The 107319-nt window shown below is 37.3% G+C and overlaps 2 protein-coding genes across 2 annotated transcripts; both read left to right on the forward strand.

Annotated features, from left to right (window-relative positions):
* Positions 1-3249: 3249 nt before the first annotated feature.
* LOC6037255 (putative polypeptide N-acetylgalactosaminyltransferase 9) lies at positions 3250-105879 on the forward strand. Its single transcript, XM_038254046.1, is given in 12 exon segments — positions 3250-3385; positions 4722-5096; positions 42907-42977; positions 98751-99151; positions 99154-99397; positions 99462-99833; positions 99998-100162; positions 100222-100415; positions 100487-100705; positions 100757-100990; positions 101078-101188; positions 103643-105879. Coding segments are annotated over 9 exon segments (1965 nt in total). The 5' UTR covers positions 3250-3385; positions 4722-5096; positions 42907-42977; positions 98751-98995; the 3' UTR covers positions 103913-105879.
* On the forward strand, positions 62844-64401 carry LOC119767329 (putative uncharacterized protein DDB_G0286901). The gene is made up of 3 exons (XM_038255706.1): positions 62844-63239; positions 63793-63848; positions 63942-64401. Exons 1-3 carry the CDS (start codon positions 62844-62846, stop codon positions 64399-64401), a joined length of 912 nt encoding a protein of 303 aa, XP_038111634.1.
* Positions 105880-107319: the final 1440 nt, after the last annotated feature.

The raw sequence follows: 107319 nt of genomic DNA on the forward strand, positions 1-107319 counted from the left end.
TTATGATGTGGAAACTAACCTACTTCAATTCAAAAACATAATCCACCTACGTGGTTTATGCTGCCTTCACTTTTTTTTTTGAAAACATGTCTATGCAAAGAATCAATAGAACTCAATTTCCAAACTTTATGGCTATTTTCATATAAAAACATTATGCAATAAGAAATGTTTGTGCTATTAATCGAGTCATGTCTTCAGAATTACTTTGAAGTTTGAATGGGATTGCCCGAAAAATCGGTGTTGTTTGTGTTTTTTTACATTTTCAGGTCCCACTGCACCTGATCGTATGAATGCGTCCCATATGCATTTTCATCGCTCTTGAGTTATTGATGCAGTTCAGTTCAAAGAAAGCCTGCGACATCCAGTACTTTGTTCTACAAATCAGCAGGAAATTCAGTTTTTCGCAAAAACTTAAGACGTAGCCTTATGTGTGGGACAAACTTGCCTAGCGTTTTTTCATCAGCTTGCTGTTTTTGCATATGGGACATTTATGCGAACATGGGCAGTCCAGGTCTTGGAACACAATCTTGGTTTTTGAAGATTTCAAAAATCGTACAGGAACTCAAAAATGTGTTCATTTTTGTAAGTTTTCTGTTGAAGCGGTATACGCACTTCTGAAGGAACCGGCGAAGAAAAATAAAAATGGGCAGCAGCGGCAGCCCCAAGAAATCGTTCCCTCGCCTTTTTTCTGCTATTCGTCAAGTCATTTCTTCTTGGGAGGTGCGTATTGGACTTTAGAATAAGATATTTATGCGAACAGAAGCAGTAAAAATATTGTAAATTTATAATTAAACTGATAAATTTTTATCCATTTCTTTATATTTATGATAAAAATGCAAAAATAAATAAGAGATTGAGACAATGAGAGAGTGTTATCTGCCAAGCAAGTAAAGTACATTTAATGCAGAAATGCAATTGCCTTAAAATAACATAAGATAAGCGAATTTTCTTTGTTTCTGATATAAATTATGTCACGCTTTGTTTACGTTTGACTTTCCTAGAAATAACTCTTGGTGATGCTGTAAAAATTTCACTTCGTATAATCGAATCACAACAAAATATATTTATTTTGTTGTCATATTTTTGATTATTTAGCACAGCCTTAAACTATTCTTTTAAATTCATTTTTGGAGAAACCTTAAAAAATGTTTACCAATATTTATCTATGTAATGTTACCAAGTTTTTTTTTAATTTTTTTGAGGTTTTATTTTTTTACTTCATAACAATCTTCAGAAAATAACATCTAAATACATATTTTTGAAAAGATATTAATGGTTTGTAGCTCAAGGGTCAAGTCTAAGTCAAGTGATATTCCTCATGCACGACAGGAAGCTGAGAAAGCTTTAGCAATCAAAATATTTTTCATCTCTATCTTATCTTTTCGATGGAGATTCTCTGCTCTATAAATGACTGTTTCATTAACAAGACACTTAGTATCACCAGAATGCTTTTCAAAGTAGTTTGCCTTTTGGTAGCCGTAGTTCTCTCGATTGCTACTTGCAGTTCTTCTGAAAGAAATGGTACTTTCATAGCACCTAGTTCCAACTCAAGCGCTCAAGCTAAAGTTTTACGGGCAGCAAGATCAGGAACAAAGTACATAGCGTTCCAAGAAAGGCTTAACTTTTTCGAAGCCTGGCAAGCGTGTGAATCGTATGGCTTAAGGTTGGCATCGGTGACTTCTGCGGCAGACACGAACGAGATTCAAGTGGCCTTAAATAATGCAAAGGCGGAACAATGGTGGACGTTTTGGATTGCCGGTACCGATCTCGGCAGGTCCAGGAGTTTCCTGTGGATTACAACAGGCAAGCCGATTTGGCGTCCAAATTTATATTTGAATTGGTATCCTGGCCAGCCGGACAATCATGGCGGAATCGAACATTGCATTGAAGTTTACCACGAAAGTGCAAACAGATGGAACGATAATGATTGCAACGTGCGTCAACGATTTGTCTGCCAGGTGGACTATTCTTCGTGCTGAAATGGAAAGAAAGTATTCCTGAAATCATATCTATATAAATCATTAAATAAATGAAATAGCCCACAGTAGTGTCATCTGGAGTACATGGGGTTAATCGAGACAGCTATTCTTTTTTCAGTTGAATGTAATTTTATTGGTGAATAATCAAGTTACAATTTAGTTTCTGGAGTTTTTTCTTGAAAAGGTCCAATAAACCAAATTTTTAGTTTTTGCTTATTGGGTGTTTTAAAAACCGCCTTGAGTCAGGGGTATTAAAAAACACCCAAAAAGCAATAATTGAAAAAAATAGTTTTTTGGACCTTTTCAAAAAAAAAAACTAAATTCCGGATTTGTTCATTTAGCATTCCAAATTGTAGGCAGTCCAGACTCGATCATCCGAAGGCCTTGGCAAAATTTAACTTCGTATAATCGAATCACATAAGTTAGTCTTTACTAGAGATTTGGACTTATTTTAACAAAATGTTTTAATATTTTTGAATACAACTTTTTTACAACAGGCCGACAACTCCGGTAAAAATCATTTGTGCTTCAAAGAATTTAGCAAACATTGAACTTATTTTTTTTTAATTTACAGATTGAAAAACTATGTCATTTTGATTGACAGAGTGACAAATTTGCGGGTTGACGAAATGACAGATGGTGACATAAGCAGAATGTGATATTGTCAGATTGTTTAATTGGCAGATTGTCAAAATGACAGATTGTGAAATTGACAGATTGTCATATGACAGATTGGCAAATCGAAAGATCGCCAAATGACAAAATGACCGTTTGAAAATTTTACTGAATTGCAAAGTGACAGATTGACAGAACGGCAAATTGTCAGTTTGACAAATTGACAGATTGGCGATTGAAAGTTTGACAGATTGGCGAATTGACTGATTAAAAAACTGACAGAAAGTTTGCATTTCACTTATTTCAATAACTTTTCACTCGCTAAATTGTATTTAGCATTGATGTATCCCTCGTTGGATAACACGCCTGGAGCTTTCAAGCTTCCACTATCGAGCTCCACCAGATGACTCCACCAGTGGAACAAAAAAGCTCCCTTTTTACAATACAACCAAACCAACACTCTCCCAGTCGTGGAGCAATGTAAACAAACCGGCGGTGGGCTCCCCATCAGCAGCGCTTGTTTATATCCATCATCCAACACATCGCCGCCTGCTGCGCTCGTAGTGTTGAACGGCACCGCGCTTCCATGTGGTGGTGTTAGCACGCGCAAGAGAGAGCGAAAGAAGCTCGAAGTTATTTCCCCTGGTCCGTTGGACCAGTATGGCCAGTCGTAATCGGTCGGGTTCTCTGCACGGTCGCAGCAGCAGCAGCAGCAGTCGTAGGAAGCAAGGAGCAGTCTTGGTTTGAAGCTGCGCGTCGCGACGACCAAGTTCCTTGTCTTGTTCCCTTCCGTGAGTGTGCGAATTCTGTGACGCAAAGTTTGACAGTTCGTGCGGTGGCTACTTGGATATCGTGAGTGGGATACCCCTTTCGGTTGGTAAACTGTGTAAGGGGTAGGAATTTCGCGTTGGTTTTGGAGTTGAAAAGGAAGAAATCTGCGTGAAGTAGAGGAGTGATTCGAGCACACTTTGGACAAGCAAGTGTGTAAAGTGTGTAGGAAACGACAGCAAAGTGTTTAGCAATGAGCTCACGTCTTGGGGCTTTTCTTCGGGTGTACACGCGAAAAAAGAGGCTCCCCATCGAGCTTGAGAGGCTCGTAAACGAGTATTGAACTTGAAATAGGGCACCCGACGAAGAAGTGCTGGACTTACCTGCTTGAGATCCCAATCGCCTCGCGGGTTCAGATTCTTCTTTGTTTACCCAATGGCTAATCGGGTTTTCTCTCATTCTTCTTTTAACTCGCGCCTGCTGGCTGTTGTACCTCTTTCTGTCCAGCCAGGTTCGGTCCAAGCAGGCCGAAGAATTCTTGGCCAACTTCAATTTGTTATGGACTCACGTCTGCCCGCCGTCGTCGTCGTCGCCGCCTACTCCTCCAGAGTACCATGCGGCGATCGCCGATGAGAGTGTGTTGCGGGTTGCTTGGATTGTTGAATTTTTGTTCAATGCCTCCACTCTGATCGCCGATTGGAAAGTAAAGCCTGAAGAGGATGCTAATGACAATACCCGTTAACTTTTCCCTTGTTGGAATTGCAATTCGCCTTTGTCGCGACTTGATTGGGACTTATTTTGTTTGGATTTTTATATCATTTTCCAGCGAAAGTTGTACGTCATCTGTCGCGCATACCAGTCGAAAATACATCCAATTCATTAATGCTTTTTGAGTCTATTTTTGTACCTTGGCGACGACAGACGACTGCGTTTTCTATTCTCTGAACACGGTGGTCGATGTGTAGGAGGACTGCGACTGCTTGTGTGTGGGTGGGTGGATTCGTCCTTTTATGTGCAACACATATCCTGCGCACACTCACACTCCCTCGCACAGGTGCCACGTGCTACTGTGTTGGTGTGCACGTCGTGATTCTTTGCAAAAGAGTGTGTGCGTGACTGGGAAGGGGAAATTTCGACAATCCGCTGTTCATGAATCCAAGTAGCCAGTGCTTTTGAATGAAGTTGGTGACTTTTTCCTCGATGGAATGCACATGCAAGGCCTGCTGCGTTCTCTCGAGACGATAGCAAGTGGGGTCCAGATTGTTAGTGTGTGGCTGTATGAGATTGTGTGTTCTAAATTCACGAAGGAAAAGCATTCTAGGGGAAATTGTATTCATATCGATTTTCTTCCTCCAACAGAGAGCAAACACATGTAAAGTGTTCAAATTGGTGTGGTAGTGTGCGTGTGACGCAGAAAAGTGAAAGAACGACCAGATTGGATAGATATGTGAAAAAAAAACAACACAAGCAAGAGGGGAAAATAGAATAGCAACAAAAATATCATAGCACATATCGAAAGGGGCATCCAAATGAATGAAAAGAGAAAAAAATATATCAATTACAAAAAAATTACAACACACATCTGAGAACGAGCGAAGGGTATAGAGTGCTGAATGATATTGGCAAAGTGCGAGCGCAACGTGTCAAGTGAAGGAGGAAAATACATGTGCTAAATGTCAACAAAGTAGGCTGCGGACGTGACCATCAGAAGGGAAACTGAACTGATCAGCTCAGGTGAGTTCCAAAACCGAAAGCTCCCCCACCGAACAGCGTCGCGCGAATGAATATGATAATTAATTGCGGAATGATTTCTTTATTTATGTGACTGATTTTGAAGCCCGCCACGCTGATCGCCGAGATGATGCGACGTGGAAATATTAAAATTTTTAGTTATTAAATTCAGCGTGCATCAGAAGTCGTCGCACACGTCCGGGAACTGACTTGGGGGGTATAAATTATTAATGCAAAAGTATCGGCTTAAATCACTTCCACCTGCTTGTTGGGCTTTGCATCTTTTTGCGTACAAGCTGTCAAACCGGAACGGGGTGCGGCGGTTAGTATGATGTGCTGCGACATTTATACTGACTGGCTCTGGGCGAAAGTTGGCTGGAGTAGGATGAGCAGCAAAATCCAAATTTTGGCTTGATTTGAGTGGTTTGAGAGGGAGGAATGAGACCCCGGTGACATAAGTTGATAAATATTTGACACTTTTTGGGTGAGATTTATGCGAGTGAATTATTAATAAGCGTGTTGACGAAGTGGTTTAATGTCTTGAAATTGGTTTGTTAATAATTTTATTCGAATCGGAAGTGTAAAAATATAGTTATGCTAGATTAATCAAAAATATTATTCAATAATGTTTCAAGTAATTTTTCTAAATATAATATGTTAATTTAATTCAGTCCATACCTGATTGTTCGAAGCCTCGATTATCTGAAGTTTCGATTATCTGAAGGTTTGTATGGAACTTCAGACAATCGAAAACTAAATTTAAATTTCAAGCCCAAAAAATTACCCAATATGTATCACAAGATGGTTTTTACAGCATTACAGTTATGCCTCTGTCACAAATTTGCAATATATATCAATGCATATATGAAAGATGAAAATATCTTTTCCCCAAGTTTCACGTCCTTTTTGCTTTCTATGGTCCCAACATTTATTTTTTTAAAAAGCTTTGAAATGCTGCAAAATTTATTGGATTTTCCGAAAAAACATACTTTCAAGAGCACATTATAGGGGTTTTAGGGGTTAAAACTCAAAAAATGGTCTAAATCTAACTATTCCAAAATATTTTCTAGTAAAATGCTGATAACTTGTAAAAAATACATGCATACCTTTTATGTTTATACATAATTTAGTTTTTTTTGTCTGCTCTACAACTTTGTAAATTATAGGTACTCTCTAAAAAATGATCAGGGGCCAAAGTTACCCCTCAGACCAACGCACAGTGGTCCAGATCGCAAAATTAAGTGGAAAATGGATTTTCCGAAAAATGGTTAAGTTTTGGAGCTTTGGTGTCTTCAGAAGAGTTGTTGCATATGGAAAGGGGCAACTTTTGGTTTGGTTCACGATTAGGGTGATTTTAAAAATCTAACTTTACAGGAATATTTTTGGGAATTTTGTCTTCTAGAAAGTTGACTTGCAATAAGCAACTTTGTCGAAGACACCAAAATTTTAATCTACGCCTTCTACGACCAAATTTATAGCATCTGAGCAAACCTTCAAAATCAGTTTTTAACGTGGCAATTTTAAGTTTTAAAGTGGTATTCGGGGCACTTTTAGAGCTTAAAAACAAACATTTTATTATCTGACAAGTCAATTTGGACTTAAGGGTCAAAGTTACAGCATTTTAAGGTAAAAGATGCAAATTTAAAACTTAAATATCTCGAGCATTTGAAACTAGCTACAAACGCACTCAGGGTTTCTTTAACTCGAGATATCTTCATTTGATAAAGTCTAATTTTCAAGATCCACCTAACGAATTTCGAAAATTGTCCAAATATATGTTTTTCCATGAATCTGAATCTGCCCTCAGAATTGACCCAAAGTGAAAATCGATTTTTGGTCATATTTTGGGTTTAAATGATAATTTTACATGAAAACCCAAAATATGACCAAAAATCGATTTTTCGACACTTTGGGTCAATTCTGAGGGCAGATTCAGATTCAGCGGCCAAAATTACATGGAAAAACATATATTTGGACAATTTTCGAAATTCGTTAGGGTGGTCCCATAAGGTTTTCCCTTGAAAATTAGACTTTATCAAATGAAGATATCTCGAGTTTAAAGAAAAACACCCCTGAGATTTTTTCAGCGTTTGTAGTGCTAGATCTCCTCTTTCAAATGCAACCTAGTGCTTAAAATTTGGCTTGCGCCTTTTCGAGATATTTAAGTTTTAAATTTGCATCTTTTTTACCTTAAAATCGCTGTAACTTTTGACCCTTAAGTCCAAATTGACTTGTCAGATAATAAAAATGTTTGTTTTTAGAGCTCTAAAAGTGCCCGAATACCACTTTTCTCTAAAACTTAACCCTGAATTGCCACGTTAAAAACTGATTTTTGAAGGTTTGCTCAGATGCTTTCTATAAATTTGGTCGTAGAAGGCGTAGATTACGAGATAATTTTGTGTCTTCGACAAAGTTGCTTGGATTGGCAAGCCCGTCAACTTTCTAGAAGACTAAAAAATTCCCAAAAATATTCCTGTAAAGTTAGATTTTTAAAATCACCCTAATCGTGAACCACCCTAATTTTCAACCAAACCAAAAGTTGCCCCTTTCCATATGCAACAACTCTTCTGAAGACACCAAAGCTCCAAAACTTAACCATTTTTCGGAAAATCCATTTTCCACTTAATTTTGCGATCTGGACCACTGTGCAACGTTTCATAGAAATCAAAGAGGGGTCGGGGCAACTGCTTCATTTTTGTTGTAATTTTCTCTCTTCGATTTGTATTCACCAATATTCTGTTTACCTTTTTGGACTGCATTTGACAGTCTCTAGGTCTGACAGTTTTAGGGTTGCTTTTGGACCAAGCGAGGGATCAATATTTGTGTGAAATAGTATCATTGGATATCATGAATTTGATGTAATTGTAACTTGCACACCCTTTGAGTGATTTTTTTCACTATATGTTCGTAACTGTCTGACTTTTGTGTAAAATGGTCGCATACTGCCCATGTTCGCATAAATGTCCCATTTGCAAAAACAGCAAGCTGAGAAAAACGCATTTGAAGTTTGTCCCATACGTAGGGCTACGTGTTAAGTTTTCGCGAAAAAACTGGATTTACTCTTGATTTCTAGAACAAAGTACTAGATGTTATAGGCTCTTTTGAAAGAGCACACGATTTAGAACCAAACTGCATCAAAAACTCGAAATCGATGAAAATGCATATGGGACATTTATGCGATCAGGGGCAGCATAATTCTGGAAAATTTACAAATATCCACTGACACTTCCCTAAAACATTTCCAAATTTTCCTCTTCCCTTCAACTCCAGAACGAATCCAATTCGTTTTAATGGTCTTCCTAAACTTTTTTTTATTCAATTTCCCAGTTGTCGAAGCGAAAAACAAATTGTATTTTTTTTGCACCTTCCCCAAAAGCCGGTACCCACATATATCTCAATTTTTTATCCCCCCCCTCCCCCTCCTCGCGCACCGCACCCCACCCTCTAACCATGTGGTCATGGTCCTTCCCAGACACGTTCTGGATAACTTTGAATCCATGGCAAGCTTGGATGGTTAGAGTCACCTACCCCACCTCAAACCTGTAGGGTAAGGGTGTCCAATTTCGATTTATGTTATAATCGTGTGTTGTGTGTCCTTTGCCGGAGACTCGTCGGCTGTAGCCTCCGGGAACGGAACAAACGGCGTTATTTTTGCGACGAGCACGTTCGGACGGAGAAAAAAGTGCAATCTTCGTTCGTTTTTTGTCCTCTGCAACGATGCGAACGCCTCGCTCGCCGGGTTCATGCCTCGGTAAACGTAAATTTGCCGTGTTGGTTCTCAGTGGCGGTGGCGTGAGTGAGTGATATCCGTGTTTCGTTCCGACTGCGTCGTCTAGGTAGGCTGCGACAGAAAGGGGTCTCGTCTCCCGGACTGCTTTGATCTGCGTGGGGATGGACTGTTTGAAAAGGTCAAAGCTGTCAAACATAAATGTCTTGAAAGTTTGCTGAAGAATTACATTGGGTCCGGAAATTTTCTGGAGTTGTCTATGTTGGAATGCCAACTGGGGTCATGTTTCCCCATAATTTTTCAGCGTAAAATCCATTAGAGCGGATCGCAAGCAAGAAAATACAGAAAAATGCAGAGTGGCAGCCGAATCCAGAAGAACGAGACTTGATGGAAACAAACACCCCACCCACCTTGTCCGGCCTCTCCGTTTGTGGACTTGCAAATTTGCAAAACTAATGATGCCTTTTCTTCTGCACGACTTACTCGGCCGGGACGTAAATCTGAGCTGGCTGCTTGTTTTCCTCTCGCCCTTGTCATTGGCCCTTTTCGGGTTTCCTATATCGGTCCCCCTGTTGTTGTTGTTGCCATTCGGCCTGCTTGGATCCAGATCATGTGTGGGGCCTGCTCCGCTGGACTGTTGCAACTTTTCAACAACCCGGCAATCAGTCGGTTTTTCCAGTTTCTCGTTTCAACCAGCGTTCGTCTCCTTGAACGTGAAACTGGATTTCAGCGGGAATTTTTTTTCTCGCTTCTCTCGACTCGAACTTCAAAGTCCGCTGCAAGTTTTCGGATTTTAGTTCATTCAACGCTGCTGAGTCACCCGAGCTGAGCTGCGTCGCTTCGAGACCTTTTTACCAAAGATGGCCAAACCAGGACCATTAAATCAAGGCTCTCTTTGATTAAGTTCTCAAAATGGTTGTTTTCGTATGATTGATCGAGGCAAGCTGTGTGCGCGATTGAGCTCGTAAAAGAAGTGGCCAACTTTGCGCAACTAAATAAATAAAGTGGGAAGAAAACTCGCTCGAGATAAGTACGTCAGCAGCTGCTGTTCAAGTTTGCTCGGGTATTGCTAATGCAAAAAAGTTGCTGCTGCTGCTTCTGCTCTGGTGTGTGCATAAATACGTTCCAACAGCCGTTGGCAAAGTTTTTCCTCCGGGATTGACAAGCTGCCCGGCTGAGTAAAGCTTTGGCAATAGTTTCATCTTTTGCCCAGTTGGTGTTGACGGGTACGACGATGCGACAAGTTTTTAAAGGATAATTTATTCAGCAATTAGTAAGCTTTCTGTTTTCGTCTGTACAAGACATCTCACTATTGCTTGGAAACACTCGAGATTTTTTCAGGCATGAGAAATGTTGGTAAAACATTCGATATTTTAATATTTGCCATATTTGTAGTCCTTTAAAATCTATCAATTTCAATTTGGCGATTCCATCGTAGCAACCTACTCTCCAATCATTGCGTCAAGCCCCAAAGTTGCCTGAAGAAGGTTTCCACGTCAGACCGCCGTACCTGCAGACTACTTCGATTGGCGTGGGTAGCCACAATCTACCTTCCCGCTGTCAATATGTTACATGTCCAATTACGGGGGGTGTTTGATAACAAAACCGTGTTTGTTTGAAAACATGAAAATTGACTGAATAATTATTTCTCACTCAATTCACTAACGAAAGAACCACGTTCTTATCAACCAGTGCACGAGCAGTTTGTCATGGTTGGTTGAGGCGACAAATGAGGGAGAGCAAATCGGATAGCGTCGTCCCCTTTAACAAGTGATGAGGGGTCCACCAACGTGGAGTTCCGCTCTCGAGCGGTACCGCTGGAATTTAAGATTTAATTACTGGATGTCCCCTCGGTTTGTGTAAAGGGGTAAAATGTGATACGGGCCGAGAAGCCTGCTCTGATAAGAGTAACCTCGTGTGTGTGTCGAAGAGATTCAAGCAAACGACGATACGAGCAGTGAGGGAAACTACCATTTGTGTACATCTCTACTATGCAGACGAACCATAAAAACGAACCACTTTTGAGGTTCTTCTAGTTCGTCACAAACTCCAACTGAAAAAGTCATAAATTTGCTGGCGCCGTTGGTGGAAGTTCGGCAACAAACCGCAAAACTGCTTCAAAGTAGAAAACACATTCAAATTCTTTCACGACGTTGATACAAATTTGCAAGTAGTTTTTTTGCTGCTAAACGTTCGACTAAATAAAGACAAATGCAGATTTGAAGGTGCCGTAAAATTTAAAAGGCCATAAAATTGTTCAAAATAGTTCAACATGCAATACATCGCAGTTGGCTGTGTAACATCTTCAATGGTGCCGTAAGACCCTAATTACTGGATAACTTTTGAAACAAACTTGCGGTTCATTCACAGCTGAAAAACGTGGTGTGTAGCACGATGCGAGTCAAAAAGTTATCTTCAGGTTCTTATCAGCACTGTTTTTGTTGTGTAGTCCACCTTGTGACGCGAACACCTTCTCTTTGGACCAATGTCAACGTCGACGTCCAGGAAACATTCCTCCATACGTGACACGACAGCTGAATGATAGATTTATTTTGCCCGGAACAATTGTAGGATGTTTTTAGTTGAATTTCATTTGATATAAAGTTATTTTTTGTAAATACAAGTAGGCTTTGCTTTCTTTAATAGTTTCGATTCGATGCATGGCAGGCTTTGCCAAAATCAGCGCTTATCGCGTTGTAATTGAATTATTTGGAAGCTTCGGCAGAGTTGTTATCTGGTTATCGCACAGATTGCGATGTTGTTGACACAGTGTTGGCGGTGGTGGTATATTGAAACAAGATATGACATCACCTGCTGTCGGGGGTGAGCTGGCACTTGCCGCGTACACCCATACGGGAGCTGCCGATATCCAGGAAAATAACCAACCAATTATATAAAATCACTTTATTAAATTGCAAAAATCTCAATTTAGTTTAGGAGGCCAATATTTTCAAAAAACTTCATAATTTCAATGAAAATAAAAGTCTAATCAATTGAAAACAATTTTGGAAAACATTCTCCTGCGTTTAAAATCATATTCAGCATGTTTGAACTCGTTCAAAAATATTTTTAATTTTTGTAGAGTTCACAGTACCGCAAAAATAAATCGCCGGATTTTTTTTCATTGTTTGGATATTTTAAAAACTAAAGATTGCAAAACAACTGAGCAGGTGAAAATAATAGTTTAGGCAACATGTGGCAAAAAATGGGTTTTTTCAGCACGAGTCGTACATTTATCCAAAGAGGTTCACCGGGTTGGATAAATACGACGAGTGATGAAAAATTCAAGTTTTGCAACGAGTTCCATAAAAAGTTTTTTGCAATTCAGAAAAAAACATCCTTTGAACAGAATTATAGGACGAATGTCCATGTATTTTGTCAATAAATCGTTTAAATCAGCGATTCTCAACGGGGGTACCGGGCCTACTTGATTTACATGGCAGGGGGTACCGTCGTAGAAGAAGGTTGAGAATAGCTGGTTTAATTAAAAAAAATGTTGAAAAGTGTTACTTTTCGAAACAAGTGCTGAAAAGTTCAACTTTTCAGCACCTATTTCAGTGTTGAAACGTTTCAGCATTTATTTTGAATAGTGTTGCTATTCGATTCTGTTATTTTTGGTACAGAAAAGTAGGCTGTTTTGTCGTTCAAGAATGACAGTAAAAGTAAGTAGTTGCACGACGGAATTGCAAAAATGCATTTTAAAACAGTTTTTCATTCAATTGTAATTTCAATTTGTTATTTTTTTTGCTCCCTGCCCTCGTCCCAGAGTCGAGGGACATAAACTTCAAAAAATATTTGCAACGGCCTGGACTTTTCACAAAAAAAAAATTGCAAAAAAAATAATTTTTGAAAAATCTAGTTTTTGGATTTAGTTTTGATGAAAAAATATTATCTGTTGAGCAATGACAAAAGTTGATCAAAATTTATTTTGCAGTGTTGCCAATTTTCAAAAAAATTATGATTTTTGATAAACGTTGAAAAAAGTCGAAACAAATGTTGAGACGTAAAACCAAATTTGCAATCGAAAAGTACTTTCAAAATAGATTTTTTGTTTATAACGAGACTGTTTTACCTGTAGAAGCTATAAACAAACCATCTCTAAAATTATTTTATTTTTTGATCTGAAAATTTTCTTTAAATTTACTCCAACGATATTGAAGGTTGGATCAATGGTTTTAGCCTCTTTAAGAAAAGGAATTGTAAGGAACAATGAGGTTGTTATTTAAATTTTTTGACCTTGCATCTGGCTTCTTAAAAATTTGACGCATTTTTGATGATTTAGAGAAAACCTTATGTTTTCTTTTAACTTTTCTTTAGGAGGTTTTTGCAGTAACCAGATCGCAATATTTAGTGGAAAATTGATTTTCCGAATAATGGTGCAGTTTTGGAGCTTTGGTGTCTTTAAAAAAGTTTTTGCTAATGGAAATGGACAACTTTAGGTTTAGTTGAAAATTGGGGTAATTCACGGGTGATTTTACTGATCTAACTTTCAGGAATATTTTTGGGAAATTTTTCGTCTTCTAGAGAGTTATAATGTTTGCCAATCCAAGCAACGAAGACACTAAAATTTTATCTCGCTATCTGATCCTTCTTCGACGAAACGTAAAGAGATGTGGATAAAGTTTGATTTGGGTGCTGGCTACTTTGTTTTGATAATGGATATTTTACTAGCTAGCGAACCAGCTACGGCTGGAGGCTAGTGTAAATAAAGATATCATGATAAAGTTGATCTCGTTTGATAAACATTTCACTGGAAATGTTGTGAACCAGATGTTTCTGAGAAAGTGTTCAAGGAAAAAGGCAAGTTTCACCAGCTAGATTAAATCAATTTAGTCACGTTTCCAAATGCATTCGGGTAAATTGGCCAAATTTGTTCGTAGAGTGACCCATTTCCAAAATTAAATTTAAACATTCCCATAAAATCACTTGCCGTGTAGCAACTGATTCGAGTATGTGCACTCGTTTTCCAAGTTGCCGCCCAACAAAAAAGGGTAATAACACTTAACCCAATTTACGCTGATGAAAAATCTCATCAAAAACCAGCCGAAAAACCATCGCAAATCAATTTGCTGATAAAGCCTACCCCCGGCGGAACTCATGGCCTGCTACGATGGCGACGACCAAGCGACGACTCATGAAAAATAGATCGCAGTCGGGATTTTAGTGAAACGAATCAACAAAGTGTGAGTACACGCGAAACAGGTTACACAGCGAGTTTGTAAGTCAGTCCTGGATTAGTTGAAAAGAGGAAGGGAGAGAAAATATCGAGTGTAAAAGTTAAAGCAAGTGAAAGAGTAGCATCTCTCTATAAAATAAAGATCAGATATGAATAAATAATACGGTTTTTCGGACGTAACACCGTTCAAAGTTGGGCCGTAAAAATCAAGCAGCAGCGGGCACCAGTAGCGTTCTTCTTGCATTATTTAGTGCGAAACTCTCCGGTCTTGCCCCTTTTGGATCTTTCCACTTTCGGCGCTGAGCCGTCCCGGGATGGGGATCGAACAAATGGCACGATTCCTCTTTTTCCTCGGTTTGCTTCTATTTTGGGGATTTCTCAGCCCAGCGCAAAAACAGCGCAAATTGCAAGGTAAGCCACCAACTAAGACTGTGTGGGGAGCAAAAGTTAAAGGCTTGTACTTTTCTTTCGACTTTTTTTTTACTTTCGAGCAACTCGTTACACTCACAAAACGCCCCTCATTTCGGGAGGTAAATTATAGGGTAAAGGTTAAGTTTTTTTTTTCGGCCGTAATGACTTATTTCTTCTCGGCGACTGCTTCGTTTGTCATATTGGCAATTTCGTTACGAAATCCCTGACTGACGCACTGGATCGATTTGAAATTTTCCTTTGACCTCTCTCCAGTATTGAGTGTGAGTGTTCGTCATCATCCTTTCGGGAAAACGTGACCAGATTCCAAACATATATTAGATCCACTCCACAGGGGGAGACGGACGCCATTTTTCCTCTTGTTAGAAGAGTGCTCGTTTGAAATGGCACAAAGCACAAAATTCCATTTCATCGTTCAAATTACCCTTCCTCCCCCACTCGTCTCATTTTTCACACTTCACCTGAACTTCATTCTGGAAGTTTGAGAACCATCCATCCGTCGATAAATCTATATATAAAGATATTTTGCCCCACGAATGAAGTCGAGTGTGCGAAGAGGTTGAAAATTCCAACCAGGTGTCATCATCATTTATCATAATACCTGGTGCGTGTTGTTTTTCGTCTGATTCCCTACTCGACAAAAAAAAGGTTATCAATCTCTATCACTCGTTTTCGAAGTATAGAAAACTTGGGCGCTTCTCTTTTTTCGGTAGAGGTCAGTAGAGGTAATCGAGAGAATGGACACACTTGGCGATCTGAACGGTTATCCCATTTCGACCGATGATTATGATGACTTTGTGACAGGTTGATAATGGCGTTTTTGGTTGGGTGATATTTTTTCCCTTCTGTCTGGGTTAATTTCGAAATGGACAGGATGTTTCATTCCAATGTGGCAGTTGGGATTAACGTGAGTGATAAATTAACTTTTGTTTTCTTTCTCGTTGCAGGTAATTGGGACTTCTTGTTATCAATATTGGCACATATTTTTGCAGAATAGACTGGTGACAAGTAGTAAGTTTTGCTATTTATTTTGATTAACATTTTCGGCCGTATTTTAGGATGATTTGAAAATTATTTGTTTTTCTTTAATATCTAGCATTTTTTTAATATCTAGCAATTCAATAATATCTAGCAATTCAATGTCAAATAAGGTATCGGTTGAATCTAGATTTCGGATTCCGGTATATTTTTAAACTGGTAAAAAACCATATTTTAAAGTTTAAGTTCTTAAAGCTTGAAATCATAGACTCATCAACTGGTGATAATCTAGACTTTAATCTGAACTTGAATCTAAATTTCCAGACTGAAATTTGTATAATTTGTTTCTCTTTAGGGAAAACTGGGAAAACATTTAAAAAACCGAGATTTGGGAATTTCCGGTTTTTGAAAAATCCCGACAATTCTGGCCCCGACAATTCCGACCCACTCCGAGTTCAATAAAACTAGTCGCAAATATTTGTATAAGCTGTATTTTAAAAGCTAGTGGGCACTTGACTGGACATGAAGTTCATTATTTCTTGTTGACCTAGTCTCTTGCTAAAGACCTTAGCCCCATACCACGGAAACTTAAACTCACACCATCCGGCAATATCAAAGAAGATCTGCAAATTGCATCAATTTCCGGCAAGATGTCCCCGTCCGGATATCTTCATCTGCGACTAACAACCTCCGATCAATTCAGCTATCGCTCCATTGTTCGATTGCTCTTAGTTGGCGCTTCTTGCAATTCCATCCTGCAGGTCATCCAAGCAGGCAGAGCGCTGGTATCGATTGCCTAATTGAATTATCGGCCCCCACAAAGAATGAGAAGAAGACGCTGAAGTAGACCCTTTTTCTGAGAGAGGTTAGGGTAATGTAACCTTTCGATACTACAACAACAATTGCATTCTTGCACACCGTCGTCGACGACGACGGGCAGATTTCGCATCAATGGAAGGAAGAAAAATGGCAAGAATCACAGCATCCATTCATTCGCTACCGTCGTTGTCGTCGTCGTCGTCGTTGAGTGCAACCTTTTTTGTCACGATGCCACAGCAGACCAGCGTCAGGCGCTTCTTGCCATTGAAAGCCCGCTGCCGATTGCTATCGGATGGAATTGTAGTCTTCGGCAAAATAGGAAAGGTGTATCGAAGTCGGCGTTGGACAAACAATTGATCGCGAGCAGGCGCGGGGTATTGCAAATCGACATTGTTTGCGACTAAGTAGGCTCTGGGAAATTGCTGTTTTATCGCGTTGCAGGGCTCGTTTTGCACCGCAGTCTCCTCCTCGGAGATTTCGACAGTGAACTTCCATTTCGAGCGAATATTTAAAGTGCAAATATTTTTCGCCTCGACGACGCTTGACCTCGTTTGGAGGCAATTTTGGAGCTCTGAAGCGCACTGCTGCAAAACCAAAATATTTAACTGCATCAATATCGAAAATCACCACCGTTTTTTTCTTTGGTCTGCAGACCACTCTGCGCTCTGCTCGAAGAGTGAAGGAAAACAAAATTGCCGCTGCGGCAGCATCGCAAAATCACACCAGTTAAAACACACTCGAAAAATAACCAAAATAGTTGCGCATTCACATAAAACTGCTGTTCTGCCGCAACCCATCCACGGGAGGATGATTGTTGATGCTTCAGCATCCACGCGAGATGCACTTCAATCCAGCAGCCGTGTCGATTGTTGTTCAGAGCGAGCTGCTTCAACGATCAGAATGCTGCTGCATTTTGCAATTCCAAATCCCACCGTCAGCCAACCAACCGAACCGCCCGTCTATCGTCTCTCTTGGCATATTTTGCAATTGCTTAGATTAGGGTAAAAGCTCCCGAGCGCTCGAATGTGTACTGTGTGCTTTGCGTGCAAGTTTTCCGCGGATTGCGCCATTTAATCGAGCACCACCTTCTTCTTCTTCGCTACAGACAGACGATTGCACCAGCACCAATCACCGTCAAAGCAGGCATAGGGCGCAAAGCAATGACCGGGTTCTTGGACTCGGCAGGAAGGGGGGAGGAGGAAGCACATAATTGGTACTAGACTTGACCCTGTTTGCACTCCACCAGTCTACCAAGTATCGCGCGGCTTGAGCAGCTGACGGGTTCGAAGAATCAGAACTACCGGCCAAAACCCGGTGGAAATTGCCATTTTTCTGTGACTGCCTAATGAATGAGTTTTTCGTTTGTGTGGATATTTTCAGCAGACCACTCAGTATTGATTAGTGTGGAGAGCCTCGCTGGTAAACGTGGTTGCCACCCACAACACATCGCACACAGGCATCATAGTAGGCGCGGGCGATGAGAGTGATGGGTTTTGTTCTGAAAGTTTGGCTGTGATTTGGTGGTTTGCGTTGGTTGATGCATTCGAGTAGGCGGTGATGACGACGAACTTTCGCTAGGATGAAAGGAGCATGCTTGGGAGTGAGCGCTTTTTGGTTGAAGGCAAACTGGAGACAGCAGTCATCTACAGCAATCGGTCGAGAGTAAAATGAAGCAGGATTTATTTTTGGTACAAAAGTTATAAAAAAATCAAAGAATAGTGAGAATTAACACATAAAAACCTCTATTTCAATCCTACCAAATTTGGAACTTTTAGATAAAAGTATTGCAGATATGGCAACCCTGTCTAAAATTATGAGTACTTAAGTGAAAGTAATATAGCTTTTCAAGATGACGAAAAAATTGGTTAAAATTTGATTAATCATGAACGTTGCAGACTTTGTCTTCGATTTATTCAATTTGAATTTTTCAAAAATATTTAAACAGAGCTCTTAACGATTTCAAAAATTTATTTGCAATTTTTTAATTTTAATTTTTTATGTGGATGTCAAAAGAAGCAATTTTTGGAGGCTGGTCATACATCAAAATAAAATTGTGAAGGGATTTTTTGATGGTCTTCGGCAATGTTGTAGGTTATTAATTAGGCCACGAGAAAAAAAAATACGGATTTTTTATTTCACTTTTTAAATTCTCAAAAGTATTGTAATTTTTTTGTTTTTTTTTATAAGTTTAAGTTCACTAAAAAATACGTCTTTTAAACCAGAGTTCGAGTTGGTGCAAAATCTGGTTAAGGAGATATGTTTTTTTGAAAAAAAATCGTTTTCTTTTGGAATCTATTCAAATCCTAAAAAAATTGAATAATTTTTTAATGCAAATTTTAATTCGCAATCGAAAAGTACTTATTTTTTTGTTTTTGATAAAATGTATCGTTTTCATGTTAAAGGTAATTTTAGGCAAACATTTTCTATTTCCTTTGGTTTTTTTTATAATTTAAAAATGCTTGTTGAAAGAAAGGCACGTCTGTTTTTTTTTGATGGGCTCAGAATATTTTCTACAATTTTCTGAGATACAGCCTCAGAAAGAATTCAAATCGATAAAAACTATTTTTTATAAATGTCATCTGTAATGTTATTTCAAACTAACGATATGTCAAAAACTATTGGTTCGATTTTAAATGTTAAATATTGAAAATTTTGCGAAATATTCTGATATCTTTAATAAAACTAGAATATCATCTGTGTGTAGTCCTTTTGAAAAGTTAGTGAGTTTATACATTCTTTTAAACCTGAGCTGCAGCAGCAGTTCTTTGGATTATTTTGAAGATGATTTCATTCATTTCTGGTAGTTTTGCAACAGGAGCAGTTCTTTGAAAAAGAATCGAATTAAATATACCTGTTAGTTTTTGAATTCTTTTCAACACGATTCATCAAAAATTAATTGGTTTAAAAATATTATTATGTTTTTTTTCCGTCTTTGAAACATGACCAGTTTTTTTGAAAATAATTTACGGGCTTTATGGGTAGTTTTCGGTGAAATTAAACTCACAAATTAGAAGAAAGAAATGAAACTGATAGGTGGATAGATGACTATTGTCTTAGAAGAAGATTGAAAAGGACGGAAAATAAACTGGTTTAAAAAATATTATTAACGAGTTCAATATTCTTTCAAACAATAGCTAGGTTTAGAAAATCAAATTTTATAATATTTTCCTCCAACATGAGTCGTTATTTGGATTATTAAACGATGTTGTTTGTTTATTTTTGAGAAATTAAATAGTTTTTATTTAAAAAAATGCATGTATCTTTTAAATTAATTTTGAACAATAATATTTAAAATCAATTATTTCATGAGATGATTTTTAAATTATTTTTTTTTAAAAATGTTGTGTTTTTTATCATAAGTAACAAACTTTTTTTTTTAAATAACTTTATTCAGTTTTGCTAGGGTCTAGGGTTTTTGTCTCTGTTTAGTATTAGGGATCTAAGATTAGTAGAGGAGCCGTTTACCCGCGGCTTGCTCGCGAGATTCTTTCAAACATTAGCAGTTCCATGGAATCAAACTTAAAGAGTGGTCTTCAAAATTGACCTGAAAAATCAGGGGGCAGAAAAACTTTGATATACAAGACAAAAACATTGATAAATATTTGCATCAGCCTATGAAACTAATTTTTGCTAAATAATTGGGATTCCAAAATAAAACTTATAATGTTTTTGCATAAAAAGTTGGTTTTGTAATAGCTCTTCTATTCTCATGCATTTTAAAGAAAAAAAAAATACATCAGGTTCAGAAACGATAGCTCTCACAATTCACAACAACTAATCTCCGCCTACTGCGCTAACGTTATCCGAAAACACGTGACGACTTTTTACGTGCGTCAAAAAGATTAGACGCAACGCAAAATGAATAATTGGTCCATTTTTCATACGAGTCAATGAAAAAAAAAACATGCATCACTTTCGCCTGATCGCCCGGGAAACCACCACCTCGCAGTCTCGCACTGGCCTAATCTCGTTAGTAGCCGTCTCGAGCTCCATATATGCGAGGTGAGGTGAGGCTTCAAACGCCAAGCTCCGGAAACGCCAATCTAGTTCAACCTGATACATAGTATTCAATTAGCTCCAATAACTTATCTTATCAATAAATTTCCTCGCTTTTTCCAACTCTGCTCGTTTTCTCTCCCGTTTTGCCGCGAATCATCGCCAATTCACGGCACGTTGCAGTGAACCACATCAGGTATAGAGCGCAGATAAATTTCATTAATTAAAGGAATGTCTAATAAATTTCATTTTCATTTAACCACAAACGTCACGTCGACATCGGTCTTCATTAGTGAGAAGGCGCGAAAGGTATTTGCCTCCACCACCTTCCCCCTTAAGCCGAACTTTTCTTCATCAGAGCTCTACAATGTTTTCCCTTAAATATGGTTCAGCGCAGCAGAGAGCAAACAAAAAAAAATAACTCGATAGCAGCAGCATTATGTACACACACACACGGTGTAAGGTGAGCGTGTAATTGATGAACAAATGTACACATGTCCAAACCATCCCCACCCTCTCCCCCCATCAGATTAATGATGAAAAATCGCGTAATAAAACACGTCCCACCGACATTTTCCCCGCCGATAGGTCCAGACCAGAGGTTGCTGTGATGTATGGACTTTGGTGGGGCAATTTTGATTCCCATCGCAGAAGGCTATGTGGCTCTTTAGTTGGGCGGTTTTTCTTCGACGCGCGTGTGGAAAAACGCAATCACAGTAGGCATCTGCCGCTGACGGGCAAAAAGTGCTTTTCTGATGTGAGTAAATCGGAAAATTTGTGTGAGGTTGTGCGTTTGCGAACATGATTGGTACTTTCTAAAACACGACTTTGTTTGGTGGAGAGAGAAAATCTTGTTTTTTTCTGTTCGGCGATGTACGCTGCTCCTCTTCAAACACAGCGATATTTTCGGGACGTACTCACAACGGCTGCGAAACATAGCAATCCATGCGAGCAAATAGGAAAAACGGCTCAGAACGGAGCAGGCGAAGGGTTTTCCATCGATATCCCAAAGTCAAAGCCCGTTGGCTGTAAAGTTTATTGGCATACCGGTGGAGGGGGTAACGTCCAAAAATAAATTCCTTCGGAAAACGTGCCATCATCTCAATGGCAAGCCATTATTAATCCTTACGATTTCAGTGTATTGGTTTCGCCGAGATGAATGACGATGAGATGGTTACGTAATACGAAAAAACATAGCAGGCCAAAAGATGCCTCCAACATCCACGGCCTACTTGGACCTGTAACCTATACAGTAGAAGCAAACCCCCTCCCTTTGAAGTCTTCTGAACTTGAGTGGTCACCACTTTGAACCGAGGTCACCCCCATCTCAATCCCGCCTCAAACTACATCCACCGACTGACGTTTCGCTCGTCACACCGTTTCCTGTTTTTCAAACCCACAGTTTCCCAGGGTCCTCGATGGCGGCGACGGCGCTGGGACAAGGCAAACGGTAACTGACAACCGACGGATGTGTACCGAGAGTGAGCGTTATTTGCATTGACTCTTGGCTTGGCAAGTTTGCTTTGCTGCTGCGGTCGCCGCAGGGTGTCGCGGAAAATGGCACCCTCTCGACCAAAGTATCGTTTACTCCCCGGTGTCTTCGCTTGGTAGAAGACTCTGGCGATATTTTTCGACGCGGCCCCTATCGAGGAAGATGCACTCGAAGCGCTCATCACGAGGTGTGGACATGGCAATGAGAGGAAGTGCATTGTGGTACTGGCTTCCCGATGCAAAAGTGAAAGCAATTTCAGAAGATTGAAGTAGGCTTTGGGAAATTAAACGATTTTCAAGATGCTCATTGAATAAATGTCGTTGATAATAACTATATTTCAAATGCCATTCATACTACATAATAGAAAATAACACTTTTCAATACAGTTTAAAAAAAATGTGAATTAAAATCTGAATTTCACATTTTAAAATTAAAAATTGGATTGATAGTTTTTATGATATCATCGATTGAAATTTTAATTCAAGGCGATATTTCAGATACCCTTAAATTTGTTGACGTTTTTGATTCGACAGAACAGTAATATAAAAAAATGTAAAGGATTTCCTTAGATATTACATTATTGTTTTTTCAAAATCGGATCGGAAAATCGGATTTTTTCCAGAAGAATTTTCGATTCTTTCCAAAAATCAATATTTTTTAAAAAAATAATAATAATGTATAACAAAAATCAAAGAGTGTTTTTGTAATAAAAACTGAGTTAAAAAAAACCAAAACAAAAGTGTACTCTTTTTTCTGTATAGTGCATTCATAACCTATAACTTTGCCGAAGACACCTATTTGATCATAAAACAACTTTTCAAGATACAGATTTTTGAATATTTGCCTCAAATGTGTATGGAAAAATCAAAGATGCAAAATGATTTATTCGGACTTACGGAATCAAAAAACAGAATTTCATTAAAAAAGAAAATAATAAAAGAAGAACTCTACAAATTTAAGACAATTTATGGGCTTTGGCTGTGTTTTTGACAAAAAATATTTTTCATGAAAATGTATGCATGCAGTTAGAGGGTGACGATTCTCGAGATTTTGAATTTCCCGGGAATCGAGAGTTGAGTTTTGCCATTTCCCGGGAATTCCCGGGACCCGGGATTTTTTTTTAACTAGCCAATAGTGTCAATAGCTTGGTAAAATAAAGTTTTTTTTTCTAATGAATTCAGATACAATTAACTCATACTAATCCAATGAAACGTAAATTTAAGTGACCTCATTATTTTCAGGAAATATTTGTACATTTTGATTTTCTCCCTCAATCTGCAAATACAAAATAGTTTCTTGAGCCTTTTTGGGAATCGAAGTTGCAGTTTAAAATGTAGTTCATTCGCACTGAGTGATTTTTCAGAAGTTACACAAACTTGTTGTTGAACTTGTTATTAGATTTTTTGAAAGTAAAAAAATAACTGATATATAATTTTCCGTTTATGCCATATGGAACTTTTGCAATATGATGAATAACAACTCAAAACAAATACTTTAAGTTGATTTTTTCCTTATTAACACCTAAACTCCTAAGCTCGACAAAAAGGGGGAATTTCCATACAAATTCCCCCTTTTTCTCGAGCTTGGGAGTTTAGGTGTTAAGGTCAACTGTTAATGTTCACAATTAGCGGACACTTACTTTACAAAGAATGCCTGATTTTATCCCCAAAATATAATTTAATATGCAAAACACAAAACGACTTATTGATATTAAAAAAGGAAATTACCTGGATACAGCAAAATTGACTTACTTAGAATTTAAAAAAAACTAGATTATGAGTATTGCTATGCTCGAGAGAAGATATGGAAATTAAACTTATCTTGTAAAGGCTTTTTCCTCTTAGAAATAATAAATATTTCATTTCTGGTGTGTAACTGCTAAAAATGCTTCAAGTTTAATTTTTGGGTCCATATTTTTTAGTTACTCTCAACTATAGTTATTGTAATTTTTGAAAAGTTAAAATTTACACTTCTAGAATAAGAAGATTAGAGAAGCATTGGTTTATTCAAACTTGAAAATCGAACATTGAAAATCCAATGTTCTAAACAATTTCGAATTTAAAAAAATCTGATTAGTTTATTGATTTTGGTTCGATATTAATAAGAATAAAATTTCCCGGGAGTCTCGACCAAATTTCCCGGGAATCGAGAGGTCCAAAAATGGCCGATTTCCCGGGAAATTTTTCCCGGGAATTCCCGCTCGTCACCCTCTACATGCAGTAATTTGTGTATTGTCCAAGACTATGCATATACGCATTTTTTTCACAATTTCAATGATAATGGTATCATTCTAAAGTAGAAAATGCGTAAAACAGCTAATAAAAATGAAAAGTGGCTGTGAAATCTTGAAAAAAAAAAAAAAAACAAAAAGGCAAAAAGTAATTATATTTTAATAATATGTTGCTTTGGTATTGAACAATGCAAAATGATGTTTGCATTTTCGCTTTATCAGAATTTTTTCTTCATTTGAAACCCTTATTGCGAATTATGAAAATTTGAGTATTTTCGCAAAAAATACGGTATTTTATAAATATTTAATAAGTTTACAAAAAAGACTCTTACAAAGTGAAAATGTATTCTAAATTTCACTTCGTTTGATACCCATGTTGCCAATTAGTCTATTATTGTCCAAAAGGTTATCGACGATTGAATTATTGAAATAACGATAACCATTTGCTTTATCGTTAGATGCTAATATTATCGTCGATAATTTTATTGATTAACAACGTTGGTATTTCACTTTGCAAAAGGCTTAAAAAAATAATATGCTTAAATTATAGAAATGATTTGTCATTTCACTAGATTTTTTCAGGATCAAAATGAAACATGACAAAAAAAAAGCTTCGACAACAGTATTCCTCGGGGCCCTAATGAATCCCTTCACTTATCACAAGCAAATCCCACTCTCCGGTGATGCTGATGCTGCAAAATGTGCTCTTTTATGCGACGGTTACTGTCGATTTACGGCAGCAAAAAAAAAATCCGCGAACGATAATGAATGCACACTGAAAGCTCTCCCGCTCAACATAACTCCCAAGGATTCAGCTAGAAGTGATCGCCCACAAAAGACGCTACAACGCTGTGGTAGATTAAGCGCTGCCATTAAAACTTTTACTTGATAGTATTTTTATGTTTTTTTTTTTTCATTTCTCTAGCCCCTCTTGATGAGGCAGAGTTATGTTGTGTCGTTTTTCGCTGGTTTCACAAAGTTTTGTTTTTGTTTTGTTATCGTGTGACCCTAATGGCACTCCTTGCAGCGCAAAACGTTTGTCACTTGTGTTTCTGAAGAGCGCTTCTTCCTTTTCTGGGGGCATGGGTTTAACACGAGGTGCTTGATCAAAGCGCTGGGCTCCTGCGTTGCATAATCATGTACCTGATAGCAGCAGAGTGGGACCCATCATCGCAGTTTGCCATGGGTTCACAGGTGACACTCTCACGCGCGCCACTAACGAAGGAAAGGTGCAAAAAAAGAGGTGGCGCGCATCAGCAGAGTAGGCCTTGCCGGGTTGGGATGGGAGGTGGTGATTCGATTTGTAAACAACCATCTCCAATGGATCGTGACGCGAAGCCTGCTGAGGTAATCGATTGAACTGCGGAAATGGGATTCAATTAATAATACTGTGAGCTGATATGTTTGCGTGATGTAAGCGGGATTAATGTGCAGCGGCAACATGTTGTGATGCAGCGAAGTGCACTCTGAAGTGGTCACTTCAGGGGAGTGTCCAAAGTGTGTTGTTTTAGCAATAGTGTCGGTGTAAAACGTTTCTGTTGACATTTCGAAAATGTGAACAAACGTTCATTAATTTGGGAACCAAGAACTAACTTCGATGAAAAATCAGTTTTGTAAAAAAGTAAATGCGAAACTTTCTTTATTACACAAAAAAAAAAAAACAAAAATGTTTGGTTGCTACCTTAGTCCATTCGCGCTGCTAATCGGATCAATCCATCCAATAGTGCGAGCGCGTCAAAGGTTCCATCGTTAGCCGTTCCAGTTGACTTTGTTTTGCTTCCCGAATTGGTGCGTGGTGGATGCGCCATCAACAACGCTTACATAATCCTTCGTCAATCCGATTACCGCATCAGCGTCGATGAAGAGCCCGACCCTGGCGGGCACCACTCTTACTCTTATCGAGCTTATTTGAATGCAGAAAAAAAAGAAAAACATTCACTTCTTTTCGCATGATTACTACGAGCGGGCAAATTTCCTCCACATCGAGCAGATTTGCATGGAAAAGGCACTAGCAATTAGTCATAATCCTGCACCAGTTCCAGCACTGGCGGTGCAGCTCTGAGTCAAAAATTAATTGCTCTCTGTATTATTTAAACATTTACAACAATATTCAAATTACCAGCGATGCCAAAAGGGAACCATAATTACCAGGTGCACCAAAATCCCACGCTTTCAAACCACCTGGAGCATCATCCTAGCAGGCGAAGGTGGTGGTGGCGGTGGAAAAACCGACCGTCATAATCCAAATTGGGATTCCGCCCCCACTGCAGACTACTAGATGAGCCTCGCGCCAAAAATTCTGTTTTCCAACGCGCGAACGCTCTCTCGCTGTACGTTTCCCTTTCATTTAATTAATTTTTTGCCTCGCAGTTGTGTAATTTAATTGAATGTACCTGGAAGCTGGTGTTCTGCCATTTCTGTCTTCGCATATATCTGACTCACATCCGGTGTTCCGAGAATCTACATCCCTATAGCAGCATCACTGAAGGCAGCCTCCAGCAGTTGTTGGATTACATCGAACACGGGAAGTGCTTTTTCATTCTCCGTGTAGCTCGCACTAGCTCATGTTGAGTACTCTTGAGCTTTTTATGGTCCATATGGTGTACGACGGCGAGGACATGGGTTTAATCAAACAGGAACTTTTTATCGTTTGTTAGATGGTTGGATGCCATCATGATTCGCCCCATGTTTTATGCAAACTGTTTGCGTCTCAAAACATTGAGGGTTTCAAATTGAATTGAAGTTTTTCTGTAAGTCAATATCATTTCATTAGGTTAACTCCCGGTGGAGAATTGTAGAGGCTTCCTAGATCGTGTTATGTTTCGTAAATATGTGTTTTTTTTTCCTAAAAAACTCATGTGAATAATTCTCTACGTTTTTGCAAACCAAAAATATCCTGTTTTTATGTAGGTTTTCCAAATGTTCTATGATTACTGTGAATGGTGAATATAGCGTTTTTCGCTTTCCAGTGAGAATTTTGGCTCAACCTTGAGCTCGAATTCTCACTAGGTTGAGTTATTTTGGTTTTAGGGTAACGACATGTAATTCCATTAGGAACCTATTGTTGGCATGTCAGCTTTTTAAAGTAAAATTAATGCTAAGTTTGTCTCAAAAGTTTGGCTAATTAAGTATTCTTATAGTGGAAACCGAACCGAACCTGACAAACATATAAGAATTTCCCACATATTTGAATTTCTTTTTAACAATAACGTTTTTTTTTCTTTTTTCATTGCAGGTATACTTGTGATTTTTGTAATAAATTTGGACACATATAATAGGACATAATCCAATCCAGGAGTAAGTTTTTGATTTTTTCACTGAGGAAAGGTTATTAAATTACACGAAAAAAATATTTTTAAATTAATACTCTTTGACCCTCTTTCGCGTATATACACAGTAAAAAAATCCATGGTAATATTAAATCTGGGAAGGGGTACGCCTTTTATGTCAAAAAAAGGTGTAATTTAATCTCTGAAAATATGTAATTTTACCACTTTTCTGGTGTAATGTCACTTTTTCAGTTTAAATTGAGGTAACATTACATCATAAAAGTGGTAATATTAAACCTTCCAAAATTACAGCTTCCAAATATATTTATTCTACTGTGTACATAGTAAAAAGCTGTGTAAATTTGAAAGGTGTGATTTTTGAAGGTTGAATATTACCTCATTTATGATGTAATTTTACCTCAATTTATAATGAAAAAGTGTCATTACAAACAGCAAAAAAATGTGTAAATTTGGAAGGTGTAATTTTAGAAAGTTAAATATTACCTCTTTTATGATGTAATTAAAGATGTACCCCTTTCCAGATGTTTTATTACCATGATTTTCAACTCTGTACATATCAACTCAAAATCTAAAAAAACGAATGTTGTGTGTTTGTTTAAAAAGCAGAGTTACATAAACGTGCCTAATTTTTAGTCTCCATTCATTATACATAAAAAATGCAGCTATTTTAAAATAATGTTTAAGTTTATTTTAATTGCACTTGCATTGCATTGATCTATCAATAGGTTTAATAAAATCGGTCTTGATTTACATTCAAGGAAAAAAAGCAGTATGAGTTTAAACATAAAATTAAAATTTATAACCATCTTGAAAAATAGTGGAAATATACTCATTTTCATCACAATAATATTTGGACTTGTTCTCTTCACTTTCGATGTTTGCAGCACAACAATTTTCGAGTTTTTTTTTAAAGGTCATTTAAACAAAATTTTCAATTTATTCCACCTTAAGTCAGAGCTATTTAATATTACCCAAAAAGCAAAAAAGTGATAATTTTGTGTATAGAACCTTTAAAAAAGCTCTAGATTTTCATAAATATCAACATAGAGATTTGCTTGCTCACTTTTATTTAAGCTTTTTATTACTTTTAAATACAGCTAGGACATCGGTATATGAGAGGATAAAGAGCATGGTTCGGTAGTAAAATGGCACTGCGGACGGACGGAGAGTATAAATCCCGAAATTACCGAGAATACTTTACTCGTGGGTTGAAGAAAGTTCGTAAGCGAAAAAGACATAGTTTTATAAAAAAGACATACACGGAGAAAAAAGTGTTTCCAAAATCGTGAACAAGCGTTCATGGAAATGGGAACCACGAACACAGTGTTCAAATCCCATGGTACGTTTTTGGAAATCTCCGTGTACAAAATAAAAAAATCGAGGGAAACATTGTAAAAATTTTGAGAATTACACGTGTGTGAGAATTCATTTTACTTTGCATGCGCTCCAAGAACGTCCCAGTAGGCTCTGAAACATCCAACTACATCTCATCCTAGCATCGGCTTCTTGTCTAATTCATGGTGGAAAGCAGAAAACAAAAAAACGTAGCAAGCTGGATATGTTGTGCTCGTCTACTCCGAAAAGGTGCACATAAAACGGTAACACTTCTCTCGAGACTCATCCTCGGCAGAGCCTTCCTCGATAGCGTAGCCTTTTGCCACCACCACCACTTCATCAAGCAACTGAGTTGAAAACAAACAAACACTCTAAAAAAAAGGAGGGTGGACTCAGACAAGCTGAACGTATGAATTTGCCTAATTGAAAACTATCCACTTTAGGCGGCGGTGGTGCCTTTTGCATTATTCCACTTAACGACGCTGATATGCGTGAAAATGAACGAAACAAATAAACGTTAAGTAATCCGCCACTGAATTGAACGAGCAGCAGCAGCACTACTGCCAGAGGGGAAGTAACAAAGAAGGATAGAGGAAGTTCAAGTTATGAAAAAAGTAAAACTCAGCCGAGATAACAAAACAAGGCAAAACAAAAAATGAATAAGAGAAAAACTTGTACCCCTCCCACCTGCGTCACAGCCCACCACTAAATCCCAGCAGGCGACACGGTGACTAAAGTGAGGAGCTTTTGCAAAGTTGCCATGGTTTTCCTCTCTTTCAGGATGAGGAGCAGCGCCGGAGTGCGGAGAAGAGAGTGAAAGCCAAAACAACAAAATAATAAATGGAAGCCATGTGCAGCTTGATCATCTCTCAGGGGCTTACACACTGTTTTTGTATGTGTGTCTGTGTGTGTGTGAGTGCCAGCGAGATTAAACGCATCACCAGTTGAGTGAAATTATTACGATAAGAAGGATCGCTGCTGGAAGGTGGGGTGGGGTGGGAAAGGAAAACTTATGACAGGGAAAAATATGGAACAAATTTTATGTTGAGATGTGATTTCTCCACGCTCGAGTTGGTCGTACCGCACGTCAAGTTTGCACAGAAGATTATTAATCACTTTGGCTCGGAAGCTCGGGAGCACGGAGTGCACGGAGATTAATTAAAACCGTGTCACGACGGATGGACGGACGGACGGGCGGAAACGGCGGAATTTACGGATGATTGAGATGCATTTTTAATTTAAATGTTAAAGCGCGGGTTTAATAATGTGGTTTTCATTTTTGATGCGGACATCGTCGATTTACGGCGCGCGCGCTGGTGAGCCAATGTGGAGAAGAAGATCAAGGCAGGCAAACAGGTCACAGATTAATTTACATTTGATTACTTTTTTATAAAATTTTATGCAATTGATACAGGGAAGATTCTTGAAAACGAGCCTTCCATATGTTTTTTAAGCATTAGAGAAATTCTCTTTGTTAACAAAACAGATGTTGTACGGCATCAACTTTGTCAAGCATATTGACAAAGTTAATACGTAAAACCTCAAAAATATATCTTATCCGTTATTGTTGTGGGCCGAAAAGTAATTAATAGAGATTTTTTGTTATAAAATACATAATAACAGGTCGGCAAAAAAGTTACAAAAAAAAAATCTAAATAAGATAAATCCCTGCCACTTGAAATTTTTTCAAAGCATTCGCATCATTGCATTGATACTTTCATTCATGTATCCATAACATTTTGGCAGCTGTAAAGTTATGGTATGTAAATATTCTAGAATCTGTATCTAGGATATGGATATTCTTATCAATTTGATGTCTTCAGCAATGTTGTACGTTATAATGAGAATAACAATAACACTTTGAAACAATTAACCCATTTTAAAAATTGTTTTATTTGCCCAAATAATTGAAATCATAGAAAGAAAACAACAGCACTAAACATTATTTAAAAAAAAATTACAATGTTTTTGTCAAGCATTCTTAAAGAGCAATTCTCTAAATATTGAGCGTTTTTTTGTCAAATTTTAATTTCTGTTTTTTTAATCTGGCTGAAAAAATCTATTTTTGAAGAAAAAGCTACAATTTGGATGAGGACAACCCAAAAAAAAAATAAAATGATAAGGGTACATACTGATTTATGCAATAATGTTTTGTCACTAAAAATTGAACGCTTTTTATTTATTAATTTTTTTGGACATAAATGCCATCTTTTCCGAAATGTCCTTAAAAGGTAAAATAATCTTTTTTATTAGAAAAACCTTTTTGGGCGTTTTTCTGTTTTCAAGTTTTTCATTTTTTTAGAATGCGGAATTTCCTACATTTGCCTTTTCAACTTTGTTGATACGTCCTGTGGTTGCTCAAGTATGGCCATGCAATGATAAATTAAGGGAAAATTAGATTTTTTGATGTTGCCCATTTAGCCCTCTTTTTTGATCACCGATATGTCGAGAACTAATGGTTCGAATTCGAATGTAAAAAAAGCTGTAGTTTTTTTTTTTGGAAAAGGTCCTATAAGCTATTGTGTTTCTTATGTTTATAAAACGTAATCGAAAAAAAGCTTAAGCTGTTCTTTTTTTATATTTTTTCGATATTATATGATCGATAGCTACTTTTGAAAAGGCTTAAAAATGTTGTTCTTCAAAATAAAAAAAATCATAAAAAATTTTATGATCGGGTGAAAGGACTAAAACTATCATTTTTGACATTTTAAAATGTTGGGCTAGATTTTAAAATTTAGAAACATTTTTTACTGTTATTTATGTATACATTGAAAATTTGACGATTAGTTCCCGAGATAACTAGGAACTAGGAGTAATTGAGCAACACTCAGTTTTTATTTCTACAGTAGTTGTTCGGTAAATGGTATGAGAATGAAGCTGCTCGCTTACTGGCATGAACGAAAAATGCCGAGGGGACCACCAATGCATTTTATTTTCCTAATAGAATATTAAAATTAAAATTATGGATATTTGTATCCAGAGCCTACTTTACGAGTTTCCTTTAATTATTTCCTTTAATTGTCACAAAAATTTTAATTAAGTGTTTTATTTATCACTCAAGATTTATATGTCCATTGACCTATTGATAGTATTGTTGTGTTTTGGTTTTTATACGTTTGTCTGCTTATTAAGTGGGCTACAGCATAGTTATCTAGCGTCCAGTTAAAAGACAGCCCAGTTAAACGACGCTCAGTTACCGTACAAGTACTGTATTTAAGCATGGTCATATCTCAGCCACTAAAGGCCGTATCACCAAAGCAAAATGTAGGGATATTTCCAAGCTTTTCTCAAAAAATAACCTACCAACCATAACCTTAAAAAAATATTACCGACTTTAAATTGATAACGGTGCACGTAATCATCAATTGAGAAGTGAAAAATAATATCAAAAATATTTTCAACTTTTTGAGATGTTTTTTTTAAATCCCTTTTTATGATTTAAAATGGATGGATTTTTTTGCCAACTTGGATTTTTTTTAATATGGTTTATTCCCTTTAAAAATAAAAAAAAAAAATTTTTAGGGACAAAGTGTAAATTTTAAAATAAAAACTAACTAAATCCACCTATGTGGTTGATGCCTTCCTCACTTTTTACCAACAATGGATTGGACACATATTTCAGCTATTTTTTTTAGATCCAGAAAAATAAGTACACAGATATAACTTAAGTTGTCATAACTCTAGACAAGGTAGCTAGATTTTCAGTTATGTGGACTCGTTGGAAAGGTCTCTTGATTACTTAACCAACGATGGGTTGGATGATGGATTCGGACATCGTTTACATACATTTAAGTGAGATCCGGCTTCAAAAAAGTACTTAAATATCACTTAAGTGGTCATAACTCTAGACAGGTTTGCCAGATTTTCAATTATTTGGACTCGTTGGAAAGGTCTCTTGATTACCTAACCAACGATGGGTCGGATGATGGTTCCGGACATCGTTTACATGCATTTAAGTAAGATCCGGCTTCAAAAAAGTACATAAATATCACTTAAGTGGTCATAACTCGAGACAGGGTTGCCAGATCTTCGATGTTGTGGACTCGTTGGAAAGGTCTCTTGATTACCTAACCAACGATGGGTCAGACTATGGATCCGGACATCGTTTACATACATTTAAGTAAGATCCGGCTTCAAAAAGTACATAAATATCACTTAAGTGGTCCTAACTCGAGACAGGGTTGCTAGATCTTCAATTATGTGGACTCGTTGGAAAAGTCTCTAGATTACCTAACCAACGATGGGTCGGATGATGGATCCGGACATCGTTTACATACATTTAAGTGAGATCCGGCTTCAAAAAAGTACATAAATATCACTTAAGTGGTCATAACTCGAGACAGGTTTGCCAGATCTTCAATTTTGTGGACTCGTTGGAAAGGTCTCTCGATTACCTAACCAATGATGGGTCGGATGATGGATCCGGACATCGTTTACATGCATTTAAGTGAGATCCGGCTTCAAAAAATTACATAAATATCACTTAAGTGGTCATAACTCGAGACAGGGTTGCCAAATCTTCGATGTTGTGGACTCGTTGGAAAGGTCTCTTGATTACTTAACCAACGATGGGTCGGATTATGGATCCGGACATCGTTTACATACATTTAAGTAAGATCCGGCTTCAAAAAAGTACATAAATATCACTTAAGTAGTCATAACTCGAGACAGGGTTGCCAGATCTTCAATTATGTGGACTTGTTGGAAAGATCTCTAGATTACCTAACCAACGATGGGTTGGATGATGGATCCGGACATCGTTTACATGCATATAATTGAGATCCGGATATATGCGAAAACACATTTTTATACATAACTTTTGAACTACTTATCGAAACTTCAAACAATTCAATAGCGATGTATGGGACCCTAAACCAAGTCGAATGCAACTGGTTCGATTAAAATCGGTTCAGCCAGTGCTGAGAAAACTTGGCAAGATTTTTGAACACATACATACATACACACACACACACACACACACACACACACACACACACATACACATACACACACACACAGACATTTGTTCAGATTTCGATTCTGAGTCGATATGCATATATGAAGGTGGGTTTTCGAGCTTTTAATAAAAAGTTCATTTTTAGAGCAGGATTATAGCCTTACCTCAGTGAGGAAGGCAAAATAAAACGTGAATCATTTTTTTTGTTGTAGTCTTCATTCATACCTAAAACTTTGTCAAAGCCACAATCAATGAACATTTTCCTTTAAAAGATACAGTTTTTGAAATTTTGTATGGAAAACAGCCATATTTAATTGGCCTAACTATTGATGAAAAATGACCTAAAAGGTTTCAGTCAGATTAAAAAATGCAAAACACAATAATACATAATACATACAAGGTTGTTGTTGAAATATTCCGAACCGAAAAAACACAAAACAACGGCATACAGTCTGAGCAATCCGCGCCAAATTACCGGTCAATAGTGGCTGCACAGTGCAAAAGTCATGGCCAAAAAACGAAACTATTGGCACTACGCCCCCCGGGGCATGGCCTTCCTCTAACGTGGGATTTCTGCTCCAGCGCCTCTGACGAGACAGGAGAAACCGGGACCGACGTTTTACTTCACCATCCGATAGAAGCTCAGTGGATAAGGCGGGAATCGAACCCGCGTCTCATAGCATCATCGGGATCGGCAGCCGAAGCCGCTACCCCTGCGCCACGAGACCCCATGGCCAACCGGGCGTAAATCAATTGTACTCAATTCATTCACGTACGCAAACCAAAACATAGCCTACTATTTATTATTATTTATTCTACCGATCGACCTGGGATTCCACTCTCATCAATCACACATTATTACATACACGCACGGTAATTTAAACCAAGATTGAGTGGAGGAGCACAGCAAAAAAAAACCCGGCTTTAAAAATTGCTGATGTTTGCGTTTCCGTCAAATGAATGGGAAGAGAGGGCCCTCTTACTTACCAACCAACCAACCAACCGGTGGACACAGACAATGTTGCGCGCGAGGCACAAAAAGAGTTAATAATGGGGAGACCTTTAGGTCTAAAGAGTTTACATTTGGCACCACCGTTTGTTTATTATTGTTTTGGATACCCCGGTTTTTTTGTTTTCCTGCTCGTTTGGATTTATTTGTAAATTTGCCTCACGTCTACCTTCGACGTACGAACCGTGAGTCGCGAGACGGCGAAAATTTGCCATCATTATACCGATTTTTTTTTGGTAATTATATGAACAGTGAGTCTTTGCATGGGTAGTTTACATTGTACACGCTCTAGTTGTATCATTTTCGGTACTTGTAATTTGAAACTTTGTTTTGATTGAGCTGTTAACCCGCTAATTTTGTTCATTAGACGTTGTTTTCGTCTGCCGACATCAAGATCGTATTGAAGATCTGCTTGTGAGCCGAGTTGGATCTTTTCATTTTCAAATGCCACGAGTGCGATCTTCTTAATTTCTCGAATTAGATTTCCAATTCCATGACCCATACAATCGATTTAATTACTAGTTCCATTCACGGTCCGTTCTGCGCCCGGCGGCGGCGCCATTCAAAGCTCGTCTGGCCTCGTTCTTAACCGCAGTCAACCGCACTTTTCAAGTTCAAGAAATTCGAACTTAACACTGAACTCGTTCGCGAACGCGATCGAAATTCTTGCCCCGCGATTAATCATCGCGGCGAGCGAGTGAATGTGGTTCGTCGCTTGCCGTAGAACCACGTTGCGTTGAACTCTCCAAGCGATCGAAGTAGGCCCCCACTGGAGTCGATCATGTATGACGCGAGATCTTGAACCTTGTTTGGTTGGCTGGCTGGCGGGTGAAGCGGGCAAGTAGGCCTTGCCAGTGGATCGCGGCAGGCTTCCTTCTTCTTTCGAAAGTGGTTCTACTGGATCGGTCGGTAACTGTTAAACCGGTGGCGGGGGGCCTTCCCTGTCTTCGCGCGCCGCCTACTTTACGTGCAAGTATTCATCGCAGTGACCGGGTAGTGAGCGTGCAGTGTGGCAGCGCCTACTCGATTGAGAACTTGATTTGCTGTGTGCAGTTGTTGCCGCGCGTGATCACGAGACATTCTTGGCAGTTCAACAAGGTGTGACGCCGGTTTTGAGGTTATGTTTGAATATCTTCTTGGATTTCGCCTCGGACGCTGGACCAGAAATGACAGCATTTAGTCGCGTAATTGTTGTCATTTCTCATCGGCTAGCGTTCAACCTGACACAGATTATCTATGCGGCGTCAAGGCCGCACATCCGATGAAGCGGTAGCTCTCTGAGTAATTATCTTGGCACGCTCCACCACTTTGTCGTCCAAGTTGAGAAGCACAATTATGCCCATCAGCTGCACACATAGACGTAGACATAGGTACCTTCACGGGTTAGGCTGCATGTACAAGTCTGGGATAGCAGCATCCGAAGCGTTGATGATGATGACCGCGAGAGGAGCCGGATGCGCTGCGCGATTGCTTCTCTAATTTGCAATCATTCAAGCAATCCAAGCGTAAGCCGGTTTGTCCTCTTTCCACTGGTTGTAACCAATAGAGGGTCGGGGATTTCATTAGGGTCAACCGTCGATTGTGGTCGTTTGAAGAAGATGTCGCAAATATGTGTTACAGTTGAACTCAGCACGTGTTCAACTCGTTTCCAAGAACCTGCGAGTGGTTGAGCGATTTCAACCAAAACAAAAAATCGTCTTAATGACTCGAGCGTTTCCAAAATGCCATTTCCGCGTGCACTAAAGTTAACGGAAAATCGCCACTGTTTGTAATTAGCCATGCTTGCTCGGTCGCATCTAGTTTCTTTTAGTTTTTTTTTGCGTTTTTAACCTTAAACTTTACCTATGTTAAGTGGCTCTCCGATGTCGACGTCCATTAACGAACCGTGACCACAGTAAGCACTGACCGACTGGAGATCATCGCATCGCATGCTTCGACGGGGTCTCCCGTATTTCCCCCGCACCAAAAGTGTGTGCCATTACGTGTGCCCCCAAATGAGACTGGAATTGTGCGCCACTACTTGTATGTTATTTCCAATTTACTAGACCGCAGCCGAAAAGCCGACAGCCGATTTATCTGCGTTGGACTTTTGATGAAGATTTAACCGGCTGCAATTTCACCTGTGCGGAGGCAATCAGTTTCGAAAGTTGCACTCTCCAAATGTAACAGTGGGAATTTTCAAGTTGCACTCATCGAAAACTCTCAATTACCGGCCAAATCATCATTACGCAATCATTTCGAGAACCCTTCTCCAACGTACAGTTACAAGACCTTCTCGAAAAGCCACTGACGCTGCGTGTTCTTGAGCTGGGTAAATTCGAACGTTCGCTAATTGAGGAAAATTTCGGCGTACTTCGAGGAACGCGTTCACATCAAAGCAAGCCGTGGTGGTGGGGACGGCGTGCTGTGGGCAATGTTGGAAATGTTAGTCCATTTTCATCGCTGCGGATTTCATGGCCAGCCTTGTTTTTTTAGCTTCCGACAAAAATCGGACAATCAGCGAAAATGGCGCGCGCTCGACAAACGTTACAGCTAACGACTTAATTTTTGTGCGTTGCCCGAGGGAGGGAAGAGATGGCGAGATTGGATCAGAAATGTTCTTCAAATGTTGTAGCTTTAAGTTTGTGAAAGATTAAGTAGGGGAAGGTGGGGCAAGACGACCATATGGGGCAAGAGGAACAATCGCTCGTACGGCCGTAATTTTTACAATTTTGATTATTTCCAGTATGAGGAATTGTTGCTAGCAATGCAATTAGCTGATTCTACAACCACATAACCGCCAAAACGACGTAAACGCCACGGGGCATGAGATTGAATGAAGTTTTTTTCAAAACCTTTGTTTTCTTATAATATTGGAAAGTACAAAATAAGGCTTAGGGTTCGATTTAAGGCTCATTTTATCAAAATGCTATTTTTCCTAGATCAGTAGTGTCCCTACCAATGACTTGCACCTATTATAAAGTATGATTTAACTTTTGGCTATTTTTGTTGAGAGCTTTTAAAAAACCTTGTCCAGGTGGGGCAAGTGTACCATATGGATTTTTATCATGGAAAAAATACGAATTGCTGCAACATCATATTTTATTGGGAAATAAATACATTAAAGTACTTAAAAATTGATAAACAATTGATAAAAAAATTCCGTACAAAATATAGTGATATTATGAAAATTTCCTTTTTTTCATCTAAGTAATAATTTGTTTTTGTATAAACGATCAATTTTTTAGTAAAATATTATTAATTAATCTAAAAATTAAAGAAACGTTTCAAATACATTCTAATCTGATGTACCTAAATGCTAACAGTTCAATGGTTAGCAAATTAACATGTTATTTCATGCATTGTTCCTCTTGCCCCAACGGGTTGTTCGTCTTGCCCCGCTAGTTGAGAAGAACGTACGGAAAATCATTTTTTTTAAATCAATTTTTTACATTAAAGAACAGGATTTTTTAAAAACTTCTTCTATCAAAGTCTTAGTCAAGACCTGGAATAAGATGATTATAAAAAAATCCGACAGATTTTTAACGTTTTTGATGGGTTATAACGAGCATTTCCTTAGCTTGTTACACTTGCCCCACTTTCCCCTAAATTAACTTTTTTCTCATTCTTAGAGAACAGCCAAAATTGGTCAAGATTTTCACTGTTCTTCAATCTAATCAAAAACATCTACAGTTTTAAGAACTTTTTACTTACTTATTGATTTCAGTCTGTTCTCATAGTTAAAGTGAAAATTGATTTTTTTTTCAAAGGTAGTTGACTGTAAATGGTGTAGAAATTAAACATTGTTAATTTTATTGTATTTGCCTGTTTTACAAAGTTTTTGGTGAATCTGGTATTTTACTAGTCTTAAAAGTATCATCTCACTCTCAGCAAAGTTGAAGGTTTAAAATGCGCTTGTGATGCGTCCGATTACCATCTTAATTACAAATGTGAGCGGTGGAAGGTGAGCAAGAAAACAGGTTTTCGTTTCTTGCCTTCTCGAGTTGGGGACGGAATTTTAGCACCAACACGTGCTCTTTAATCTTTTGCCATTCTCAACTCTTTGAGACGATTCGCCTGCTGCTGAATATTCAAATTTACACAATTAAAACCGCAAATTGTAGCAGAAAACTTTCGCCGCAGTTTGGGAAACTCTGATTTAGATTTTCTTGTTCCCCTTCTGTTTGCAAAGTTTTCAGTCAGCAAAAAATCAAAATCGCTAAATGCTGCTCACTCAATCGGAAGCTCATTCGTTCTGCTCAACAAATTACTGTTTAGTTGAACACTTGGCGTATTCAAATGAAAGGAAGCTCCACCATATGGCACTACTGCTGCTACCAGTTCCGAGAGTATTCTTGTTTTTAATTCCTGGGTCCAACTTTTTCGCTCTTTCTCATTCCAATTCACAAGGGGTTTGGTAAAACTTTTCGACAGGCACAGATTTGCTGATTTGCTTGGGCAGAACGAAGCGAAATTGCCTCTATTTGCATATTATCGATTTTTGAAGGGCTTTTCCCGTGTGACACCTGCACGCCGCCGCCGGCTTGGGAGGCATAAATTACCAATTTGCATCGTTTGGAAAAAGTTTAGATGAAAAAAAGTGTGGTGTCTAAATTGCATATCAGATTAGTTTTCCGCCGTGGGCGTTAAATCAACTATTTGGGATTAATTTTATCTGGATTTATTGAGGTCATCTGGGCAACAACGCACTTTTCAAATTGAAATTGAATTTAAATTTCGTTTAGCACAAAACTACACAATCACCAACCAAAATTCTAACCCGTTTGCAGTAAAAAAGCAATTTTCACACTTTTCATCCCTCCTTCTTGCGCATCAACTCCAGGCTGGAAATCGTTTTTCCTTTGTTGATTAGCATCTTCATCCACTTGGATACAATATCAATTTTTTCCAGCCAAACAACCTATTTCGTAACGGTCCTTTTAAATCTAAGAAGGCTGGGCGCTCGAGATTTTCCCGCCAGGGCACTGTACTGCGCTTTTCAAGCGATTTCCGGCGCATGGCTTGCTTCTGATTTACTTTTTTCGGATCGATTTGGAAGAATGCTAGTGAAAAAAAAAAACGATCCACAAATTATTCATGCGCCAACCGGCTTCGTGTGTACCAGCCCGTGCAAACAAAATAAAAACAACCAAATTGTCGAACAGAACAGAAAAAAAGTGAAACAGTACAGTGAAAGGCCATTGGCTGGCTGGCGGTGGCGGTACAAAATGTACCGAAATTTCGTTCCACGTGGTCACAGCCATCAGCGCGGTTACACGGCGTTTTTCCCTCCTCGCGGTCGATAAACACTAATGTATGTGAATTGACCACTGCCGCCGTCACCGTGAGGCCCTTTTTGTACCGGTGGCGGTTAATCGGTTTGGGAATTTTTTCGACATGTACCGCGTTGGGAAACATCATTGGAATTTTCGGGGCTATTAGAACTGTTTTTTGAATGTTTGGGCGCTGGCGATGAGTCCTCTGTAGAGCGTCCAATGTTCCGTCTTGAATTGTTTTCCGGATTCCGGAATAGTCAATAATTTTCCGGGAGCTCTGATGTGATTTGACACTTCGAACACGGAAAAAACTTTCTTGCTGAAATTATGGAATTCATTTCATGAGTATGTTAATAATTTATTCCAAGATTTCGTAATACTTCCGACATTTTAATTAATTCCATTCAAGAATTCGTGAATCACAATGCATGAAAGAAAACGCTTCATTACACAACTCGACAATTTTGAAGTTGATGACGTTTCAGTTTCGTGAAGGCATGATAGATTTGGGCTCCCTTAACGCGCTCCAATTGACAGAATTGAAGTTAAGTAAATTTCCTGTGAAAGAATAAAGTTGTAATTTCAGAGACATTTGAAGATTTTTATTCATTAAAACCAGACGTGCATATGCCTTAACAACTCTTCTTAACGGCTTTCAAGATACACAGTAAAAAAACATGGTAATAATACATGGGAATGAGCACATTTGTTATGTCAGAAAAAAGTGTAATTTCATCTCTGAAAATGTGTAATTTTACCTCTTTTTCTTTGTAATTTTTTCAGTCAAAATTGAGGTGATATTATATCATAAATGGAATCATATCCTTTCAATTTTTCAGATTCCAAATTCACTCATTATGTTGCTGTGTGGCAAGTTCTTGAATAGTCAAGTCACGCTTGCTGTCCGTAAAACTTGATTTAAATCATTGGTAAATCATTGATATATCGAATAATCAATTTTAGCTATGTTTGGTTTTTGGATTTTCACGAAAAAACTAAATATATTTTATCAGCGATGAGATTTTTCTAGGTTTAGCGATTTTTTACGCTAACAAATCGACTTCGGCCAGAGCCTAAGTGAATTTCCACGCTGAAAATATCCAGTTTTCTGGAGGAACAACAAGAGAAAAATTAAATTTTGTTGCTGATTCTGCTACTAAGAGAAAACTAAAACATAAATGGACGATTTTTATGAGGAAAATAACAAGTGTAAAATTAGGTAAATTTTGATGCTGTAATTTTGTACGGTTGAATATTACCTTTACTGTGTTGTAATTTTACCTCAATTCAGACTGTTAAAATTACACATTTTCAGAGGTAAAATTACACATTTTTCTGCCACAAAAGATTTACTCCTTCCCAGATGTAATATTACCATGTTTATATTACAAAGCTCAAGTAATTCAAACTGAAATAAATCAAGTTTGAATAAAAAGGTAGTCAAATTGTTAATACACCAAATTTACTTTTTATTTAAATATTTTTGTACACTTCAATTAACAATTCAAAGTTATTGAATGTTGTAACAATTTTGTCTAAATGTTCGTTTTCCTTTAAAATCTTACAGTTCAAAAAGTAAATATTTAATTTAAAACTAATTAAATTTGCAATCAAAATCTGTGTGGATTAAATGTTACTGAATTTGTAATGTTTTTGCATTGATCTCTGAAAATCCCTGAAATTTGCGAAAATTGCGGAATGTTACGAATTTCGCAATGTCTGCCAAATCGTGAAAATTCACAACCATGGCATGCTATGCCACTGTGGTCAGCTGCCGAAAATTGCACTCTTTTATTTATAGGCGTTCAGCGGTCGTGTTTTCCCGCGGCTTCCGTTAGTGGTCGCGCCACATCCAAGTGGGAGCCGTTTTTCGTTACCGCCATGTTTATTTTTTTCTAGCCGTTTGTTTTTTGTCACACCCGGCAACCGGAAAGCTGCTGCTGCACTCAATATGGCGTCAACGATGGCAGCACTGTGCATCCTAGCGGCAGCCTGGGTGGTATTAAAGTTGATCTTCTGCATGAATGCGCCAATGGCACTTTTGGGGGTCGGACTGTGGGTGGACATTAACGCGGTGTGGTTACAGAGGGGGTGGTCACTACAGCAACAAAGGTCTCCCCGGATGGCCGTTGGTCCGGGCTAAAGTAATATTTATGGGTTGCGATTCCTGGCTGGGTTGGTTGGTTGGTTTTTTTGGTGGCCAAGCTTTCAGCAGGATTGCGCACCAGAAGCAGTCGCACAATGGATATTTATGGCATTTTAGTCCGGGCTCAAAGTGAAATTGTGACACCAGTGAATAAATGCTACGTCGCAAAGTCAAACCAAGAATATCTGGGGAGAGTTCTTTTCAAAACAACATTTACCAAACGTGAACATTATTCTAAGCACACAGCAGGCGTTGACCAAAATGAAGTCGCTAAACACCGAAAAAGATCAAGATAATCTCTCCCAGAAAAAAATATGGTCATAGCGCGCAACCCAAAACAGGTTGGTCGCCACGTAATTTGTGTCATGTTTTCCCGGGTCTTTCGCAGTCTCATCCCTCTTACTTAATAGCAATAAAAAATCATAATGAGCCATTTGTCAGGCCTAAGTGAAAGCCATTTGATTATCGCACCGCAGCGCAAGTGCTGAACAACTTAGCTGACGTTCATCGTGGTAGGCGCGTCCCCGGTGACTGGTTGGTTGGTGGAATTGGGTGAAAGATACAATCTTTTGGGAGGAAAGACTTGAGCAAAAAGCACGGCCCACTTGTTATGCCACGGAGGTGTCAAGAAGTCATTGTTGGTGTTGTCGTAGATGTTACATGTCTTTTTGCCAAGCCTACTACTCTTCAGGAAGCCCAATTCTTACACATTGTGACGAGAAATCAACAGAAAAACATTGAAGTTATAAAAAAATACTTAGGTTTTTAAACACCCCAAAGTGCGTCCTCCGCCCAAAAAGCTCTTTATTTGTTGAGAGTAAATTTCCAAGCTCATTTTCACCGGAATAGCTTTCATTACCCTTCACACGTGTGATGTTTTCTTGTTCAACCGCCCGAGTTCGCCCTAAATCTTAACCTTTTTACGAACGCCATTTACTCAGAAGTGCCTCCTCTTTCTCTGCGTTTATTTACAGGTGTTTTTACACCGCACGACACCGGCCGCCACATCAAGACGGCGAAACACCCGAATAAAAAATCAATTAAGGTGAGTCGACGACGACGCCGCTTTCCCACAGGCGACAAGGACAGATTTTTATCTCGGCGACACTGAAGGAAATGTGAACGCCAAGAAAAAAGTGAAAATTCAATCAAAGAAATATGGTTGTTCGGGGAAAATCTAGTTTTATCTAGGGAGGGAGGGGGGTTGGTCGCGTGTGGTGACATTACTGAAGTTCCGCGCCGTCTGCAAATAGGCAAATAGAATAACTCAATTCGCGCGCGACCGCGCTCAATTCAGGCTGCAGGCTCCACTTTCCTTTCCGGTTGGGCTGGCTCTGGTCCTGTCCCTACAACTACCGTCCCCTCATCCTCAGTAACCTATGAGGTGGCGTGGCCTACTGCTTACTGGGCTTTCTAGGTTAGAAAACACTCACCGACCAACTTGGATCTGTCGTGAGCCCCAATGCCTACTGGGACGACGATGATGGTGCGGTTTTCTGTGGAAATGTTTTACGACCTTATTTGTAGTGAGCTGCTCTCTTGGCAGATGCCTGCTAAGCTGGTCCAGTTCCGAGCCGAGCAAAGCCCGGTAGCTGCGCGGTTGACCCAAGGGTGGCAGCATGCAGGAAGAAGTGGTTTTGCGATTGTCGCTTTCCCGGGCTCTCGGCAAAAAGCCGGACTCATCACTTGGTCAACCTACGACTGCTGTGGGGAGGATGTTTTGCGGAATCGGACGCCTAATTTTCTCCCTCTCTCTCTCGCTCCGTACTTTGGTAATCATTTGCGGTTGGTCACTCACTCACTCCGAGTTGAAGTGGTTCAGCTTAGGCTCAGCGACGGAGGAAAGCTATTTGTCGAAAGTGGACGACATATGTCGAGCCGGTATGACACAAATTAGTGTGACATGCTGGAGTTTACAGTCGAAGCTGTTATGAGCTTAAGTGGAAATTGTTTTGTCAATTTTCACATTTATCTTGGTGGTAGGGTTTTATGTTCTATAAAAAAAATGTTTACCAATGGTAAATGCAAAATAATAATGAATAGGGAAGTTATTCAAAAGATATGCTAGCTTATTTTTTATATGTTTATCAAGATTATTTATCAATGGAAAAGAAATTGAAAGAAACCAATCACTCTAGAATAATTAAATAAAAATTGAGTAATAGAAATTTAGGTGAACATTTTAAAGTTTTTGAATTTTTTCCAAATTACCAAAATTACCAAAATTATCAAAATTACCATAATCACCTATATTACCAATATAACCAAAACTACGAAAATTACCAAAATTACCAAAATAACAATAATTACATAAATTACCAATGTTACCAATATAACCAGTATTACCAATATTACCAATATTACCAATAATATCAAAGTTACAAAAATTACAAAAATTACAAAAATTACAAAACTAACAAAAATTACAAAAATTACAAAAATTACAAAAATTACAAAAATTACAAAAATTACAAAAATTACAAAAATTACAAAAATTACAAAAATTACAAAAATTACCAAAATTACCAAAATTACCAAAATTACCAAAATTACCAAAATTACCTAGGGCAGCGAATGACCAAGAAGGTTAAAGCTGCCAGAAATAAATAAATTAACAACAACAACCAAAATTACCAAAATTACCAAAATTACCAAAATTACCAAAATTACCAAAATTACCAAAATTACCAAAATTACCAAAATTACCAAAATTACCAAAATTACCAAAATTACCAAAATTACCAAAATTACCAAAATTACCAAAATTACCAAAATTACCAAAATTACCAAAATTACCAAAATTACCAAAATTACCAAAATTACCAAAATTGCCAAAATTACCAAAATTACCAAAATTACCAAAATTACCAAAATTACCAAAATTACCAAAATTACCAAAATTACCAAAATTACCAAAATTACCAAAATTACCAAAATTACCAAAATTACCAAAATTACCAAAATTACCAAATTACCAAAATTACCAAAATTACCAAAATTACCAAAATTACCAAAATTACCAAAATTACCAAAATTACCAAAATTACCAAAATTACCAAAATAACCAAAATAACCAAAATAACCAAAATCACCAAAACTACCAAAATTATCGAAATTACCTAAATTACCAATATTACCAATATTACCAAAACTACCAAAACTACAAAAATTACCTTAATTACCAAAACCACCCAAAATTATCAAAATTACCAAAATTACCACAATTACCACAATTACCAGAATTACCAAAATTACAAAAATTACAATAATAACAATAATTAAAAAAATTACAAAAATTACAAAAATTACAAAAATTACAAAAATTACAAAAATTACAAAAATTACAAAAATTACGAAAATTACAAAAATTACAAAAATTACAAAAATTACAAAAATTACAAAAATTACAAAAATTACAAAAATTACAAAAATTACAAAAATTACAAAAATTTCAAAAATTACAAAAAATACAAAAAATTACAAAAATTACAAAAATTACAAAAAATACAAAAATTACAAAAATTACCAATATTACCAAAACAACCAACATTACCAATATTCCCAAAAATACCAAAATTACCAAAATGACCAAAATGACTAAAATTACTAAAATAACCAAAATGACCAAAATGACCAAAATGACCAAAATGACCAAAATGACCAAAATGACCAAAATGACCAAAATGACCAAAACGATCAACATTACCAAAATTACCAAAATTACCAAAATTAACAAAATGACCAAAATGACCAAAATGACCAAAATGACCAAAATGAACAAAATGACCAAAATGACCAAAATGACCAAAATGACTAAAATGACCAAAATGACCAAAATGACCAAAATGACCAAAATGACCAAAAACACCAAAATGACCAAAATGACCAAAATGACCAAAATGACCAAAATGACTAAAATGACCAAAATGACCAAAATGACCAAAATGACCAAAATGACCAAAATGACCAAAATGACCAAAATGACCAAAATGACCAAAATGACCAAAATGACCAAAATGACCAAAATGACTCAAATGACCAAAATGACAAAATGATTAAAATGACCAAAAAGACCAAAATGACCAAAATGACCAAAATGACTAAAATGACCAAAATGACCAAAATGACCAAAATGACCAAAATGACCAAAATGACCAAAATGACCAAAATGACCAAAATGACCAAAATGACCAAAATGACCAAAATGACTCAAATGACCAAAATGACAAAATGATTAAAATGACCAAAAAGACCAAAATGACCAAAATGACCAAAATGACCAAAATGACCAAAATGACCAAAATGACCAAAATGACCAAAATGACCAAAATGACCAAAATGACCAAAATGACCAAAATGACCAAAATGACCAAAATGACAAAATGACCAAAATGACCAAAATGACCAAAATGACCAAAATGACCAAAATGACCAAAAATGACCAAAATGACCAAAATGACTAAAATGACCAAAAAGACCAAAATGACCAAAATGACCAAAATGACCAAAATTACCAAAATTACCAAAATGACCAAAATGACTGAAATGACCAAAAATAACCAAAATGACCAAAATGACCAAAATGACCAAAATGTCCAAAATGACCAAAATGACCAAAATGACCAAAATGACCAAAATGACCAAAATGACCAAAAATGACCAAAATGACCAAAATGACTAAAATGACCAAAAAGACCAAAATGACCAAAATGACCAAAATGACCAAAATTACCAAAATTACCAAAATGACCAAAATGACTGAAATGACCAAAAATAACCAAAATGACCAAAATGACCAAAATGACCAAAATGACCAAAATGACCAAAATGACCAAAATGACCAAAATGACCAAAATGACTAAAATGACCAAAAAGACCAAAATGACAAAATGACCAAAATGACCAAAATGACCATTTCAATTTAATTCGGTTTTATTTGGGAATAATCAAGATACAATGAGTTATTTTGAAGTGCATAACAGAGTTTTGGAGTTCCTTACAGCTGTGTGTTGCATCATAATCCATTTAGGAACAATTATTTCTTTAACTAAAGCACTAGCAAGAGTACGAACAAACTATAAAAAAACTTACAGAAATTGCAAAGGAAAGGGGATAGAGGAAGAGAAAGCTTATATCTAGATCACAGGTAATTTATCCATTGTAGATGTGTTTGATCATCAGTTCCCCAAGGGCCAGGAATTTTTCTGCCTTGTTCCGGCAGCTCCGAAACCGCGTCATCATCTCCCCCGCGAGAGCAAAGAACTCCGGCAGGGTGAAGAGATCTTCCCCGGTGATTTCTTGCTGGGCCGTACTGCCGCTACCGGCAGCGACCACGCTGGCGAACGAACGCCCCCAACCAGGAGGGAACGCTGAGTTTTCCGCTGGAACCGTAAGCTGTCCAGCTGCAGGAACGGCTGCGCTCGTACTTCGCTGAGGAGAGTGGGACGCTGCTGCTTTCTTCTTTCTTTCCTGCTCCTCGAGGTAGGCCTTGCGCGCGATGCATCCGCGGTAATTGCCGGTATGGTTGCCGTCACAGTTCGCGCACTTTACGCGCGGCTTGGTTTGTTCTGCCTTGTCCCCCAAGTCCGCTTTTCGTGGCAGTGCGCACGCCTCCGAGAGTTGTGACTCACCGCACTTCACGCAGCGGGGCCGGAGGTTGCAGTTCCGCGAGCCGTGGCCGAATTTCTGGCAACGGTGGCATTGCGCTACGTCCGTTTGGTTCTTGGTGTAAAACCGCCAGTTTACCCAAAAACCGTCCAACGTCTTATTCCGCCGCAGGTCTTGGATCTTGACGGTGCCGCGGTCGAAGTACAACAGGTGCAGTGTGTGTGTACCTGTTACCGTTGTCTTGCGCGAGAGCACTTTAATCTCCCGCGGTTTTATTCCGGCGTCCGAGAGGTGACCCTTCAGGTCGGAGATCGGACGGTCTTGATAACCCTGCAAGACGACCTTAACTGGGGGCTTCTCGGGGTTGAATGTGTAGAAGTTGAAGTTGCTACGCTTCAATTATTCAAACACCAGGTCGAAGCTCTTTTTATTCAGTGTGATCACTTGCACTGCCGACTTACCGATTTTCAGACAATATCCGAGGCCTTCCAGCAACTCGTCAACATCGTCCGCCAACGTGTCCAAAACAAAAATTGGAGGTGGTCTTCGTTCCGTTGGAGAAATATTCTTTTTTGGCGTCGGCACTTTTTTCCGTGCACGACCATCGTCGTCGTCGTCGTCGGTAGTGGTGCTACCGTCGGTGTTGCTGTTTTCTTCGTCATCGCTCAGCATCTGGAACTCGTTCCTGATGGGAATGTTGGCGGATGTTGATGTGCCACTGGTCGTGGCACCAGAGGTACCCGAACGGGTTCGCACTGGTGATCTTGGAACATATCCGGGGTGTAGTAACTTTTTGTCGATTCCTTCTGCGCTCACGCTCCCCTGCGCGATGGCGGCCGACACGGCGTTGGTTTGTTTACCTTTTTGCACACGGCCGGTAGACGAACTTCGCGGGTTTTTCGAGGCCGCACTCGAACTGCCACGGCCACGGCCGGCCTTTGGCATGCTGCAGGAGCAAACTCGCGGGTATTCACAATCAACTACGGCGAAAAAATCCGAAAAAACGATGGAGCACTGAGCACTAGCTGCATGCTCTCGTGCGTACACGGACACGGAGGGAGCTGACCAAAATGACTCAAATGACCAAAATGACCAATATGACTCAAATGACCAAAATGACCAAAATGACTTAAATGACCAAAATGACCAAAAATAACCAAAATGACCAAAATGACCAAAATGACCAAAATGACCAAAATGACCAAAATGACCAAAATGACCAAAATGACCAAAATGACCAAAATGACCAAAATGACCAAAATGACCAAAATGACCAAAATGACCAAAATGACCAAAATGACCAAAATGACCAAAATGACCAAAATGACCAAAATGACCAAAATGACCAAAATTACTAAAATGACCAAAAATAACCAAAATGACCAAAATGACCAAAATGACCAAAATGACCAAAATGACCAAAAAGACTCAAATGACCAAAATGACCAAAATGACCAAAATGACCAAAATGACCAAAATGACCAAAATGACTAAAATGACCAAAAATAACCAAAATGACCAAAATGACCAAAAATAACCAAAATGACCAAAATGACCAAAATGACCAAAATGACCAAAATGACCAAAATGACCAAAATGACCAAAATGACCAAAATGACCAAAATGACCAAAATGACCAAAATGACCAAAATGACCAAAATGACCAAAATGACCAAAATGACCAAAATGACCAAAATGACCAAAATGACTAAAATGACCAAAAATAACCAAAATGACCAAAATGACCAAAATGACCAAAAAGACTCAAATGACCAAAATGACCAAAATGACCAAAATGACCAAAATGACCAAAATGACCAAAATGACTAAAATGACCAAAAATAACCAAAATGACCAAAATGACCAAAAATAACCAAAATGACCAAAATGACCAAAATGACCAAAATGACCAAAATGACCAAAATGACCAAAATGACCAAAATGACAAAATGACCAAATGACAAAATGACCAAAATGACCAAAATGACCAAAATGACCAAAATGACCAAAATGACCAAAATGACAAAATGACAAAATGACCAAAATGACCAAAATGACCAAAATGACCAAAATGACCAAAATGACCAAAATGACCAAAATGACCAAAAATAACCAAAATGACCAAAATGACCAAAATGACCAAAAAGACTCAAATGACCAAAATGACCAAAATGACCAAAATGACCAAAATGACCAAAATGACCAAAATGACTAAAATGACCAAAAATAACCAAAATGACCAAAATGACCAAAATGACCAAAAAGACTCAAATGACCAAAATGACCAAAATGACCAAAATGACCAAAATAACCAAAATGACCAAAATGATTAAAATGACCAAAATGACCAAAATGACTAAAATGACCAAAATGACCAAAATGACCAAAATGACCAAAATGACCAAAAAGACTCAAATGACCAAAATGACCAAAATGACCGAAATGACCAAAATGACTAAAATGTCCAAAATGACCAAAATGACCAAAATGACCAAAATGACCAAAATGACCAAAGTGACCTCAATGACCAAAATGACCAAAATGATCAAAATGACCAAAATGACCAAAATGACCAAAATGATCAAAATGACCAAAATGACCAAAATGACCAAAATGATAAAAATGACCAAAATGACCAAAATGACCAAAATGACCAAAATGACCAAAATGACCAAAATGACCAAAATGACCAAAATGACCAAAATGACCAAAATGACCAAAATGACCAAAATGACCAAAATGACCAAAATGACCAAAATGACCAAAATGACCAAAATGATCAAAATGACCAAAATGACCAAAATGACCAAAATGATAAAATGACCAAAATGACCAAATGACCAAAATGACCAAATGACCAAAATGACCAAATGACCAAATGACCAAAATGTCCAAATGACCAAAATGACAAAATGACCAAATGACCAAAATGACCAAAATGTCCAAAATGACCAAATGACCAAAATGACCAAATGACCAAAATGATCAAAATGATCAAAATGACCAAATGACCAAAATGACCAAAATGACCAAATGACCAAATGACCAAATGATCAAAATGACCAAATGACCAAAGTGACCAAAATGACCAAAATGGCCAAAATGACCAAAATGACCAAAATGATCAAAATGACCAAAATGACCAAAATGACCAAAATGACCAAAATGATCAAAATGACCAAAATGACCAAAATGACCAAAATGACCAAAATGACCAAAAATAACCAAAATGACCAAAATGACCAAAAAGACCAAAATGACCAAAATGACCAAAATGACCAAAAAGACTCAAATGACCAAAATGACCAAAATGACCGAAATGACCAAAATGACTAAAATGTCCAAAATGACCAAAATGACCAAAATGACCAAAATGACCAAAGTGACCAAAATGACCAAAATGACCAAAATGATCAAAATGACCAAAATGACCAAAATGACCAAAATGATCAAAATGACCAAAATGACCAAAATGACCAAAATGATAAAAATGACCAAAATGACCAAAATGACCAAAATGACCAAAATGACCAAAATGACCAAAATGACCAAAATGATCAAAATGACCAAAATGACCAAAATGACCAAAATGACCAAAATGATCAAAATGACCAAAATGACCAAAATAATTAAAATGATTAAAATGATTAAAATGACCAAAATGACCAAAAATAACCAAAATTACCAAAATTACCAAAATGACCAAAATGACCAAAATGACCAAAATGACCAAAATGACCAAAATGACCAAAATGACCAAAATGACCAAAATGACCAAAATGACCAAAATGACCAAAATGACCAAAATGACCAAAATGACCAAAATGACCAAAATGACCAAAATGACCAAAATGACCAAAATGACCAAAATGACCAAAATGACCAAAATGACCAAAATGACCAAAATGACCAAAAATAACCAAAATGACCAAAATGACCAAAATGACCAAAATGACCAAAAAGACCAAAATGACCAAAAAGACTCAAATGACCAAAATGTCCAAAATGACCAAAATGACCAAAATGACCAAAATGACCAAAAAGACTCAAATGACCAAAATGACCAAAATGACCGAAATGACCAAAATGACCAAAATGTCCAAAATGACCAAAATGACCAAAGTGACCAAAATGACCAAAATGACCAAATGATCAAATGACAAAATGACCAAATGACCAAAATGATCAAAATGACCAAAATGACCAAAATGACCAAAATGATAAAAATGACCAAAATGACCAAAATGACCAAAATGACCAAAATGACCAAAATGACCAAAATGACCAAAATGACCAAAATGACCAAAATGACCAAAATGACCAAAATGACCAAAATGACCAAAAATAACCAAAATGACCAAAATGACCAAAAAGACCAAAATGACCAAAATGACCAAAATGACCAAAAAGACTCAAATGACCAAAATGACCAAAATGACCGAAATGACCAAAATGACTAAAATGTCCAAAATGACCAAAATGACCAAAATGACCAAAATGACCAAAGTGACCAAAATGACCAAAATGACCAAAATGATCAAAATGACCAAAATGACCAAAATGATCAAAATGACCAAAATGACCAAAATGACCAAAATGATAAAAATGACCAAAATGACCAAAATGACCAAAATGACCAAAATGACCAAAATGACCAAAATGACCAAAATGACCAAAATGATCAAAATGACCAAAATGACCAAAATGACCAAAATGATCAAAATGACCAAAATGACCAAAATAATTAAAATGATTAAAATGATTAAAATGACCAAAATGACCAAAAATAAACAAAATTACCAAAATGACCAAAATGACCAAAATGACCAAAATGACCAAAATGACCAAAATGACCAAAATGACCAAAATGACCAAAATGACCAAAATGACCAAAATGACCAAAATGACCAAAATGACCAAAATGACCAAAATGACCAAAATGACCAAATGACTAAATGACAAAATGACAAAATGACAAAATGACCAAAATGACAAAATGACAAAAATAACCAAAATGACCAAAATGACCAAAATGACCAAAATGACCAAAAAGACCAAAATGACCAAAAAGACTCAAATGACCAAAATGTCCAAAATGACCAAAATGACCAAAATGACCAAAATGACCAAAAAGACTCAAATGACCAAAATGACCAAAATGACCGAAATGACCAAAATGACTAAAACGTCCAAAATGACCAAAATGACCAAAGTGACCAAAATGACCAAAATGACCAAAATGATCAAAATGACCAAAATGACCAAAATGACCAAAATGATCAAAATGACCAAATGACCAAAATGACCAAATGATAAAATGACCAAATGACCAAAATGACCAAAATGACCAAAATGACCAACTGACCAAAATGACCAAAATGACCAAAATGACCAAAATGACCAAATGACCAAATGACCAAATGACCAAAATGACCAAAATGACCAAAATGACCAAATGACCAAAATGACTAAAATGACCAAAATGACCAAAATGACCAAAATGACCAAAATGACCAAAATGACCAAAATGACCAAAAATAACCAAAATGACCAAAATGACCAAAATGACCAAAATGACCAAAAAGACTCAAATGACCAAAATGTCCAAAATGACCAAAATGACCAAAATGACCAAAATGACCAAAATGACCAAAATGACCAAAATGACCAAAATGACCAAAATGATCAAAATGACCAAAATGACCAAAATGATCAAAATGACCAAAATGGTCAAAATGACCAAAATGATAAAAATGACCAAAATGACCAAAATGACCAAAATGACCAAAATGACCAAAATGACCAAAATGACCAAAATGACCAAAATGACCAAAATGACCAAAATGACCAAAATGACCAAAATGACCAAAATGACCAAATGACCAAAATGACCAAATGACAAAATGACCAAAATGACAAAATGACCAAATGACCAAAATGACCAAATGACCAAATGACCAAATGACTAAAATGACCAAAATGACCAAAATGACCAAAATGACCAAAATGACCAAAAATAACCAAAATGACCAAAATGACCAAAATGACCAAAATGACCAAAAAGACCAAAATGACCAAAAAGACTCAAATGACCAAAATGTCCAAAATGACCAAAATGACCAAAATGACCAAAATGACCAAAAAGACCAAAAAGACCAAAAAGACTCAAATGACCAAAATGTCCAAAATGACCAAAATGACCAAAATGACCAAAATGACCAAAATGACCAAAATGACCAAAATGACCAAAATAACCAAAATGACCAAAATGATCCAAATGACCAAAATGACCAAAATGACCAAAATTACCAAAATGACCAAAATGATCAAAATGACCAAAATGACCAAAGTGACCAAAATGACCAAATGACCAAATGACCAAAATGACAAAATGACCAAATGACCAAAATGACCAAATGACTAAAATGACCAAAATGACCAAAATGACCAAAATGACAAAATGACCAAAATGATCAAAATGACCAAATGACCAAAATGACCAAAATGACCAAATGACCAAAATTACCAAAATTACCAAAATTACCAAAATTACCAAAATGATCCAAATGACCGACCAAATGACCAAAATGACCAAATGACCAAAATGACCAAAATGACCAAAATGACCAAAATGACCAAAATGACCAAAATGACAAAATGACCAAATGATCAAAATGACCAAAATGACAAAATGACCAAAATGACCAAATGACCAAAATTAAAATTACCAAAATTACTAAATGACAAAATGATCCAAATGACCAAAATGACCAAAATGACCAAAATGACCAAAATGACCAAATGACCAAAATGACCAAAATGACCAAAATGACCAAAATGACCAAAATGACCAAAATGACCAAAATGACCAAAATGACCAAAATGACCAAAATGACCAAAATGACCAAAATGACCAAAATGATCAAAATGACCAAAATGACCAAAATTACCAAAGTGACCAAAATGACTTAAATGACCAAAATGATCAAAATGACCAAAATGACCAAAATGACCAAAATGACCAAAATGACCAAAATGACCAAAATGACCAAAATGACCAAAATGACCAAAATGACCAAAATGACCAAAATGACAAAATGACAAAATGACCAAATGACCAAAATGACAAAATGACCAAAATGACCAAAATGACCAAATGACCAAAATGACCAAAATGACCAAAATGACCAAAATGACCAAAAAGACCAAAATGACCAAAATGACCAAAATGACCAAAATGACCAAAATGACCAAAATGACCAAAATGACCAAAATGACCAAAATGACCAAAATGACCAAAATGACCAAAAATAACCAAAATGACCAAAATGACCAAAAAGACCAAAATGACCAAAAAGACTCAAATGACCAAAATGTCCAAAATGACCAAAATGACCAAAATGACCAAAATGACCAAAATGACCAAAATGACCAAAATGATCAAAATGACCAAAATGACCAAAATGACCAAAATGACCAAAATGACCAAAATGATCAAAATGACCAAAATGACCAAAATGACCAAAATGACCAAAATGACCAAATGACAAAATGACCAAAATGACCAAAATGACCAAAATGACCAAAATGATCAAAATGACCAAAATGACCAAAATGACCAAAAAGACCAAAATGACCAAAATGACCAAAATTACCAAAATGACCAAAATGACCAAAATGACCAAAATGACCAAAATGACCAAAAATAACCAAAATGACCAAAATGACCAAAATGACCAAAATGACCAAAATGACCAAAATGACCAAAATGACCAAAATGACCAAAATTACCAAAATTACCAAAATGACCAAAATGACCAAAATGACAAAATGACCAAAATGACAAAATGACCAAATGACAAAATGACCAAAATGACCAAATGACCAAAATGACCATAGTGACCAAATGACCAAATGACCAAAATGTTCAAAATGACCAAATGACCAAAATGACCAAATGACCAAAATGACCAAAATGATCAAAATAACCAAAATGACCAAAGTGACCAAAATGACCAAAATGACCAAAGTGACCAAAATGACCAAAATGACCAAAATGACCAAAATGACCAAAATGACCAAAATGATCAAAATGACCAAAATGACCAAAATGACCAAAATGACCAAAATGACCAAATGACCAAAAATAACCAATATGACTAAAATGACCAAATGACCAAAATGACCAAAAGACCAAAATGACCAAAAGACTCAAATGACTAAAATGAACAAAATGACAAAATGACCAAAATGATCAAAATGACCAAAATGACCAAATGACCAAAATGACCAAATGACCAAAGTGACCAAAATGACCATAGTGACCAAATGACCAAATGACCAAAATGTTCAAAATGACCAAATGACCAAAATGACCAAATGACCAAAATGACCAAAATGATCAAAATAACCAAATGACCAAAGTGACTAAAATGACCAAATGACAAAATGACCATAATGACCAAATGACCAAAATGACCAAAATGACCAAATGACCAAAATGACCAAAATGACCAAATGACCAAATGACCAAAATGATCAAAATGACCAAAATGACCAAAATGACCAAAATGACCAAAATTATCAAAATGGCGCAAATGACGAATATTATCGAAATGACAAAATGACCAAAATGACAAAATGACCAAATGACCAAATGACCAAAATGACCATAATGACCAAAATGACAAAATGACCAAAATGACCAAATGACCAAAATGACCAAATGACCAAAATGACCAAATGACCAAAATGATCAAAATGACCAAAATGACCAAAATTATCAAAATGGCGCAAATGACGAATATTATCGAAATGACCAAAAAGACCAAATGACCAAAAAGACTCAAATGACCAAATGACCAAAATGACCAAATGACCAAAATGATCAAAATGACCAAAATGACCAAAATGACCAAATGACCAAATGACCAAAATTACCAAATGACCAAAATGACCAAAGTGACCAAAATGACTTAAATGACCAAAATGATCAAAATGACCAAATGACCAAATGACCAAATGATCAAAATGACCAAAGTGACCAAAATGACCAAATGACCAAATGACCAAAATGATCAAAATGACCAAAATGACCAAAGTGACAAAATGACCAAATGACCAAATGACCAAAATGACCAAAATGACCAAATGACCAAAATGACCAAAATGACAAAATGACCAAAATGACCAAAATGACCAAATGACCAAATGACAAAATGACTAAATGACCAAAATGACCAAATGACCAAATGACCAAATGACTAAAATGATCAAAATGACCAAAATGACCAAAATGACCAAAATGACCAAAATGACAAAATGACCAAAATAACCAAATGACCAAAATGACCAAAATGACTAAATGACAAAATGACCAAAATGACCAAATGACCAAATGACCAAAATGACCAAAATGACCAAATGACCAAAATGACCAAATGACCAAAATGACCAAATGACCAAAATGACCAAAATGACCAAATGACCAAAATGACTAAAATGACTAAAATAACCAAATGACCAAATGACCAAATGACCAAAAAGACTCAAATGACCAAAATGACCAAATGACCAAAATGACAAAATGACCAAAATGACCAAAATGACTAAATGACCAAAATAACCAAAATGACCAAAATGACCAAAAATAACCAAAATGACCAAAATGACCAAAATGACCAAAATGACCAAAATGACCAAAATGACCAAAATGACCAAATGACCAAATGACCAAATGACCAAAATGACCAAAATGACCAAAATGACCAAAATGACAAAATGACCAAATGACCAAAATGACCAAATGACCAAAATGACCAAAATGACCAAAATGACCAAAATGACCAAAATGACCAAAATGACCAAAATGACAAAATGACCAAAAATAACAAAATGACCAAAATGACCAAAATGACAAAAAGACTCAAATGACAAAATGACCAAAATGACCAAATGACCAAAATGACCAAATGACCAAAATGACTAAATGACCAAAATAACAAAATGACCAAATGACCAAAATGACCAAAAAGACAAATGACCAAAATGACCAAATGACCAAATGACCAAAATAACCAAATGACCAAAATGATTAAATGACAAAATGACCAAAATGACTAAAATGACCAAAATGACCAAAATGACCAAAATGACCAAAATGACCAAAAAGACTCAAATGACCAAAATGACCAAAATGACCGAAATGACCAAAATGACTAAAATGTCCAAAATGACCAAAATGACCAAAATGACCAAAATGACCAAAATGACCAAAGTGACCTCAATGACCAAAATGACCAAAATGATCAAAATGACCAAAATGACCAAAATGATCAAAATCACCAAAATGACCAAAATGACCAAAATGATAAAAATGACCAAAATGACCAAAATGACCAAAATGACCAAAATGACCAAAATGACCAAAATGACCAAAATGACCAAAATGACCAAAATGACCAAAATGACCAAAATGACCAAAATGACAAAATGACCAAATGACCAAAATGACCAAATGATCAAAATGACCAAATGACCAAAATGACCAAAATGATAAAATGACCAAAATGACCAAAATGACCAAATGACCAAAATGACCAAATGACCAAAATGACAAAATGACCAAAATGTCCAAAATGACCAAATGACCAAAATGACCAAAATGACCAAATGACCAAAATGTCCAAAATGACCAAAATGACCAAATGACCAAAATGACCAAAATGATCAAAATGACAAAATGACCAAAATGACCAAATGACCAAAATGACCAAAATGACCAAAATGATCAAAATGACCAAATGACCAAAGTGACCAAATGACCAAATGGCCAAATGACCAAATGACCAAAATGACAAAATGACCAAATGACCAAAATGACAAAATGACCAAATGATCAAATGACCAAAATGACCAAAATGACCAAAATGACCAAAATGACCAAAAATAACCAAAATGACCAAAATGACCAAAAAGACCAAAATGACCAAAATGACCAAAATGACCAAAAAGACTCAAATGACCAAAATGACCAAAATGACCGAAATGACCAAAATGACTAAAATGTCCAAAATGACCAAAATGACCAAAATGACCAAAATGACCAAAGTGACCAAATGACCAAATGACCAAAATGATCAAAATGACCAAAATGACCAAATGACCAAATGATCAAAATGACCAAAATGACCAAATGACCAAAATGATAAAAATGACCAAAATGACCAAATGACCAAATGACCAAAATGACCAAATGACCAAAATGACCAAAATGATCAAAATGACCAAATGACCAAAATGACCAAATGATCAAATGACCAAATGACCAAAATAATTAAAATGATTAAAATGATTAAATGACCAAATGACCAAAATAACCAAATTACCAAATTACCAAATGACCAAAATGACCAAATGACCAAAATGACCAAATGACCAAAATGACCAAATGACCAAATGACCAAATGACCAAAATGACTAAATGACCAAATGACCAAAATGACAAAATGACCAAAATGACCAAAATGACCAAATGACCAAAATGACCAAAATGACAAAATGACCAAATGACCAAAATGACCAAATGACCAAAATGACCAAATGACCAAAATGACCAAAATAACCAAATGACCAAAATGACCAAAATGACCAAAATGACAAAAGACCAAATGACCAAAAGACTCAAATGACCAAAATGTCCAAAATGACCAAAATGACCAAAATGACCAAATGACTAAAAAGACTCAAATGACCAAATGACCAAAATGACCGAAATGACTAAAATGACCAAATGTCCAAAATGACCAAATGACCAAAGTGACCAAATGACTAAATGACCAAATGATCAAAATGACCAAAATGACCAAATGACCAAATGATCAAATGACCAAAATGACCAAAATGACCAAAATGATAAAATGACCAAATGACTAAAATGACCAAATGACCAAAATGACCAAAATGACCAAAATGACTAAAATGACCAAATGACCAAAATGACCAAAATGACCAAATGACCAAATGACCAAAATGACCAAAATGACCAAAAATAACCAAAATGACCAAAATGACCAAAAAGACCAAAATGACCAAAATGACCAAAATGACTAAAAAGACTCAAATGACCAAAATGACCAAATGACCGAAATGACCAAAATGACACTAAAATGTCCAAATGACCAAAATGACAAAATGACCAAATGACCAAAGTGACCAAATGACCAAAATGACCAAAATGATCAAAATGACCAAATGACCAAAATGATCAAAATGACCAAATGACAAAATGACCAAAATGATAAAAATGACCAAATGACCAAATGACCAAATGACCAAAATGACCAAAATGACCAAATGACCAAAATGATCAAAATGACCAAATGACCAAAATGACGAAAATGATCAAAATGACCAAAATGACCAAAATAATTAAAATGATTAAAATGATTAAAATGACCAAATGAAAAATAAACAAAATTACCAAATGACCAAATGACCAAAATGACCAAATGACCAAAATGACCAAAATGACCAAATGACAAAATGACCAAATGACCAAATGACCAAATGACCAAAATGACAAAATGACCAAAATGACCAAAATGACTAAAATGACCAAATGACCAAAATGACCAAAATGACCAAAATGACCAAAATAACCAAAATGACCAAAATGACCAAATGACCAAAATGACCAAAAAGACAAAATGACCAAAAAGACTCAAATGACCAAAATGTCCAAAATGACCAAAATGACCAAAATGACCAAAATGACCAAAAAGACTCAAATGACCAAAATGACCAAAATGACCGAAATGACCAAAATGACTAAAACGTCCAAAATGACCAAAATGACCAAAGTGACCAAAATGACCAAAATGACCAAAATGATCAAAATGACCAAAATGACCAAAATGACCAAAATGATCAAAATGACCAAAATGACTAAAATGACCAAAATGATAAAAATGACCAAAATGACCAAAATGACCAAAATGACCAAAATGACCAAACTGACTAAATGACCAAATGACCAAAATGACAAAATGACCAAATGACCAAAATGACCAAAATGACCAAAATGACCAAAATGACCAAAATGACCAAAATGACCAAAATGACCAAATGACCAAAATGACCAAATGACCAAATGACCAAAATGACAAAATGACCAAAATGACCAAAATGACCAAATGACCAAAAATAACCAAAATGACCAAATGACCAAAATGACCAAAATGACCAAAAAGACTCAAATGACCAAATGTCCAAATGACCAAATGACCAAAATGACAAAATGACCAAATGACCAAAATGACCAAATGACTAAATGACCAAATGACCAAATGACCAAATGACCAAATGACCAAATGACCAAAATGACCAAAATGACCAAATGACCAAATGACCAAATGATCAAAATGACCAAATGACCAAAATGACCAAAATGACCAAATGACCAAATTACCAAAATGATCAAAATGACCAAAATGACCAAAATGACCAAAATGACCAAAATGACCAAAATTACCAAAATTACCAAAATTACCAAAATTACCAAAATGACCAAAATGACCAAAATGACCAAAATGACCAAAATGACCAAAATGACCAAAATGACCAAAATGACCAAAATGACCAAAATGACCAAAAAGACTCAAATGACCAAAATGACCAAAATGACCGAAATGACCAAAATGACTAAAACGTCCAAAATGACCAAAATGACCAAAGTGACCAAAATGACCAAAATGACCAAAATGATCAAAATGACCAAAATGACCAAATGACCAAAATGATCAAATGACCAAATGACTAAATGACCAAAATGATAAAAATGACCAAAATGACCAAATGACCAAAATGACCAAAATGACCAAACTGACTAAAATGACCAAATGACCAAATGACCAAAATGACCAAATGACCAAAATGACCAAATGACCAAAATGACAAAATGACCAAATGACCAAAATGACAAAATGACCAAAATGACCAAATGACCAAAATGACCAAAATGACCAAATGACCAAATGAAAAATGACCAAATGATCAAAATGAAAATGACCAAAATGACCAAATGACCAAAATGACCAAAATTGATTAAAATTAAAATTAATATAAATGAAATGACAAAATGAAAAATGACCTAATGACCAAATGACCAAAATGACCAAAATGACCAAAATGACCAAAATGACCAAATGACCAAATGACCAAATGACCAAATGACCAAAATGACCAAAATGACCAAATGACCAAATGACCAAATGACCAAAATGATCAAAATGACCAAATGACCAAAATTACCAAAGTGACCAAAATGACTTAAATGACCAAAATGATCAAAATGACCAAAATGACCAAATGACCAAAATGACCAAATGACCAAAATGACCAAAATGACCAAATGACAAAATGACCAAATGACCAAAATGACCAAAATGACCAAAATGACCAAAATGACCAAAATGACCAAATGACCAAATGACCAAATGACCAAATGATCAAAATGACCAAATGACCAAAATGACCAAAAAGACCAAATGACCAAATGACCAAATGACCAAATGACCAAAATGACCAAAATGACCAAAATGACCAAAATGACCAAATGACCAAAAATAACAAAATGACCAAAATGACCAAAATGACCAAATGACCAAATGACCAAATGACCAAAATGATCAAATGACCAAAATGACCAAAATGACCAAAATGACCAAAAATAACCAAAATGACCAAATGACCAAAAGACCAAATGACCAAAGACCAAAATGACCAAAATGACCAAAATGACCAAAATGACCAAAATGACCAAAATGACCAAAATGACTAAATGACCAAAATGATCAAAATGACCAAAATGACCAAAATGACCAAAATGACCAAAATGACCAAAATGATCAAAATGACCAAAATGACCAAAATGACCAAAATGACCAAAATGACCAAATGACCAAAATGACCAAAATGACCAAAATGACCAAAATGACCAAAATGATCAAAATGACCAAAATGACCAAAATGACCAAAAAGACCAAAATGACCAAAATGACCAAAATTACCAAAATGACCAAAATGACCAAAATGACCAAAATGACCAAAATGACCAAAAATAACCAAAATGACCAAAATGACCAAAATGACCAAAATGACCAAAATGACCGTAATCGAGCTGTCGTGGTAATCGGTCGCATTTTTAATTAAGTCCGTGTCGTTCCGCGCGCTTTTTGAAGTGTAAGCATAAACCGCGAATTCATTCATTTTTTTGTGTCGACTTAACCCTCTCAACTCGCGAAACATGCCTTGCCATATCAATAACTGCCAAATCACCGACGCATCGCACTTGATGCAGTGTTCCGGTTCGTGTGGCAGAAGTTACCATGCTGCGTGCGCTGGGACACAGAGGAACTACGAGAACGAAATAACTAATTATATGATCCCGCTGTGCCGAGACTGCCAGGGAGTTATTTCGGTTGAAGTCACAACTCGCGCCGTTCTCCTGCAACAGCAAAAGCTGACTTGCGATATCACAGCTCTGATTGATGCTAACTTTAAGGCTTGCAATGCCTTCAAGCAAATGGACAACAAAATCGAAGTTGTTCAAGATGAATATGAGGGCATTGCCACCCTCCTTGGCGAAATGCAGCAGCAACTCAACAGACTGGATAAAAAAATCGACGACTCTACATTAAACGTATGCAAAAAAGTTTCGTCAATTTTAGATGACGTAGCACCAGCGGACAACGCCAGTACGTTGGTCAAAATCGACGCACTGACCTCCGTCACTCAGCAAATTGGTGAGAGTCAGAGTATGATCGGTGAAAGACTTAAGAATATCAACACGGAGTTGATTTTTTTGTCTGGGCGTGACCCTGGTCCTGCTGTCAATGAAATCCTCGAGGAGATTAAGGCAATCTCAGCCAATCTCCCGGCTGGTACTGAGCAAACCGAGGCTCATCACGAAACTCTCGCTGATGAGTTAGCATCTAGCTCAGCTTCAGGTAGTCCCAATCTTAAAGACAATTCTGGATGGCGCACACTCGGCAATAAACGGCTATGGAAAGCTGACTGGACTGACTACGATATCCGAACAGCACGCCGAAAGGAGCAATCTAAATTGAGACGTAAAGCCAATCAGCGAAAACGGCGTCGGCAACATAGGCGCTCCAGCTACACCGGGACAGACGACCTCGATGAGATCGATTACGAGCTCGATTACAGCTTCTTTGACAACAATTTCCACTTAGAACAACGTAACGACCGGCTTCACCGCCTGTGCCACAATCAGCTTGCACAACACTTAGTAAAACAACCAGTCAACTTATTACAAAATCCACAACATTCACAATCCCAGCAACAACAACACCAACAACATAATCAACAACAACAATCCCAGCAACAACAACACCAACAGCATATCCTGCTCCAACAACAATCCCAGCAACGTCAACACCAACTCCAGCAGCATCAACATCAACAACAACATCAACAGCATAGCCAGCATCAACAACAACAGTCCCAGCAACGTCAACACCAACCCCAGCAGCATCAACATCAATCCCAACAACAGCAACAACTTCATCAACTCCAGCAACCCTATCAAAACCAACAACAGCAACATCAACAACTTCAGCAACCATCTCTACAGCAACACCAACAACAAACATTTCAACACCTACAGCAGCCGCAACAAGCCCACCCCCTCCAGCAACAACAGCAACAGCAACATCAACAACAACAACCACAACCCCATCAACAACATCATCAAAATCTACAGCAACAACTACAAGCCCAGTCCCACCAACAACAGCAACCACAACTTCATCAACAGCAACAGCCCACCCAAGCTCAGCTAATACATAGAAGCGCACAGGTATACAGTGAAACACCTAGCTGGATGTTCCGGCCAGCGCAACGTAGCTCTTTTTCGGAAACAGGAAATTTTATGAACTAATGACGCCTTCATGTGAAGCTAGCGATAATTTAATTTTGACAAGTCCAACCACTGCGTCTAATAATTTAATTGAAATTTTGACTTACTGTCAAAACTTCAATAGAATGAAAAGTGCCGCAAAAATCGACACTATTAATCAAGCTATCAGCGGATGCCTTTATACTGCTATTCTTGGCACGGAGACCAGTTGGGACGCTAGTATTTTAAGCGAAGAGGTTTTCTCTAGCAACTTTAATGTATTCAGGAATGATAGAAATCTGTTATCATCCGGGAAAAAGTCAGGAGGCGGCGTTTTAGTCGCCATTAAAGCCGATTTTGACTCAGAAAAACTTGATTCTGACGTTTTTGCACATTTTGAACACGTATGGGTCAAAGCTCAGATTGCAAAAGAGACTCACATCTTTGCATCTGTGTATTTTCCCCCGTTATCGCCACTCAGCTCATATGAAGATTTCTTCAGGAACGCTGAAAAAATTATCTCCAGTCTAGATCCCGAATCCAAAATACATTTGTATGGCGATTTTAATCTCGGTGCTGTCGACTTCATGGTTGACGCAGAAAACGAGTCTATTCTTATTCCCATCTTAGGGGAAAGTGATAGATTACAATTAATTTTTGATAAAATGTACTCTCTCGGCCTAAATCAAATTAATCATGTTAAAAATCAAAATAATCGCTTTCTTGATCTTCTTTTTACTAATATGACTGAAGACTTCTGTGTGACTGAAGCAAATAATCCACTTTGGAAAAATGAAGCTCATCACACAGCAATTGAATTTTCACTTTTCGTGCATAAGGCTAATAACAGACCAGATGGTTCAGATTACGAAGAAATTCCTGATTACAATAATGCCAATTATCCCTTAATCAAACGTAGACTATTAGAAGTTGATTGGAAAGCATTACTAGAGAAAGAAACGAACATCGAGCTAGCAGTTAACACTTTCTATAGCATTATATACGACATCCTCGATGAAAGCGTCCCAATACGAAGAAAAAGACGCACAATTGACAAACACCCGCCTTGGTTTACGAGAGAGGTTAAAAACCTTAAAATAGAAAACAAAAGCTCACAAAGCTTACAAAAGCAATAGCCAAAAACTTGATGAGTATCTACAAATATGCAGTCAGTTAGAAGTCACCATCCAATTTGAATTTGAAAAGTATCATAGAAAGGTAGAATCGGAAATCAAGAGTGATTCCAAGCAGTTTTTCAATTTTGTAAAATCAAAATTAAAAAGTAGTAATTTTCCGTCAAATATGTCTCTCGACAATAAAATTGGCAAAAACAGTGCAGAAATTTGTGAATTATTCGCAAACTTTTTGAAAGCGTATACACCTCTTTTGATGAAAACGATCGCGACCGAAGCTACTTTTCCTTTATACCCCAAGCAAATAACGAAATAACAGTCGATAGCTTATCCTTAGATGAAATTCAGGCGGCTCTTAAAGCTCTTGACAGTTCGAAAAGTACCGGACCAGATGGAATATCTCCAAAATTTGCAAAAAATGTAGCCTCTGAACTGGCTTCTCCGCTTTATTGGCTATTTAATCTATCATTAAAATCAGGAATATTCCCAAGTGCTTGGAAGAAATCATATTTAGTTCCAATTTTCAAATCTGGTAAAAATCTGACGTGAAAAACTACCGTGGAATTGCTCTTATTTCATGTATTCCCAAGCTCTTTGAGGCAATAGTTAACAACAAAATGTTTGCTCAATTAAAAGACTACATAACACAAAAACAGCATGGATTTTTCAAAGGGCGCTCAACCGCAACTAATCTTCTCTCGTTCGTAAACTACACATTGAATGAAATGGATAACAAAAACTCTGTACAGACACTCTATACTGACTTTAGCAAAGCCTTCGACAGAGTGGACATTCCTATGCTTCTTTTCAAATTGGATAAAATCGGAATTGATTCTAATCTACTTTCATGGCTTAAATCTTACTTAACAAAACGCACGCAATGTGTTAAATTTAATGGCCTCATATCTAGGCTCATCAATGTTACTTCCGGGGTACCTCAAGGCTCTCATTTAGGCCCATTACTTTTTATTCTTTACGTAAATGATGTATCCTTTATATTTAAGCATATCAACGTTTCGATTTACGCAGATGACATGAAATTGTTTATGAAAATTAAAGACGAAACTGACGCTTCAAGATTCCAGAACGAAATCAACATATTCTTTGAATGGTGCTGTCGTAGCCTTTTACAACTTAACATTAAAAAGTGTACATCGATCTTGTTCAGCAGAAAAATAAATAAGCCAAATATAAACGTAAAACTAGACAACCAGATAGTTGAAACTTGTTCAAATGTTAGAGATTTAGGAGTCATACTTGATTCTAAAATGACTTTCATCGAACATTACAACACGATGGTATTCAAAGCAACTAATATGCTCAACTTCATAAAACGATTCAGTTATAACTTTAAGGACCCCTATACATTGAAAACATTGTTCATAGCTTATGTTCGCTCTATTCTTGAATATTGTAGCGTCGTGTGGAGTCCACACATCAAAACACACGAAACCCGTATTGAATCAGTGCAAAAACAATTTTTACTATTTGCTCTTCGTAAACTAGGGTGGACAGTGTTTCCTCTTCCTTCGTATATTGCACGCTGTATGTTAATAAGCTTAGAAACACTTGTAAAGCGTCGTGAATTCGCTTCTCTCTCGTTCGTAAATGATCTTATTGCAAACCGAATTAATTCTCCAGAGTTGTTACAAACATTAAATTTCTATGAACCCACACGCGTATTGAGAGCACGTGAGCCTTTCGCATTGCATTTTCACAGAACTGACTACGCTAAACACGGGCCCATGAATAGAATGATGGAAACTTATAACAAATATAATAACATAATCGATTTCACAATGACAAAATCCACCATGAAAAAACAGTTCTACAATCAAAGATAGATGTTCCCCCCTTGTAATTAGAAACTAAGCAACGATCATGTAGTCTACGTATGTTTGACGAATAAATAAATGCAAATGCAAATGCAAATAAAATGCAAATGCAAATGCAAATGCAGACCAAAATGACCAAAATGACCAAAATGACCAAAATGACCAAAATGACCAAAATTACCAAAATTACCAAAATGACCAAAATGACCAAAATGACCAAAATGACCAAAATGACCAAAATGACCAAAATGACCAAAATGACCAAAATGACCATAGTGACCAAAATGACCAAAATGACCAAAATGTTCAAAATGACCAAAATGACCAAAATGACCAAAATGACCAAAATGACCAAAATGATCAAAATAACCAAAATGACCAAAGTGACCAAAATGACCAAAATGACCAAAATGACCAAAATGACCAAAGTGACCAAAATGACCAAAATGACCAAAATGACCAAAATGATCAAAATGACCAAAATGACCAAAATGACCAAAATGACCAAAATGACCAAAATGACCAAAAATAACCAATATGACTAAAATGACCAAAATGACCAAAATGACCAAAAAGACCAAAATGACCAAAAAGACTCAAATGACCAAAATGACCAAAATGACCAAAATGACCAAAATGATCAAAATGACCAAAATGACCAAAATGACCAAAATGACCAAAATGACCAAAGTGACCAAAATGACCATAGTGACCAAAATGACCAAAATGACCAAAATGTTCAAAATGACCAAAATGACCAAAATGACCAAAATGACCAAAATGACCAAAATGATCAAAATAACCAAAATGACCAAAGTGACCAAAATGACCAAAATGACCAAAATGACCATAATGACCAAAATGACCAAAATGACCAAAATGACCAAAATGACCAAAATGACCAAAATGACCAAAATGACCAAAATGACCAAAATGATCAAAATGACCAAAATGACCAAAATGACCAAAATTATCAAAATGGCGCAAATGACGAATATTATCGAAATGACAAAAATGACCAAAATGACCAAAATGACCAAAATGACCAAAATGACCAAAATGACCATAATGACCAAAATGACCAAAATGACCAAAATGACCAAAATGACCAAAATGACCAAAATGACCAAAATGACCAAAATGACCAAAATGATCAAAATGACCAAAATGACCAAAATTATCAAAATGGCGCAAATGACGAATATTATCGAAATGACCAGAAAGACCAAAATGACCAAAAAGACTCAAATGACCAAAATGACCAAAATGACCAAAATGACCAAAATGATCAAAATGACCAAAATGACCAAAATGACCAAAATGACCAAAATGACCAAAATGACCAAAATGACCAAAATGACCAAAGTGACCAAAATGACTTAAATGACCAAAATGATCAAAATGACCAAAATGACCAAAATGACCAAAATGATCAAAATGACCAAAGTGACCAAAATGACCAAAATGACCAAAATGACCAAAATGATCAAAATGACCAAAATGACCAAAGTGACCAAAATGACCAAAATGACCAAAATGACCAAAATGACCAAAATGACCAAAATGACCAAAATGACCAAAATGACCAAAATGACCAAAATGACCAAAATGACCAAATGACCAAATGACCAAAATGACCAAAATGACCAAATGACCAAATGACCAAAATGACCAAATGACCAAAATGACCAAATGACCAAAATGATCAAATGACCAAAATGACCAAAATGACCAAAATGACCAAATGACCAAAATGACCAAAATGACCAAAATGACCAAAATGACCAAAATGACCAAAATGACCAAAATGACCAAAATGACCAAAATTACCAAAATTACCAAAATTACCAAAATTACCAAAATTACCAAAATTACCAAAATTACCAAAATGACCAAAATGACCAAAATGACCAAAATGACCAAAATGACCAAAATGACTAAAATTACTAAAATGACTAAAATGACTAAAATGACCAAAATGACCAAAATTAACTGAAGATATTTTAGAAACTATACTGTCCGCTATTTTGGCCGCCATCTTGGATTTTTAATTTCTAAATCACATTAGTGAAGCAATTATCTGAAGTAAAATTTTCCGACGAATCTGGATTGTTTTACTTAGGTACTAGAAAAGGATTCAAAACAGACATTTAAAATTGGTTCATTAAACCATCCCATCCTTCAGAATTGCGTTTTCCTCAGTTGTTCAAAAATTTAAGTGGGACAACATCGAGGTTTTGTGAGTTTGCTAAATTTGTTATATGTAGAACATATAAAAATAAATTCTTTGTTTTAGTTTTGATGATGATCACATGTAAATGCACTGCTCCGAGAGTCTCCTCAAATTAATTGCACTGTACGTTCAGCATTCTCGTTTTAATCTGAACTCAACAAGTTCAAACATTTTCTTTGCTCAAAATCGTTACATCTTCAATACCAATCTACCCAACTTTGCAGGTCGTCCCGATGGGACGATTGAAAATTCCAATCAGGCTGCGCAAACATTGTTTCCAAATTGCCGCCTGTCCTGACCTTTTCATCCAGCTAGTTGCTTGCTCTTTTCCCAAGCTCAAAAGTTCATCCCAGATCGAAGATGCTCCGGATTTAATTTGGAAGAAGGAGGCATGACCGACCACACCACCGCATTATTCTCCAATTGATCCAGTAAAGATCAGTTTGAAGCCAAGCCCACTCGCTGTGTCTATAATCATGATTTTTCTTCACAATAAGACAGCGTTGTTCTTCAATTGGATTATTGTGCAGTCCGTTTACCTCGACTCAAAAGAAGATTTTTTTTCTTATTCACACAAAATAATAACATTAATATTACGATCTGCCCCAGCTGTTGCTGTATCGGCCAGTCTCCATCTTGTGGCACGTTCCAACGTCTTTCAATTGGTTCATAAATATTTTCCACACCAGCCCCGAGGTTTGGCTGCGGGATCGACCTCGCTCCAAGAACTTGCAAAGCAAAACATTACGATCGAACGTGATTTCCTCCGAGGAGGTAATCATCGCTCACAGTTATTTTGCTTCTCTTCTCCACTCACTCGCTCAAGCGAGTTCTTCAACGACTTCTTGAACGAGTCCGTCAAGTGATCATCATTTTTTTTGTATCCAACCCTCGAGACGGTAATGGTTAATACGCAACGCAAATTGTTTATCATTTCTCCGGTTCGTCGCCCTCCGGCCCTGTGTGCCATTTGCAAACAAGTTTCCATGAGTCCTGGATACGCCCAGCTGATCTTCTGGTGATCGTAGCAGGCTTTATAACTGTACAACAAGTTTCAGCACTTTTCCGCGCGGGCAACTGCGTTGACCAGAGTGTAAACTCCAAAGTGACCGCCTTCTCGGATCCCGCGCTGAACATCTCGGAGAAGTGAAAAACGACGACTTTCATTGATTTACCGTTCCCGTGCCAGCCGAGCCGAGGGGTGATTCAAAGCTGCGTTAGCGGTTTTTCGGCTCACGTTTTTACAACAACCTTGTTTCCAACGATCAACACATACGCGGGGTATGTGTTTGGAAGCTACGATCGTCTGCTCGGGAGAAATGTAGGTTGATGTGTTGTGGCCACCAACTCAAAACCAGTCTTTTGCGAGAGAGCGCGGTCGAGGAGATATCGGAAGCAACCGGGATGGTTCCCATTTGGGTTTCATGAAAAAATCATGCACAAGTAATGCAATTCGATTCGTCACGGTCCCTTTATCAAAATTGGTTCGTTTATTTCGTATGGGCATCGATTCCCTCCCATATAGGTCAGCTGCAGGCTCGATTTTTCATATTTCAATTAAGAAACGCTCATGAATATGAATTACCGCGTGGCTTGGCTCACATTCGTTTCCTCCTAACAACTTAATCGAGCACTCTTCAAACATCTAATGTTCACATGTCGAGTTCTTCGGAGGGGCATCAATCTCGTGCGACGCCGGTGTCGATGCAAATTGTGGCGCATGCAAATTTGTCTAACCATCATCAAACGGAAAACATCTGCGCCAAGATTTGCTGTGTGCGCCGCCGCGTGTGCCGTCGTTGTTGGTTGGTCACTTCTGAGCCAACACCAAAAACGCATGCAACATTGCTTGACATTACTCAGCGCGCCAGCAGGCCATGGCGATTACTGTGACGAATGGCAAGGAACGGTGAGCTAAAGAGGGGGGAAATGCGGTCAAATTTAAAAAAAACATAGAGTTGAGCAATTTTCTACTAAATTTTGCAAATTGACTTTTTATTGTACTTTACTTATTTATTTTTTAATAAAAATGCACAAAAAAAAATCATTTAAGATTTTTTTTTGGGTTATAGCCATTCTGAGGTTAGAATATAACAAAAATATTTTTGTTTAAATCCATGCCCATTAGGCCGTCCCAAAAAAAATGAAAAGTTGTCAAATCTTTGGTACTCACCCCTAGAATGATAGATTAGGATGTCAGGAACAATGTTTTCATACATCAAAAAATTCCCAAAAATGGTTTACAACTCGCGCGCGGAGCTTAAATGAAAAAAAAATGCATTTTTCGAGTATTTTTCAGAAATGCGAGTAACAATCATACTTAAGTCATTTAAATTTGGTCGCCTAGGGCTTCAAGTTATAGTTTAATGTCCCCTGAACAAATTCTTGTACAGACATAGTCCATAAAAGCTTGTGTTTGGGCATGGCAGGGCGTTTTAGGGAGAAAAAAATTGTATTTTTTAGCCAAAAAATTTCAAAAATTACTCTCCAAAACGAGCCAAAAAAATTTGCAGCCAAAACTAATGCATTCAGCTTATAGGAAATTTTACGGAGATCTTTGCATTTTAGTGAACAAAAAGTGTCGAATTTACAAAATTCTTGGTATATAAGCGTTTTGCCTTCCTCACTGAGGTAAGGCTATAATCCTGCTCTAAAATTGAACTTTTTATTAAAAGCTCGAAAACCCACCTTTATGTATACATTTCGACTCAGAATCGAAAACTGAACAAATGTCTGTGTGTATGTGTGTGTGTATGTGTGTGTGTATGTGTGTGTGTATGTGTGTGTGTATGTGTGTGTGTACGTGACCAATAATGTCACTCAGTTTTCTCAGCACTGGCTGAACCGATTTTGACCAAACCAGTCGCATTCGACTTGGTTTAGGGTCCCATACGGTGCTATTGAATTGTTTGAAGTTTCGATAAGTAGTTCAAAAGTTATGTATAAAAATGTGTTTTCGCATTTTTGGATGTTGAATAAATGGCAGTAAACTGAACCAAACATCATCATGTTATACATCGTTAGTTAGGTAATTGAAAGACCTTTCCAACGAGTCCACAACATTAAAGATCTGGCAACCCTGTCTCGAGTTATAACCACTTAAGTGATATTTATGTACTTTTTTGTAGCCGGATCTCATTTAAATGTATGTAAACAATGTCCGGATCCTTCATCCAAACCATCGTTGGTTAGGTAATCAAAAGACCTTTCCAACGAGTCTAAAACATTGAAGATCTGGCAACCCTGTCTCGAGTTCCGACCACTTAAGTGATATTTATGTACTTTTTTGTAGCCGGATCTCACTTAAATGTATGTAAACAATGTCCGGATATATCATCCGACATATCATTGGTAAGGTAATCGAAAGACCTTTCTAACGAGTCCAAAACATTGAAGATCTGGCAACCCTGTCTCGAGTTATAACCACTTAAGTGACATTTATGTACTTTTTTGTAACCGGATCTCATTTAAATGTATGTAAACAATGTCCGGATCCTTCATCCGACCCATCGTTGGTTAGGTAATCGAAAGACCTTTCCAACGAGTCCACAACATTAAAGATCTGGCAACCCTGTCTCGAGTTATAACCACTTAAGTGATATTTATGTACTTTTTTGTAGCCGGATCTCATTTAAATGTATGCAAACAATGTCCGGATCCCTCATTGGACCCACCGTTGGTTAGGTAATCGAGAGACCTTTCCAACGAGTCCACAACATTAAAGATCTGGCAACCCTGTCTCGAGTTATAACCACTTAAGTGATATTTATGTACTTTTTTGTAGCCGGATCTCATTTAAATGTATGTAAACAATGTCCGGATCCTTCATCTGACCCATCGTTGGTTAGGTAATCGAGAGACCTTTCCAACGAGTCCACAACATTAAAGATCTGGCAACCCTGTTTCGAGTTATAACCACTTAAGTGATATTTATGTACTTTTTTGTAGCCGGATCTCACTTAAATGTATGTAAACAATGTCCGGATATATCATCCGACCTATCATTGGTAAGGTAATCGAAAGACCTTTCTAACGAGTCCAAAACATTGAAGATCTGGCAACCCTGTCTCGAGTTATAACCACTTAAGTGATATTTATGTACTTTTTTGTAACCGGATCTCATTTAAATGTATGTAAACAATGTCCGGATCCATCACCGACCCATCGTTGATTAGGTAATCGAGAGACCTTTCCAACGAGTCTACAACATTGAAGATCTGGCAACCCAGTCTCGAGTTCTGACCACTTAAGTGATATTTATGTACTTTTTTGTAGCCGGATCTCACTTAAATGTATGTAAACAATGTCCGGATCATCATCCGACTCATCGTTGGTAAGGTAATCGAAAGACCTTACAAAGAGTCTAAAACATTGAAGATCTGGCAACCCTGTCTCAAGCTATGACCACTTATGATACCACTTATGAGCCCTTGAGTGATATGTGTATTTTTTTGTATTCCGGAACTTAACGAACTTAGACGAAATTTGTGTGCAAACAAATCATATCACATCTCACCCATTGCAAACTTAAAAAAGTGTCAAACGAAAAAGAGACTAACCACCGGGGGTTGAGTGCAGTTTGATTAAAGTCATCTTTAACTTTTCATTCCCCTGACACTTAGTTTGAACTAACAGGATACCATCAAAATTAAAATTACAATCAAATCACAGATTGTACTTTGTGCCTTAACTTTTGCGAAACTATTCTTTTTTAGAAACTGGATCTCAATATTTTTTTAGTTTCCGTTTTATGAACTCATTCGTACCCACACGTCACCGAGTATAGTACAAAAGCGTTGTTAAAACAAATGACGCTCCAGCCGTTCCATCTCAAACATTACCTTCGTGATAAGAAGTTCGACCTCCAGCTGCCGCTCGAGTGTAGTTTGACAGTGGTCTGTTTTGTTCCGTCGGGTTTGTCCGTCTGTCCAGGATGACCGGCTTGAATTGTCATTTTCGTTAGGCCATCGTCAAGAAGTGCCCGATAGCAGAATCAATATTTCGCATCGCAGACGCTTTTACAAACGATCTGATTCCTGTAATTTTTCGACACAAAAAACTTAAAAATAATCATGTAAATAAATTCGCAAAGCATTACCTATCGCCTACGAAGTGGCCAGGCAGCATTTTCGCTAATTTTTCATGTAAAAAAAACAACCCGACACATTTTGTTCGAACAGGATCGAATAAAACCAAGTTGACATTTTTTTGCCTTCCTCACTGAGGTAAGGCTATAATCCTGCTCTAAAAATGAACTTTTTATTAAAAGCTCGAAGACCCACCTTCATGTATACATATCGACTCAGAATCGAAAACTGAACAAATGTATATGTGTGTGTGTGTTTATGTGTGTGTGTATGTATGTGTGTGTGTGTGTGTATGTATGTATGTGTTCAAAAATCTTGCCAAGTTTTCTCAGCACTGGCTGAACCGATTTTGATCGAACCAGTTGCATTCGACTTGGTTTAGGGTCCCATACATCGCTATTGAATTGTTTGAAGTTTAGATAAGTAGTTCAAAAGTTATGTATAAAAATGTGTTTTCACATATATCCGGATCTCAATTATATGCATGTAAACGATGTCCGGATCCATCATCCAACCCATCGTTGGTTAGGTAATCAAAAGACCTTTCCAACAAATCCACAACATTGAAGATCTGGCAACCCTGTCTCGAGCTATGACCACTTCAGTGATCTTTATGTACTTTTTTGAAGCCGGATCTCACTTAAATGCATGTAAACGATGTCCGGATCAGAGCTGAAAATGTCAGGGGTCCTGACTTGAAAATCGGCGACTCATACACGATTTTTTCAGATCCATTCACTGAACCACAAAACCGTGACATAAACAAACCCGACTCAGTCGTGAGTGCCCTAGTTCACTGAGCAGCTGCAATGCGAGCCAGTAGTCGACCAACGCTCATTCGACGTTGCACGCACACACATAAAGAAACAAGTTTTTACACAAAAAGTTGGTATTTATGAGTGAAAATATAATTTTGAATATAAATTATGGTTGTTTTAAGTGTTTTGCTCAGTCTAGAACCATTCAATTGTTTAAAAATAGTCAAAATAGTGTTTAGAGAGGATTTTACGAGTCAGTCATACGACACGAATTGAGTGAGTGTAGCTCATTTTTTCACGTCTCTCATTCTCCAGCAGCCGACCGGCACGAGTCAGGCGGCAATGGTTGAACGGACACAGTAGGCTTACAGTCAAATGCTAGCAGTGAACTGACATTTTGGTTTGCTTCATGTGTACGCTGGGTTGGAAACATTTTGCAGGCCTGGTCCGGATCCATCATCCGACCCATCATTGGTTAGGTAATCGAAAGACCTTTCCAACGAGTCCACATAATTGAAGATCTGGCATCCCTGTCTCTAGTTATGACCACTTAAGTGATATTTATGTACTTTTTTAAAGCCGGATCTCACTTAAATGTATGTAAACGATGTCCGGAACCATCATCCGACCCATCGTTGGTTAGGTAATCGAAAGACCTTTTCAACGAGTCCACAACATCGAAGATCTGGCAACCCTGTTTCGAGTTATGACCACTTAAGTGATATTTATGTACCTTTTTGAAGCCGGATCTCACTTAAATGCATGTAAACGATGTCCGGATCCATCATCCGACCCATCATTGATTAGGTAATCGAGAGACCTTTCCAAAGAGTCCACAACATTGAAGATCTGGTAACCCTTTCTCAAGTTATGACCACTTAAGTGATATTTATGTACTTTTTTGAAGCCGGATCTCACTTAAATGCATGTAAACGATGTCCGGATCCATCATCTGACCCATCATTGGTTAGGTAATCAAGAGACCTTTTCAACGAGTCCACAACTTCGAAGATCTGGCAACCCTGTCTCGAGTTATGACCACTTAATAAAAAAAATAGCTGAAATATGTGTCCAAACCACTCATATTACTCATTGTTGGTAAAAAGTGAGGAAGGCATCAACCACATAGGTGGATTAAGTTAGTTTTTAGCATAAAACATTGGCCATTATGATTACAAACGGGAAGGCATATATTTTGGAAATTTTTATTTTGCTCGCTCAAAAACGATATTTGTTAATAACATTTCATGAAAAAACATGAGATTTTCTCACAATGTGACGTAAATGACAAATAATCAAAATTAGTTTTGTTAAAGTTCATATCTCCAAGCTGTGAACGTGATTTTTGTTATGTATGTACATTCGAATGAAACAAATTCATTTATAAAAAACTTATTTTTTCAAAAAAAGTTACCCATTAGAGCTTTATTTGTTCATATCGAGAAGAGCACAGAGCAGTACTTATAAATATGTCGTTTACGTCACATTGTGAGAAAATCTCATGTTTTTTCATGAAATGTTATTAACAAATATCGTTTTTGAGCGAGCAAAATAAAAATTTCCAAAATATATGCCTTCCCGTTTGTAATCATAGTAGCCAATGTTTTATGCTAAAACGCTTGTATACTAAGAATTTTGAAAATTCGACACTTTTTGTTCACTAAAATGCAAATATCTCGGCTTTGCGTGGACATAAATTAATGTTAAAAAAGTAAAATGATCTCCGTAAAATTTCCTAAAAGCTGAATGCATTAGTTTTGGCTGCAAAATTTTTTGGCTCGTTTTGGAGAGTAATTTTTGAAATTTTTTGGCTAAAAAATAAATTTTTTTCTCCCTAAAACACCCTGCCATGCCCAAACACAAGCTTTAATGGACTATGTCTGTACAGGAATTTGTTCAGGGGACATTAAACTATAACTTGAAGCCCAAGGCGACCAAATTTGAATGACTTTAGTATGATTGTTACTCGCATTTCTGAAAAATACTCGAAAAATGCACTTTTTTCATTCAAGCTTCGCGCGCGAGTTGTAAACCATTTTTGGGATTTTTTTGTTGTATGAAAACATTGTTCCTGATATCCTAATCTATCATTCTAGGGGTGAGCACCGAAAATTTGACAACTTTTCATTTTTTTGGGACGGCCATCTAAAAACAAACATTCGAAATACTGAGAATATTATCTCCAACTTGCTTTTTGGACATTGTTAATCCGACCTTTGGTTGCAAAGAATGAAAATGATCAAAAATGAGTTTTTTTAAAGTTATTTCCCGTTCGTCCCCGTTCTTGACCGTCAGTTTTCAGTCGATGATCGAATTTTTTTACAAGCAAAAAAAAGTTGGAAATATAACTTCAGATTTGATCAAATTGAGTTTTGCAAAGTTTTATGATCATCTAGACATCCTAACAAATCGCTGGAAACAGAATCATCTTGATTGGGTGAGCTATGCCCGAGAACCAGCGAGTTGAAGTTACCGTTCCAACTGTTTTTTAGCCTTGGGCGTTGGAATGTTAAAAAAGTTTTGTCATAGATTGAAAATATAGTTTTTTGAATAATATTTCATTCAATTTTCCTCTCTCATCACCCATTGTGCAACATTTGCTCTGCGTTCAACATATGTATGTTCGGTCCAAGCAGGCCAGGCCCCAAAGAATGATGAATTGCAAAGGCTACTTTGCTTTCGCTAGCCAGCAGCCATACTATTCTTCATGGTTTGGTAGGGCTTATTAGCATTACTTGTGCCTTTTTTTACGTCTCTTTCTGACTTGACTTGACCTAGTCGCCCGGCGTGGCTCGGTCGGTGTGGCACGCGCCCCCCAAATTGCTGCGTAGCACGGCATGTACGCGGTGCTTTACTGATGTTGGGTCTCAATGAAGGGAAATCTGATTCATAAGGTGAAGGCACCCCCTCGGCACTGGAATGGGCGCAATAAATTTGAAACTTTGGGTATTTGATGGCGATTAATTTAACCAAGGGAATTTAATTTCGGGTCGGCGTCTTACATCTTGTGCGAAGATGAGGAAAACTTTGCCATTTTGTGTGTTCATCCCTTTGAAAAATGCCAAACCACTCACAATGGGGGGTTCGCCTGGCTCGAGGGATTTTAAATAGGCTGGACGGGGCCTCCCGTTAGCGAAAAGGCCAATTGATTTCCACTTTTTATGTTGAAATATAAAACATCCATCGCGGAAGTAATGGTCGTCGTTGCATTTGAACTTTATCAGTCAGCGAACATCACCTCTTCACAGCAAGATCCCCCTTTTTTGCTCTGTTGCTATGGTGGCTCCACAAAGAAACTGGTTACTTGGATGGCTTTGATTGAAATCCCCAACAACTCCACGATTCCTCTGTTCGGCAGATGTGATGCGGTGAAGGCAGCGAAGCCTGGACCTGGAGATTAATCAGACTGGGTAAAACCACAGGTTGCTTGGATCGCAGGTATCGTTTGGTTTAGTTTTGTCAAAGTAGTTCATTTATTCTTGTATGGTTAAGGTTTACGGATGATAATGATGCTTAAACAGTGTGTTATTTTGTTGTGACTTGTCGCATAAATAACATTAACGGATATGCTCTTTTGGCTCATTTTCTTGGGAAATGCAAAATTGTGCAGTCCCAAGATCACGGTAGAACCGGGGTGATCACCTGGCATTCAAACACACATCGTTAGTTCCACCCATTGATCATCACCGACCAAGTAGGCTGCGCCACAAGACAAATGACTACCTTCGCCCTCTGTCATCACGTGGAGGCAGCCAGGCTTGCTTCGATCTTGGGGGCTCAATAAAGTGCAAACAATATGAGGGAATTGGAAATTGATGACACGCTGATTGTTGCGCGACTGCGGATGCGTTTATGTAAATACAAACCGCCATGTTTCCCCTTTCCCGGTCCCGGTTACTGTAATAGCCCTCCCAACTCCACGAGGTAATTGATTGCCGCTTTGAAACCAACAGGAACCATGGTCACATTTACTGTGCAGGGGAATCTGCATCAAATGATGACTTATGGTCCACTGTTTGGTGTTGTGCATCGCCTGCTTTGTCGTAATTGGTCATCTAAACGTGCCATAGGCGAGGGGTTGGGTCCCCTGAGGCAAATTTGGGGTCATCATTTCACCTCGTAGTCAATCGATTCAGAACGGAGAGTATTTTGGGGAGGTGGTGGCGGAGATGCATAATTGCAGGTAGTTTTCCCAACTGCCAGAGCCACCACAATGGGCTCGTTTTGTGGTTATTCAGAGTGGTGTTGCACACTGGCCGGGTGTTGCATCCGAGCGCCAATAAAGACAAACACCAATTCGAACCCTAGAAGGGGTCATTAAATCCAGCGGAGTGTGATCTTTTGACCCAGTGCCAGTGTGGTGTGCGCTGGTTGGGGGTCCAAAAGGTTTTGTTAGTGACTGAGCACAAGATGGGCATCTCAGCAAACCATGGGAAAATCAAAAAGGTCTCAAACTCACACGTTCGCCGCTTGCTGCGATAACTTGGCGTGATAAAAGACATGCAAAATCAAGGGATTTTGATCGATAGACATCAGTTAAAAAATGCCATTTAATTTTTGTAACATTGGAAAAATTACATTAAACCTATAATTTAACTACCAAATCCCTGATATTAGAAGTTTTTTTTATGTATTTCTATGTTTATTTGAAGATCGAAAGTTGCTGAATAATATTTTTGAAATTTGGCTAATATGGAGTTGCATAACTCGAATTTGATTTTAACAATAAAAACATTAAACTTTTAATAAAATGTATTTAATTTAAATTTGTGTTAAGTTCCGTTTACAATACTTAAAATCATCATTGTATCACAATTATTGAAATGACTGAAATAAACGTGTTCAACAATACCGTTATGCAGTTTCATTAAATGGAAATGAACTCTAAATGGAAAATGTATTTCAGAAGAACAAAAACCTGTTGACCACATTTTTTTGTTTCGTTACCAAGCGAAAAGAAGTGAGAGGTGTTGCGTCTCTCCAGAATGCCTTTCACTTTGAACACAAAATTGAAAGGCTTTCGCGGGAATCAGAATCCTTTCACCCGATTCTGTTTGCATTTTTGTTTTGAAGATTTTTTTCATTTTAATTTATTGTATTAAATTTGGACTGAACTTTCAGTTTGTATGGCTGGTGGCAAAACGTTACTTTTTGCAACTCATTAAACTTTAGGAAATTTGATATCCCCAGAGTTTTAACGACTTGCCAGTTGCATAATCCACATACCACATTTATAACTTACGTAAATCAGATTTCACCTCTGACATCATTCCAGTCGGTGCATAAACATCCCGCTTACACACTCACACGTGCCATCATCGCGCAGGAGACATCTCCATATATCCATTCACTTTTGGTGACTGTCATCGCCTCCTAAAAGGTTGATACATTCAAATGTGTCCTATCGGATCATCAATGCTAATAAGCGCGGTAAAAAAGCAAGCTTTGACTTTTTTCGCGAGAAAAAAAAACATCCACCTTCACCACTCGCCTTCCATAAAAGCCGAAACGCGCGCAAAAACGGGGAAAACATTGAATTGACGCCACACGCCATTACAACCTGTTGCCATAGCGTTTTTAGTGGCGTTTTTAACGAACTCTTCCACGGCGAAAGTGATGGCCGCCCTGGGTGCCATCTTTCTCGGTCGTCGTCGGCGTGCAGCCATAAACGACCGATCCTAATTAATCGATTTCCGCTTCTTCAGTTCGGGGGGGAGCTCTATGGCTGTATTTTCGCACTAAAATAAATAAAAGTCGAAGCAGCCGACGACAACTTTCTAATCTTGCCCATTTGGCAGACGAGCGCGCCTCATCAAGGCCTTCTGGGATGGAGGAGAAGACGACGATTGGGTGCGATGTTTGGCAATTTGGGGTGATTACGACACAGAGCGTCATCTCATCAAAGTGAGCTTTGCAGACTCTCTCTATAGTTTGGCGTCTTCGTCGTTTATGGCCTGGCTGGCGGCGGGTGGTCAGTCACTATCCGAGTGCATCTCTCTCCGTTCGTGCTGGTCACAGCCATTAAAGGAAGACCTTCGTGCGATTCGTCACAGCAGTAACAGCCCTGATCTTTATCGTCTTCTTAGTCTCTTCGGCTGTTGTTCGTGATTAGGGGGCTTGGAGTCTTACGTGCAAAATAGCGTGTTAAAGTGCTAGTCATAACACACTCATCGCAGTAGGCTCTCGACGAGAGGAGGAAGCAACTTCAAAGAGATGAGATAACTTTAACTTTGAGTTTGCTGCTGTAGAAGATGAAGCAGCCTGCTTAGATGTAGGTACCAGCAGCACATGTGAACGCGGGAGTCAGAGCTCATGGGAATCCGAAGAGATGATCGCATCACAGCATGCGGTGTGGAGTAGAGAGTATAGGTTTACGTTACGACCCTCTCACCAAACCAATGGACCGGCTGCTTGGTTTGATGTGAATATGTATTTTGTTATGCAGAATGTGTGTGTGGAAAACAAGGGATTGGAATGCCTTGCACTAATTAGAAGGTTGCGCAATGAGTTCACGAGTTTTGAATTTCGTGCAGACACTTTTATCTAACAGGAAATCTGATAGGCTCCCATTAGCAACTCGCTACTGTGGATTACTCCAGATAATATTGTTTACTTTTTCGCCCATAATTGAGCTCTAATATTTCCTCTCTCCGTCTTTTGCAGGTAAAACACCAACTCATTAATCTACCCAAACTGTTACGTAAGTACCATCTTCAAAGCCTTTCCATTTCCGTCCCAGAAGTCACCAAACCGCTTGCCGACCATGAACTGATGATCCGGATCGTGTTGATAGCAAGCGTTTCACGTCCCAACAGTGCAAAACAATGGTGATTTACCGCCTTCTACCGGAACCTCGTCGTCAGAGGCGAGCGTAGGGTTCATGGCACCATTGGTGAAGTTACAATATGGCACTCATATATTTTTGTTTTTGAGAACAAATACAAATTCTCAAATTCGAAAATTTTCCATATAGAACTCATATCGTGATTTTAAAATAATCCTAGTTTTTTTGAATTTTGAATTAATTGTACGTAGCAAAAATATCTTAAATAAAAAAAATGAAATTTTTGGTTGAAAAATAACGATTTATACTGAAAAATAAAACTTATAAAAAACTGATAGTATTTCACAATGTATTTTTCTTGCCTTTTATTATAATAAGAGGAGAAAAGCAACTCGCGACAAAATTTTGAGGCTAGGAATTTTGACAGGTATGATTTTCATAAAGTATTTGCCTCCTTTTCTCTCTCACAGAAAACGAGGGACAATGTAGCTGTCAAACTATAGGTCAAAATGTTAAAGTCACTCACAAAATGAACTTTGAGTGATTTGAGCTCATTTCTGACGTCACGATTTTCTCCTCTATTGTAAACAATGATTGTATCTTCCTCACACCTTATGTCAGTGTCCATCGGAGTAAGCGGGATACACTCAATGTTTACATTGTTTTATAGGACCCTACAAAAAAATCATTTTTTTTTTAAATTAAGGCCGGTTTAAATATTTTTTGAAAATGTTGGCCCCCTTCACCCTTTAATAACGGACTGAAAAATCAGGGGGCAAAAGAAATATTTTTTTCAAAAAAGGAACAATCCACAAATCACGTGAACACTTTTTTTGGAAATCTCAGCGCGATTTAACAATTTCAAGATAGTAGTAGTTTCAAATGTTAGTCGCGATTTCTTTTTTTAAATATTTGTTTTAAAAAATATGAGAATGTTTCATCTATTAACCTGAAAATCAAATCAATAATCACAAGATATTCGTATGTTTTGAACTAAACTGGATTTTGCCTCATTTTTCATAATTTCATTGCTTCTTTTTCGAATATTATTAAACGTAGAGCCCAAAAAGATTATTCGAACTAATTTTTGTATTTTTTCGATTAGGCCGATGCAAATATTTAAAAAAGTTTTTGTCCCTCGGCCCTGGCTGAGGTCAAGGGGGGGGCAAAAAAATAAAAAAATCTAAAAGTTTAAATAACAAGCCATAGTCTTCACATTTAAATGAAAAAAGTGTTTTAAAATGCATTTTACACTAGTTCAGTTGTTTTGCAATCATTAGGTTTCAAAAAATCTAAGATCTGACAAAAACAAAAATTGTATCGAAAAAAAAAGATTTTGCATCGAAAATTTTCAAAAAAATATTAAGATTTTTTAATAAACCCAAACATGCTAAAAATGAGCATGAGCATGAGCATGAGAGACCACCCATGGTTGTCCTTCTCCGTTGCTGAACAGGACCATAATATCCCATCAGCACAACCGGTCACACGCTTCAACGATCAAATGATGTTTCCCTTATCAACAGCATGCATGAATGCGCTGAAAAGATAAAACATCACGATCATCAAAACTAGAGCCGGTGCGAAAGGAGAACAGTCGTTGGCCACCAACGGCGCAGGCCATGTTAGTTTGTAGATCTCGAGGGAATGGGACGGGAATGTTAGTTAGCACAGGCTGCTACCAAGGGTGGGTTCTATACGATATCCACACCCCCGCGTGTGCCGGAAAACTACTTCTACTTGGGATTTTGTTAGTGGGTAACGGTAATGGCCAGGATTCAACAAAGAGGATGATGATGCGACCCAATAATAAATAAATTTTGTTTAATGGTGTGATGTATTATGCATTCTCAAGTCAAAACATGCTAAAAATGATTTTAAACGCAGGAGAATGTATTTTAATTTGATTTCAGTTGGTTGCACTTGAATGTTCATTGAAATTTTGAAGTTTATTGTAAAATTTTTTTTTGCCCCCTGATTTTTCGGGCCAATTTTGAAGGGGGGGGGGGGGGGTGACAAAAACTTTTAAAAATATTTGTACCAGCCTAATATTTTTTCAAAGATGGCCGAGGAAGGAAACTTAAAAAAATTAATTAATAAGAGATTTGAATAAAAATATATTCCCACTACAATTAACAAAACATTAGTGATTTTAATTAAATGTGTAGTTGTGAAAAGTTATTTCTTGGTGGATTTTGGCGCCCTTAGCAGTGGCCTACTACGCCAACCCTTAGCTACGGCGCAGGTCCTCACCTACTAAGAAGCTATGCTGGTGGCAGCAAGCAAGGCTGAGCTGATCCCACTAAAGGTCATTCCGGTGGTGGTGTCAGTCTACGATACACCTAGACAAGCATTGTTTGCAAAGATTCGGATGCTTGGTGTGTCTGTTGCCTGCAGAAATGATGTTTCACGTTTTTTTTACGAGCATCAACTGCTTTGAGTTTTCCGCAAATGTCATGGTAATCGACTCGAATTTGTTTTCTAGAAGGCTTACTTTTGGAATCTGTTTGCTTTGTTCAGCAGTTCATTCATTTTTGAAGTGTGTTAAACCTTTTCAGCTTCCAGCTCCGATAACCAATTAGTATCGATTAGTTCCAAATTGAAAGTTTCCGCCCGGTTACTGTTTGATCGACTAAACCGGAATTCAGTGCAGTCCGCCGTTTTCAAGTCCTATCACGTCATCGATCAAAGTTGGCCGGTGAATAACCTCTTCGCGTGTTGGATTCGGACACCGCCAGCAGAGTGTTGCACATGACAGGAGGAAGCAGAAAAAAAGTGCAAGCAAATACTAGCTAGTTTAGCGTGTATGTTTTTCTTTTCACTTTTGCTCGGGATCTGTTTCGAGTGCAACGTCGCCAGTGGTGGCGCTCTCCGTCATGGTCACTTGGGCATCGTAGCTGGCGGTGGTGACTAAGTCGGGGCTTTTCAATGTCAAGAAGGTATGCCACCTCAAGTTGCAAAATGGTAATGTTTATTTTTTATGTGGCGCTTAGCTGTTGCATGTTTTATGAACGGTTTATGCATTAGCGCAGTGAAGCTTGAAAGCGAAATCGTTCCATCATCACCTCTTTTCTCAGTTGATGAGTTGATTTTGTAATTAGCGCGATCTTATCTGTCAAGCGGTTCGATGGTTTATATGTGGAGGTTAATCGCAGTACATTAATGCGTTCTATTGAAAGATTTCTAAAAAAAACATCTAAGCTGATGTGAATCGAGTTAGCCTTGACATTCTACGAAAACTGGCCCTTTCTCTCGTCTGATACACTTTGGTTGTCCAACACGTTTAAAACTCAATTTTAGTGGTCCAAAATCGAACCAATCAAAAAGATATTCCGGTGCGGCTCTCGCTATAATCTCATCGACCAATCAAATCACCAATTTGGGTTGTCTCTCACCAAAAATGAGCTCGTTTTATGTTTTCGTGAACCGGAAGGTCCAACCGGACCGAAAGCCGTCATCGAAAGTGAAAATGAGGCCCTTCCGCGGCGCGTGTGTCTTCAGAGTGTTTGGATTTGAGCTTTATTGAGTTCGAAACGCAAACTCCCAGACTAATGTTGATGTTTACATCCCCAGTCGTACTTATGTAGCAATACGATCCAAGAGTGCCTTGCTTCGTGCCAGTCAAAGTGCCGGTAGGAATGCAGTAGTTACACGCGTCTCGTGTAGCCCTCATTAGTTATGTTGGACTCTAACCGCAGATGTAGCAGGCCATGGAAATCGGTAGTCGTAAAGTTACTTGTTACCCAGACTGAACTGAAGGAGGGGGAAGGAGTGCTAGTGTGAAATAAAACATCTTCACTCGTGTACCTCCTCTCCCTTTCGTGGTCATGGCCTACCAAGTCTTTGGCCGTTTAGCAGGGCGATTAGGGTGGCCTACTATGAGCACATCTCGGCAGGGTATGGCACGCCAACCAAAGGTCACGAGACTGCCCTTTAGCGCCAGATGTGGCTCATCGTAAAAACATTGTCGACACCGTCGGCCAACCGACCAGTCGGTGTTATTTTGTTAAGTGTGCATTCTGTTGAATAAATAAATAATTAAATTTTCATGGTTCGTGTCTGGTGTAATTAGCCGCCGCCGCCATCGTTTACGGGGTTCTTGTCGTGGCTTCCCGGTAACCTGCGGCTAGTGTCATCATTTGCTGCGGAAAACCGCGATGACTTTGGAAATGGTTCGCGTGAACCGAAAGAATGTCATATCTGTTCATTGAAGCACTTGGAAAAGTTCTCGGAATGGCTTCCGGTGGTGCGTTGACAGCACTGACGAGGCCTTGTTGGAATTAGCAGTTACTTTGTAATTCTTTTACAGATTGTAGTTGGGAGTTCTGAATTCATATCATGGCGCAATTTTTCTTCAAAAAGTCAAACCTGACAACGTTTAACAGACGAAATCTTGACAAGCCCAACACATAGTAATTAAACTTCTTAAGGCGCAACCTTCAAGCATCTTCACGAACTTTTTTACGATATTGCACGTCCAATCAATCACTCACGACAATGTCCATCCGTTCACCGCCAGCCCAGGGCTTTCCACCACATTGATGACAACCGATGAGACTCGCTTAAGATGCTGTGAAAGATTGTCCGGTGCTTCCTCCTTGAAGCGAGGGGATTGCCACAAAAAGCGTCACGTCAAATTCAATCTTCCTCATTTTAGTTTATCAATCTTCGGTGTAATTTACACTTCAAAAGATAATTGTGACGCAATCTGTGGACACACCCCCGGTCCCAATCTTCCCAAGTGCTATATTATTACCGGCATCGGAGCAGTGTTGATCATCAAAGTTGAGTGACGTTGGTTAATAAAAGAGCGGATATTGCTTCTTAAATCTGCCGCAGCAAGCCATGACGATGCCTTGTTGTAGTGATTCCGCGCCAGCACAAAGAAGAGTCTTAAAATGTGTGTGTTTACTAACAAAGTGACCGTTGATTTTTCGTTCCTTCAGCAAGGACACGCTCGCTGCATATTTACACGCTTATTTACGATTCATGAAATTTTTAAGTTTTCCCATGCGCCACGTAAGCAAACCTTCTCAATTTCCTCTCAATGTTTATTTTTTACAGTCTTTCTCGAGGTCAAGTTCAGCAGCATTGATTCGTATGTTTCATTGCGGTGGGGTTGCAATTTTCAATGTTTTTCTGCCATTTCTTGTCGACGGTGATCGAAAACTGCCGAGTAATTGATTAACTGTCTTGGTGGTGTGAATTTTTCTCTCTCTCTCTCTTTTTGCCGACATCGACAGCGGTTAATCATCCCCGCCCCGACAGACTTGTCTTGAGACCGCGTGAAATTGTGCGCCGCAGTAGGCTTGGAGCCGCCGCTGCCGGCCGTTGAATCGGTTACGTGATTGCAATTTAGTGTGTAATTCTTTGATGTGATTAATTTTTGGTGATTTTTTTGCTATCATAGTTTGTTAACCCTCTACAACTCAGCTGCATAAATTAAACTATTGATTGAAAACTTAGTTCTTTCGACTTTTTAATATATTAATGATTCCATCAAAACTCTTTAAGTATTTTATTGTTACAACTACACTCAAAAATATACTACCCATTTCTTTATTTTACATTTTGTTTATTTAAAGTTGGATTCCCAAAATACATATTTTTAATTTTATTTTTTTTGGGACTCAAAAAGTTATCTTTCCAGCCATTATAACCTAAAAGTGACTTTGAAGTCAAAGGTGCACTTTGTCAAAAATTTGAGAAACTTGGCAAATTTAATTAAGCTCATAAATATATATTTTTTAGCACATTTTCGATATTTTTCTAAAATTACTTTTTTTTAAACTTCAACCAGATTTTGCTGCATCATGCACTATGTCTCAAAATATGTTGGATGTATATAAAAATCGATAATAAAAATAAATACGCGTTTCGGAAATCTAGCCTTCATGACAAAAAAAAAATCACTAATTATGACCTAAAACTGATTTAACAGTGCCCTTTTCAACAATTTGTTATTGTTCTTTTCGATTGCAAATTTGATTCAGCTCATAAAATATATTTTTGAAATGTTTATAGCGCATTTTCAATACTTTTCAAAAATCTATTTTTTTAAAACTTCAACCAGATTTTGCACTATTGTCCAAAAGATGTCTATTTGAGTCTCATAAAACATTATAAAAATCGAAGGTTAAAAATATACGTATTTCAGGAATACTTCTTTTAGAGGAAAAAAATAGATAAATAAATAAATGGGCATTTTTTATAAATGTAAGGCCGTTGCTATATTTTTCAAAGCTTGTATCGACCCCTTCAAAATATGTCCAAGTTTCATTTTTTTATGGAAATTAAAGTCTATGCAACTGAATCTAATTAAAATGCATTTTCCTTCATTTACAATCAAATTTAGCATGTTTGGGCTTGTTAAAAATATATATATATTTTATAATCCTGGAAAAATATTGTTTTCGTCAATAATTAGATATTTCATTGTTTTGCCCACCCTTGACTGTGGTCAGAGTCGAGGAACATAAAATTGAAACAATCTCAACGTCCTTTCTGAATAGTCCTAATTATAATCAACAGTTTTGCTCAGTACACCAAATCGATCAGAAAATCCTATCTCAAGATACAGATTTTCATACATTTACGTACCCCTTTTTAGATGAAAATAAGGGACTTCTTATCTAATCTAATCTAATCTAATATAATCGATTAGATTAGATTAAAATAAGGGACTTGTATGGAAAAACTAATGATGCAAAATTATTTCTTTTGAAAAATGACAAAATTTCATTCCAATGATAAAATACAAATTTGAAAATCAGGAAATAATTTACGAAAATGTAGAGAACTACTCATTAGATTTTTAATATTTTTGAATTTACTGATTTTAGACAGGTGAAGAAAAAAATATCAAAAAACGTGGTCACTAGAGGGTTACCGTTTTCCGGAAGAGCCTTGTGGGCCACAGCTCGTGGCAGATGAAACATTGCATTTAATTAATGGTTTTGTTAGCGAGTTGTGTCGCTTCTTCACGATGTTTGAAGTGGGCTTGATTTAAGAGTGAAAGTGATTTCGCATTCTTTCGCTGACGTCACTTGGCTGATGAACCGCAGCGAAGAAATACTTGAGAAATTTCCCGCGGTTTTTTCATTCACGACGTTCATTTTTCAATATTTACTTTTCCCACTCAATATGGCTTTCATTGGCTTATGGTCGCGTTTGTGGGAAGCGATTTACTGTTGGTGGTTCTTCTGAAGAAGACCCGATCCGGTGCCTTGTAAAAATGCAAAGCTTCATTGACTTAGTAGGCTGTGCTGATGGCTGGTGACGACGAGAAGAGAGCTTAGAAAGGAAGAGGCCAAAAACAGCGGAAGATTAAATTTCAAGCTTTTTTTAGGAGCATAGGAAATTTCAGTCACGATCGTTATGAACCAAAAGTCGTGGATGGGGGCGGTGGGTGGAAGTCTATTACGCAATAGGCGATGACTTATAACACAATAAATGGTACTTCTGGTTACCGCGGTCGCGGCGTCGTCGATGCCTTCTTGGATCCGGCGAAATCTTTTTACTTTTTCTTCACTTTTCTGTCTACTTTCTTCCAATGGATTAGATGTGGGAATGTCTGGAGGATAAATCATGGCTTTTTGAAGGGAAAGCATTTTCTTTTATGGCAAGATAGATGAGGTAATTGGTTGCACAAAAGGGAAGCCAATTAATTTGATTACCGATTTGGTTGCCGCCTGAGCTGCTCCGGAATGTAGGGGTGGTGGCGGTGGGGAGATGCGGAGAGTATTATGAAAGACGATCTGGGAATTGTGGATTGAATGAGATAATATCGAGTGGGATTGGCGAGATGGATTTGGCTCGGGGAAATCACGATGGGTGCAAACAAATAACTGCAGGTTACTCTATTCAAATGAGCCTTTTGTTAATCACTATCATATCGTTCAGAGTTTGTTGTTTTCGGTTTATTTCTTGTTTACTGTTTTATGGTTTCGTAAATCTAGTTCACTGTTGTATGTAATTGTTATTGAACCTTTTAAAAAAATATTTTTTGTAATTACATCGTGAAACTACTTACTTTTCCTGTCATTCTGTAACGACGAAAAAGCCTACTTTTCTGTACCAAAAATAACAGAAACGAATAGCAACACTTTTCAAAATAAATGCTGGAAAGTTCCACTTTTCAGCACTCAAATGGGTGCTAAAAAGTTGAACCTTTCAGCACTTGTTTCGAAAAGTAACACTTTTCAACATTTTTTTGATTTAAACGATTTATTGACAAAATACATGAAAATTTGACATAAAATTTCACACAGTGTGTGTTTTTTGGAATTGCAAAAATGTTGTATGGAACTCGTTGCAAAACTTAATTTTTTCAGCACTCTTCTTTCAGCATTTTTTCGTATATGTACGACTCGTGTTGATAAAATCCTCTTTTTGCAACTTGTTGCATAAACTACTATTAAATTTGTTTGAAATAGAACAATATTTGACTTATTTTTTAAATTTAAACTGTTACCTCAGTTCAATTGTTTACTAGCTTTTCTCAGTAATCATCAGTAATCATCTGTTGTAGGAAATGTTGTGATGACGTAAATAGAAATCTGGACTGAACATGAACAATAATGAAATTAAATAATTATTGTCGATTTAATTTGACTGAAACCGCTAGAAAGCTGTTGGAAATTGTTGAAAATTTATCGAATATGATAAAAATAGAAATGTGTTCTTTTGATCAGTCATTCAATGTAAATAAATAATAAAAACTGATCGTCTCATGGGAGTAATTTTATTATTGTTTACTTATGTCAAGCCTTTGAAAATATCGAAAATTTATTGAATTAAACGCTAGACTAGATCATAAAAATGGTTGTTTATATTGAATAATTCTGTAGCGAATATTTTCTGATGTGCTTCTCACAATATAAACAAATATTTGTGGAAAAGAAAAACGTTTTACGTTTTATTTCGTATAACTCAAAAACTGTGCATCATAAATCTTGCACCACCCGCCTTAAATACGCTTTTTAGTCAGTTTTATAAACTTGTGAAAATAAGCTATTATTTGAAAACCAAGAAATGCTAAGATTTATTTTTATCTGAACTAAAACTGAATGATTGGATTGTTTCCACCAAAAAACTTTTTTTTTTAATATGATGAATTTACTCGACGACATGCGTGTTCAACACGAAGTCCAGTCTCGATTATCTGATGTTTCGTATTTTCCCTGTTTTTTTTAATTCAATGTTTCTTGCAATAAATACTCAACATTTTCGTTATTTTTAAATTACAAAAAAAAAATCACGAAGCTACGTATTTTCGAAAAAAATTTTTGCTCGCTTAAATACTCATTATTTTCCCGAAAAGAACTATTTTCAAAAAAAAGGACTGGGAAAAACAGCATTGTTTAAAAAAAACTACATTTTGAGAAGTTTGAAAAACTTATATTATTTTAATCGAAGCGATTTTTTTTTCGAAATTAGGTTACATTGTGAAAGCTTTGAGTATTAAAAAAAAATTGTTTCAACGAATTGTATTAACAATTTCATCAGACCTCATTTCAGTCAAATTTGAGTGGTGGATAGCCTTTTATAGTATAAAAAGTATTCAATATTTCATCATCGCCATTTTGGATTTAAAAATTCTAAATCACTTTAGAGTAGTTTAGGGGTATCTTAGCTCGACAATCATAAATAAGACATCCGAAGTGAAATGTTTCCAAGGCTGGACTGTATTCAGCAATGTAAATGATAATTTTTGGATTTGGTTTTTGAAAGCTTTTTCTTCCTTAGAAATCTCCCAACAGCTTAAACTGTACAAAGATTTCAAAACTGTTTCGAAATGATTCAAATGTAAAGTAATGTTATACAATCCATTGACTAGGCTAGTTAAACTGGGACAATTGTTCAAACAAACAAGTAGTTTTAATTTATTTCGTATCAGATTTTTTCAAGTTCAAGCGTAGAACAACAATGCAAGCGTTCAGTATTGTTATTCTAATTAACCCTCAACGTTCAGCTCAAACTCTTCAAAATTTCACTTTCAACCCTTGTCTAACCACTACCACCCACAAGTGCCCATACCTCACGCGACAATCAGAGCATGCTTTGCCACTTCCTCCGTACAGCCATGTGTGCTTGCTGCGATGGCTGGTATTTTATTTTTCGAAATTAAAAAGGTCTGTAATGCAAAACACCCCGGTGGGTGGCGAGATTCAATCCACGCCGACGCTGACGCCGTCTAATTGACATTGAGGACGCCGATGTGCTCTAGTTGCTTGAACCGGTCGACCGAGGTGGCCGGGCCGGAAGAACTAACGCACGCCAAAGGCCAATTATCAAAACAAAAGCTGTCCAAGCAGAGCAGCGTATGGGTTTGCGTTTAGCGGGGAACAAAAAACGGAAACTTTGTGTCTTTTTGTTGTGTTGGAGTTTTCAATCGCTCGAATTCCACGAGCAAAGAGTTTGAGTTTTTTTATGTGTCATTTGCAACATGTTGCTGCTCTGCTACTGTTGTTGGAAACCGGGCATAAAAACCACCTGGGGAACATCCGCTTTTTCCACCTCGCAGCACGTGCAAATTGTATTTCCAGTTTTTTTTCGTTCATTTTTTGTTGCTTCACGTTGAAGATCAGATAAATTGTGCGAACATATGAGCAACTTTTATTGGTCAAGATCGGGGCGAGATATGAAAAAGAGCGTCAACAAAAAAAGTTAAAGCATTCAGACCTGAGCAACCCATCAAAAGCATGATGAAAGCGAAATCGCGTGCTTACAGTCGCGCAAAACATACCGATCATAGTTCACCGATCTTTGCCGTTAAGAAATAGGCGCGAAATGGAAAATACAGCCTGCTTTGCGTGCGTTATGCGTAGCGTTGCGTTTGTTGTTGGGTGTAAAGATGGAAATTAGCCAATCATTAAGGCTTGGGGTGACACACTCGATCAGAGTAGGCGGTCAGCTGAGTTTTTTTGCTTCACCACTTGAAAGATGTTGTTTTCACTTTCTACCTGAAGGCAGTACCACGGCGTGGATCGCGTTTTTTGGCTGCTGGAATTGTGTTAGTTGGATTATTGTGGCATCAAATCAAACTATTAAACTGTAGATTAGTCTCATTGAGGCTGATTGAATCAGCATTTAAATAGTTATTTAAATTCAGAAAGAATTATCTTCTATAAATACTTTTTGAAGACATGGAAAAAAATGAGTTACGTTAAACGGAAGCAATATCTGAACTAATCTTGCTCATAAATTTCAATTAACAACCTCTGAAGTTATTATGCCACCTCAAGTGACATAATTTCCTCCAAACAATAGTCTGTACCACAGACGCCTTCCACTTGATTAATTCAAAAACAAACAAACACCCTTCTCATTTTTCTCCGAGATTCACCCCAATAACCTAGTAGACAAACAGAGCAACCCATCTGTTATCTATCGAAAATGATGCAAGAGAAGGAGGCGGGGGAGGGCTATTACTTCTGCAGTAGGCCACGCTGAAAAACAAAAGACAACAGATCGTGGAAAATCGCAGGCCTACTGTGCGCACCGCCGATCGTCATAATAGTGCTGTAATACCGGGACGGGGTGGGAAAAGTCGCGTCGCGTGCACGTGACCAACTGCGATCAGCTCCTCTGCCAGCATAGTTTCGTGCCACCTACGCTGACAGATGAAATGAAGTGATGGGAAGGGGGGAAGAAACAATAATAAACTGCCAAGGTGTTGAAAAGAAGGGGGGCGGAGTAAAAGTGTCAGTGGGTGAATGAGAGGAGATTGAAAGCGAAAGGAGTGAAAGAGAAATGAGTGTGAATGATAGAAAAAAAATGAGATGATGAGATAGTGTAACAATTAGTTTTTCTGCATGGCGGCCTCCCTTCTTGTGTGTTATTTTACAGTCATTGAGCAGATTGATGAATACCTTGGGTGGCGCGCGGAATCCGTGGTTGGCTGGATGGTGGGAATTTTTCACCCTCTTTCCGACAAATAGATTAATGAGCTGACGCAACAAAAATTATCCAATAAAAAAACAGTTTGGACGTTTAATGACACGGATTAGCACTCGTAAACACGAAATGCATTCAAAATTGAGTAATCACGTCTTAATGGCACCGGAAGTTCAACAAACCTGATCGCACGTTTGTAACATTGACATTGAGAGAGATCGTCTGATCGAACGTACACCACTGACCGAGCCCCGAGATCGATGGGGATTAATGATATATAGAAACACAGAAAAAGGCGAAATTGCTCAAAACAAACCAACAAAGTGGACGAGAGAGAAAAAGGAGAAACAATCGAAGTAAGCCACGCCGACCCTCCATTTGCACTAAGGCAGCTCCTTCGATCGCAATCGTGACACTTTGGGGGTGCAAAGTTATGCAACATAATCAGAGTGGTGTGGTGATTATGATCATACTTAAGAGGCGATCGCGATGAAGCAAAAACATCGCGATTCACCTGTTGATTAAGGTTTTCTCGCGTCTTATGTTTAGTAACGCTTTTGCGTAAATTTGCATGATTAGCATATCCAGCGGAGCGAATCTTTCGCCTGTTTACATAAAAAAGGTGGCACTCCACTTTTTATAAACTGATTTGATCATTCTCTAAGTAAGAAATGCATATGATTGAAGTAGGAAGAGCTTAAAAAAATAATTTACCTCTTTTTATGAATTTTTTTTTAATGAATGCATCAAAAAAGAAATTACAAATTAATGATGAGAATTTTACCGCATTAACATTCATCAATTTCTACTGTAGAATTTAACATTTTGTCGAACCAAAATCGGCCTTGAAAGAAAAAATGTGTAATTTTACATCGGAAGCTTGCAAAATTTCATAATGTTCAAACTAATTCAAATATTTACACATTTATTTAGTTAAACAATCCTTAAAACTAATTTTACCATTCAAAGTTCTTAAGCTCTACAATTCCTAAGATAAAAAATTTGATAATATGAGCTTTACTAATCTCTAAAACATTCAAGAAATAAAGTGTTAAAATTAAAATGATTTTGCACTGTTTTAATATTTGAAATGCAATCATTCGTGAAGCTTGTTCATAACATTTACAAATAATCATTGGAATTTCAATTCCAGTTTTATTTTACAGATTTTTGTGAACATTTCATTCTTAAAGTTTATCTTGAGGCATTATTGAAATTAATGGGTTTTGAATTATAAAGATTTCCAAATTTTTAAAATGTGGAATTTGAATAATTTTTTAATGCTGATTTTGAAAAAAAAAGGCAAAATCGTGTCATAAAAAAATAGTTTTGGTTGGAATTTGCTCAATTTTGTCAATTTTTTCAACTTTGTCTACTTTGTCAACTTTGTCAATTTTGTCATTTTTTTTCAATTTTATCAGTTTTGTCAATTTTGTTAATTTGTCAATTTTGTCAATTTTGTCAATTTTGTCAATTTTGTCAATTTTGTCAATTTTGTCAATTTTGTCAATTTTGTCAATTTTGTCAATTTTGTCAATTTCGTCAATTTCGTCAATTTTATCAATTTTGTCAATTTTGTCAATTTTGTCAATTTTGTCAATTTTGTCAATTTTGTCAATTTTGTCAATTTTGTCAATTTTGTCAATTTTGTCAATTTTGTCAATTTTGTCAATTTTGTCAATTTTGTCAATTTTGTCAATTTTGTCAATTTTGTCAATTTTGTCAATTTTGTCAATTTTGTCAATTTTGTCAATTTTGTCAATTTTGTCAATTTTGTCAATTTTGTCAATTTGGTCAATTTTGTCAATTTTGTCAATTTTGTCAATTTTGTCAATTTTGTCAATTTTGTCAATTTTGTCAATTTTGTCAATTTTGTCAATTTTGTCAATTTTGTCAATTTTGTCAATTTTGTCAATTTTGTCAATTCTGTCAATTTTGTTAATTTTGTTAATTTGGTCAATTTGGTCAATTTTGTCAATTTGGTCAATTTTGTCAATTTTGTCAACTTTGTCAATTTTGTCAATTTTGTCAATTTTGTCAATTTTGTCAATTTTGTCAATTTTGTCAATTTTGTCAATTTTGTCAATTTTGTCAATTTTGTCAATTTTGTCAATTTTGTCAATTTTGTCAATTTTGTCAATTTTGTCAATTTTGTCAATTTTGTCAATTTTGTCAATTTTGTCAATTTTGTCAATTTTGTCAATTTTGTCAATTTTGTCAATTTTGTCAATTTTGTCAATTTTGTCAATTTTGTCAATTTCGTCAATTTCGTCAATTTTATCAATTTTGTCAATTTTGTCAATTTTGTCAATTTTGTCAATTTTGTCAATTTTGTCAATTTTGTCAATTTTGTCAATTTTGTCAATTTTGTCAATTTTGTCAATTTTGTCAATTTTGTCAATTTTGTCAATTTTGTCAATTTTGTCAATTTTGTCAATTTTGTCAATTTTGTCAATTTTGTCAATTTTGTCAATTTTGTCAATTTTGTCAATTTTGTCAATTTTGTGAATTTTTCAATTTTGTCAATTATGTCAATTTTGTCAATTTTGTCAATTTTGTCAATTTTGTCAATTTTGTCAATTTTGTCAATTTTGTCAATTTTGTCAATTTTGTCAATTTTGTCAATTTTGTCAATTTTGTCAATTTTGTCAATTTTGTCAATTTTGTCAATTTTGTCAATTTTGTCTATTTTGTCAATTTTGTCAATTTGGTCAATTTGGTCAATTTTGTCAATTTGGTCAATTTTGTCAATTTTGTCAATTTTGTCAATTTTGTCAATTTTGTCAATTTTTCAATTTTGTCAATTTTGTCAATTTTGTCAATTTTGTCAATTTTGTCAATTTTGTCAATTTTGTCAATTTTGTCAATTTTGTTAATTTTGTTAATTTGATCAATTTGGTCAATTTGGTCAATTTTGTCAATTTGGTCAATTTTGTCAATTTTGTCAACTTTGTCAATTTTGTAAATTTTGTCAATTTTGTCAATTTTGTCAATTTTGTCAATTTTGTCAATTTTGTCAATTTTGTCAATTTTGTCAATTTTGTCAATTTTGTCAATTTTGTCAATTTTGTCAATTTTGTCAATTTTGTCAATTTTGTCAATTTTGTCAATTTTGTCAATTTTGTCAATTTTGTCAATTTTGTCAATTTTGTCAATTTTGTCAATTTTGTCAATTTTGTCAATTTTGTCAATTTTGTCAATTTTGTCAATTTTGTCAATTTTGTCAATTTTGTCAATTTTGTCAATTTTGTCAATTTTGTCAATTTTGTCAATTTTGTCAATTTTGTCAATTTTGTCAATTTTGTCAATTTTGTCAATTTTGTCAATTTTGTCAATTTTGTAAATTTTGTCAATTTTGTCAATTTTGTCAATTTTGTCAATTTTGTCAATTTTGTCAATTTTGTCAATTTTGTCAATTTTGTCAATTTTGTCAATTTTGTCAATTTTGTCAATTTTGTCAATTTTGTCGATTTTGTCAATTTTGTCAATTTGGTCAATTTTGTCAATTTTGTCAATTTTGTCAATTTTGTCAATTTTGTCAATTTTGTCAATTTTGTCAATTTTGTCAATTTTGTCAATTTTGTCAATTTTGTCAATTTTGTCAATTTTGTCAATTTTGTCAATTTTGTCAATTTTGTCAATTTTGTCAATTTTGTCAATTTTGTCAATTTTGTAAATTTTGTAAATTTTGTCAATTTTGTCAATTTTGTCAATTTTGTCAATTTTGTCAATTTTGTCAATTTTGTCAATTTTGTCAATTTTGTCAATTTTGTCAATTTGGTGAATTTGGTCAATTTTGTCAATTTTGTCAATTTTGACAATTTTGTCAATTTAATTAAATTTTGCTCATGAATTATAACATTTCGCCAAAAATTGCCAATTTCCATCACATTTTTCCTCGACGCATCTCATTGCCAACTTGGATTTGGTGACTTGCCTCCACTTTGTCCAAAATTATAACAGCACAGCAATATGATAATAATTCTACTTTATTGGTAAACGTCATTGCATCACCGGCGTTGTTTGCGCCGGTATCCCACAGCAACGCCTTCTCACCGCCTTCTGCGAGGTGTCTCCCTGCTCGATGTTTTGTTTTTACACTTCTTTGGCGCCAAACATACTAGGATAGGTCATTGTCTGCGGAACGGTGCTCGATTTGGGGAAGTTTTTCAAAATTTCCTGCCAGAGACTTGAGTGGCAACGGGAAACGAACCCGTTTGTTTTGGTTCGGAAAGCTTTGGATGGGAACATCGCGTTGAGGCGGAACCGCGCAAAATTATTGCACTCATCAATGTCGTGACTTTTCTTTGGGCTGCATGCTTTCTACAAAAACTGTGAAGATGAGGATGGTATTGCATCTGCCAGTCGACGTGCCAATTATGAGATAATAACAATAGGGGAATAGTGCAAGCTTGTAAATTTTGACGCCCGTGTGCTTGCCTAATCGGGCGGTTTCTTTGTGGGCGGGGGATGGAAGGCAACCACGAACGAATAAACGCTAAATATGTGCATATTTGAGAGCGAATGCTAAAAATTCCCTTTCGTTTGTTCTCACTTTCTTGCAGAAATCAGCACACATATCACGAGACGAGAGATGCTACAAAGTTAAGTCATTTTTGCTGAGCTTAGTGCGCGCGCATCGAAGCAAGCCAGAATGATGAACACCTTCGCCATGTAAAGATCGCGCGGCCTACTTGGAGCTTTGAGACGAGTTCGGCGCAGCACACTAGACGGATTAGCGGATTGCTAGGATCAAGAGTTAGGTTACTTGACGACTCAGTGCGCATACACGGCGAAGGGCTCTACAACAATGGGACTGATAGGCAGACGGAGATCGTCCTTCCTGAAGATCATCGCACTGCTCGGGGTGGTCTGGTTTATGGTGGTGTTTGTCCTGTATTCAGACGACGGAAGCAGTAGCAGTAGTAGATCGGCGGGTGGAGTTGCGGGACCGAGTGGGGCGGAAGTGCGTTTGAAGCACCAAGGAGGTTACCTCTGCAGGGTATCCGGGATCGGTTCAACCAGTTCATCATCAACGCCCGCGAGGATGCCAACAAGGACGACCTGAGTCCGGATGTGGACGGTGGGGAAGGTGGCGCGGGAGGGGTTGTAGACTATGTGAACAACAACATCGACGGCGATGTTCCGTTCGTGGAGAAGGAGACCAAGCGGAAAGTGCCACCAAAGAGCAAGAAGCGGAATGAGAATCAAGGTATGATCATGGGTTGAGGAGGTTGTTTATTTAGATCAGTGGTAAATCCATGCTTTTTTTGCAGACTTGACGGGCGTGATCGCCCCACCAAACGAGGACAGTCCTGATGCGCCCGGAGCCATGGGCAAGCCGGTAGTTCTCCCGAAGGACATGTCTCCAGAGATGAAAAAGGCTGTCGATGACGGATGGGCTAAGAATGCGTTCAATCAGTACGCGGCGGATATGATTTCAATCCGGCGCAGTCTTCCGGATCCACGAGATCCCTGGTGCAAGGAGCCGAACCGGTATCAGAAGGACCTGCCGGCCACTTCTGTCATCATCTGTTTCCACAACGAGGCGTGGTCAGTTCTGCTGCGAACGGTTCACTCTGTGCTCGATCGCTCTCCTGAACATCTGGTCAAGGAGGTCATCCTCGTGGACGACTTTTCCGATATGCGTAAGTAGGCCATGACTTGAAATTTTGAACGGAAAGATTACAAATACAAAGTAGAACAAATTAAAAAGTACACAAATTTCTAAAGTGTACAAGAATTTCAAAAGTACAAGAATTTCAATAGACGGACGAAGTTAATCCAAGCCTACTCTGATTGCCCACAACAGCGCACACCCAGAAGCAACTGGAGGACTACTTCGAGGCGTATCCCAGGGTGAAGATCGTGCGTGCGCCCAAACGCGAAGGACTGATCCGGGCGCGTCTACTTGGAGCTCGTTACGCCACCGCTCCGGTCCTGACCTACTTGGATTCGCACTGCGAGTGCACGACTGGTAATTTCGAGTGGAGATTTTTTTTTGAGGAGAATTTTCCAAAAGTCCATTTCTCTCAGGTTGGTTGGAACCGCTGCTAGACCGGATCGCTAAAAACTCCACGACCGTGGTCTGCCCGGTGATTGACGTGATTGACGACAACACGATGGAGTACCACTACAGGGATTCGGGCGGTGTCAATGTAGGTGGATTCGACTGGAATCTGCAGTTCAACTGGCACGCTGTGCCCGAGAAGGAGAAGCGAAGGCATAAGGTAAAGGGGGGGGGGGGTTTGGGATCGCTTGGAGGTTGGAATCTGGCCTGAAGGTAATATTTTGATTGCAGAGCACCGCCGAACCTGTGTGGTCCCCGACGATGGCCGGAGGGTTGTTCTCCATCGATAAGGAGTTCTTCGAGCGGCTTGGCACTTACGATTCCGGGTTTGATATCTGGGGAGGGGAGAATCTGGAACTATCGTTCAAGACGTGGATGTGCGGCGGAACGTTAGAGATCGTGCCCTGCTCGCACGTGGGTCACATCTTCCGGAAGCGGTCGCCGTACAAGGTACTTTGTAGGTTCTTAGTCTTGAAACTGTTTCACAAGTTTTGTTTTTAGTGGCGAACGGGAGTCAACGTTATCAAGCGCAACTCGGTTCGGTTGGCGGAAGTGTGGCTGGACGAGTACGCCAAGTATTACTACCAGCGGATCGGAAACGACAAGGGAGACTACGGAGACGTTTCGTCCCGGAAGCAGCTGCGCGAGGAGCTGGGATGCAAGTCGTTCCGGTGGTATCTGGACAACATCTTCCCGGAGCTTTTTATCCCAGGCGAAGCTGTCGCTTCCGGAGAGGTAAAGTCGTTGATTTTTATTTTATGTTTTGTATTCATCCCTTCCGAATAAAAATAACCATTTTGAATCGCAACATGCAAACCCAAGGTAAGAAATATGGGCTACGGAAACCGAACCTGTCTGGATGCACCGGGAGGCAAGAAGAACCTGCGGAAACCAGTGGGGCTGTACCCTTGCCACAATCAGGGCGGCAATCAAGTAAATAACATCACTTTTCTCCCCCTTAGAAGCAGAACAATCGCAGGAGTCTGTCAACCGGTCATCACAACATCAAAGATCAAAGCTTGCTTTGTCGCCGAAAGAAAAAAAAAACGATTTTCTTCATCTCATTCCTCGCGTTTTTCTCATTTCTCTTCCTCTCTCTCTCTCTTTCTCCACTCATTTCCGGCAAATCGTGTGTGTGTGTGTCGCGCGTTGCAGGTAGCGAACCCGTGGTCAGGTTTGTGTATTGATTCGGCCGCCAAGCCCGAGGACATGCATACGCCGCTTGGCATCTGGCCCTGCCACCAGGCGGGCGGTAATCAGGTATTTAGCCTCTCTCCCTCTCGTGCGAATCCTCCCTTAAATCCACCCCCCCACCCACTTCACTTTAAACCTGTATACAATTGGGTCGACATCCCCTCGGTAGTGCTTCATATGGTCAGGGCTAAACAACTCACTTACTCACTCACGCTATACTGACTCACTCACACTCATCCATTTGCTCATTGCTCACTAAAAATTGGTGAAAAAGAACTGCGCGTGGAACTCCCCCATGCGGGTGCGCAGTCTACTACGATTACGGCCTTTTTGTTGATTTTAGTTTAGATCGGAATGGGGAGTTTTAATAAGTTTTGAAATCACTCACAAACAGGAATTAAATTTGCGTTAAATAATGATTTATTTGTTCAATTAATAATACATTTTATCACAATTTTTAAATTAAGGTACTCCGAACCGAGCTGAATATCCGAATTATTACCTAATGTCTGAAACTGTCAAAATTGTCAAAATTGACAAAATTGTCAAAATTGTCAAAATTGTCAAAATTATCAATATTGGTGAAATTGTTCAAAATTGTTCAAAATTGTCAAAATTGACAAATTTGACAAAATTTATAAGATAGTCAATATTTACCAAATTGACAAAATTGGTAAACTAGACGAAATTGATAAAATTGACAAAATTGACAAAATTGACAAAATTGACAAAATTGACAAAATTGACAAAATTGACAAAATTGACAAAATTGACAAAATTGTCAAAATTGTCAAAATTGACAAAATTGACAAAATTGACAAAATTGACAAAATTGTCAAAATTGTCAAAATTGTCAAAATTGACAAAATTGACAAAATTGACAAAATTGACAAAATTGACAAAATTGACAAAATTGACAAAATTGACAAAATTGACAAAATTGACAAAATTGACAAAATTGACAAAATTGACAAAATTGACAAAATTGACAAAATTGACAAAATTGACAAAATTGACAAAATTGACAAAATTGACAAAATTGACAAATTTGACAAAATTGACAAAATTGACAAAATTGACAAAATTGACAAAATTGACAAAATTGACAAAATTGACAAAATTGACAAAATTGACAAAATTGACAAAATTGACAAAATTGACAAAATTGACAAAATTGACAAATTTGACAAAGTTGATAAACTAGACGAAATTGACAAAATTGACAAAATTTGTATGTTAAATATTTCAAGAAATTTAATTTAATACTTTTGGAAATAAAAAAAATGCGACTAGATTAGATATCAGACTCTGTTCGGTTTGAACAAAGAATCCTTTTTTAGTTTCCGTCATGATATCAATTCAATCATTTCAGTAGTTGGTGAACCATGTTCGACAAGAAATCTCTTCCATCAACTTCCATGCACGCTTTCTGCCTTCTACTCCGTTTCTCAAAATTGAATTAGTCCAAAAAACAATTTCCAAAGATCAGAAAAAAAAACTTTCACTTCATTTCCTTCCTTCCGGATTGTGCCCCTCTGTTCCAACCTTCCCTACCTATTTTTTTTGACGCAAAATTCCCGATCAAAAGTTTCCAGGAACGTGACTCGTGGATTTCCGAAACAGATAACAAAAAACAAATGCATGTCCTCAAGCCAGCTGCAGGACACACGAAACAAAACATAAAACTGGTAATGGGTTTACGCTACTTTGCGCTGACAGTATTTACTTTGTAAAAAAAAGGTCGAGAAAGCTTCGTTTCGATGTGTTTGGTGATGATTGGTAACAGATTCCTGTAAATATGTTCTCTCTTTTTTTAGAGTTAGATTTAGTTCAATAAATCAAAGTAGACTGTTGATTTTGTTTTTGTTGTTGTTTAACAAATCAGTGATGTCTGCGACTACTTGAAGTGTACATAGCAATGGCCTACTGTTTGTGCTGCTTGGATTCGAGTTGGATAATTTTTATACACATTTTAAAATTTTCAGGGACATAGCAAATCGGCTCAAGTTATGTTTCTTCAAGTATGTACTGACAGATGTCACTAATTTGAAAAATACTTTAAACCGTTTGCCAAACCGCTAGCCGGAACGGTTCAAAGTAGGCTTTTTGAGTTTCAATTAACATTTAATTTAGACTTCATAGATATTGTGATTTTTTCAATCATTAACATACTGTAATTTCCCCCCTCAAAAGTATTGGATGCTGAGCAAAACGGGTGAGATCCGGCGGGACGAGGCCTGCCTGGATTACGCCGGCCAGGACGTGATCCTGTACCCGTGCCACGGTTCCAAGGGCAACCAGTACTGGAACTACTCGCCCAGCTCGCGCCTGCTGCGCCACGGCTCCTCGGACAAGTGTCTCGCGATCAACGAGAGCAAGCAGAAGCTGGTCATGGCCGACTGCGACGCGGCGGTGGAGGCGCAAAAGTGGCTGTTCCAGAACTACGATCCTAGCAAGCTGTGAATTGAGCGCGTGTAGGACACGTACACAAATTGCCAATTGTCTACAGAACAGGTGGAGCAAAATGAGTCCAAAACAGGAAGACGTGACTAGCGGAGTGAAGTGGTTCATTTTTTTTTACTAAATTAGTCCATTTGTTTTCCCCACGTGGCAAGCAAGTAGCATAGGTAGAGAAATGATTTTAATGTGATTTTTACGATAAATTATTATTTAGCGATAGAATGCTCCTCGTAAGCTTCCTTGCTTCCGCGAAAGATGCTGTGAGATTGCGTACTTACATTTTTCGTGCAAGAAAAACAACCCTCACAGCGAGTTAGTGTTGTTCCTGAACTTGATTTAGTAAAAAAAGAAAGTGTTCGGCATGCCCCTTCGAGTACGAGTACAAATCTAACCTACAAAACCAAATTAGCGACGATAGGAATTACGTTTTCCCCCTTTTTCGGTACTTACTCGATCGTTTGATTAACAAACGCAAGAACAAACTGCCATAAATCATTCCACGAATTTTACAGAGAAAGAAAGCGTCCAATCTGCAAGCAAACACCAGACTATCAAAAAAAATAATCTTCCTTTAAAAGACTTTTCATTTTTAATTATTTTTACACCGTAGAGAACCTCTAAACACCTGAAAACTCCCGGAAACGAAAGATTTCACGTATTGCCGCGTGATCGCAGCAGTCTATGAGCGTTTTCGTTCCTTCCAATCGTTGTTTTTTTCTAAACTCTTCGTTTCTATTGTTTTGTGCCACGCCGCACAAAATCGCTAGAGATGCTCACGCACGCTTACTGCGATTAGAGCGTGTTGCAACCGGTGATCGGGTTGCTGCGTTTTTTTGGTTTCGTTGCAATACTTTTACCCCACCCCGACATGGATAACGACAAAATAGAGTTGCTCAAAGGTGTTTTAAAACATGTGACGAAGTAAACCCCCCTCAAATTTACAAAAACACACATTCCAATATTGTACTATCTTACTTAGTGAGGAAACATTAAAAGTTGTTAAAACACACAAATAAACATAGAATAGCAGCGCGATAGGACGTGGATGCTGCGTGGTTCAAACATATCAGGATACGACATTCAGAGAAAAGGTTTGCCATAGATAAACTGATTTTTCTCGTTTTTCCGTTAGTTTTTTAACAACAATAACACACAAAACCGACATATCTAAAGCATTGAAACTCTTCCCGCTATTAGTTTTCTAAGAAACGTTACACTTGAAACAAATCTATTACGAGAGACAATTGAACTGTTTTCTAATACTAATTTGTACATCTTAACTGGTAGAAACGAAAAAAAGAAACGTTATTTTTGTTCTTACTTCTCCCGTGTAGTAATAACAATTATTATAATACAAAAAAACAAGTAAACAACTACAAATAACTGTATCATAAGAGAGAGAAGCGAGTGCGAGTGGTGCGAGTGCGAGAGAAAACTCCGATCGTAGATCGAAGCGATGGCGAAACAATGAATTGAACCTTCGGAAAGAGAGTGCGGATGAGCGTATATATTTCTACATGTGCCTTGTAAATTATTATCATTGGTTACGATTATGAGACAAAGTGAATGCTATCAATTAACTACACACAAACAATACACTTTGAAAACAAGAAAAAAAAAACACACGTGTTATTTTAATGAAATTGAAAGAAAAGAGAGCAAGCAAAAAAACCTAAAAAAGTCTACAAGTAGCAATGAGTTGTTCTTACTGTAGTTTTACAAGAGGGCGATAATTTGGAGCAAGAAAAAAAGAAATGTATCCGTTTAAACACACACAAAACAACAACAACATAAATATTACAAGAAACTTGTACATACATATCTCTAGTGAAGGAAAACGATATCAACTTCAAGAAACTTTCCACTGCAATAATAAAAAAAATGAAAAAAATACATATGAAAAACAGATTATAAAATGCAACAATTTAGCGTGTAACTCTGATACAATTATGAAATAAAAAGTTATGAAATAAATAAAATGGGTTCTTCATTTTTTTCCTTCTGAGCTAACCATCACAAAAAAGGCTGTGCCAAGGGGGTTTACCGCATAGTGTCAGACTGGTCACTATTCCAGAGTTATCCAGAGTTTGAGTGAGTATTAAATAATAACAAGAAACTTTCTTGTTATTATGTTCTACTATTTTTTCATTTATCTTAATTTGAAAATGAGCATTTTTAATGTTTTTTTAGATCATTTTGTACATTTTTTGGACCTTTCAGGACAATTGTAATGCTTGTCAAAATTCTATTTTTGAAAAATGAATTTTGTTCAATTCTCAATTCAAATCAGCTATGGGCAAAAAAACGATTATAAAATGCTTATTTTCAAATTAAGATAAAATTAGTGAAAAATTAGATACAGCCGCTACACTGAAAACCAAACCATGGTAGGGTTAAATTGAAAACACGCATCAATGTATTTTTGCTGAAAACATTCCGTGCTTGGATTGATTGCCCAAGTAACATTTTTTTCCAGGAGTTCTACAAGAGCTCTTCAAGATAGCTACAGCATAGCAGTTTGGACCGCGGTAGGATAAAACTCTCTTCAAGTACTCTTCCAAACTCCTGAAGAAATTTTGAAGAGAATTTTATCCTACCGCGGTCCAAACTGCTACGCTTTAGCGATCTTGAAGAGCTCTTGTAGAACTCCTGGAAAAAATGTTACTTGGGTGATTAACGTCAGTTTTGCTATGTCGAGAGCGGTATGGTCATTTTAACCCTCCTATATGTAGAGAATGATAGTGATTTCGTAATTTTACCATATTTGCGTTTACTTTCCCCAAAAAGGCTCAGTTAATTTAATAAGCAGCATAACACGCAGAAAAATAAGGCATATTTGAATCAACAAAACGTTTTGTTGATTTGAAAATCATATTTTTTGTTGAATCAATCAAAGCAGCTTTTTCAAAACAACAAAAGACTTTTGCGGAATCGAGAAAATCAAGGTTTGTTTCAACGCAAAATCGGCGTTAATTATATTCGAGTAGTGCGGTGCCTGTGTGGACGCGCAGTCCTGTTTTTTCGTGTTATTTTCCGTCTCTTTTATGTCGCTGTTCGAGTGCATGGGGTGATTGGATTTCTTCTGATTCGTGTTGTTTTCATCTCTTTTGTGTCGTTGTTTGTGTGCATGGGGTGATTGGTCTTCTTCTTCTTCTTCTTCTTCTTTTTTCTTTATTTTTAGTTCGCGCGTTCGTTGGCCAATGAGTTTATTTTTGTTCTCTTTACATAGTTTTCGATAGAAACGATCCGAATTCTTTTTTTTTCGATACAAGCAAGTCGTATTGCTGGATTAAGTCCTTTCTATATCATCGATGATCGGAAGGCACGCCGACGAATATGTTTTAAGGCTTATGATATAAAATCATTTTAATGAATAAAGCCCTTCTTACATCACCGTTGATCGGAAGGCA

This window comes from Culex quinquefasciatus, chromosome 2, assembly GCF_015732765.1.
Source record: "Culex quinquefasciatus strain JHB chromosome 2, VPISU_Cqui_1.0_pri_paternal, whole genome shotgun sequence".
Lineage (NCBI taxonomy): Eukaryota > Metazoa > Arthropoda > Insecta > Diptera > Culicidae > Culex > Culex quinquefasciatus.

Bases quoted from the DNA above. Each gene is read 5' to 3' on its own strand.
- LOC119767329 (XM_038255706.1), top strand. From the start codon at position 62,844: ATGCCTTGCCATATCAATAACTGCCAAATCACCGACGCATCGCACTTG. The intron at 63,240-63,792 runs GTATGCAAAAAA...ATTTCCACTTAG, and splicing joins TCGACGACTCTACATTAAAC to AACAACGTAACGACCGGCTT. The intron at 63,849-63,941 runs GTAAAACAACCA...CAACAATCCCAG, and splicing joins ATCAGCTTGCACAACACTTA to CAACAACAACACCAACAGCA.